General features: G+C 46.4%; 2 protein-coding genes across 3 annotated transcripts in view; one reads left to right on the top strand and one right to left on the bottom strand.

Moving 5' to 3' along the window:
- Positions 1-27687, top strand: part of fam163b (family with sequence similarity 163 member B) — a 38413-nt gene extending 10726 nt beyond the window's left edge. The window contains exons 2-4 of one of the 2 annotated variants that reach the window (XM_031890530.1): positions 13677-13791; positions 25327-25442; positions 25956-27687. In XM_031890530.1, the coding sequence (XP_031746390.1) occupies positions 25350-25442; positions 25956-26330 (468 nt within the window). In that variant the 5' untranslated portion in view covers positions 13677-13791; positions 25327-25349 and the 3' untranslated portion in view covers positions 26331-27687. The remainder of the gene's footprint in view (positions 1-13676; positions 13792-25326; positions 25443-25955) is intronic. The other variant, NM_001078741.1, reaches the window with a different exon arrangement.
- Positions 27688-41533: 13846 nt separating this feature from the next.
- On the bottom strand, positions 41534-99845 carry adamtsl2 (ADAMTS like 2). The gene is made up of 19 exons (XM_031891572.1): positions 99378-99845; positions 89932-90054; positions 88238-88380; positions 88044-88119; positions 87776-87878; positions 86186-86331; positions 85956-86079; positions 84547-84627; positions 82832-83007; positions 80423-80750; positions 79483-79864; positions 64437-64534; positions 56471-56597; positions 54867-55080; positions 47965-48120; positions 45619-45789; positions 44187-44363; positions 42935-43079; positions 41534-42186 (listed from the first exon to the last, which is right to left on the bottom strand). The coding sequence occupies exons 2-19, from the start codon at positions 90040-90042 to the stop codon at positions 42068-42070; spliced, it is 2877 nt and encodes a 958-aa protein (XP_031747432.1). The 5' UTR covers positions 90043-90054; positions 99378-99845; the 3' UTR covers positions 41534-42067.
- Between the last annotated feature and the right edge of the window lie 44334 nt (positions 99846-144179).

Here is a 144179-nt window from a genome sequence, read left to right as displayed (position 1 = left end):
GGGGTTCCATCCCACAGGGGGCAGTTGGGTTGGGCTCAGGGCTCAGTCAGGGAAGGTTCCCACTAGATGGTGGAACAGTGTTGCTGGGAGTTGCTCCCATTCAGCCACAAGAGCATTAGTCAGGTTGGGCAGTGATGTTGGGGATCAGGCTCACAGTCGGGGTTCCATCCCACAGGGGGGCAGTTGGGTTGGGCTCAGGGCTCAGTCAGGGAAGGTTCCCACTAGATGGTGGAACAGTGTTGCTGGGAGTTGCTCCCATTCAGCCACAAGAGCATTAGTCAGGTTGGGCAGTGATGTTGGGGATCAGGCTCACAGTCGGGGTTCCATCCCACAGGGGGGCAGTTGGGTTGGGCTCAGGGCTCAGTCAGGGAAGGTTCCCACTAGATGGTGGAACAGTGTTGCTGGGAGTTGCTCCCATTCAGCCACAAGAGCATTAGTCAGGTTGGGCAGTGATGTTGGGGATCAGGCTCACAGTCGGGGTTCCATCCCACAGGGGTCAGTTGGGTTGGGCTCAGGGCTCAGTCAGGGAAGGTTCCCACTAGATGGTGGAACAGTGTTGCTGGGAGTTGCTCCCATTCAGCCACAAGAGCATTAGTCAGGTTGGACACTGATGTTGGGGATCAGGCTCACAGTCGGGGTTCCATCCCACAGGGGGCAGTTGGGTTGGGCTCAGGGCTCAGTCAGGGAAGGTTCCCACTAGATGGTGGAACAGTGTTGCTGGGAGTTGCTCCCATTCAGCCACAAGAGCATTAGTCAGGTTGGGCAGTGATGTTGGGGATCAGGCTCACAGTCGGGGTTCCATCCCACAGGGGGCCAGTTGGGTTGGGCTCAGGGCTCAGTCAGGGAAGGTTCCCACTAGATGGTGGAACAGTGTTGCTGGGAGTTGCTCCCATTCAGCCACAAGAGCATTAGTCAGGTTGGGCAGTGATGTTGGGGATCAGGCTCACAGTCGGGGTTCCATCCCACAGGGGGCAGTTGGGTTGGGCTCAGGGCTCAGTCAGGTTCTTCCCATCTCAGCAAACCCATTCTGTAGGACCCGGTTCTTTACATGGGGGGACATTATTGGGCTGAAACAGGAAAGGGACCCCCAAACTGTTCCTTAAGGTTTCGCCATAACCAGGGGCTCAAACCATGGAAACAGCCCCGGACCATTATTCTTCCTTCAGTTTGAAGTTTCAAAAGCGGTTTGGTTGCTAGGATCCAAATTACCTTAGCAACCAGGGAGTGGTTTGATTAAGAGACTGGTATATGAATAGGGGAGGGACTGAATAGAAAGATAAGGAATAAAAAGTAACAATAACAATAAAACTGGAGCCTCACAGAGCAATAGGGTTTGGCTGCCCGGGTCAGTTATCCTGTTGCTAGGGCTCAAATTACCTTAGCAACCAGGCAGGGGTTTGAATGAGAGGCGGGTATATGAATAGGGGAGGGGCTGAATAGAAAGATAAGGAATTAAAAGTAACAATAACAATAAAACTGGAGCCTCACAGAGCAATAGGGTTTGGCTGCCGGGGTCAGTGACCCCCATTTGAAAGCTGCAAAGAGGCAGAAGAAAAAGGCAAATAATTCAAAAACTATAAAAAGTAAACAATGAAGACCAATTGAAAAGTTGCTTAGTATTGGCCATTCTATAACATAGTAGAGGTGAATTTCCCCTTTAAATCAGTATCAGTCCGGGTTCTAACGAGCTTGTTACCGTACAGAGAAGCAATGGGTTCTGGGAAACGGACTCAGTGCCAGGGGCCTGGGGGCATTTGTTGCCCGGAGCGATTGCCCCTGCCGGGGAGTAATTAGCCTTAAATCTCCTGTCCCCTTTGATTCCGCAGAGCAGGGAAATAATTACATTCCCTAATAACGAGCGGAATTAGTGACAGTGATTTACTGCCGTGCTGGCAATTATTCCTGACTTTGGCAATAACGTCGGCGCTTGGTCAGAACAGAGGGAATCATGGGAAGCGAGATGGCATTTTGCTTGTGCGGGTACAAACTGTATTCTCTGTGCCATCTGGGCTGGTACCGGCTCTATTTCTGCCTGCAATTAGCTTCTAATCATCATAATATCATCCCCCCATTGTAAGCAGCAGTCCTGCCCTGCTTTATGGCTGAGATTCTAGCTATCTGTATAACAGAGCATTCTGTCACAGTGGCACAGATCCTATCTGATCCCCCCATTGTAAGCAGCAGTCCTGCCCTGCTTTATGGCTGAGATTCTAGCTATCTGTATAACAGAGCATTCTGTCACAGTGGCACAGATCCTATCTGATCCCCCCCCATTGTAAGCAGCAGTCCTGCCCTGCTTTATGGCTGAGATTCTAGCTATCTGTATAACAGAGCATTCTGTCACAGTGGCACAGATCCTATCTGATCCCCCCCATTGTAAGCAGCAGTCCTGCCCTGCTTTATGGCTGAGATTCTAGCTATCTGTATAACAGAGCATTCTGTCACAGTGGCACAGATCCTATCTGATCCCCCCCCATTGTAAGCAGCAGTCCTGCCCTGCTTTATGGCTGAGATTCTAGCTATCTGTATAACAGAGCATTCTGTCACAGTGGCACAGATCCTATCTGATCCCCCCCCATTGTAAGCAGCAGTCCTGCCCTGCTTTATGGCTGAGATTCTAGCTATCTGTATAACAGAGCATTCTGTCACAGTGGCACAGATCCTATCTGATCCCCCCATTGTAAGCAGCAGTCCTGCCCTGCTTTATGGCTGAGATTCTGCCGGTTAGGCTGCAATTTCTATTGGTTCCGCCATGTAAGGGATAATTGCAGGTCGGCAGAGTGATAGACGACAACGGTGGCAGATTGGTGCAATCCATCATTGCCTTCCCAGGGCTCGTTTGTTCTCCACCCACCACTAACCCCCCCCCCCCCCCACTAGAATCACAATTATAAGTCCATAGGAATGCAGGAGCAGCAGAACAGAGATCTGCCCTATACGGTACCTCCTACATATCAGGGGGCTAGAGGGGGCAACACCTATATATCAGGGGGCTAGAGGGGGCAACACCTATATATTGGGGGCTAGAGATGGCACCACCTACATATCAGGGGGCTAGAGGTGTCACCACCTATATATCAGGGGGCTAGAGGTGGCACCACCTATATATCAGGGGGCTAGAGGTGGCACCACCTATATATCAGGGGGCTAGAGGTGGCACCACCTATATATCAGGGGGCTAGAGGTGGCACCACCTATATATCAGGGGGCTAGAGGTGGCACCACCTATATATCAGGGGGCTAGAGGTGGCACCACCTATATATCAGGGGGCTAGAGGGGGCAACACCTATATATCAGGGGGCTAGAGGGGGCACCACCTACATATCAGGGGGCTAGAGGTGGCACCTACATATCAGGGGGCTAGAGGGGGCACCACCTACATATCGGGGGGCTAGAGGTGGCACCACCTACATATTGGGGGGCTAGAGGTGGCACCACCTACATATCGGGGGGCTAGAGGTGGCATCACCTACATATCAGGGGGCTAGAGGGGGCACCACCTACATATTGGGGGGCTAGAGGTGGCACCACCTACATATCGGGGGGCTAGAGGTGGCATCACCTACATATCAGGGGGCTAGAGGGGGCACCACCTACATATCAGGGGGCTAGAGGGGGCACCACCTACATATTGGGGGGCTAGAGGTGGCATCACCTACATATCAGGGGGCTAGAGGGGGCACCACCTACATATTGGGGGGCTAGAGGTGGCACCACCTACATATCAGGGGGCTAGAGGGGGCACCACCTACATATCAGGGGGCTAGAGGTGGCACCACCTACATATTGGGGGGATAGAGGTGGCATCACCTACATATCAGGGGGCTAGAGGGGGCACCACCTACATATTGGGGGGATAGAGGTGGCATCACCTACATATCAGGGGGCTAGAGGGGGCACCACCTACATATCAGGGGGCTAGAGGTGGCACCACCTACATATTGGGGGGCTAGAGGTGTCACCACCTACATATTGGGGGGCTAGAGGTGGCACCGAGTACCCAGAGCCATAACCTTCTCGCGCCGGCCGGGAATCTCGTCTCTCGCTTGACAGCCGAAGATGTAAATGTGTTTAATCTCCCTGGTTAGATACTCCGCGAGCGGTGACCCCCTAGCGCACTCCGAGGGCAGCCATTTCCCTGGGGTTCGAGGAATTTTACGCTTGTAAAAATATCGTCGGCATAATTGATAAGACAGGGGCCTCTCTGTCTCGTTTACTGGGTCACCGCGCTGTCTGTGTCCAACAGGAGAATCCTTGCACCGAGGGCTCCATCGTCCCAGAGGATCGTTTTAATTACCCACGTTCCTCCTAATGTGCGGGGGGGGGGGGGCTGGATATGAGCATTTGTATCCATTGAACCAGGCCCAGTTTGTCCTGACCTTCTGTAAGCTCCCTGCCCCGGAACACAACATCCACAATACAAACCCTCATCCATGGTTGAGAAGCTACTCTATGACCCAGAGGGGATAATGATGTTCTACACAGAGTAAACTGCCCCCCCAATATGGAAATGGTAGTAATGGTTCTCTACACTATTTACAATCTAGATAAAGTCATAGGAGCCTAAGGGAATAGGGTGACTCTCAATAAAGCCAATGATGTGGGGTTTAACTGGATTTAGGTTGGACTTTCCCAAACCAGGAGGGAACATAACACTATTTTGTTTTCCCATGAAGCCCCTCTCTCTGTGTCAGAGAGATGGATGGGACATGGGTTTCTTCTGGCACAACCCTAGCTTGTACATCTCTACATACAAGGTGCAAGTGCTTTGTATATAGGTCTCTAAGGGCCAATGTAGCCAAGCCATTACCCTTCTTGTAAACACGACCTCTTAATGGTATGGCCCATCCATTTTGTGGATTTCTGAGCCTACTTGGGTTCAATGGAACGTTTCAAAATGTACCTTTTGATCCCTCCGTAAATTGGAGAATGTCATCATCAACCAGTGAAGGGTTGGCGATGGCCAAGATGGAAGTGGTATGAAAGCCAGTTGGTGGCCCTGAACCTCAACTGTGGCCAAGATTTCCCAGCCTATGAGGGTGCCCAAGGCACAGGAAGACTGACAGGTAGAGGCACCAAAGTCAAAGCTTGTATTGTCTCAGTCTAGAGCAAAGGCCCCATTTTTTACCTTTTTACCTATAAGCTACATTCAAAATAAAAAAAGTTCCTGGGGGTGCCAATTATGGGCTGTGATTGGCTATTTGGTAGCCTCTATGTGGACTGGCAGCCTACAGGAGACTAGTAGTAGGCAGGACACTTGGTTTTGGTGCAACCAAGACTTGCCCCAAGCCAAGAATTCCAAAAGCACCTACTTTGAGACCATCCAAGGGGTTGGTGTGCAACAAATTGCTTCAGAGCCACTGGTTGGGGATCACGGCTCTAGCGATTAAACCACAGATCCACTCCTTTCCCATAGGCACAGTTGGAATGTGGAATATGGAAGCTCCATCATAGTAGAGAAGTCATAGCAGGGGCAGATATCCTAAACCTTATTATTGCCTGGGACAAATATTTAATCTAGGCCTCAGCTTGGCGACTCAAGATTCAATTCATAATTAATTAGGAAGGAGGAAGAAGTATTACTGTATTACAAGGGGTCTTGGAGATCCACCATAAACCCTGAGGAGACCCCGTTTTTGGTTCCCGAACCACTGTCCTAAACATTAATGTCTGTGAAGGTTCTCAGTCATGGATTGAGATCTTCTACTGTTGAAGCCAGGAACAATGTCAAGGGCGTCACTTCTAGACTCTAGACCAGCGGTTCTCAACCTGTGGGTCAGGTCCCCTTTGGGGGGTCACCTAAGACCATCGGAAAACACATATTTCCCACGGTCTTAGGAATAATTTTATGGTTGGGGGTCACCACAACATGAGGAACTGTATTAAAGGGTGGCGGCATTAGGGAGGTTGAGAACGACTGCTGTAGACTTCTTTCTCCTTCTATTGATGCAGAACTCCATTGGTTGCGTCGTTAATGAACGTTCTTTTATTACAGAAGTGGGTTTCTTCCACCTATCAGTAACGCGGGTCTCCATGGCAGGTACCATTTCTATAGATTATCTAAAAATACCGAAGGCAGTGGGCAACTGTTGAACTCAATCAAGGAGATGAGAGAGTTCCAGAATCTCGGGGGAACTTTTGTGGTGGAAACCGTCTTCCTTTCGGTCCTTGATGAGAAGCCACCAGTAGATGTATGTTCCGTCTCTAATTAACGGCTGGAAAAATGCCGGCACCGCCGTTGCCGGATGGTCTGTCTGTTTACGGTGCAGTTTTTGCTTTGGAACAGGCTGTGCTGCAGCCCAGGAATAATGGGGGTCGGCTCGGTATTGATCTCTCCCCGCGCTAAAGCTCCATCTGAGAAGGTAATGAAACGACGCGGCGCAGGGGCCATATATTATCCCCATAAAGCCGACTGTACGTTCTCTGATTTTTATTGCTCTTCCCATTCTGCCTGTTTTACGTTCTGCTGCTGGAAATCCTTTTGAGGTTGTTTTATGTTCTTAATGCCACCGGGGTGATTACCCAGCGCATCAATATCCTCTGTGTCGGGATCATCGGTATCCATACAGAATGCAGATTGCCTGTAAGTTCTCCTTTATATGAACCTTTGGTTGTAGATGGTTGGAAATATGATCTGGTTGTTGAGGTCGCTGACCCCGCCAACCAATAAAAAAACAGATCGACCGTGAGGTTTCCCTATGGTTTCAAATCAATTCTCCTCTGCCCCCTCCTTAACCACATGACTGGCCGCTCATGGGAAGGTTCCATTCTTTATTGAAGGACAAGAAAGCTACTTTGGGTTGATGGCCTCCACCACTGGCCATTTCCCAGCTGGCAGCCAGGACCATAGGCAGTTGAGGCTGATCTGGAACTAACTTTATCTGTGGTTGGTGGTCACTACCAGAGAGTTGGACAAGGTCTAACTGGGCTGGTGAGACACCAGAAAAAGCCTGGTTGGCCCTGGCCCTTGTGGGACCTTCCAACCCAAACCTGATCCCCTGTTGACCTCCTTCCCCCCAATTGCACCTAGTTAAGTAGGAGATATGCTCAGGGGAGCAGTGGCCCCCGCACACCCCAGTCTGAGCTGGAAGTGGGCAAAATGGTGGCCACCAACCCTATTGCACATCTCCACTTCTTCTCAACAGGCAAATGGGTTAGTAATGGGGTGCAGTTCAAGAGGGGGTGTATGATACACTTATGGGCTTATGACCCGCCAACCAATAAAAAAACAGATCGACTGTGAGGTTTCCCTATGGTTTCAAATCAATTCCCCTCTGCCCCCTCCCTAACCACATGACTGGCCGCTCATGAGAAGGTTCCATTCTTTATTGAAGGACAAGAAAGCCACCAACACTCCCCAATTCTGCTACCTTTGGGTTGGTGGCCTCCACCTCTGGCCATTTCCCAGCTGGCAGCCAGGACCATAGGCAGTTGAGGCTGATCTGGAACTGACTTTATCTGTGGTTGGTGGTCACTACCAGAGAGTTGGACAAGGTCTCACTAGGCTGGTGGGACACCAGATAAAGCCTGGTTGGCCCTGGCCCTTGTGGGACCTTCCAAGCCAGACCTGATCCCCTGTTGACCTCCTTTCCCCCCAATTGCACCTAGTTAAGTAGGAGATATGCTCAGGGGAGCAGTAGCCCCCGCACACCCCAGTCTGAGCTGGAAGTGGGCAAAATGGTGGCCACCAACCCTACTGCACATCTCCACTTCTTCTCAACAGGCGAATGGGGCAGTATTGGGGTTCAAGAGGGGGTGTATGATACACTTATGGCCTTACTTGGCCTTCAAGTCAAAGAGATGTTCTTCTTACTAAAGGTTCTGCTCAAGATATAATGGGGGGGGCGTCTCTGGTTATAGAAGGAATGATGGATCCGGTGCCGGTTAATCACGGCGCGTTGAGCCTCCAGAAAGTGTTAATATAAATGTTCCCTTCCCGTCTGCTTGGAAATAAATCCCAGACGGAACATTTCAGTTGAGCGGTGGCAGGAATCTAATTTTCTGCGCGTTGTGAGGCTGCCGAGATGAAATGACTGTTTGTTGCGCGGTTTCGGGGGGTCGAATGGAAATGAGAATGGGGGGGGGGGGGAGCCGCTAACAGTTTAAGTGGAAAGTAAAGGCAAAGTTAAATAAAATGCTCTGTTTTTCAGATTTATTTCTGGGAGATGTTGGATTTTTGGGGGTGCTATCCAATGGCAGAGGGGGGTGATATTTACTGGAGATCCAATGGCAGAGGGGGGTGATATTTACTGGAGATCCAATGGCAGAGGGGGGTGATATTTACTGGAGATCCAATGGCAGAGGGGGGTGATATTTACTGGAGATCCAATGGCAGAGGGGGGTGATATTTACTGGAGATCCAATGGCAGAGGGGGGTGATATTTACTGGTGATCCAATGGCAGAGGGGGGTGATATTTACTGGTGATCCAATGGCAGAGGGGGGTGATATTTACTGGAGATCAAATGGCAGAGGGGGGTGATATTTACTGGCGATCAAATGGCAGAGGGGGTGATATTTACTGGCGATCAAATGGCAGAGGGGGGTGATATTTACTGGCGATCCAATGGCAGAGGGGGGTGATATTTACTGGAGAACCAATGGCAGAGGGGGGTGATATTTACTGGAGAACCAATGGCAGAGGGGGGTGATATTTACTGGAGAACCAATGGCAGAGGGGGGTGATATTTACTGGAGAACCAATGGCAGAGGGGGGTGATATTTACTGGCGATCCAATGGCAGAGGGGGGGATATTTACTGGCGATCAAATGGCAGAGGGGGGTGATATTTACTGGCGATCCAATGGCAGACGCTTTAGTTAATGGGGGGTTAATGGAAACTTTCTTTAAATATTCCACGTGACGCCCCCCCCCTCGCTTTGTGTCGCTGATGGAAAATGCACGTTTGTCCCCTTTGTACCTGTCGGCTCCGATATCCTGATGCGCTAGAGCCGCCGCCTGGGTGACCTGTTTACATCTCGTCCTGTTCAGCCTGACGGGGAAAGTCTCCTTCTGCGGGGTCAGGTGACAGCTTCTCCACCAATCCCTTGTATCCAGCGTGATCTCAGGGCCCCCGAGCATGTACAGTGCAAATCCTTATATTATATGCATGGGGCTACATAATAATCCCATCCACACCTGCACCTACGGATCCGCTCCCAGTCTGTAATGTCTCATCTGTGTCGGGTCATTGGGCCTGTCAGTACCAAGAACTTCTATTTGTGCCCTGGGTACCCCTGGAACTATAGCGGGGTGACTGTTACCCCAATGTTTCTATATATCTGTAACCTTGTTATGGGCTAAGGGGGCCCAGCCTGAAGGCCAGTTAGGGGGGATTTGGGGTGAGTGCTTATTTGTACCTGGGTACCCCTGGAACTATAGCGGGGTGACTGTTACCCCAATGTTTCTATATATCTGTAACCTTGTTATGGGCTAAGGGGGCCCAGCCTGAAGGCCAGTTAGGGGGGGATTTGGGGTGAGTGCTTATTTGTGCCCTGGGTACCCCTGGAACTATAGCGGGGTGACTGTTACCCCAATGTTTCTATATATCTGTAACCTTGTTATGGGCTAAGGGGGCCCAGCCTGAAGGCCAGTTAGGGGGGGATTTGGGGTGAGTGCTTATTTGTGCCCTGGGTACCCCTGGAACTATAGCGGGGTGACTGTTACCCCAATGTTTCTATATATCTGTAACCTTGTTATGGGCTAAGGGGGCCCAGCCTGAAGGCCAGTTAGGGGGGATTTGGGGTGAGTGCTTATTTGTGCCCTGGGTACCCCTGGAACTATAGCGGGGTGACTGTTACCCCAATGTTTCTATATATCTGTAACCTTGTTATGGGCTAAGGGGGCCCAGCCTGAAGGCCAGTTAGGGGGGATTTGGGGTGAGTGCTTATTTGTGCCCTGGGTACCCCTGGAACTATAGCGGGGTGACTGTTACCCCAATGTTTCTATATATCTGTAACCTTGTTATGGGCTAAGGGGGCCCAGCCTGAAGGCCAGTTAGGGGGGATTTGGGGTGAGTGCTTATTTGTGCCCTGGGTACCCCTGGAACTATAGCAGGGTGACTGTTACCCCAATGTTTCTATATATCTGTAACCTTGTTATGGGCTAAGGGGGCCCAGCCTGAAGGCCAGTTAGGGGGGGATTTGGGGTGAGTGGGTATTTGTGCCCTGGGTACCCCTGGAACTATAGCGGGGTGACTGTTACCCCAATGTTTCTATATATCTGTAACCTTGTTATGGGCTAAGGGGGCCCAGCCTGAAGGCCAGTTAGGGGGGGATTTGGGGTGAGTGCTTATTTGTGCCCTGGGTACCCCTGGAACTATAGCTGGGTGACTGTTACCCCAATGTTTCTATATATCTGTAACCTTGTTATGGGCTAAGGGGGCCCAGCCTGAAGGCCAGTTAGGGGGGGATTTGGGGTGAGTGCTTATTTGTGCCCTGGGTACCCCTGGAACTATAGCGGGGTGACTGTTACCCCAATGTTTCTATATATCTGTAACCTTGTTATGGGCTAAGGGGGCCCAGCCTGAAGGCCAGTTAGGGGGGGATTTGGGGTGAGTGCTTATTTGTGCCCTGGGTACCCCTGGAACTATAGCGGGGTGACTGTTACCCCAATGTTTCTATATATCTGTAACCTTGTTATGGGCTAAGGGGGCCCAGCCTGAAGGCCAGTTAGGGGGGGATTTGGGGTGAGTGCTTATTTGTGCCCTGGGTACCCCTGGAACTATAGCGGGGTGACTGTTACCCCAATGTTTCTATATATCTGTAACCTTGTTATGGGCTAAGGGGGCCCAGCCTGAAGGCCAGTTAGGGGGGATTTGGGGTGAGTGCTTATTTGTGCCCTGGGTACCCCTGGAACTATAGCAGGGTGACTGTTACCCCAATGTTTCTATATATGCTGCAGGTTCAGGAATAGTTCCGTATATATATATTTAGCTTTGATAATAACACTGTAGCCGTTCAGGCGACAATGGGAGGAAATCTGTGCCGAGAGACAAGGAGTAATGTGCAACCCCCCCCCCCCCCAGTCACTTGGTTCTATTTAATCAATATGTTGACCTGCTGCTAAGGGGCCCATTAGAAATTGGAAGTGATAGTGAGAGATTGCTGGATTTCTCCCCCAGGTATCCATGCACACCTCTTCATGACATGTCTCTAGGATTATTTAACCAGATCGATAGGATGCTGTCTAATTCTTCTATCTCCCCATACATTGGTTTTATTCATAGTCTTGGACCCCAGTCTAAGCAAATCGAGGTTTGTTCCTAAAGGAGCCTTTCTTTCTTTTGCAATATTATGACAGTGACCTTGTGTTTGATGGTATTTAAGCCAACGTTAATCCATTATGATGCCAAACACATGGCGCTTTTTATGATGGAAAGACCTGTTATTCCAGAAGAACCTCAAGTATCAGGAATTTTGAATCATGGATCTCACAGTCTTTATCAAAGTTGCCATTTCCGGTCCCACAAATGCTGATATGGTAGGAAACTAGATGGCCATCACTTGTGCACCATGTTGAGGACATTTAGTAGAGTTATTGCCTGAGGTGGCCGTCACCCAGTGCTTGGTTTTGTGTAGATTGACCACAAGAGCATTAGTCAGATTGGGCACTGATGTTGGGGATCAGGCTCACAGTCGGGGTTCCATCCCACAGGGGTTAGTTGGGTTGGGCTCAGGGCTCAGTCAGGGAAGGTTCCCACTAGATGGTGGAACAGTGTTGCTGGGAGTTGCTCCCATTCAGCCACAAGAGCATTAGTCAGGTTGGGCACTGATGTTGGGGATCAGGCTCACAGTTGGGGTTCCATCCCACAGGGGTCAGTTGGGTTGGGCTCAGGGCTCAGTCAGGGAAGGTTCCCACTAGATGGTGGAACAGTGTTGCTGGGAGTTGCTCCCATTCAGCCACAAGAGCATTAGTCAGGTTGGGCACTGATGTTGGGGATCAGGCTCACAGTCGGGGTTCCATCCCACAGGGGTCAGTTGGGTTGGGCTCAGGGCTCAGTCAGGGAAGGTTCCCACTAGATGGTGGAACAGTGTTGCTGGGAGTTTCTCCCATTCAGCCACAAGAGCATTAGTCAGGTTGGGCAGTGATGTTGGGGATCAGGCTCACAGTCGGGGTTCCATCCCACAGGGGTCAGTTGGGTTGGGCTCAGGGCTCAGTCAGGGAAGGTTCCCACTAGATGGTGGAACAGTGTTGCTGGGAGTTGCTCCCATTCAGCCACAAGAGCATTAGTCAGGTTGGGCACTGATGTTGGGGATCAGGCTTTATATGATGGAAAGACCTGTTATTCCAGAAGAACCTCAGGAATTTTGGATCATGGATCTCGTAGTCTTTCTCAAAGCTGCCATTTTCGGTCCCATATATGCTGATATGGTTGAAAACTAGGTGGCCATCGCTTGTGCAACATGTTGTGGACATTTAGTAGAATTCTTGCCTGAGATGTCCGTCATCCACTGCTTTGTCTTGTGTAGAATGATTTACGACAGTGAACCCCAACCAGTGGCTCGTGATGTCGCTCCCAGTGGCCTCAGAGTAGGTGCCATTTCTACATTTCTGGCTTGGAGACACAGAGACACAGTGTTACCCCAAGCAGAGCCTCCTGCAGACCAGAAGTCCTCTTGGGGCTACCAAATAGCCAATCACAGCCTTCATTTGGCACCCCTAAAGAACTTTTTTCTTGCTTGTGTGGCTCCTCAACAATTTTCATCTGAGTAAAAAACGATGGGGGATCCCTTAGCTACAACTTTACCGTGCACCTTTTTATGGGGCTTCTGATTGTTTGTGGGCAAGTAGATAGACCTGTTTAACTACACTTCAGCTTGATCCTTTGGTTCCTGATAATTTTGACCCTCAGCCTCTCTTCCTTAGTGCTAAAATGGTGCCATTTGTATATTAGGTGCGAATGGTGATCACTTGTACTCTCGAGAGGCTTAGCATAAGAGGGGAATGTTGAAGAGCACTCTTGACTCCTACAAGACGAGATGCTTTGTTGGCAAGTCATTGAGCGTCGAGTCACTTGCATCTAGTTGCAGGGTCACCAGATTTGTTCAATCGAGTGCAAGAGAAGAGCTTGAGAACTGAGAACCTCTCAGCAAGGGAAAAGCTCTGGATTTAATCAGCTCAGAGAGCTCTACGATGTTTCTTAATTAAAAGGCTTCTAGTTTATTGCAGAAGAAACCAACTCCGTCTGCAGTGTCCATGGAAGGTCTATCATGTTTGGGTTTAATGAACTATCGACAGTTGTATGTGTCCGTCTGTCCTGAAGAAGTAATAATAATGTAAACTATAAGAATAGGACAAGGTTCTATGACTATAAAATGGTGCCAACCCAATGGGTAAGAAATGGAACCCAATGGAACTTTAAGGAACGACCAACTGGTCATGGTTGGGTGGTAGTTGAGGAGTGGTTGGGTCCCGGATACATTTCCAGGAATCTAATACCCGGGGCACATTGTTTTTCATATTTCTCGCCTCCACGGTTGGAGTTTGTTGCCGAGGAAGTGATGCGTGAAGGTTCCGTTGAGCTGCGCGGACACTTCCCCCCCCCCCTCCCTTCACGATAAAAGTGAATCCGTTAAAACCTTGTAAATATGTTCCAGCTCTGCTGAGAGAAGCGTCGGCAAATCCCATCCCTCTGGTCTCCGGTAAACAAGCTGATCTGTGTCTGCTCTTTTCAGATTTCCCCCTCGGAGCCCTTTGAAGCGGCGGATTTAAGGGGAATTATGGCTCATCAGCAACTCGGGCGCCTAATAACTTAAGTCTGTGCAGAGCGAAAAATCCCACCATCCCTTGGTAATTACATTCCCTTTGCTCATCTTCATGTTAATGTTCTCCTTTGCTCCCCCCCCCCCCCCAGTGATGTTCTGGATCTCATTTGCTCCTCACACTTCATGTCATGGATTGTAGCAGTCAGAGAGGGCACAACAGGACAAGATATATATATATGGATGCTGTGTTTCTTAACCACTTATCTGCCATAGAATGTAGGATCTTCAGTGGTGGCCATCAAGTGCCGTAGCTTCTTTGTTTTCACATGCCTAGCACCTAGAAGATGGTTGACCATAAGCTTTGGTATCCCTTTTGCTCTAATAGTGTCCGTTACCGCTGGGTGTTGAAACAGTGTTGCTGGGAGTTCCTCCCATTCAGCCACAAGAGCATTAGTCAGGTTGGGCAGTGATGTTGGGGATCAGGCTCACAGTCGGGGTTCCATCCCACAGGGGTCAGTTGGGTTGGGCTCAGGGCTCAGTCAGGGAAGGTTCCCACTAGATGGTGGAACAGTGTTGCTGGGAGTTGCTCCCATTCAGCCACAGGAGCATTAGTCCGGTTGGGCAGTGATGTTGGGGATCAGGCTCACAGTCGGGGTTCCATCCCACAGGGGTCAGTTGGGTTGGGCTCAGGGCTCAGGGCTCAGTCAGGGAAGGTTCCCACTAGATGGTGGAACAGTGTTGCTGGGAGTTGCTCCCATTCAGCCACAAGAGCATTAGTCAGGTTGGGCAGTGATGTTGGGGATCAGGCTCACAGTCGGGGTTCCATCCCACAGGGGTCACTTGGGTTGGGCTCAGGGCTCAGTCAGGGGGTCAGTTGGGTTGAGGCAGATGGCATCTTACTGTGCTTGGATCTGGGCAGTGCCCTGTCTGATTTAGTTCATCGTTGCCTCAACGTTCCTGTTCAGTGGTTTTAAAATGGAGGACACTGTCCGATTCCCAGAGGACTAATGGTTATGGGGAGGCCGATACAGATCAGGAGGCCGGTGAAGGTGACTGGAGAGCCATACGTACCCAATGTAATTACTGCTCAGGCCTCGCTAGTAATTGCATTGCCAGAATCCCAGACTGCTGACAGTCATTAGCTACTACAGTGTATACGGCGGCCTTTAATTCCATAGCGAAGGCTGCAATGTACACGGGCAGCAGCACAGCCGTTAGCTCCATTCATGCTTATAGATTCGATTTAGTCTCCATGAGGCAAAAAATTAAAGGTATTATGTGAGTAATTCGATTATCCCTGGGTTTATAGTCTGTAATTCAGAGCCTGGCCAGAATAACAAACATCTGCCATATGTCAAATGTTAAATGGCTTCAATGTGCCTGGATTGGTTTGATCACATGGGGAGGTGGCCCCCCAGTTAGGTTTGTTTTCTGTTGCCTCACAGTATTGCCCCCGGTGTCGGACTGGGGTACCTGGGACCCAGTTGGCCAGATCAACGTTGATTGCCCTTGATGTGCCTCTATCCTCTTTAACTGTGGAGGCTTTTCTTGTCTGGTTTTAGCCTGAATCGTTCTGTAGAGGTAGAGAATGCAGGAAACAAGAGGAAAGAAACTAGGGGAGGAAGAGGAGAGAAACTAGGGGAGGAAGAGGAGAGAAACTAAGGGAGGAAGAGGAGAGAAATTAGGGGAGGAAGAGGAGAGAAACTAAGGGAGGAAGAGGAGAGAAACTAGGGGAGGAAGAGGAGAGAAAATAAGGGAGGAAGAGGAGAGAAACTAGGGGAGGAAGAGGAGAGAAACTAGGGGAAGAAGAGGAGAGAAACTAAGGGAGGAAGAGGAGAGAAACTAGGGGAGGAAGAGAAACTAGGGGAAGAAGAGGAGAGAAACTAAGGGAGGAAGAGGAGAGAAACTAGGGGAGGAAGAGGAGAGAAACTAGGGGAGGAAGAGGAGAGAAACTAGGGGAGGAAGAGGAGAGAAACTAGGGGAGGAAGAGGAGAGAAACTAGGGGAGGAAGAGGAGAGAAACTAGGGGAGGAAGAGGAGAGAAACTAGGGGAGGAAGAGGAGAGAAAATAAGGGAGGAAGAGGAGAGAAACTAGGGGTGGAAGAGGAGAGAAACTAGGGGAAGAAGAGGAGAGAAACTAAGGGAGGAAGAGGAGAGAAACTAGGGGAGGAAGAGAAACTAGGGGAAGAAGAGGAGAGAAACTAAGGGAGGAAGAGGAGAGAAACTAGGGGAGGAAGAGGAGAGAAACTAGGGGAGGAAGAGGAGAGAAACTAGGGGAGGAAGAGGAGAGAAACTAGGGGAGGAAGAGGAGAGAAACTAGGGGTGGAAGAGGAAAGAAACTAGGGGTGGAAGAGGAAAGAAACTAGGGGTGGAAGGGAGAAAAACTAGGAGAGGAAGGGAGAGAAACTTGGGGAAGAAGGGTAAGAGGGGATTAGAGAGAGAAGAACAAAGGATAGAAATGTAATTGGCATGGAAAATAGTGAGAAACTAATGGAAATTGAGTTAGAGGGTGGAAAGGGTCTGGTTTTAGTCTGAATCGTTTTGTAGAGGTGGAGAATGCAGGAAGCAAGAGGAGAGAAACTAGGGGATGAAGAGGAGAGAAACTAGGGGAGGAAGAGGAGAGAAACTAGGGAAGCAAGAGGAGAGAAACTAGGGGAGGGGGGAAAAGATAGTGTTGAAGGTTTTCCTAGACTCAAAATATTCCACCTATAACTGAGCCTCTTGTTTGGACTCCCTGCAGGAAACATTAGATACAGCCAACTGGGGCACCAGTATAATGATCCCATTGAATGTTCCCTCTCTTTGGTCTGCCAGGGGAAATGGAAGGACCCATACCTTTGTCCTAAGAATAAGCCGGTTTCTTATATTGGACTTTTTTGTCACCCCAACCCTTCAACTTCTCCTATTGCCCAGGGCACATAATAGCTCAGTATGCAAGCAGTGTATGGAGGAACTGGGAGAATCTTGGTGTTGAGGAACAGAAGGAAGTGGAGGCTGATGGCAGGCACTTTATGTGGACGAACAGAACAGACTAATTACTCACAAAAAAAAAAAAAAACAATAAATTTGATTAGCTGCGTTGCAGGCCAGGAACAGACCAGGACAAATCAAGGGCACAGACGTGTAATTAATCATAGTATCTCAACCTACAGCAATTCATTTCCAAGATACTTTGTATAAAGCATGGCAAGTACCAACTCAAGCCACCAAGGGGTTCATTGGTCTTTCCTTGTTTCTTGTTATTTGCCAACTCAAGCAGGTTGTGTCTTCCTGATACCCAATGCTCAAGTGGGCACCATAGGTGATAAAAGGTGGCTCTGAGGGACCCTGGTTTCTTTGTGCCCTTCATTGGGTTACACCAGGTCCGAGGGGCTGTTACAGTAATCACCAAGTCCTGGTGGGTTATGGTGGCCATACATGTGAAGATCCGCTCATTTGGCGAGGGTGCCAAACAAGCTGTTCTTTTCACCTTGAGGTGGACAATATCATTTTGCCTGAGGGCCAAACAGTTGAATCATGTTGACTTTGCTTTGGTTTCTTTGGAGGCTTTTCTTGTCTGGTTTCTGAGGAGTAACAGTGATACACTACATTGCCATGTTGTCCACCTTGGCAGAGTCTAGATGCCATCTAGGCTTCTTTGTTTTTTTTTGGAGGCTTTTCTTGTCTGGTTTTTGTTTGAATCATCCTGTAGAGGTGGAGAATGCAGGACGCAAGAGGTGAGAAACTGAGGGAGAGAGGGGATTAGAGAGGGAAGAACAATGTTGATGGGATACAGGCCATCGGGACAAGGCCCTCCTCAATGCGTTGATGTGCTCCTCATCCCAACTTGGCTGTTGATGGCCACCTTTACTCAGATATACACAGTGTTGGATATATAGTGTGCCTCTTGAACTCTTATATTATTCACCTCCATGAAGGTTTGGTGCACGAGCATCTGCTCTGTATCCCGGCCTGCTAGCAGCTGCTCTCTTCAGAACCGTGACCCACAGTGTTCCTGCTGGGTTTGGAAGCATCAATAAACCCACACGTTATGAGTCACATCTCGATGCCCCGCGGTGGCGTCCGCGTTCCACGCATTGTAAAAAAACTGTCGTCTCCATAAGATCAGTTGTCTGTAGAAGCAAAACCTGGTGGTTCCGACATTGTGTTGGGGCTCGTTCTGTTAATGTAGCTGTTAATGTTGAGGTTAAAGGTTGTTGGGAATTAATTGGTGCTGGATAAAGTGGCCAATGACTTTCCAACTAAGTGATGCGTCTGAGCAATGAATGAAAATGGAAAGACTGGACATGTCTTTGGAGTAGTTGGTACTCACCACTAGTAGAGGCCTACAGGTTTGGGCCACCTTGTCGGTGTTCCAGGGAACCTCCCTTACTGTAATTGATACACGGAATAACATTCTGGTGTGGTCAGACTCTCCCATGGAGCTAGAGGTGCCACCTTTTTTGTGATGTAATAATGGCCTTTGGGAGAAGGAGGTGATGTCACATGGGGGTGGAGAAATGGGCAGGGCATAGGCAGGACTGCCCTTATAAGGGGGAGAGGCTCAGGGAAGGGTGGGGTTTATAGGGTATTGGATTGCTGGTAAATTTATAATTCTGGCCCTGGCTGGAGATTTAGTGGCAACTCTACATGGACCACTGCCAGAAAAGGTCTTCACAGATGTCCTTTTTGGGGCTCCTGAACTTTCTGGGGTAGAACTGGCAAGGAATAAACTTGCTTTAGAAGAAAGGCAAGAAGCATAGTCAGGACAATGGGTAGAAGGTCAGGATAGGGGGCAAAAATGTAGCCAGCAAAACCAAGAAGGGTCAGATCTAGAGGAATACACCCAACTAGGCTTAGGCAGGACCTGAGGGATTAGTGGCCACCTTGGGTTGAGGTACAATGGCTTTTAAAACCAAAAAGGGCTAAGTGCTTAGAAAGGCGTCTAGATGGCAGGACCCCCCCAAACAGGGATGAGCTCTGGGGACCCCCTCATTGTAACCCAAGGCCCTGTATAGAAACAAATAGTAACGGTGATCCCTTGGCTGTTGGGGAACTGTTGGTTTCACTGGAATTGATACCCCGAAACTTGGGTAGGATTGACTGGGACATCTTGATTCTTAAACAACGACTGTAATTATTTTTTATTTTATTGTTTTAGAAGGAATTTGTAGCCTTTTTGTTTTTATAGAAATCCGAGTGCAGAATTTGGTGGTCTTTTCCGGTTTAGAAACCTCGTTAAAAAATAATAAAAATCTCACTCACACAATTCCTTAGTAAGGAGACTCCTGGGGGCCCGTGTGTTACATAATGCCTGTGCCGCAGCCGTATGGACTCGCGTTAGCAACACTCTATAAGTGGGTCAGTGGTTTGTGGGTTTTATTTCTGAAACAGCTTCTTGGTCGATCAGCGGAACTGCCTTCCAGGGAAAAGCTGAGGATTTCTGAACAGGGGATTCTGCCTGTGTGTTCTGAGTATAGTATATCCCCCCCTAACTGGCCTTCAGGCTGGGCCCCCTTAGCCCATAACAAGGTTACAGATATATAGAAACATTGGGGTAACAGTCACCCTGCTATAGTTCCAGGGGTACCCAGGGCACAAATAAGCACTCACCCCAAATCCCCCCCTAACTGGCCCTAAGGCTGGGCCCCCTTAGCCCATAACAAGGTTACAGATATATAGAAACATTGGGGTAACAGTCACCCCGCTATAGTTCCAGGGGTACCCAGGGCACAAATAAGCACTCACCCCAAATCCCCCCCAACTGGCCTTCAGGCTGGGCCCCCTTAGCCCATAACAAGGTTAGAGATATATAGAAACATTGGGGTAACAGTCACCCCGCTATAGTTCCAGGGGTACCCAGGGCACAAATAAGCACTCACCCCAAATCCCCCCCTAACTGGCCTTCAGGCTGGGCCCCCTTAGCCCATAACAAGGTTACAGATATATAGAAACATTGGGGTAACAGTCACCCCGCTATAGTTCCAGGGGTACCCAGGGCACAAATAAGCACTCACCCCAAATCCCCCCCTAACTGGCCCTAAGGCTGGGCCCCCTTAGCCCATAACAAGGTTACAGATATATAGAAACTTTGGGGTAACAGTCGCCCCGCTATAGTTCCAGGGGTACCCAGGGCACAAATAAGCACTCACCCCAAATCCCCCCCAACTGGCCTTCAGGCTGGGCCCCCTTAGCCCATAACAAGGTTAGAGATATATAGAAACATTGGGGTAACAGTCACCCCGCTATAGTTCCAGGGGTACCCAGGGCACAAATAAGCACTCACCCCAAATCCCCCCCTAACTGGCCTTCAGGCTGGGCCCCCTTAGCCCATAACAAGGTTACAGATATATAGAAACATTGGGGTAACACTCACCCCGCTATAGTTCCAAGGGTACCCAGGGCACAAATAAGCACTCACCCCAAATCCCCCCTAACTGGCCTTCAGGCTGGGCCCCCTTAGCCCATAATAAGGTTACAGATATATAGAAACATTGGGGTAACAGTCACCCCGCTATAGTTCCAGGGGTACCCAGGGCACAAATAAGCACTCACCCCAAATCCCCCCCTAACTGGCCTTCAGGCTGGGCCCCCTTAGCCCATAACAAGGTTACAGATATATAGAAACATTGGGGTAACAGTCACCCCACTATAGTTCCAGGGGTACCCAGGGCACAAATAAGCACTCACCCCAAATCCCCCCCTAACTGGCCTTCAGGCTGGGCCCCCTTAGCCCATAACAAGGTTACAGATATATAGAAACATTGGGGTAACACTCACCCCGCTATAGTTCCAGGGGTACCCAGGGCACAAATAAGCACTCACCCCAAATCCCCCCTAACTGGCCTTCAGGCTGGGCCCCCTTAGCCCATAACAAGGTTAGAGATATATAGAAACATTGGGGTAACAGTCACCCTGCTATAGTTCCAGGGGTACCCAGGGCACAAATAAGCACTCACCCCAAATCCCCCCCTAACTGGCCTTCAGGCTGGGCCCCTTAGCCCATAACAAGGTTACAGATATATAGAAACATTGGGGTAACAGTCACCCCGCTATAGTTCCAGGGGTACCCGGGGCACAAATAAGCACTCACCCCAAATCCCCCCCTAACTGGCCTTCAGGCTGGGCCCCCTTAGCCCATAACAAGGTTACAGATATATAGAAACATTGGGGTAACAGTCACCCCGCTATAGTTCCAGGGGTACCCAGGGCACAAATAAGCACTCACCCCCCCCCTTACTGGCCTTCAGGCTGGGCCCCCTTAGCCCATAACAAGGTTACAGATATATAGAAACATTGGGGTAACAGTCACCCCGCTATAGTTCCAGGGGTACCCAGGGAGAAGGGAACCCGAGTGCATTCTCTCAGTCTCACACTAGAGGGAGCCAGTGACCCGCTTTTCCCAGTGACATACGGTTTGGGGGGGGGGGGGGGCTGTCGGCTGATGCTTCTGTTTATATTGTACTTTTCTCACTGAAATATCTCCGAGCTCCGAGTTTATTCGCGGTGCTGTGTTTATGGGATGGGGCCCGAGGCTGCGCGGTGCGATGGGATGAAGATGTTCTGCCGGAGCCCTTGGCACACACCGTATGTGACCCCCCCACCTTGTTACGTACCCCCCAGTGATTGTAATCGCTAACCTGAAACCCCCGGCCGGTGCTCCTATTAGGAGAACATTTGGCGCCCCCTAGTGGTTTAGCCTTTCCTCCTCCTTTAAAGGGGAACTTCACCCAAACACAACTTAAGCTTTTTATATACAGTAAATCAGTTAAACAATACGCAGCCTTTTCATGATGTTTAATGTAATAATCTGGTTTGGAACAGTTCCCTAAGCCCTGCCCCCTGTTCCCTAAGCCTTGCCCCCTGTTCCCTAAGCCCTACCCCCTGTTCCCCAAGCCTTGCCCCCTGTTCCCTAAGCCCTACCCCCTGTTCCCTAAGCCCTACCCCCTGTTCCCTAAACCTTGCCCCCTGCTCGCTAAGCCCCACCCCCTGTTCCCCAAGCCTCCCCCCCATTCCCTAAGCCCTACCCCCTGTTCCCTACGCCTCCCCCCCGTTCCCTAAGCCTGACCCCCTGTTCCCTACGCCTCCCCCCCGTTCCCTAAGCCTCGCCTCCTTGTTCCCTAAGCCCCGCCCCCTGTTCCCTAAGCCCCACACCCTGTTCCCTAAGCCCCACCCCCTGTTCCCAAAGCCTTGCCCCCTGTTCCCTAAACCCCTCCCCCTGTTCCCCTGCTGATCTGGCTGACTACTTTGAGACTCAAATAAAATGTAACAGTAGTCGCCTCCCTTCAGCCTGCCTCCTCCCAATCCCACAATCCCCTGCTGCGCATGTGATGTCAATAAGGAAAGGAACCTCCCAGTGCAATGCATTGTGGGTTATGTAGTTCCTGCAGGCTGCCTGTAAGCTGGGGTGAAGTTGTTATAATCTGTAACATCAGTGTTTTAGTCCCTCCTCCCCTGCCGGGATTTCAAATGAGGCAGAAAGAGAAGAGCTGTGTTGCTATAGGGAGATGGTTGTGCCGTAATGGCCGTACTAGTGAGACCGGGTTTCTCACCACAATCTATAACATATTTATGGGGGGGCGGGGCTCCAGATTAACCGGATCACACCCATTCGCTCAGGGAAATAACAGCTCCCGGAGCCAAGACAATAAATATTTCAGCAGTCGCACTATTTACTACTTGCAGCTGACTCGCTGATACCGGCGCCAGCAGGCAGTGCCACTAAGCGCCAAAAAACTGTCGGCCGCGGGGAACCTGAAAAGCGACAGCTGAGAGATCCTGGTACATTGTCAGTCTCTCCATAATATTTAGTATGTTATAGAATGGCCTATCCCTAGCAACTTTGCAATTGGTCTTCATTATTTATTTTTTATACTTTTTTCATTATTTCTTCTTCCGACTCTTTGCAGCTTTTCAAATGGGGGTCACTGACCCCGGCAGCCAAACCCTATTGCTCTGTGAGGCTCCAGTTTTATTGTTATTGTTACTTTTTATTCCTTATCTTTCTATTCAGCCCCTCCCCTATTCATATACCAGTCTCTCATCCAAACCACTCCCTGGTTGCTAAGGTAATTTGAGCCCTAGCAACAGGATAACCGACCCCGGCAGCCAAAACCTATTGCTCTGTGAGGCTCCAGTTTTATTGTTATTGTTACTTTTTATTCCTTATCTTTCTATTCAGCCCCTCCCCTATTCATATACCTGTCTCTCATTCAAACCCTTCCGTGGTTGCTAAGGTAATTGGAGCCCTAGCAACAGGAAAACTGACCCCGGCAGCCAAACCCTATTGCTCTGTGAGGCTCCAGTTTTATTCTTATTGTTACTTTGTATTCCTTATCTTTCTATTCAGCCCCTCCCCTATTCATATACCTGTCTCTCATTCAAACCCTTCCGTGGTTGCTAAGGTAATTGGAGCCCTAGCAACAGGAAAACTGACCCCGGCAGCCAAACCCTATTGCTCTGTGAGGCTCCAGTTTTATTCTTATTGTTACTTTTTATTCCTTATCTTTCTATTCAGCCCCTCCCCTATTCATATACCAGCCTCTCATTCACACCACTCCCTGGTTGCTATGGTCATTTAAACCCATAGCAACCAGATAACTGCTGAAATTCCAAACTGGAGAGCTGCTGAACAAAAAGTTAAATAATAAAAAGACCACAAGTAGTAAAAAATGAAGACCAATTGCAAATTGTCTCAGAATATGGCTCATACTCAAAGTTAACCCATAGGTGACCAACCTCTTTAAGACGTAACCGGCCGCTGGGCCCTAAAGGGTCTCCCCTTTGCCCTACAGGAAGGCAATATATGATTATTAAGCAATAAACAGGACACAAGGGGAATAAGGAAGAGCCGACTGCCGGCTGAGCTTTAATTACCTACTGGGAGCGAATGGCCCGTCGCGCACTAATTGCCTATAAATCAGCGCAGCAAAGATCATTCGTTAACTTCATTCCTCTGAGGTTTAATTACCTGCCCCCGAGTGAATAAGAACTCATTTACCCAAACTCATAACATTTCCGATCGATCGCTTGTCCCCCCCACGCGTTTCGCCGCTGCCATCTCCCTTATTGTGATCCTATGGGGCATCTCTGGGCTTATGGGGGTATTACCCGGCCACTGATTGGGGCAGTTGTAATAAAGCTGTATGTGTGATCTCTCTATATTGGGTTATACCAATCAATATTAATATATAGCCTTTTGCCCCTCCCCTCGGACACCTTCCGGCCTTAATGATCTATGGGAAAGCCCTTAGCGGGGGTTTCATCGTCCCTCTCTCTATGGGAGTGAGAAATACAAAATAGCTTCCATTATACCTTCAAATAGACCCTTATACCAGTCTGATGTCCCAGTAACCAATAGAAATCTAGTATTTCACTAATGCTTTTGTCGCTCATCGTATCACAGATCTCCCCAATGCTATTGATTTCCATTAGGGGGTACGACAAGTAGGGGTGCACATCATTAGTCAGTGTGTATTCAGGCAGGCGCTGAAGCCATTTTGCTCCCACATTACTTCCTGCTACAGTTAGAGCTGCATCACTTCCTGTCAGGTGATCTCTGAGAGAACACACAGCCCATCACAAAATGGCGGCTCAAGGGAAAGGATGTAAAAGGGCAATATTTACTGATATATATATCCCAGTTTCATTCTTTAATAGATCACTTTATATGATATAAACTATCTGTTGCTCCCACACTACTTCCTGTTACAGTTAGCGCTGCATCACTTCCTGTCAGCTGATCTCTGAGGGAACACACAGCCCATCACAAAATGGCGGCTCAAGGGCAAGGATGTAAAAGGGCAATATTTACTGATATATATATTCCAGTTTCATTCTTTAATAGGCCACTTTATATGATATAAACTATCTGTTGCTCCCACACTACTTCCTGTTACAGTTAGAGCTGCATCACTTCCTGTCAGCTGATCTCTGAGGGAGCACACAGCCCATCACAAAATGGCGGCTCAAGGGAAAGGATGTAAAAAGGCAATATTTACTGATATATATATTCCAGTTTCATTCTTTAATAGGTCACTTTATATGATATAAACTATCTGTTGCTCCCACACTACTTCCTGTTACAGTTAGCGCTGCATCACTTCCTGTCAGCTGATCTCTGAGGGAGCACACAGCCCATCTCATGGCTAGGGAGAGTCCCTTTCCGCCGAGTCTTGTCTTGTGTTGGGGAGAGACAGGAGCCTAATGGCCACATAGTCCTCTCCTTGGTCTGTGGGGCATACCCAACTGGGCAACTGCTTCAGCACCATGTGCAAAGTGCCGTACTAGTGCAGCGTAAGCCACCACTTCACTGTGCTTGTTCGGGCACCCTGGGGTGGCTATTCCCAGGGCACGCGCACCTCGGGCTAATAGGCTAAAAGGAGCCCTACTTAATGCTCAGCCTCTGTAACGGACATCTTATTCATATATACATCTTCCAAATGTGCCTTTATCCCAGAACAAGTTGTGTTGCAGCTATAGATTTCCGTTAATGCATTCCAAATCCATGGCGATGTAGCTCGTCCTTTTTTTTTTTGCTGATGGATCAATGGTTTTAGCGTGACAGAGTGGCTATTAAAAGGCTCATTTGTCCACAACGTGTCGGCCCGTCCCATCTCATAGCCTTTTCTTTTACGTTTCAGGTGGTTAATGGAGAGGAGGTCGAATGACAGCCGGGACTGTGGTCATCACCGGTGGAATATTAGCGACTGTAATCCTTCTCTGTATTATAGCCGTTCTCTGCTACTGTAGACTCCAGGTACGTACAGGAGATCAAGGTCCAACCTTGTAAAAACAACCTCAGTTGACCTCAGAGGACAGTAGGCCTACAGTAGCCTTCAAGCCTATTCCATTTTGAGGGCTTTCCATACTTTCTAGTTGCATTTCGTATCACTCTGAGACCCAAAGGAACCCTCTTCCAGTTGTAGGCCAGGTATCTAACACAAGGGGTCTCCAAACTTTTTGATCCATGGTTGGAGAGCAACAAAAGCATGGGTTGGGCTTGTAATTGCTTATTTGGTAGCCCAATGTGAACAGGTGGACTTCACATGGTCTTTATACCTCCCTAACTTGCCTCCAAGTCAGAAATTCATAAATGAGCATCTGCTTTGTGGCCACTGGGAGAACATCAAGGGGTTGGTGGGAAGCATGTTGCTTGCCCTCGAGTCAATGGTTGGGGATCACTTTAATATAATTGAGGGCAAACGTGGTGGTAAAGCCATTAGAAGTGTGAGCAAATGTCTGAACTGAATGTTGTGTTTTGCCACCACAGTATTACTGCTGCAAGAAGGAAGATTCAGAAGAAGATGAGGAAGAACCTGACTTTGCCGTCCATTCCCGTTTCCCTCCCATGCACAGCAACCGGAATATAGTCCTGGCCAACGGTCCTTCCATCTACTCCTCCCCTTACAACAAGAAGCACCAACACTGCAGGAGCGTCTGCACCCACCATGAACCTCCGGCTTTTCTCCTGCACCCCCCCGAGGAGATCCGCAATGGAGGGGAACGCATTGCCTACAAGACCATCAGCCAGGAGGAGATTGAACTTCCGGTTAATGTGAGCAACTTGCAGGTCCTCAATCCCAACCGCTTATCCGCCATGAGAGAAGCCTTTTCCCGCAGTCGCAGTATAAGCACTGACGTGTGAGGCCATGGAACCGCCAACTGGGTTGACTTGATCCCAGCTACTTTGGGCCGCCCAACGCCACTGATGTACCATAGGAGAAGCCTATTCCCACAGTGCGAGGCCCATAGACCTGCCAACTGGATGGACATGATCCAAGCTCTTCTGTTCTTCAGCCTGACGGTACCAATTATCCACGCTACTTTGTTCTTTGGGCAGCCTGACTCTACCAATTATCTTCTTTTTGAATCCAGTTCCTTAGGCTTGGTGGAAAAAAAAGAACCGATGGAAAATGAAATTCTAAAATGAGGTGGATAATTCTCGCATTTGTGCAACGAAGCAAAAAGAACAAATAAGAAAGAAAAACAACAAAAAGCACAGTACGATCCCTATAGCAAAAAGCCTCCCCAGCCAGTGCTTGTTACGCCCCCGCCCCGCTCCCTATTTAGTTCTCCGAGGCTTTTCCATGGAGTGAAATATGTTTTCAACTGATGAATGTATTTATACAACATGTACAGAAAATATATAATCACAAATATTCGTCAAAAAAAGAGTGGGGGGGGTTAAAAATATTGAGGAACCTTTCAGCAAAAATGGGGCAATTGGAGTGTTTTTGTTTTATTTTTTCAAAGCTATACAAATATCAGAAGGCTGGGGTTTTCCCTATTGTGCAATTTTGTATCTGTAACCACGGGGGGGGGGTTCTATTCATGGTTAGTATTGTTTTTGAGGTTGAGTTCCGTCTTTTTTCCACCCCCCCCACCTTTGGAGAAGTTCTTCCATTGAATTTTTAATACAAGAGGAGGGTGAATGTAGAGAAGAATCACCGGGAGAGTAAAAAAGGGGTGCGATTGATCGTTATTCGAGAGGAACTAGATTTTGTATACAATTAACGGTTTTTAGAAAGGGGGGAGGGGCCTAAAGCCAGTTTTTCGTATGAACATAATAAAAGATTGTGTGAATAGCTGCTTATACTGTTGGAAACCCCCCCCTGTTTTTTCATATGATTGGTATTTGCCAGTTTGTAGTAACCTGTACCCCCCCCCCCGCATGGTGCTTCCGCTTTCCTATTGGGTGTAGCAGAGAGCCGGGGGTAATGCCCAGGGGCATGTATGGATCAATAACTCTGGGTCAGGTCGGTTACGGTACCTGTCGTTCTTCCAATATTCCGACTGCAATTTTTTTTTTATTTTCGAGCGCCGACGACTCTACTGCACAATAATATCTATCAAAATGTCTGCCGAGTGGGCGTGTCTCTCTCAGGGATCGTCATCAGACGAGGGAATTAATATACATTAGATCACATGACACTACAAGCCATTAACCATTGCCAGTTTCTTGGTTAAATATGGTTTTGAATTAACAACTGGATATTTATTTTTTTTTTAATTAGGGGCGGGGCTATTAGTAATGACATAAATTATTCAATATAGAAAGAATAAGGTAAATTATAGAATAAAAGTCGAATTCTGAATGAAATTTCACCCCCCTCCGTTGCAAAATTTTTGGGTTATTTGGCCAAAAATTTTTGAAAATTCTTATGATGAACTATAAAAACATTTTGGAAAATTTCCAGAATCCAATCAAAATCTTGATTCAAAAGGTTTTCTTGTAAAGGGGCCACGTGGGAGAGAAAATACTTCCATTTCCTTCCCCACAGGAAAAAAACCAATAAGTAATAGTAACATTTTTGAAAACAATTATTTCAAAAAGATCCAGATTTCCCCCCTTTGCAACAATTTTTCTCTTCAGGTACCAAATCATTTTGTGAATTTCCTGTAGAATTTTTTCTTCTAAAATTGTTTCCTTGATTTAGGTTTTCTACCATTTGATCAAAATCTTGGTTCAAAAAGGTTACAAAATGTTTTTGTTCCAGCTTAGGGAGAGAAAATAATTTCACTCTTTTTTAGGGATGCACCGAATCCACTTTTTTGGATCCAGCCGAACCCCCGAATCCTTCGTAAAGGATTCGGCCGAATCCTAATTAGTATATGAAGATTTAACCCTTCCGTAACCTAATTATATGCTAATTAGGTTACGGAAGGGTTAAATCTTCATTGGCATAGGCTAATTAGGTTACGGAAGGTTTTAATTTTCAACTTCCGCGTTTATGTTACAAAAAGTCACGATTTTTCGGATTTGGTTTGGCCAGGAGTGTGGATTCGGCCGAATCCTGACGAAAAAGCCAGAATCTGGGCCGAATCCCGAACCGAATTCTGGACTCTTTTCCCCCCACAGGAAAAACCAATGAAATAATTTGATCAAAATGAAATATAAAAAATATTTGAAAATTATTTCGAACAGATCAAGAGTTTTTTTCACGTTTGCAACAATTTTCTTTAAAAAAATGTCAATTCAATTAATTCAAAAACTATTTGAAAATTATTTTGAAAAGATCGATATTTTGTTTTCCCTTTTAAACAGTTTTCTTGAAATGTTTCCACTTTTTGCCTCCGTAAGAAAAAATGTAAATAATGAATTAAAAATTAAATAATAGTAAATTTTTTGAAAATTATTTTGAAAAGATTAAGAATTTATATATCGGATAACAGCCAATCCCTTTGGGTCTCTTTAAAAAAAAAAATGTCGTTATTAAATGATTAATTTCTGGTGATGGGCGAAATAATGTGGCAGGCATGAATTTGTGGCGAATTTTGGCGTTTTGGCATTGGCGGATTATTTTGTGAAACGGGCGTCAAAATTCACAAAAAACTGTTGCACAGAATACAAAATGATGTATGTCAAAAAAAAATATCGAATGTGTAATTTTTTGACTCACATGTCAATTTTTTGTTGGCGAGCAACCAGTGATGAGTGTATCTGTCCTGTTTCACTTTTCCCAAAAATTTGCGAAATGGCAGGAAAATTCACATAACGTGTTTATTTCGCAACTTTTTTTGTTGCGTACATCTTTTCTTGATGCGACCACGCCCAATTTGACGCGGCTGTGCCTATTTTTGCGCGACCGTGACTTTTTTGACGCGCAAGGAATGTTTTTGTGTCGAATTTCTGTGTTTTGCCATTGCCCGATTATTTCGCAAAACGAGCGTCAAAATTTGGCACAAAAAATTGTTGTGCACAACAAAAAAATTGTTGCGTGTAAAAAAAAATGATGCATTTTAGAAAATATCGTATGACTATTTTTATTGACGGGCAACTAGTGATTAAAAATTTGCGAAATGACAGGAAATTTTGCAAAATTTGCAAAACAATGAAAAATCCGTAAAACGTGTTTGTTGTGCAACTTTATTGTTGCAAACATCTTTTCTTGATGCGACCGCGCCCAATTTGACGCGGCTGTGCCTATTTTTACGCGACCGTGACTTTTTTGACGCGCAAGGAATGTTTTTGTGTCGAATTTCTGTGTTTTGCCATTGCCCGATTATTTCGCAAAACGAGCGTCAAAATTTGGCACAAAAAATTGTTGTGCACAACAAAAAAATTGTTGCGTGTAAAAAAAAATGATGCATTTTAGAAAATATCGTATGACTATTTTTATTGACGGGCAACTAGTGATTAAAAATTTGCGAAATGACAGGAAATTTTGCAAAATTTGCAAAACAATGAAAAATCCGTAAAACGTGTTTGTTGTGCAACTTTATTGTTGCAAACATCTTTTCTTGATGCGACCGCGCCCAATTTGACGCGGCTGTGCCTATTTTTACGCGACCGTGACTTTTTGACGCGCAAGGAATGTTTTTGTGTCGAATTTCTGTGTTTTGCCATTGCCCGATTATTTCGCAAAACGAGCGTCAAAATTTGGCACAAAAAATTGTTGTGCACAACAAAAAAATTGTTGCGTGTAAAAAAAAATGATGCATTTTAGAAAATATCGTATGACTATTTTTATTGACGGGCAACTAGTGATTAAAAATTTGCGAAATGACAGGAAATTTTGCAAAATTTGCAAAACAATGAAAAATCCGTAAAACGTGTTTGTTGTGCAACTTTATTGTTGCAAACATCTTTTCTTGATGCGACCGCGCCCAATTTGACGCGGCTGTGCCTATTTTTACGCGACCGTGACTTTTTTGACGCGCAAGGAATGTTTTTGTGTCGAATTTCTGTGTTTTGCCATTGCCCGATTATTTCGCAAAACGAGCGTCAAAATTTGGCACAAAAAATTGTTGTGCACAACAAAAAAATTGTTGCGTGTAAAAAAAAATGATGCATTTTAGAAAATATCGTATGACTATTTTTATTGACGGGCAACTAGTGATTAAAAATTTGCGAAATGACAGGAAATTTTGCAAAATTTGCAAAACAATGAAAAATCCGTAAAACGTGTTTGTTGTGCAACTTTATTGTTGCAAACATCTTTTCTTGATGCGACCGCGCCCAATTTGACGCGGCTGTGCCTATTTTTACGCGACCGTGACTTTTTTGACGCGCAAGGAATGTTTTTGTGTCGAATTTCTGTGTTTTGCCATTGCCCGATTATTTCGCAAAACGAGCGTCAAAATTTGGCACAAAAAATTGTTGTGCACAACAAAAAAATTGTTGCGTGTAAAAAAAAATGATGCATTTTAGAAAATATCGTATGACTATTTTTATTGACGGGCAACTAGTGATTAAAAATTTGCGAAATGACAGGAAATTTAGCAAAATTTGCAAAACAATGAAAAATCCGTAAAACGTGTTTGTTGTGCAACTTTATTGTTGCAAACATCTTTTCTTGATGCGACCGCGCCCAATTTTACACGGCTGTGCCTATTTCGACGCAACCGTGGCTTTTTGACGTCCAAGGAATGTTTTTGTGCTGAATTTCTGCGTTTCGCCATTGGCAGATTATTGCCATAAAAATCTGTAAATTGTGTTTGTTGCACGACTTTTTTATCGTTTTTTGACGTGTCCGTGCCCAATTTAACGCAACCGTGCCTATTTTGACACACCCACGACTTTTTAAAACAAACTATGAACTTCTTTGCCCCAAATTTTCGTGGAAGTTTCACAAAACAATTCGCCAATGGCGACATGCGGAAATTCGCTGCATCCATGCCTGGTGAAAAAATTCGCTCATCGTTTCGCTGATTTTTCTTTTAAAGATTCACAAATGTTTCGGTGAAACGGGACAGATTTGCTCGACGCTATTCATTTGCAATTTTTTTTTTTTTTTCAAATTTACGAGTTAAATTTACCCAAATTCGCAAGTTTATTTCAAGCCTTGGGACTAATGATGAGTGAATTTTTTGCCAGGCATAGATTCGCAGCGAATTTCCGCATTTCTGTGAAAATTCGCTGTGGAAAAATTTGGTGCGCTGAATTTTTTTGTCGCGCGTCAAATTTGGCGTGGTCGCGGCAAAAAAAAACACGGGCACCAAAAAAATAGCGGCGGCAACAAAATATAGATGCGGGCGATAAAAAAATTGAGCGACAAATGCGATTCGTGAATTCTTCGCCGTTTCGCAAATTTTCTTGCCGTTTCGCAAATTTTATGCCGACGCAAACCGGGACAGATTCGCTCATCACTACTTGGGCCAATAAAGCAAATAAATCAGATAATGATGAGATATTTTGTTGAAAAATGAAGAGAACAGTGTCATTTGTAGTTGAATACATGGCATTTCGGGCGTAGATTTCATTCGTATCCTTGCGAAGGGCTCCAAAATGGCCGCCCAACAATGCAGTCCGTATGATTTATTTGTATCATTCCGCTGCGGGTTATTGTGTGTGTTTCGTAATAACTATAAATGATTCTCAGAAATGTCAAGTTTGAAACGCGTCGGAACACAATGGAACACAAAGGCCACTTCCTTGAAATTCTCTTACGACGACGCGCAGACAATTACCCAGAAAGTCAAATCGTTATTATGTGAAAACCTCATTTTCAAACGTCGGAAAACATTTCATCTTCGTTTGCGGAGGAACCCGCGGCCGCTGGAAGAGATATCTAAATCGGAACGACAGAGCGCAGCGGCGCGTACGGAGTCGGGAAATAATGATTTATGTGTTTAATTAACGGACGAGGCGGAGATTTAGCGAATTAGGTCAGATAGCTGTCGTGTTACTCGGTTATCAACGACTATTTTTGGCAGAAAGCGCCATTTAGCCCTGGATTAGCCACCCAGACCCGTTAAAGGGGAACTGTCACGTAGTTTATGTCGAATATTTCATTTTCAAAAATAGTTTTTTCCTCCCCGTGTTTTTGAGATTGAATTGGTTTGTGAATTTTAGGGATGCGCCCAATCGACTATTTTCCGAATCCTTGGTAAAAGATTCAGCCAAACACTGAAGCGAATCCGAATTTGCACATGCAAAAAGGCTACGGAAGGGTTAAAGAGCGCCGCGAAAAAACGTCCGTGTTTATGGGAATTCGGATTGGGTTCGGCCAGGAGGGTGGATTCGGCCAGATCCTGCTGAAAAAGGCCGAATTCCAAAGGCCGAATTCTGGATTCGGTGCTTCCCTAATGAATTTGCTTCCTCAACCTAACTTTGTTTTTGTGATAAATCAACCAAACTATGTTGTTTCTTAGTACATTGCAAATTGCTGGTTAGTTTTAAACATAAGTGAAGGGGCTGCTGCCCTCATTGGATGTTTATCTCTAGACTGGTTGGGACTGGGGGGCCCTGCACTCCCCAATATGCCCCCATTGGCCACATCCCCCAATGTGCCCCCATTGGCCACATCCCCCGCACCCCCCCAATGTGCCCCCATTGGCCACATCCCCGCACCCCCCACAAGGGAGCCCCCGACGCACCACCTAACCCCCCTCAGGAACCCCTGCCACCTTCCTGACATCATCCCCTGAATGCGCTTAAGGGAAACGCGTCAGGGGAGGACACCGGGGGGAGCAGTAAGAGGGAGCGGGTCTGGGCCACCGGGGCCCACCGGGTTTTCTCCCGGTATCCCGGCAGCCCAGTCCGATCCCATCTCTAGATATAATTCTATATCATTCTTTGATTGAAACTGTCCTGGATTTAGCCAATGAGAGCAGAAAAAAAGCTGTCAGCGACTCACAGCAAGTTAGGTTGAGTAACAAAAAATTCAATAATGCTACTAGTAAATGAAAAAGGGTCAGGATTTAGCCTCTTTCCATTAATATATATTTTTCTAAGAAAAAAAAATATTTTTATCCCCCTAATGTTAAATATTCCTACTTTATTTCACTTGAAATGTATCATATTTTTTTTATCCCTTCTATTCAGTGATAGATAGAAGTATATTCGTAAATCAACCGAGCTTTAAAGAGGCAAAAACAACCAAAACGGGACAGATTCGCTCATCACTAATGAACATACTCAGGGTCGGACTGGGTGCCCCCACCGGCCACGTCACCAGCCCCCCACCCGCCGTGCCCCCCTAACCCCCTGCAGGGGCCCCCACCCAACGTCCTCCCCCGAGCGGGCTTTGGGGGGGTATTTTTTTCTTTAGTTAATTCAGACAATTTGTGGTTCTTAAGAATATTCTCGAGTATATTCGCATTTGCGCTTAGGCTTTTGTGAAAACGCAAACTCGAATTTCGATTGGTGGATTTTTGATGATGGTTGCTAGGCTACATGGCTACAGAAAGCATAAAGGGCTACGGTTTTTGAGAGTTGCTCTGCACTGGTGCATGATTAGGGTTGCCATCTTTTTCCCCCCCCCCCCCCATATTACTGGTCTTTTGGCTGGGGGCGGGCCGTGATGTCATTTGGAGGCAGGGATATGACATAAGGGGCGTGGAAATGGGTGGAGCAAGCAGGGACACGGTGATTGTGACCTGGAAATGGGCGGAGCAGTAGTAAAAATCGTGAAAAACCCAATCCCCACCCCGTAAGGTTGCTGCCTTTTGCCGTGACTAACCCTGGGCAGGGGGGGGCGGGGCGTGATATTACAGGGCAGTGATATAGCGGGGCGTGGCTACGATCAGTAATTGGCTAATTACCCCAACGATTTCCCCAATTTGACCTGGACATCCTTTACGAAAACCAGATCAACTCTACCTCCCCTGTTGCCCCCCACTGTCCCCCCCCCACCAATAGCGGGGCTCCAGAGAGGATGTAGGGGCCCCTGGGGTAGCAGCCCTGGTGGTTCTCGCACTCCCCAAACCTGCCTGCAGGTGGTGACATCTTGGGGTGGGCAGGAAATGGGTGGGCCACTGAGGGCAGGAACTGAGCATTCGGAAGAGTTGATTGGGCAGGGAAGGCCAAAATGGAGGATCCCTTTAGTGCGACATGAACCTAAAGGACTTGGTCTTGGTTTATACAGGTTAAATAGAGACAGTCGGTGTCACAAGGGGAAGGGCTAGTAGCCTAGAGCCAATCCATATTGTGGCTTTAGTCGATGATAACCATAATGGTGGCCTTTGGGCAGGTTGTTAGACCTAGTGGTTTGACGCAAAGATGGCGGCTGCTGGGCTAATGGCCAACCTTACGTGGGTCACACGAATCTCACGCCAAAGGGTTTTGTTTTTTTTTTTTAAATGATGTATATATAACGGAGCAAGCAGAACTGTAACCTTGCGCGGCCCGTCCCTGGGCCGGAGATAAAGAGGCTGCATGCTTTTTTGTCTGGTGTTTATTCCTTCCGTTGCTTTTCCTTGTACAGAGGCTTTATATTAGAACCTAGGAGCCAATCACAGAGAGCTGTAAGCCCCACCCGCTTGGATATGGAATGGGGGGGCTCATTGTCTAATGATCGGAGCTCACAGCTGGGGTCCACCCCTCGCCAGAGACCTCCCTACTTCCTGCACACACTTACAGAGTGGATTGTAGGTCAAGATGATGGAGAGGAGAAGGTTGGAGCTAGGGTTGCCATCTTTCCTGCCTGGGAACTCCGAGCAAGGAGGCGGGGCAGGGTGAGGTGTGGGGCGTGGCATCACAGGGGTGGGCTGTGCTATCATGGAGGTGAGGCTATGCCGTCAATCTTAAGAGACTCCTGCTGGGTTTTCCAAATTGGACAGTTGGCGACCCAACCTGGAGCACATAAGGTTCTACAGCAGTCACGGGTCAGGTTGTGGCTCCCCGCCCACTTCTGATGATATCACTTCTGGTTTGCAGCAACAGCACTTCCTGTCTGATCGTTAAGGCAGTTGCGGGTTGGGCAGTGGCTCAAAACTGGGGCACAGTATTGGGCTGATATTGTACCTAGGGGGGCCACCTTTCCTCGGTCTTTGTACCTGGGCCCACCCCTTGCCAGAGACCTCCCTACTTCCTGCACACTCCTACAGAGGGGATTGTGGGTCAAGATTCTATGGTCATAGAGATGGAGGGGAGAAGGTTGGAGCTAGGGTTGCCATTTTTCTTGCCTGGGAACTCCGAGCAAGGAGGCGGGGCAGGGGTGTGTGGCATCATAGGGGTGGGCTGTGCCATCATGGGGGTGAGGCTATGCCGTCAATCTTAAGAGAATCCTGCTGGGTTTTCCAAATTGGACAGTTGGCGACCCAACCTGGAGCACATAAGGTTCTACAGCAGTCACGGGTCAGGTTGTGGATCCCCGCCCACTTCTGATGATATCACTTCTGGTTTGCAGCAACGGCACTTCCTGTCTGATCGTTAAGGCAGTTGCGGGTTGGGCAGTGGCTCAAAGCTGGGGCACAGTATTGGGCTGATATTGTACCTAGGGGGGCCACCTTTCCTCGGTCTTTGTACCTGGGTCCACCCCTTGCCAGAGACCTCCCTACTTCCTGCACACTCCTACAGAGGGGATTGTGGGTCAAGATTCTATGGTCATAGAGATGGAGAGGAGAAGGTTGGAGCTAGGGTTGCCATCTTTCCTGCCTGGGAACTTCTAACAAGGGGGCATGGCCTCATAGGGGTGGGCTGCGCCATCATGGGGGCGGGGCTAAGCCGTTAATCTTAGAGAATCCTGCCCGGTTTTCCAAATTGGACAGGTGGCAACCCAACCTGGAGCACTTAAGGTTCTACAGCAGTCGCGGGTCAGGTTGTGGCTCATATTTCTTATAATAAATGACCCATATTATCTATATTTGACACCTTCATTGGGTTTCATTTTTTTTTTTCTACCCTCCCCGCCCACTTCTGATGATATCACTTCTGGTTTGCAGCAACAGCACTTCCTGTCTAATCGTTAAGGCAGTTGCGGTTCCGGCGGTTCGGTGGCGGTTCCGGCCCGCGGGTCCAGGTTAGGGTGGGGGACTCTAGTACACTGTTTATAGTAAAATATAAGGTTGTTACAAGTCTGAATAGTTGTGACTTCTAATATCCTGATATTTTACAACGGGGGGTACGACATTTTACAGGTTAATCCCTGCAATCGCTCCTGGCCCCCCTGCAGAAAAATCCCCTAAGGGGCCCGGCATGACCAGTCCCTTCTTTCCTGCCGCCCCAGCTCTGAATGCACCCCCAATAATGGTAGGAGAAGGGTCGAAGAGGTGGGACTATGGTACAGCAGCCCCCCCCCCTTGTTGCCAAGGCAACTGCTGTATACACAGTTACCCCACTGCTTTATATATTGAACGCATTACCGATAAGATGTCATGTGATACAAGTACCTCTATCATAATGCGCTTAGCAATAAGACCTCCCCCTACACAAAACCATAAACCCCTCCCCCTTTTTTGTCAGATACTGGGGCCCAAGCCTAAATTCAATGCGACCAACATGATTGGCCAATGGGATCAGGGAAAACAAGGGCAAACCACCATGGCGCAGACTTTATAAATGACCCCCTGGGATACGCGATATTCTAACGTTTTTTTTTCTCCACTTTACAGTCGTCATAGGGATCTCAAGTAGTTAATGAGTTATTTTGCTAATTAGCGAACGACCGCCCCCAAGCTGAGCTCACGTTAGGGGGTGGAGCCTGTTTGCTCAGGGACCTGGCTCTGTGGCTTCTTCTTTTTGACTTGTTTGGAATAAAATGAAAAAAAAACAAAACGTGAAAAAAACGGAAAAAAAAAAATCCCGTAAAAACGAAGCTTTCTGGCTTTCAGCGTCTGCTCGTGCAATTGGTCGCCTTGGCTTCCCGTATTTTATTTCGTTTGTCTTTGGATTCACTATAATGAATAAAATGCACATTTGTTTCATCTGATTTTCTGGACTCACCGAGGGGAGGGGGGGGGGGGAATCGATATATCAAATAAAGTTCTATTTGGAAATCGGTTTGAACGTTGCTTTCTTGCCAGAGGGGGCGGGGCATAAGGGGAAATAAAGGAGCCGCCGCCCCTCATTATTAACAGTTGTAATTGGTCTTCATTTTTATTTGTAGTTTTTTTAGTTATTTCATTTTTCAGTCCATCAGTAAATATTGCCCTTATACATTCCCTTGAGCCGCCATTTTGTCATGGGCTGTGTGTTCCCTCGGAGATCAGCTGACAGGAAGTGATGCAGCGCTAACTGTAACAGGAAGTAGTGGCCTATTAAAGACTCTCAACAAACTGGAATATATCAGTAAATATTGCCCTTATACATTCCCTTGAGCCGCCATTTTGTGATGGGCTGTGTGCTCCCTCGGAGATCAGCTGACAGGAAGTAATGCAGCGCTAACTGTAACAGGAAGTAGTGACCTATTAAAGACTCTCAACAAACTGGAATATATATATCAGTAAATATTGCCCTTATACATTCCCTTGAGCCGCCATTTTGTGATGGGCTGTGTGCTCCCTCAGAGATCAGCTGACAGGAAGTGATGCAGCGCTAACTGTAATAGGAAGTAGTGACCTATTAGAGACTCTCAACAAACTGGAATATATATATAAGTAAATATTGCCCTTATACATTCCCTTGAGCCGCCATTTTGTGATGGGCTGTGTTCTCCCTCAGAGATCAGCTGACAGGAAGTGATGCAGCGCTAACTGTAACAGGAAGTAGGGACCTATTAAAGACTCTCAACAAACTGGAATATATATATATATATATCAGTAAATATTGCCCTTTTACATTCCCTTGAGCCGCCATTTTGTGATGGGCTGTGTGCTCCCTCGGAGATCAGCTGACAGGAAGTGATGCAGCGCTAACTGTAACAGGAAGTAGGGACCTATTAAAGACTCTCAACAAACTGGAATATATATATCAGTAAATATTGCCTTTATACATTCCCTTAAGCCGCCATTTTGTGATGGGCTGTGTGCTCCCTCGGAGATCAGCTGACAGGAAGTGATGCAGCGCTAACTGTAACAGGAAGTAGGGACCTATTAAAGACTCTCAACAAACTGGAATATATATATCAGTAAATATTGCCCTTATACATTCCCTTGAGCCGCCATTTTGTGATGGGCTGTGTGCTCCCTCGGAGATCAGCTGACAGGAAGTGATGCAGCGCTAACTGTAACAGGAAGTAGGGACCTATTAAAGACTCTCAACAAACTGGAATATATATATCAGTAAATATTGCCCTTATACATTCCCTTGAGCCGCCATTTTGTGATGGGCTGTGTGCTCCCTCAGAGATCAGCTGACAGGAAGTGATGCAGCCGAGGCAAAGAATGAGATATAAATAGTAATACTTTATTACACTGTTGGTAGACATGAAACTGGTTATTATGGAGCGTTCAAGTGATTGGAGGAGAAAGTGCCCATTGAGATACATTGTGCTGAAATGCTCTACATATACATTTCTTGTATCAAAGCTTCCTTATATTAAACCTCTCTGGCATTGGTTAGATTGAGGGCCCCTCCCCGGGCATAGTGTAGTCGCATCGCCGTGGCCCCCTCCCGGCCGGCTAGCCCAAGGTAGCGGCTACTGACCGACTACGGACGCGTTCGTTCCATAGTAACGGAAGAAGATATTAAAGGGGTGGGTTCACCTTTCAGTATGTTACAGAATGCCCTATTCCTAGCGACTTTGCAATTGGTCTTCATTATTTGTTTTTTATCTACTTCTGACTCTTTTACAGCTTTCAAATGGGGGTCGCTGACCCCGGCAACCAAAAAAAACAAAAAAACGATTGCTCTCTAAAGGTCTCCATACACGGACCGATTCTAGCTGCCGACATGGGTCCCTTGGACTGATTCGGCAGCTAATTGGCCCGTGTATGGGCACGACCGACGGGCCTGCCCGACCCATATCCGGCCTGAAATCGGGCAGGGCAGGTTAGAAAATCTAGTCAGATCGGGGACCGCATCAACGAGACCAACTTTGCCTATACCAGTCGTTATAATTCGATCGTTTGGCCCCAGGGCCAAACGATGGAATTACCCTGAATTCTCCCGATATTGCCCACCCATAGGTGAAGGATATTGGGAGAAGATCTGAAGGTGTATGGGCACCTTAAGGATACTATTTTACTATTATTGTTACTTTTTATTACTTACCCTTCTACTCAGGCCCTCTCCTATTCATATTCCCGTCTCTCGTTTACACCACTGCCTGGTTGCTAGGGTAACCAAGACCCTAGCGACCACATAGCTGCTGCAATACCAAATGCTGCTGAACAAAAAACATAAAAAATGAAGACCAATTGCAAATCGTTTCAGAATATCAACGTCTACTTCATATTAGAAGTGAATTTAAAGGTGAACTAACCCTTTCAATGACTCCCCGACTATGGGAATTCACGTGCAACGACTATTGCCCCCCCCCCCCCCCCCCCCCCCGGCCCTGTACAAAGGATATACCTCTCTCATAGTATACACCTTGATCATAGAGATTAAAATTGCCAAAGTATTTGCGATATACTTTCTTCCCAGAGATGGAAGGCGTTGGGGGGTCTAAGAATAAAATTACAAAGGAAAAACTTAAATATCAAAAATACATGATTGAAAAAAAAAAAAAAAGCAGCAATTTTGAAAAAAAAAAAACAAAAAAAAAACATTTCTAAAGGCAGAAAGCAAAACGAGAAAAACTCAAGTTAAAGTCGTGTGGTTTGGCAGCTTTGCTTCTGTTACTGAGCTACGCCGCCTGTTGGGAGCTGCAGTTCAACAACACAATCAGGCCAGAGGGAGGCCGGCCATGATATACAGCAGGGGGCCCCCGACCCTTTTTTTTTTTTTACTCGTGAACCACACTCAGATGTAAAAAGTGTTGGGGAGCCACCCAGGCATGAAAACAGTTCTTTGGGAAACCCAGATAAGGGTTGTGATTGGCTACTTGGCAACCTCAAGTGGACCTCCTGCGGGAGGCTCTGCTTAGAGGCCACTTGGAGCAACATCAAATATACAGAGATGGAATGTTCTGGGCACACAATAAGCTGTACCCCCATACTGTACTGTCTAAGGGAAACACTATGGCACCCCCTACCCATATGTATAAATACAAATATACAGAGAAGGAATGTTCTGGGCACACAATAAGCTGTACCCCCATACTGTACTGTCTAAGGGAAACACTATGGCACCCCCTACCCATATGTATAAATACAAATATACAGAGATGGAATGTTCTGGGCACACAATAAGCTGTACCCCCATACTGTACTGTCTAAGGGAAACACTATGGCACCCCCTACCCATATGTATAAATACAAATATACAGAGAAGGAATGTTCTGGGCACACAATAAGCTGTACCCCCATACTGTACTGTCTAAGGGAAACACTATGGCACCCCCTACCCATATGTATAAATACAAATATACAGAGAAGGAATGTTCTGGGCACACAATAAGCTGTACCCCCATACTGTACTGTCTAAGGGAAACACTATGGCACCTCCTACCCATATGTATAAATACAAATATACAGAGAGGGAATGTTCTGGGCACACAATAAGCTGTACCCCCATACTGTACTGTCTAAGGGAAACACTATGGCACCCCCTACCCATATGTATAAATACAAATATACAGAGAAGGAATGTTCTGGGCACACAATAAGCTGTACCCCCATACTGTACTGTCTAAGGGAAACACTATGGCACCCCCTACCCATATGTATAAATACAAATATACAGAGAAGGAATGTTCTGGACACACAATAAGCTGTACCCCCATACTGTACTGTCTAAGGGAAACACTATGGCACCCCCTACCCATATGTATAAATACAAATATACAGAGAAGGAATGTTCTGGACACACAATAAGCTGTACCCCCATACTGTACTGTCTAAGGGAAACACTATGGCACCCCCTACCCATATGTATAAATACAAATATACAGAGAAGGAATGTTCTGGGCACACAATAAGCTGTACCCCCATACTGTACTGTCTAAGGGAAACACTATGGCACCTCCATCCCATATGTATAAATACAAATATACAGAGAGGGAATGTTCTGGGCACACAATAAGCTGTACCCCCATACTGTACTGTCTAAGGGAAACACTATGGCATCTCCCTCCCATATGTATAAATACAAATATACAGAGATGGAATGTTCTGGGCACACAATAAGCTGTACCCCCATACTGTACTGTCTAAGGGAAACACTATGGCACCCCCTACCCATATGTATAAATACAAATATGCCCTGTCTAATTGCACTTGCTTACAGAGGTAGCGTCAAGTTACACCGTCAGAACCCCGCCCAACGTTGGCCGACCCAGAAGCTCAGCCTCCCTCTTGGTCCCACAACCAAACTAGGAATGTTTATTTGTGTAGAGTCCAATAACTAAAGCAATATACAGTATTTTCCAAACAGTATTCTCAGGGTGTCCCCCAAACCATGGCCAAACATATATTGAATAAACAGTCGCAATACGAAGACTGAATTCTCTGGAATATATTAACTATAATGCGGGATGAATAATTCAGGGTTGGGTTCTATATTTCTGGTTCCGATTGGCACATAATGATGCCGGAATCCGTCACGGCGGCCATTTTGTTTAATTTTTTCCTCCCTTATTCCCCATATTTGCTCGATGCGTCCCCCCTTTGTCCCTGGGGCTTGCTGCCGCTAGGTATATAGAAGTTACCCCTGTAAAATGGCTGTCGTACCCCCCACTAGGAGGGGCTGGAGCGGCAAGATCGGCAGCAGGCTTTGCTGTAATACCAGTGGCTGCACAGGTTAACTTTGATTGCCAGAGCGCAGTTGGTCCCGATCTGATCCTGGCAGCTGTCATCTGTGGGAAAGAGAAATGGCCGCCATCAATGAACTGTGTAGGATACAACATGTAGGACGTACTGCCATCTTCCCACTTCTATACTATCAGGGCTGGTGGGCTCCTCCCACTTTTGGGCCCACCAACCCAGTCCAGCTCTTCGTCCCCACCCATAACTGTCTGTGGACTCTCCCACTCGTCCATAAAGAGGTTTGTAATGTTTTCCCTAACCAAAAGAACATCAGATCAGCCCTCATTCTTACTTTCTTTCTTCCTTGACTACGTTATGTTCAGAAAGTGACCAGCAGGTGGCGCTGCTGTCACACAATGCATTCATATTAACAGTACTTTCAGCCCTTACTATCTTGGAATCAAAAAAAAAAAAAAATATTGACTGTAAATTGCAAAAGTGCTTAGAATAACACCTTTATCAGCTTATTTGAAAGGTTTACTTATCCTTTTAAACAAGACCAAACAACCCACACCATTGGCTGAAGATTGTGTTTATACAAGTTTGGACTCAGGGTGGGACTGGGCCGCGGGGGCCCACCGGTAGTTTTCCTGGAGTCCAAACTTGTATAAACACAATCTTCAGCCAATGGTGTGGGTTGTTTGGTCCAGACCCGACGTCGGGTGGGGAAAACTGGGTGGGGTTTAGGGCGGCCCCTGCAGGGGGGGGTTAGGGGACGCGGAGGCACCCAGTGGGCCCTGCACCCCCCAGTCCGAGCCTGTTTGGACCACATGTTGGCGGTTTCGGAATAACGCTTACCCGGTGGGTCCGTGGGACACGGCTGCAAGTCACAGGTTTGTTTCCCCACAGGCTTCACTAGAGGGTCACAGCCGCGCACAATGTCCGTCCCCTGGTAGCACTTGACATCTCGCATCCGAACCCCCACGCCGCACGTCTTGCTGCACTGTGAGAACAGAGAAAGTGTTATTTAAATGGCAGGAAAGTAGTCCCAGTCCACAACTTTGGCCACTTGGCAGGGGAGGAGGGACTAAAACACTGATGTTACAAATGGTAACAACTTCCCCACAGCTTACAGACAGCCTGCAGGAACTACATAACCCACAATGCATTGCACTGGGATGTTCCTTTCCTTGTTGACATCACATGTACAGCAGGGGATTGTGGGATTGGGAGGAGGGACTAAAACACTGATGTTACAAATGGTAACAACTTCCCCACAGCTTACAGACAGCCTGCAGGAATTACATAACCCACAATGCATTGCACTGGGATGTTCCTTTCCTTGTTGACATCACATGTACAGCAGGGGATTGTGGGATTGGGAGGAGGGACTAAAACACTGATGTTACAAATGGTAACAACTTCCCCACAGCTTACAGACAGCCTGCAGGAACTACATAACCCACAATGCATTGCACTGGGATGTTCCTTTCCTTGTTGACATCACATGTACAGCAGGGGATTGTGGGATTGGGAGGAGGGACTAAAACACTGATGTTACAAATGGTAACAACTTCCCCACAGCTTACAGACAGCCTGCAGGAACTACATAACCCACAATGCATTGCACTGGGATGTTCCTTTCCTTATTGGCATCACATGTACAGCAGGGAATTGTGGGATTGGGAGGAGGGAGGCTGAAGGCAGGCCGAGGGGAGGCGACTACTGTTACAGTTTGAGTCTCAAAGTAGCCAGCCAGATCAGCAGGGGAACAGGGGCGGGGCTTAGGGAACAGGGGTGGGGCTTAGGGAACAGGGGGCGGGGCTTAGGGAACTGTTCCAAACCATATTATTACATTAAATATCATGAAAAGGCTGAATATTGTTTAATTGATATATATTGCAAAGTAGCTTAATATTATGTTTACTTTTCAAAAAGTTGTGTTTGGGTGGAGTTCCCCTTTATAAAGAAAAAAAAACAGAATTACAGCGGGAGGCTTATAATCCTTATCACAACGTCTTGGCTGCTAAAGGCCAGTTGGTGTAGCCCAACTGGCAGCCAAGAAGAGGCGGGGCTGCAAATGCGACATGGAGAACGTGGCGCCCCCTACCTCTGACCAGGGGGTAGTGTACCACTTGAAACACGGCCTCTCAAAGCAGGTGGTCTCTTCGGCGGGTTTCTTGGCGAGATCGCAGTCGCTGGCGCCGCGGGTCTTCACTTTGCCGTTGGCCACTTCTAGGCAGAGGACGACGCGTTGTTTCGCTCCCCGGCCGCAAGTCGTGTTGCACTGGTGGGTGTGGGGGGAGAGAATAAATGTAAGTAAGTGATGGCCATGGGGAGATCTGCTGTGTCCCTGCTGCGAGTAGGAGTAGTCCAACTGATGGAGAGAAAAGGGGGACCAGGGCTATTTAGAATTATTTTGGCCTATGAGATGCATGGGATGGTAGCCTCGAGCCATACAATGGCTTATTCTGTAGCAGAGGCAAAATTTTTGGCTTAGGGGCCACATTGACTTACAGATGGGCTGGGCCAGTGTTACGCCCAGGGCTGCCATCAGAAATCACGGGGCCTCTCAGCTCCCCCCCAGCATCACACCCAGCATCCTCCAGCTCCACTCCCCAGCATCCTGCAGCTCCCCACCCCAGCATCCTCCAGCTCCCTCCCAGCATCCTCCAGCTCCCCCCCAGCATCCTCCAGCTCCCTCCCAGCATCCTCCAGCTCTATTCCCAGCATCCTCCAGCTCCACTCCCCAGCATCCTGCAGCTCCCCACCCCAGCATCCTCCAGCTCCCTCCCAGCATCCTCCAGCTCCCCCCCAGCATCCTCCAGCTCCCCCCCCAGCATCCTCCAGCTCCCTCCCAGCATCCTCCAGCTCTATTCCCAGCATCCTCCAGCTCTATTCCCCAGCACCCTCCAGCTCCCTCCCAGCATCCTCCAGCTCTATTCCCCAGCATCCTCCAGCTCCCTTCCCCAGCATCCTCCAGCTCCCTACCAGCATCCTCCAGCTCCCCCCAGCATCCTCCAGCTCCCTCCCAGCATCCTCCAGCTCTATTTCCTAGCATCCTCCAGCTCTATTCCCCAGCATCCTCCAGCTCCACCCCCAGCATCCTCCAGCTCCCTCCCAGCATCCTTCAGCTCCCTCCCAGCATCCTCCAGCTCCACCCCCAGTATCCTCCAGCTCTATTCCCCAGCATCCTCCAGCTCCACCCCCAGCATCCTCCAGCTCCATTCCCCAGTGTCCTTCCCAGCATCCTCCCACAAGCATCCTCCAGCTCCCTCCCAGTATCTTCCAGCTCTATTCCCCAGCATCCTCCAGCTCCATGTACACACACGCGGCGCAACCAATCAGGACCTGTAATTCTTTTAAGGGGGCTGGAGTCGGCGGGCCGGATTAAAAAGGCCAGCGGGCCGGATGTGGCCCGTGGGCTCTAGTTTGCCAACCCCTGGGCTAAACACAGATGATTTTGAGTTCCTATACATCAATGAAGACCACCAACACTGTACATTTCCTACAGGTAGAATGATCCGGATTCCATCTCTTACCCTTTCCCAGTCCTGGCTCACCCACTGAGAGGGGCAGTTCTTATCCCCGCAGGGATGAATGGCTAGCGGCTTCGTGTTGGCGTTGCACTGGGATTCCGGCACGACTCTCCCATCCCCGGTCTTGCAGTAGACATGCCGGATAATCTTCCCTTGGCCGCAACTTCCGCTGCACTGCAACGACACGAAAGAGTCGGCTTAGAGATTAAAGGGGAGCTGTCGCCCTAAGAAAAAATTCCAAATTTCTTTCCATCATGTTAGCTGAGCAAAATAAACTTGCCTTATACTATTTAAATAATGTAAATCTTGTTTCCTACAGTGTTGGAATTACAAAATCGCAGCAAGCAGGGAGGCGGCCATTTTGTGGACACTGTTATTAAAAAATCTTGTGATAGAACGGAGGACCTGAGGCCTGGGAGGGGAAAAGTGAGAATGGCAGCGGCATCTAGGAAATGCTGAATGGAAAGGTATTGTTTGCCCCGCCTCTATGCCTAAGGAATAGGGGCGGAGCAGGGAAGATATGATTGACAGCTGGGATTTTTAAATGCCTTTATAATGGGCATGGATGTGTTTATAAAAGACGGAATTTGGGTTTTATGTTTAATTGGAAAAGGACTTTTATTATACGGCTTTATACGTCTGGGTGACGGGTCCCCTTTAAGCAACTTTGTCTGCGCCACATTTTCCCCCTAACAGAACACTGAGCTCGGGATCAAACGTGGAACGGGCTCTGTGACTAATCACAATGACACGGCCGTTCCTTCCATCCCTCCGTGCCAAGCTCTGTGGTCTAACCACCAGAATGACACGAGGAGCAAGTGCCCCTTCCAAATCTATTTTCTACCCTATTGGTGCTCATCAATTACCACTAAAAATAGGCGGTCGCCGTGGAAACTGTTGCCTGGCAATCCCCCTGTTCGTTCCCCTCCCAGACCGGTCGTTTGTGCTCGAAACATAATTGGATTATTTGTAGATTGTGAAATCTTTTAATGGGCCGGGAGTCTCCGGAGGGAGAGCATAACGGCGTCTGCAAGTCAAATAGATCCCAAAAGCAGAAAATCTGCCCCGTCAGAAGGATTCCCTTTTCTCTGTAATAATAAAACAGTACCTGTACTTGATCCCAACTAAGATATAATTACCCCTTATTGGGGCAGAACAGCCCTATTGGGTTTATTTCATGGTTAAATGATTCCCTTTTCTCTGTAATAATAAAACAGTACCTGTACTTGATCCCAACTAAGATATAATTACCCCTTATTGGGGCAGAACAGCCCTATTGGGTTTATTTAATGGTTAAATGATTCCCTTTTCTCTGTAATAATAAAACAGTACCTGTACTTGATCCCAACTAAGATATAATTACCCCTTATTGGGGCAGAACAGCCCTATTGGGTTTATTTCATGGTTAAATGATTCCCTTTTCTCTGTAATAATAAAACAGTACCTGTACTTGATCCCAACTAAGATATAATTACCCCTTATTGGGGCAGAACAGCCCTATTGGGTTTATTTAATGGTTAAATGATTCCCTTTTCTCTGTAATAATAAAACAGTACCTGTACTTGATCCCAACTAAGATATAATTACCCCTTATTGGGGGCAGAACAGCCCTATTGGGTTTATTTCATGGTTAAATGATTCCCTTTTCTCTGTAATAATAAAACAGTACCTGTACTTGATCCCAACTAAGATATAATTACCCCTTATTGGGGCAGAACAGCCCTATTGGGTTTATTTCATGGTTAAATGATTCCCTTTTCTCTGTAATAATAAAACAGTACCTGTACTTGATCCCAACTAAGATATAATTACCCCTTATTGGGGCAGAACAGCCCTATTGGGTTTATTTAATGGTTAAATGATTCCCTTTTCTCTGTAATAATAAAACAGTACCTGTACTTGATCCCAACTAAGATATAATTACCCCTTATTGGGGCAGAACAGCCCTATTGGGTGTAATTAATGTTTTATTGATTTTTTAGTAGACTTTAAGTATGAAGAACCCTTATCCGGAATACCCTTGGTCCCGAGTATTCTGGATAACGGGTCCTATACCTGTACCTGTATATTTGGGCTTTATTGGACTTTATTCTACCTTAAAAGTTTCCATTTTCTATCTATTAGTGTGCCCTCCATTGATTCAAAATTTCTGACCAGTATGGCAGCACCTAGCCGAGCCGGTGGGGCACCCTAGGCATCCCGGCCCACCCAACCCTTTCCCTCACCCTGGGGTGCACTAAATACTACTGTGAGAGAAGTAATGCAGCCACAATGTTGCTCCTTACTGGTTACTTTAGGGGCATTAAAGAGAAAGGGGTCGCTTTACGCCCTGCACCAATCAATACTCACAGGTCCCCAATCAGACACAGTCCACTGGCGGTCACACGAGGGGCCGGTGCAGTTCTTCTCCGAAGGGGGTTTGGTGTTTACGTCGCACAACTTCTCGTCTTCGGAGCAGCGAACGTCCCTTGTAACCGCGCTCCTTTCCCCGCATTTAGCCGAGCACTGTCAGGAGAGAAAGGCGAGAGGTGAGAATGGGAATCCATCACACTATGGTGCCTGTATGAAATGGAAATCGTCAGGGTCAGTGTGGCCCAACTGGTAGGGCCATGGTCCCCGGATAGTCCCATAGCCTCTCCCTGACACCAGGCTTGTGGTGCCGCTGGAGGGTATAGCCCTGGTGTGCATGATGGTGGTGGCCACCTTGAAGTGCGCAGTGCCAGGGGAAGTAGGGGTGGCCTACACAGGGGCAAGTTGGCCAATGTTCAGCAGTAGCGATGAGCGATTTTTTTCCCCAGGCATGGACTTGCAGCGAAACTCCACAAGGCAAAACAAGGCAGATTCGCTGATCACTATTCAGCAGTAGCGGGCGGCTTCCTCAGTGTGGGCCCACAGAACTCCAACCCAGAACTTCATAGGGAATGTGTACTTAGGAACCACTTATGCCCAGTCTGCCGCCCTGCACCCCCAGACTGCACCCCCAGACTGCTCATTGCACCTATGTTTCCAGAAGAGCCAGACAAGCCCAGGGCAGAAAAGCCTGAGAAGCCCAGGGCAGAAGAGCAAGAAAAGCCCAGAGCAGAAGAGCCAGATAAGCCCAGGGCAGAAGAGCCAGATAAGCCCAGGGCAGAAGAGCCAGACAAGCCCAGGGCAGAAGAGACAGACAAGCCCAGGGCAGAAGAGACAGACAAGCCCAGGGCAGAAGAGCCAGATAAGCCCAGGGCAGAAGAGACAGACAAGCCCAGGGCAGAAGAGCCAGGCAAGCCCAGGGCAGAAGAGCCAGGCAAGCCCAGGGCAGAAGAGCCAGGCAAGCCCAGGGCAGAAGAGCCAGGCAAGCCCAGAAGAGCCAGAAAAGCCCAGGGCAGAAGAGACAGACAAGCCCAGGGCAGAAGAGCCAGATAAGCCCAGGGCAGAAGAGCCAGGCAAGCCCAGGGCAGAAGAGCCAGGCAAGCCCAGGGCAGAAGAGCCAGGCAAGCCCAGAAGAGACAGACAAGCCCAGGGCAGAAGAGCCAGGCAAGCCCAGGGCAGAAGAGCCAGGCAAGCCCAGAAGAGACAGACAAGCCTAGGGCAGAAGAGACAGACAAGCCCAGAGCAGAAGAGCCAGATAAGCCCAGGGCAGAAGAGACAGACAAGCCCAGGGCAGAAGAGCCAGGCAAGCCCAGGGCAGAAGAGCCAGGCAAGCCCAGAAGAGCCAGAAAAGCCCAGGGCAGAAGATACAGGCAAGCCCAGAAGAGCCAGAAAAGCCCAGGGCAGAAGAGCCAGACAGGCCCAGGGCAGAAGAGCCAGGCAAGCCCAGGGCAGAAGAGCCAGGCAAGCCCAGGGCAGAAGAGCCAGGCAAGCCCAGAAGAGACAGACAAGCCCAGGGCAGAAGAGCCAGGCAAGCCCAGGGCAGAAGAGCCAGGCAAGCCCAGAAGAGACAGACAAGCCTAGGGCAGAAGAGACAGACAAGCCCAGAGCAGAAGAGCCAGATAAGCCCAGGGCAGAAGAGACAGACAAGCCCAGGGCAGAAGAGCCAGGCAAGCCCAGGGCAGAAGAGCCAGGCAAGCCCAGAAGAGCCAGAAAAGCCCAGGGCAGAAGATACAGGCAAGCCCAGAAGAGCCAGAAAAGCCCAGGGCAGAAGAGCCAGACAGGCCCAGGGCAGAAGAGCCAGGCAAGCCCAGAACAGCCAGACAAGCCCAGAAGAGCCATGCAAGCCCAGGGCAGAAGAGCCAGGCAAGCCCAGAAGAGCTAGACAAGCCCAGAAGAGCTAGACAAGCCCAGAAGAGCCATGCAAGCCCAGGGCAGAAGAGCCAGACAGGCCCAGGGCAGAAGAGGTAGGCAAGTCCAGGGCAGAAGAGCCAGACAGGCCCAGGGCAGAAGAGGTAGGCAAGTCCAGGGCAGAAGAGCCATGCAAGAGCAGGGCAGAAGAGCCAGGCAAGTCCAGGGCAGAAGAGCCAGACAGGCCCAGGGCAGAAGAGGTAGGCAAGTCCAGGGCAGAAGAGCCATGCAAGAGCAGGGCAGAAGAGCCAGGCAAGTCCAGGGCAGAAGAGCCAGGCAAGTCCAGGGCAGAAGAGCCAGGCAAGCCCAGGGCAGAAGAGCCAGGCAATCCCAGGGCACAAGAGCTAGGCAAGTCCACAAGAGCCAGACAAGCCCAGGGCAGAAAAGCCAGAGAAGCAGAGAAGCCAGACAGGCCCAGGGCAGAAGAGCCAGACAAGCCCAGGGCAGAAGAGCTATGCAAGCCCAGGGCAGAAGAGACAGACAAGCCCAGGGCAGAAGAGACAGACAAGCCCAGGGCAGAAGAGCTATGCAAGCCCAGGGCAGAAGAGACAGACAAGCCCAGGGCAGAAGAGCTATGCAAGCCCAGGGCAGAAGAGCCAGACAAGCCCAGGGCAGAAGAGACAGACAAGCCCAGGGCAGAAGAGACAGACAAGCCCAGGGCAGAAGAGACAGACAAGCCCAGGGCAGAAGAGACAGACAAGCCCAAGGCAGAAGAGCTATGCAAGCCCAGGGCAGAAGAGCCAGACAAGCCCAGGGCAGAAGAGACAGACAAGCCCAGGGCAGAAGAGACAGACAAGCCCAGGGCAGAAGAGACAGACAAGCCCAGGGCAGAAGAGCCAGACAAGCCCAGGGCAGAAGAGCCAGACAAGCCCAGGGCAGAAGAGACAGACAAGCCCAGGGCAGAAGAGACAGGCAAGCCCAGGGCAGAAGAGCGCTGATAAACACCCAAGTGCCCGGTGCCAAGACATCTGGTTTAAGGTGCGAGTGAATGTTATTTATTTATTTTCTAGCCGCGAGTCTATGGAACATCCCTAAAAAAACCCGCCAGACAAACACATTTTATAGTTGTGCTCATAAAAGAACGATGTGGAGCAGAACCCGGCGTGAAGGCACAACCGGCCCGGAGAGCTGATCGGGGGCCCAGGCCTGGCCTGGCCTTCATCTCACTGTGTTGCTTTCTAAGATATGTGGGATTTATAGGGCTGCGGAGACAGAGTGTAGCCAGGAATCCTGACCCCGTAGGTCTTGTAGTCACAAATAATTCTGTTCAACATTTCCGCGTTACCGTTAGAGCGCAGTCCGGCAAAGCTACCTGCTGATTGGCTGCTGTAGACAAGGTATGACTGGGCTGGCGTGGCACCAGGAAAATGTGGCACCTTACAGCCCCCCTGGCATTTCCAGTACCCAGAGGCACAAACAGCCCCCCCAGCCCAATAAATAGTGACTGTCTGTGGCACCTTACAGCCCCCCTGGCATTCCCAGTACCCAGAGGCACAAACAGCCCCCCCAGCCCAATAAATAGTGACTGTCTGTGGCACCTTACAGCCCCCCTGGCATTCCCAGTACCCAGAGGCACAAACAGCCCCCCCCCAGCCCAATAAATAGAGACTGTCTGTGGCACCTTACAGCCCCCCTGGCATTCCCAGTACCCAGAGGCACAAACAGCCCCCCCCAGCCCAATAAATAGAGACTGTCTGTGGCACCTTACAGCCCCCCTGGCATTCCCAGTACCCAGAGGCACAAACAGCCCCCCCCCAGCCCAATAAATAGAGACTGTCTGTGGCACCTTACAGCCCCCCTGGCATTCCCAGTACCCAGAGGCACAAACAGCGCCCCCTCCAGCCCAATAAATAGTGACTGTCTGTGGCACCTTACAGCCCCCCTGGCATTCCCAGTACCCAGAGGCACAAACAGCCCCCCCAGCCCAATAAATAGTGACTGTCTGTGGCACCTTACAGCCCCCCTGGCATTCCCAGTACCCAGAGGCACAAACAGCCCCCCCAGCCCAATAAATAGTGACTGTCTGTGGCACCTTACAGCCCCCCTGGCATTCCCAGTACCCAGAGGCACAAACAGCCCCCCCAGCCCAATAAATAGTGACTGTCTGTGGCACCTTACAGCCCCCCTGGCATTCCCAGTACCCAGAGGCACAAACAGCCCCCCCCAGCCCAATAAATAGTGACTGTCTGTGGCACCTTACAGCCCCCCTGGCATTCCCAGTACCCAGAGGCACAAACAGCCCCCCCAGCCCAATAAATAGTGACTGTCTGTGGTACCTTACAGCCCCCCTGGCATTCCCAGTACCCAGAGGCACAAACAGCCCCCCCCCCAGCCCAATAAATAGTGACTGTCTGTGGCACCTTACATCCCCCCTGGCATTCCCAGTACCCAGAGGCACAAACAGCCCCCCCAGCCCAATAAATAGTGACTGTCTGTGGCACCTTACAGCCCCCCTGGCATTCCCAGTACCCAGAGGCACAAACAGCCCCCCCCCCAGCCCAATAAATAGTGACTGTCTGTGGCACCTTACATCCCCCCTGGCATTCCCAGTACCCAGAGGCACAAACAGCCCCCCCCCCAGCCCAATAAATAGTGACTGTCTGTGGCACCTTACAGCCCCCCTGGCATTCCCAGTACCCAGAGGCACAAACAGCCCCCCCAGCCCAATAAATAGTGACTGTCTGTGGCACCTTACAGCCCCCTGGCATTCCCAGTACCCAGAGGCACAAACAGCCCCCCCAGCCCAATAAATAGTGACTGTCTGTGGCACCTTACAGCCCCCCTGGCATTCCCAGTACCCAGAGGCACAAACAGCCCCCCCCAGCCCAATAAATAGTGACTGTCTGTGGCACCTTACAGCCCCCCTGGCATTCCCAGTACCCAGAGGCACAAACAGCCCCCCCAGCCCAATAAATAGTGACTGTCTGTGGCACCTTACAGCCCCCCTGGCATTCCCAGTACCCAGAGGCACAAACAGCCCCCCCAGCCCAATAAATAGTGACTGTCTGTGGCACCTTACAGCCCCCCTGGCATTCCCAGTACCCAGAGGCACAAACAGCCCCCCCCCAGCCCAATAAATAGTGACTGTCTGTGGCACCTTACAGCCCCCCTGGCATTCCCAGTACCCAGAGGTACAAACAGCCCCCCCAGCCCAATAAATAGTGACTGTCTGTGGCACCTTACAGCCCCCTGGCATTCCCAGTACCCAGAGGCACAAACAGCCCCCCCAGCCCAATAAATAGTGACTGTCTGTGGCACCTTACAGCCCCCCTGGCATTCCCAGTACCCAGAGGCACAAACAGCCCCCCCCAGCCCAATAAATAGTGACTGTCTGTGGCACCTTACAGCCCTCCCTGGCATTCCCAGTACCCAGAGGCACAAACAGCCCCCCCCCCAGCCCAATAAATAGTGACTGTCTGTGGCACCTTACAGCCCCCCTGGCATTCCCAGTACCCAGAGGCACAAACAGCCCCCCCAGCCCAATAAATAGTGACTGTCTGTGGCACCTTACAGCCCCCCTGGCATTCCCAGTACCCAGAGGCACAAACACCCCCCCCAGCCCAATAAATAGTGACTGTCTGTGGCACCTTACAGCCCCCCTGGCATTCCCAGTACCCAGAGGCACAAACACCCCCCCAGCCCAATAAATAGTGACTGTCTGTGGCACCTTACAGCCCCCCTGGCATTCCCAGTACCCAGAGGCACAAACAGCCCCCCCCCAGCCCAATAAATAGTGACTGTCTGTGGCACCTTACAGCCCCCCCTGGCATTCCCAGTACCCAGAGGCACAAACAGCCCCCCCAGCCCAATAAATAGTGACTGTCTGTGGCACCTTACAGCCCCCCTGGCATTTGCCAGACCCACAGGTTGCCAGTCCGGGCCTGGGCAGACAGCTTGCTCAGCTCAGAGACTAACATGTGACACTTCACAGAAATTTCAATGCTTTTCAGACCGTTCTGAATGGGGCCCTTTAATACCCTGCCAACTGGCTCTCAGAATGAGACGGAGAAGCGAATCAGATTAGCTCCGTTGGCAATTGTGCCCAGTAGCAGGCAGAACGGATCAAAGGCCTGTCTCCCAGCGCGAGACGCCCGGCGGTACCTTGGGCAGATGAAACAGGAGGAATATCTGCGCAAAAAGGCCTTCGTCTGCAATTAAAGGGTAAGCTGTAACTGTGTTTTTTTTTTATCTCTTTTCCGAGAAGAAACCCAAAAGATGGCAGTAATACAGATGGCTGACGTTACCCCTTTATGCCTGACCAGTTATTAATTATAAGGGATAATGTACCCCCTACTGTAAATGATAAGGATATTAGCAGTCACTGAGGGGTTCTGTGCCCCCCATATAAAGGCACAAGGCTGCAGGCTGAGTTATACAGGGAACTCTGAGTATCACTCATGTATTATAAGGGATAATGTACCCCCTACTGTAAATGATAAGGATATTAGCAGTCACTGAGGGGTTCTGTGCCCCCCATATAAAGGCACAAGGCTGCAGGCTGAGTTATACAGGGAACTCTGAGTATCACTCATGTATTATAGGGGATAATGTACCCCCTACTGTAAATGATAAGGATATTAGCAGTCACTGAGGGGTTCTGTGCCCCCCATATAAAGGCACAAGGCTGCAGGCTGAGTTATACAGGGAACTCTGAGTATCACTCATGTATTATAAGGGATAATGTACCCCCTACTGTAAATGATAAGGATATTATCCTTATCCACCCCCAAGTGATGTCACTGCCCACCCCCCCAAACCTAAAGGCCAGTTTTCCAAAGAAAAAAAGGCGGCAGCCCTACTCATTGAACTTTTAGGTAACTCCTAATATCCTAATATTTAGCAAAAAGGTGGATATTATTTTTTATAATGCACAGGTTTTAGCACGTCATGTGACAAATGACATCACTAAACACTGGTTATAACTAAGGACCTTGCTACACACCATTTATAATGATATATTTTACAAGATATTATACACAGATACAGTTGGTTACCTCGGACCATTCGGACATTTCCCATTGGGGCCCACACGCTGGGTTCCGGCATATCTTCTTCTCGTCTGGCCTAGTGATGTCAGCAGCCTCGCATAAGTCATTGTAGACGGAACTATCGAAGCCCGGAGAGATCATTTTCCAGCATCGCACGATGCGGAACTGGTACCCCTCCCCGCAGGTTCTTGAGCACTCGCTCCAGCTACTGGTCTCCCACCTAGAACAATCCAGCCCGGTACCAGTTAGAATCATATAGAAGAGAATTACTGTTCATTATTACATTGCTAGTATGGGTTCCGTTCCCAAATGTATGTAATGATGTAATAGAAGGCACTAAGTTTGCCCAGGAGCAGTAACCCATAGCAACCAATCAGCAGGCAGCATTTACTGGTCACTTATTGGTTGCTATGGGTAACTGCTCCTGGGCAAACAAAGGGACAGATTTATGAAAACTTCATAATTTCTAATTTTTTTTTACTTTTCAAATTCGACTGAATTCGTTTTGCCGAATGTCTGATATTTACTAGAAAAAAGTCGCGAGGAAAAGTCGCTCTGAGAAAAGTCGTAAAAAAAAAACTCGACTTTTTCGAATCGTCGCCGTGAAAATCCAGTAAATCTTGGAAAAGTTGCGGCGCCTTTTTCTCTGTGACTTTTTTGAAAAAATTTCGAATCAAGTTTAAAATTAAAAATCGATGGTTAGAAAATGAGCCCCTTTAGTGTCTGTTATTAGATATGGGGTAGGGGTGTGGGGGTCGAGCCGATACCCACAGGGCGGGTTCGGGGCGACCTCAGTAAAACTTACACTGCCGCCCCAGGGGTCCCGCCCCCCCCAAGGTGCCTCCTCCGGCTGTGTCCCCCGCAGCAGGGGCCCTTGCCGCGCACCCCTAAGCCCCCTTCCCCCGCCGGGGCCCCTGCCCGACATCCTCCCCTGAATGCGCGTATGTGAAACGCGTCAGGGGAGGACTTCGGAGGCCAGAGGAAGCAGCAATAGGGTCGGGTCTGGGCTGATGGGGCCCACGGGGTATTTTCCCAGTGTCCCGGCGGCCCAGTCCGACCCTGCAATGCCGGCTTGTGGCTTCTGGATTTATAGGCGCTCCTGCCCATTTTGTGACATCATGGGTGGGGCGGGGCAGATTTGGGTCTATAAAAAGAGGAGAGACTCCAGGTCGGGTTCAGGTGGGTTAGGGTCCGGTGTGAGTTTACTAATATGGTGGTCTGTGTAGTATATCAGCACTGACCAGAACAGAACAGGGTCGGACTGGGCCGGCGGGACACTAGGAAAAACCCGGTGGGTCCTGCCCTGATCGCATCTACTTATGCACGCTCGGTGGGCGTGTCCGTGCAGCAGGGGCCCCTGGGGGTGTGTGTGGCCCCTGGGGCAGGGACTTGTGGCGCCATTGACCCTATAGCCGGTGCAATATCGAAGGTACGTAGCTAAAATCTGTGCAAATAAAATCAAATCAGCGTTTCCACCTCAGGATTCCCTCACAGGCATGAAATGACTCAGTCCATTCCCACCAGAAGTCTTTAAAAAAATGCAAAACATGATATTTTTGGCCACTTTTGGGGCTGGACGTGCGGGAATGTTTACTGGCCCGTCCCCCCACCTTGGCTGGCACTCCCGCCCCGCACAGAACTCGTGCACCGGCTCAGGACGGGTCACGGCGTCGCAGTGGGTATCGTCCACCTCCACCCCGTCGTATCGCACACACATGGCGTAGCTGGACATGACTCCTGCGGGAAGAGGCGAGGAAAGGGTTAAAGACACTGCCGCATTTGCACCACTCTCGTTGGATCAGGTAAGTACCGCCATAAGCCGCCGATGTAAGAACACAAATAGATCATATTTACGTATATATATATATATATATTTATGCACTACCCTGCATACACAGTGGGGCTCATTTATAAACACTGGGCAGTAACCCATAGCAACCAGTCTTCCATTAGCTTTTTCCAGCCAACTGCAGGTAGAACAATAAAAAGCAAACGTCTGATTGGTTGCCATGGGTTACTGCCCAGGTGCAAATGTGCCCACTGTTTATAAATGACCCCCACGTGTGATTTTAGTGAATGATTTTAGCCACAGTGGCAGCCAATCGGGTTTCTGCAGAACAATCGCTGGCATGAGGAATGGCTGTGTGGGTTCAGGTGTATAATGGGCGGGGCATAATAGGGCCAGGCCAATGATATTCATAACTGGAGCCCCTCCCACTGTTACATATGTTATAATCAGGGCTGAAAAACTACATAAAAAGTCAAAAAGGGAAAAGACACCATGAAAGGGGCAGCTAAAGGGGTTGTTTACATTTGAGTTAACTTTTAGTGATATTCTGAGACAGTTTGCAATTGGTCTTCATTTTTTATTATTTGTAGTTTTCTAATTATTTCAGCGTTTGTTCCGTAGCTCTCCCATTAAGAGTTTCAGCAGCTATTTGGTTGCTAGGGATGAAATGACCTTAGTAACCAGGGAGTGGTTTGAATGAGAGGCTGGTATATGAATAGGGGAGGGGCTGAATAGAAAGATAAGGAACAAAAAGTAACAATAACAATAAAACTGGAGCCTCACAGAGCAATAGGGTTTGGCTGCCGGGGTCAGTTATCCTGTTGCTAGGGCTCAAATTACCTTAGCAACCAGGGAGTGGTTTGGATGAGAGGCTGGTATATGAATAGGGGAGGGGCTGAATAGAAAGATAAGGAATAAAAAGTAACAATAACAATAAAACTGGAGCCTCACAGAGCAATAGGGTTTGGCAGCCGTGATCAGTTATCCTGTTGCTAGGGCCCAAATTACCTTAGCAACCACAGAGTGGTTTGATTGAGAGACAGGTATATGAATAGGGGAGGGGCTGAATAGAAAGATAAGGAATAAAAAGTAACAATAACAATAAAACTGGAGCCTCACAGAGCAATAGGGTTTGGCTGCCGGGGTCAGTGACCCCCATTTGAAAGCTGGAAAGAGGTAATTCAAAAACTATAAAAAATATGACTAGTTGAAAAGTTGCTTGGACTTGGCCATTCTATAACATACTAAAAGTTAACGTAAAAGTGAACCCCCCCTTTAAAGGGAAACTATACACCCAAACTATGTAGGTCTCTATAAAAATAAATGGCATAAACAATCTCATTTGTAAAACTCTACTTCATCAAAATAAACAATTCTCCTAAAAATACACTTTTTAGTAGTATGTGCCACTGGATAATCCTAAATAGAAAACTGCCATTTTAAGTACTAAGGGCCGCCCCCTGGGATCATAGGATTCACAGTGCACACAAACAAGCCAAGGCACACATACATGCTAGGCCTCATCAGCCAATGAATGGGCAGAGTTCTGCCTTTTGCTCCCACACTACTTCCTGTTACAGTTAGCGCTGCATCCCTTCCTGTCAGGGGATCTCTGAGGGAACGCACAGCCGCATTATTTCCTGTCAGGGGATCTCTGAGGGAACGCACAGCCGCATTATTTCCTGTCAGGGGATCTCTGAGGGAACACACAGCTGCATTATTTCCTGTCAGGGGATCTCTGAGGGAACACACAGCTGCATTATTTCCTGTCAGGGGATCTCTGAGGGAACACACAGCTGCATTATTTCCTGTCAGGGGATCTCTGAGGGAACACACAGCTGCATTATTTCCTGTCAGGGGATCTCTGAGGGAACACACAGCTGCATTATTTCCTGTCAGGGGATCTCTGAGGGAACACACAGCTGCATTATTTCCCGTCAGGGGATCTCTGAGGGAACACACAGCTGCATTATTTCCCGTCAGGGGATCTCTGAGGGAACACACAGCTGCATTATTTCCTGTCAGGGGATCTCTGAGGGAACGCACAGCTGCATTATTTCCTGTCAGGGGATCTCTGAGGGAACACACAGCCGCATTATTTCCTGTCAGGGGATCTCTGAGGGAACGCACAGCTGCATTATTTCCTGTCAGGGGATCTCTGAGGGAACACACAGCTGCATTATTTCCTGTCAGGGGATCTCTGAGGGAACACACAGCCGCATTATTTCCTGTCAGGGGATCTCTGAGGGAACGCACAGCCGCATTATTTCCTGTCAGGGGATCTCTGAGGGAACACACAGCTGCATTATTTCCTGTCAGGGGATCTCTGAGGGAACACACAGCTGCATTATTTCCTGTCAGGGGATCTCTGAGGGAACACACAGCTGCATTATTTCCTGTCAGGGGATCTCTGAGGGAACACACAGCCGCATTATTTCCTGTCAGGGGATCTCTGAGGGAACGCACAGCCGCATTATTTCCTGTCAGGGGATCTCTGAGGGAACACACAGCCGCATTATTTCCTGTCAGGGGATCTCTGAGGGAACACACAGCTGCATTATTTCCCGTCAGGGGATCTCTGAGGGAACACACAGCTGCATTATTTCCCGTCAGGGGATCTCTGAGGGAACACACAGCTGCATTATTTCCCGTCAGGGGATCTCTGAGGGAACACACAGCTGCATTATTTCCTGTCAGGGGATCTCTGAGGGAACACACAGCTGCATTATTTCCTGTCAGGGGATCTCTGAGGGAACACACAGCTGCATTATTTCCCGTCAGGGGATCTCTGAGGGAACACACAGCCGCATTATTTCCCGTCAGGGGATCTCTGAGGGAACACACAGCCGCATTATTTCCTGTCAGGGGATCTCTGAGGGAACACACAGCCGCATTATTTCCCGTCAGGGGATCTCTGAGGGAACACACAGTCGCATTATTTCCCGTCAGGGGATCTCTGAGGGAACACACAGCTGCATTATTTCCTGTCAGGGGATCTCTGAGGGAACGCACAGCTGCATTATTTCCTGTCAGGGGATCTCTGAGGGAACACACAGCTGCATTATTTCCTGTCAGGGGATCTCTGAGGGAACACACAGCCGCATTATTTCCCGTCAGGGGATCTCTGAGGGAACACACAGCTGCATTATTTCCTGTCAGGGGATCTCTGAGGGAACACACAGCCGCATTATTTCCTGTCAGGGGATCTCTGAGGGAACACACAGCTGCATTATTTCCTGTCAGGGGATCTCTGAGGGAACACACAGCTGCATTATTTCCCGTCAGGGGATCTCTGAGGGAACACACAGCTGCATTATTTCCTGTCAGGGGATCTCTGAGGGAACACACAGCTGCATTATTTCCTGTCAGGGGATCTCTGAGGGAACACACAGCTGCATTATTTCCTGTCAGGGGATCTCTGAGGGAACACACAGCTGCATTATTTCCCGTCAGGGGATCTCTGAGGGAACACACAGCTGCATTATTTCCTGTCAGGGGATCTCTGAGGGAACACACAGCTGCATTATTTCCCGTCAGGGGATCTCTGAGGGAACACACAGCCGCATTATTTCCCGTCAGGGGATCTCTGAGGGAACACACAGCTGCATTATTTCCTGTCAGCTGATCTCTGAGGGAGCACACAGCCCATCACAAAATGGCGGCTCAAGGGAAAGGATGTAAAAAAAAAAATCTTTACTGATATATATATTCCAGTTTGGTGAGATTCCTTAATAAGTCACTTAATATGATAGAAAGTATCTGTCGGTGAGGTATTCATTATGGCAGGACAGTTTACCCTTAATTATGTATTTGCTGTAGACAGTGCCGCCGCTCCCCACACACAGTGCCCCCAATTGCCCCCATAGAAAGTACCCCCAACAGACCAAGTCATCGTTGGCGGCTCCTTCTCTCTGATGCCGCGGCAACAGGCCCTTTTATAAGGTTGCGCCCGTGCGTATGACGTCACACGTCAGCGACGAGGCGCAACCTTATAGAAGTGCCTGTTGCCGCGGCATCAGAGAGAAGGAGCCGCCAACGATGACTTGGTCTGTTGGGGGTACTTTCTATGGGGGCAATTGGGGGCACTGTGTGTGGGGGCTATTGTCTATGGGGGGTACTGTGTATGAGGCAATTGGGGGCACTGTGTGTGGGGGCTACTGTCTATGGGGAGTACTGTCTATGGGGCAATTGGGGGCACTGTTTATGGAGGCAATTGTGGTACTGTGTATGGGGGCACTTTCTATTGGGGGCACTGTTTATGGGGGCAATTGGGGCACTGTATATGGGGGCACTTTCTATTGGGGGCACTGTTTATGAGGGCAATTGGGGCACTGTGTATGGGGGCACTTTCTATTGGGGGCACTGTTTATGAGGGCAATTGGGACACTGTGTATGGGGGCAATTTCTTTATTTGAATAAAGTTCTATTTTGGCCCCTATAGTAGGTGTTTTTTTTTATTATTTTATTTTTACTTCCGTAATATTTTGGGGAGGGGGGCACAAAAGTAAATTTCTGCTTTGGTCACCCATTTGGCCAGCAGCGGCCCTCACTGCAGACCAATGTAAAGCTGGCAGCCTGGCAATCCCAGAGGGCCGTGCATGGGAAGGAAACACAAGTGGAACAGTCGTCCCCCCCCGGACTTACTAAAGATTATTCAGTAGTCAGAAAAGCCTGAATGACTCCCAAAGGCGGCGGTAACTTTAGAAGCGGAACATTTTGTGCCTATTACGGAACACACAAGCGGCACCGCCGGGCCGACGTTACAATTAGACAGAGCAGCGCCAATAGCTGGCGTTTTTGTAATGCCCGCGTCGGAGACAGATCCTTACAAAGGATTACACATCCCAGAGCTGCTATTTGGCAGTAAAAGGGTTAAGTGGGGGGGGGGGGGAGCCGGGAAACAAGCAGGGCCTTTTACGTTTACAGAAGCTCCTTGTCTGAATGCACAGTCTATTGGATTTGCCAGAGTAAATATTATCTCGCCCATCTTGCCACTTGTCGCGGATGCCAAGAGGCTGCGTGTGGGTCAGATAGACTATTTATACAGGGTCTGGCAGCCGTAATGAGCACGAGGATCCCACTGAGCCCCCAGAAATAGGGGGGGGGGCGACTTGTGGGACAGGTGAATGCGGTATGTAGGGGGGGCGACGCCTGCTTTCGAAGAAACATACCCCGTGGAACTAGCAGAGAGAAGTAGTTCAGCAGTGGTGGTTCCGCACTTGGATTCAGCCTTCAGAGAATGTGCACCCACCCCTTATTTGAGCCGGTCTTCAGCATGTTGTGGGGGGGGGGCCCGCCAGGTAGCCTAGAACTCATTTGTGAGACCTAGACCTGAGCCGGACCCATGGCCCCAACCCACAGCACCGGATTTGTTTTCGGTGGCCCCCCCCAGCCGCGAGCGCACATACGCGGACATTTAAACATCCAATACGGAGCAGTGGGGAGAGGTCCCCGTTGCTCCGTATGGGAGCAAAATGTAAACATTTTGTTGTGGTGGGGTGGCATGACGCCCCTAAATTTCTGCCACTCTAGGCCCGGGCCTTCGTGGCCTCTCCACAAATCCGGACCTGTCAATCCATATTTTTACTTGCTTTGCAACCTGCAACTGCCTTATCCACAAACTGATCCGTGACCCGCTGACCACCAATAAACAGGAAGTGCTGTTGCTGCAAACCGGATGTGACATCACCAGAAGTGGGTGGGGATAGAAATGACCTATTAAACAATCTTGCCAAACTGAAATATATATACCGTATCAGTAAATATTGCCGTTTTACATCCTTTCCCTTGAGCCGCCATTTTGTGATGGGCTGTGTGCTCCCTCGGAGATCAGCTGACAGGAAGTAATGCAGCTGTGCGCTCCCTTAGAGATCAGCTGACAGGAAGTGATGCAGCTGTAACTGTAACAGGAAGTAGTGTGGGAGCAAAAGGCATTCATTGGCTGATGAGGCCTAGCATGTATGTGTGCCTTGACTTGTTTGTGTGCACTGTAACTCCTATGATCCCAGGGGGCGGCCCTTAGTACTTAAAATGGCAGTTTTCTATTTAGGATTACCCAATGGCACATACTGGTAAAAAAGTATATTTTTTGAGTTTGTTTATGTGATGTACTGTATTTTTATAGGGACCTACATTGTTCGGGGCAGAACATTAGGCAAATCTTTCAGTTAAAACTGGCCATACTTGGGAGAAGCCACTCATTTGGTGACTGCATATTTGCCAGGTTTGGCCACCCAAGGTTCTGCCTTATTGGGTTGATCTGACTGATGCCCAGTAAATTACCTGGGGTCCTAAGCAGACCTTCTGGGGAAAAACCTAAATTGCAGCCTGAACAGCTTTAACACCCATCCTAATGAGTGAGATAATGGTTGTTTTGGAGCCAATCAGCAACTTGGTCAGAAGCTGACCAATACCGGCATCTTTATAGCCGTCTCTAATCATTGGCAGGACCCTCATTTTTGTTTGAATAACTCTGGAAAGGGTAATGTCACTCAGGAAGGCCCCCCCCCCCCCCCAGTAGGGATGGGCAGTGATATCACGGGCAAGGGGATAGGCGGGCTAGGAGGCGGAATGGGCATATGGGGCAGGGAAACGGGCATGTGGGCGGGGAAACGGGCATGTGGGCAGGGAAATGGGCATGTGGGGCAGGGAAATGAGAATGTAGGGTGGGGAAATGAGCATGTGGGGTGGGGAAATGGGCATGTGGGGTGGGGAAATGGGCATGTGGGCGGGAAAATGGGCATGTGGGGTGGGGAAATGAGAATGTAGGGTGGGGAAATGAGCATGTGGGGTGGGGAAATGGGCATGTGGGGTGGGGAAATGGGCATGTGGGCAGGAAAATGGGCATGTGGGGTGGGGAAATGGGCATGTAGGGCGGGGAAATGGGCATGTGGGGCGGGGAAATGGGCATATGGGGCGGGGAAATGGGCATGTGGGGCGGGGAAATGGGCATGTGGGGCGGGGAAATGGGCATATGGGGCGGGGAAATGGGCATGTGGGGCGGGGAAATGGGCATGTGGGTGGGGAAATGGGCATGTGGGGCGGGGAAATGGGCATATGGGGCGGGGAAATGGGCATGTAGGGCGGGGAAATGGGCATGTGGGGCGGGGAAATGGGCATGTGAGGCGGGGAAATGGGCATATGGGGCGGGGAAATGGGCATGTGGGGTGGGGAAATGGGCATGTAGGGCGGGGAAATGGGCATGTGGGGCGGGGAAATGGGCATGTGAGGCGGGGAAATGGGAATGTGGGGTGGGGAAATGGGCATGTGGGGTGGGGAAATGGGCATGTGAGGCGGGAAAATGGGCATGTAGGGCGGGGAAATGGGCATATGGGGCGGGGAAATGGGCATGTAGGGCGGGGAAATGGGCATGTGGGGCAGGGAAATGGGTGGGGCAGAGTCAGGGAAGGGAGGGATTTATAGGTAGGGTTGCCAGTCTTTCACATTTACCGGCAGGGGCGGCCTAATGATTACTGTGCCCCAGGCAAGCCCATTGATTCACTGCGCCCCCCACAGGTGGAGGTAGGGTATGACAGCTTTCCCAAACTCTCGTGAGAGTTCGAGAGAGTTCAAGAAAGCTGTCTGAAGTTTCCGCCGGAGCCTCCTGAGGTACAGAAGGGCCGGAACAAGGGGCAAATATGCAGAAGAGGTTTGTGCCCTGTGCCCCCACCCAAACCCCAGTCATATGGCTACCGCCACAATTTCAGTGACTACAATTGTTATTTAGGTCTCATTTCGAGTTTCTTGGGAGAATAAAACAAGGTGTATCCCAAGCAGCACTTACAGACCTGTGGTACACGTGGCGCTGCACGGCTCGTGGGAGGACAGTTTCCAGCGGTACATATCCGCGGCGCTCATCCCCTGCACCTTCCGCAGTAATTTCAATCTATTTCTACTGACAAAAGAGAGCGGGATCAGTGCCAGAGGCGGCCAATGGTTCCGAACAGCCAACATTGCACTCAGATATGGGTATTGGTTGTTTATAAACGTGCACACACATAAATATATCGTGAATAAAGTACCCCCTATTGTAAAATATAAGGATATTATAAGCTACCGAGGAGTTCCTTGACTATATACAGGTCATGGAACTCCGAGGTGACTTCTAATATCCTCATATTTTACAACAGGGGGGACTTTATTTATTATAATATACAAGTTTCAGTGAGTCATGTGACTTGTGACATCACTATGCTCCGATTATAACTGATGACATCACTAAGCACCGTTTATAAGGATATCATTTACAGTTCGGTCCCATAGGGCAGTGACCAAAGTGTAAATGATATAAATATACAAGTTCACGGAGTGTGTGAAAGGCTATTTTGGTTGTTTTGGGTTTAACAACATACCTGTTCTGATCCCCAAGTAGAATCCCCAGCCCGGTTAGAAGCAGAGCTTCCACTGTCTAGAAATAGAGAGAATGGGATAAAAATACCCAATGTAGAAACAGTTCAGAATATAACAGAAGGGGTTTTTGTTGAGTGTATTATTGACTTGCCAAGGACTCAATCACACAGGCTTCAGAGCATCTCTAGACTCCCAACATGCACTTGGGCGTTGGGACCAATGGAGGCAACTCAATGGAAGCCAAAGGGATGATTAGAAGTATAGAGATGCTCTTCAAATGGACAGTGTCTCTTTCCACACCAGGCTTTGTAGGCCTTATCGTAAATAGAAGTGGCCACTGAGCGCATTTAGTCAATAAAAAAGGGGGTGGGTAATGTTCAGAGACACATATCCCACATTCTGATTGGGGGGAGAAGCAGGTTTACAACAATAAAAAAAATAAATAAAGCATGCACGGGCCAAATGCAGATTTACACAGGTCGAGCCAGAGCGGAGAACTCTATGATATTCCTTAACTGAGGCAGGAAGGGCGGTTCCTTTGGTCGTCCTACAAGTCGTTGGTGCTTTTCGGCTACTGTCCTACAAGCCATGATGGGCTCAGTGAAGGTTATTGGCCAGTCAGCTGTGACTATGGAACAATGGGGTCGTCAGTACTCGATTTTTCTGAGTTTCAAGTTTAGTAGAGGAATAGAATGTGTCTGTGGCAGCCTGTCCTTGACACATTTTCAAGGAGAAGTCAATCCCCGTATTATTTTCTATTTCACCCAGTTTCAAGGAGAAGTCAATCCCCTTATTATTTTCTACTCCACCCAGTTTCAAGGAGAATCAATCCCCTTATTATTTTCTACTTCACCCAGTTTCAAGGAGAATCAATCCCCTTATTATTTTCTACTTCACCCAGTTTCAAGGAGAAGTCAATCCCCTTATTATTTTCCACTTCACCCAGTTTCAAGGAGAAGTCAATCCCCTTATTATTTTCTACTTCACCCAGTTTCAAGGAGAAGTCAATCCCCGTATTATTTTCTACTTCACCCAGTTTCAAGGAGAAGTCAATCCCCTTATTATTTTCTACTCCACCCAGTTTCAAGGAGAAGTCAATCCCCGTATTATTTTCTACTTCACCCAGTTTCAAGGAGAAGTCAATCCCCTTATTATTTTCTACTCCACCCAGTTTCAAGGAGAATCAATCCCCTTATTATTTTCTACTTCACCCAGTTTCAAGGAGAATCAATCCCCTTATTATTTTCTACTCCACCCAGTTTCAAGGAGAATCAATCCCCTTATTATTTTCTACTTCACCCAGTTTCAAGGAGAATCAATCCCCTAATTATTTTCTACTCCACCCAGTTTCAAGGAGAATCAATCCCCTTATTATTTTCTACTTCACCCAGTTTCAAGGAGAATCAATCCCCTTATTATTTTCTACTTCACCCAGTTTCAAGGAGAAGTCAATCCCCTTATTATTTTCCACTACACCCAGTTTCAAGGAGAAGTCAATCCCCTTATTATTTTCTACTTCACCCAGTTTCAAGGAGAAGTCAATCCCCTTATTATTTTCCACTTCACCCAGTTTCAAGGAGAAGTCAATCCCCTTATTATTTTCTACTTCACCCAGTTTCAAGGAGAAGTCAATCCCCGTATTATTTTCTACTTCACCCAGTTTCAAGGAGAAGTCAATCCCCTTATTATTTTCTACTCCACCCAGTTTCAAGGAGAATCAATCCCCTTATTATTTTCTACTTCACCCAGTTTCAAGGAGAATCAATCCCCTTATTATTTTCTACTTCACCCAGTTTCAAGGAGAAGTCAATCCCCTTATTATTTTCCACTTCACCCAGTTTCAAGGAGAAGTCAATCCCCTTATTATTTTCTACTTCACCCAGTTTCAAGGAGAATCAATCCCCTAATTATTTTCTACTTCACCCAGTTTCAAGGAGAAGTCAATCCCCTTATTATTTTCCACTTCACCCAGTTTCAAGGAGAAGTCAATCCCCTTATTAGTTTCTACTTCACCCAGTTTCAAGGAGAAGTCAATCCCCTTATTATTTTCTACTTCACCCAGTTTCAAAGAGAAGTCAATCCCCTTATTATTTTCTACTTCACCCAGTTTCAAAGAGAAGTCAATCCCCTTATTATTTCTACTTCACCCAGTTTCAAGGAGAAGTCAATCCCCTTATTATTTTCTACTTCACCCAGTTTCAAGGAGAATCAATCCCCTTATTATTTTCTACTTCACCCAGTTTCAAGGAGAAGTCAATCCCCTTATTATTTCTACTTCACCCAGTTTCAAGGAGAAGTCAATCCCCTTATTATTTTCTATTTCACCCAGTTTCAAGGAGAAGTCAATCCCCTTATTATTTTCTACTTCACCCAGTTTCAAAGAGAAGTCAATCCCCTTATTATTTCTACTTCACCCAGTTTCAAGAAGAAGTCAATCCCCTTATTATTTTCTACTTCACCCAGTTTCAAGGAGAAGTCAATCCCCTTATTATTTTCCACTACACCCAGTTTCAAGGAGAAGTCAATCCCCTTATTAGTTTCTACTTCACCCAGTTTCAAGGAGAAGTCAATCCCCTTATTATTTTCTACTTCACCCAGTTTCAAGGAGAAGTCAATCCCCTTATTATTTTCTACTTCACCCAGTTTCAAGGAGAAGCCAATCCCCTTATTATTTTCTACTTCACCCAGTTTCAAAGAGAAGTCAATCCCCTTATTATTTCTACTTCACCCAGTTTCAAAGAGAAGTCAACCCCCTTATTATTTCTACTTCACCCAGTTTCAAGGAGAAGTCAATCCCCTTATTATTTCTACTTCACCCAGTTTCAAGGAGAAGTCAATCCCCTTATTATTTCTACTTCACCCAGTTTCAAGGAGAAGTCAATCCCCTTATTATTTCTACTTCACCCAGTTTCAAAGAGAAGTCAATCCCCTTATTATTTCTACTTCACCCAGTTTCAAGGAGAAGTCAATCCCCTTATTATTTTCTATTTCACCCAGTTTCAAGGAGAAGTCAATCCCCTTATTATTTTCCACTTCACCCAGTTTCAAAGAGAAGTCAATCCCCTTATTATTTTCTACTTCACCCAGTTTCAAGGAGAAGTCAATCCCTTTATAATTTCTACTTCACCCAGTTTCAAGGAGAAGTCAATCCCCTTATTATTTTCTACTTCACCCAGTTTCAAAGAGAAGTCAATCCCCTTATTATTTCTACTTCACCCAGTTTCAAGGAGAAGTCAATCCCCTTATTATTACTTATTATTTCCTATTTCACCCAGTTTTAAGGGGAAGTTAGTCCCATCACTGTTTCCTATTTCACCCAGTTTGAGTGGAAGTTAATCCCCTCGTTGTTCCCTATTTCACACATTTTCAAGGGGAAGTTAATCCCCTCATTGTTTTCTATTTCACCCAGTTCAAGTGGAAGCTAATCCCCTTGTTGTTTTCTTTATCACACAGTTTCAAGGGGAAATTAATCCCATCACTGTTTTCTATTTCACCCAGTTCAAGCGGAAGTTAATCCCCTCGTTGTTTCCTATTTCACACATTTTCAAGGGGAAGTTAATATACAGTTTACTTAGTTTATAAGTACAACAATGACTTGCAGGTCAGAAAGGTTCTAGTCAGAGATCCTTCAGTGTATGGCAGGCCTAACTGTTGGACCCGTACCACCCATGACTCCCATAACCCCACCCCAACCCTCTCTAGTGGGCATCACCCAGCTCAATGTTGACTGCCCCTTCTGTCTATACTGTAGTCTAGCGCCCAATATCTTGCTACTACCACAGGTTGGGCCGACCTCGGCATACCAATTGTGGGTCGCAACCAGGTTCGGGTTGAGCTCTTCCCCCTGTACTCCCCACCCGTTACATTACGCTACCCCGCCCCTTTTGTAGCGTCATCAGTGGGTATATAAATAGAGGGTCGGGTGCGGGTTGAGTTTTTCTAAACCCACACCTCACTACTTGCTACAATTGTAGATGAAAGTGGAACTCCACCCAAACTTTTGAAAAAAAACAGTTCCCTAAGCCCCACCCCTGTTCCCTAAGCCCCACCCCTGTTCCCTAAGCCCCACCCCTGTTCCCTAAGCCTCGCCCCCTGTTCCCCTGCTGATCTGGCTGGCTACTTTGAGACTTAAATAAAAGTAGTTGCCTGTCCTCAGCCTGCAACCTCCCAATCCCACAATCCCCTGCTGCACACGTGATGTCAATAAGGAAAGGAACATCCCAGTGCAATGCATTGTGGGTTATGTAGTTCCTGCAGGCTGTCTGTAAGCTGTGGGGAAGTTGTTACACTTTGTAACATCAGTGTTTTAGTCCCTCCTCCCCTGCCAGGATTTCAAATGATGCGGAAAGAGAAGAGATGTTGTGTGGGGCTCTTTAACACATTTTGGATCCATTTAAAGTATGTCTTGTTGCTATGGGTTACTGCTCCTGGGCCTTTTATTACATACCCCCCTTGATCTTTTGCACCCCTGTATTGAAACTGCCCCAACCAATGCCCAAGGCAGCGGCCGGGCCGCCCGTGTTGCTACGAAGCAGAAGCTCCCGTGTAACCTGGCTGGTTAGTAGCTTCTCGGCGTGGATGTTAGACGCATTTATATATTTAATGTTCAGTTCAAACAAGGCTCAGGGGCTGGAAAGTGGTGCGCTGGTGAAATCATTCCCCCGCTTTAGCAACATGTCAGGCTGCTACTGAAATTAGGAACGAATAAAAGCGAATTCCCACATTATCCCGCTGTCCCAGTGGGCTTTGCAGGGAAGGGAAAAGGCTCATCATTATATAAAACTATTAAAGGGGCGGTTCACTGTAGTATGTTATAGAGTGGACTATTCCCAGCAACTTTGCAATTGGTCTTCATTATTTATCTGTTATTGTTTTTTAATTATTTGCCTTCTTCTTCTGCCTCTTTGCAGCTTTCAAATGGGGGTCACTGACCCCGGCAGCCAAACCCTATTGCTCTGTGAGGCTCCAGTTTTATTGTTATTGTTACTTTTTATTCCTTATCTTTCTATTCAGCCCCTCCCCTATTCATATACCAGCCTCTCATCCAAACACTCCCTGGTTGCTAAGGTAATTTGAGCCCTAGCAACAGGATAACTGACCCCGGCAGCCAAACCCTATTGCTCTGTGAGGCTCCAGTTTTATTGTTATTGTTACTTTTTATTCCTTATCTTTCTATTCAGCCCCTCCCCTATTCATATACCAGCCTCTCATCCAAACACTCCCTGGTTGCTAAGGTAATTTGAGCCCTAGCAACAGGATAACTGACCCCGGCAGCCAAACCCTATTGCTCTGTGAGGCTCCAGTTTTATTGTTATTGTTACTTTTTATTCCTTATCTTTCTATTCAGCCCCTCCCCTATTCATATACCAGCCTCTAATCCAAACCACTCCCTGGTTGCTAAGGTAATTTGGACCCTAGCAACCACATAGCTTCTGAAACACCAAACCGGAGAGCTGCTGAACAAAAAGTGAAATAACGAAAAAAATCTACAGGGTATAAATCTCTAAATGATACCCCCAGCCAGCAGGGTATAAATCTCTAAATGATACCCCCAGCCAGCAGGGTATAAATCTCTAAATGATACCCCCAGCCGGCAGGGTATAAACCTCTAAATGATACCCCCAGCCGGCAGGGTATAAATCTCTAAATGATACCCCCAGCCGGCAGGGTATAAATCTCTAAATGATACCCCCAGCCAGCAGGGTATAAACCTCTAAATGATACCCCCAGTTGGCAGGGTGTAAATCTCTAAATGATACCCCCAGTTGGCAGGGTATAAATCTCTAAATGATACCCCCAGCCAGCAGGGTATAAATCTCTAAATGATACCCCCAGTTGGCAGGGTGTAAATCTCTAAATGATACCCCCAGTTGGCAGGGTATAAATCTCTAAATGATACCCCCAGCCAGCAGGGTATAAATCTCTAAATGATACCCCCAGTTGGCAGGGTGTAAATCTCTAAATGATACCCCCAGTTGGCAGGGTATAAATCTCTAAATGATACCCCCAGCCAGCAGGGTATAAATCTCTAAATGATACCCCCAGTTGGCAGGGTGTAAATCTCTAAATGATACCCCCAGTTGGCAGGGTGTAAATCTCTAAATGATACCCCCAGTTGGCAGGGTATAAATCTCTAAATGATACCCCCAGCCAGCAGGGTATAAATCTCTAAATGATACCCCCAGCCAGTAGGGTATAAATCTATAATGTTACCCCCAGCCAGTAGGGTATAAATCTATAATGATACCCCCAGCCAGTAGGGTATAAATCTATAATGATACCCCCAGCCAGCAGGGTATAAATCTCTAAATGATACCCCCAGCCGGCAGGGTATAAATCTCTAAATGATACCCCCAGCCGGCAGGGTATAAACCTCTAAATGATACCCCCAGCCGGCAGGGTATAAATCTATAAATGATACCCCCAGCCGGCAGGGTATAAATCTATAAATGATACCCCCAGTTGGCAGGGTATAAATCTCTAAATGATACCCCCAGCCAGTAGGGTATAAAGCTATAATGATACCCCCAGCCGGCAGGGTATAAAGCTATAATGATACCCCCAGCCAGTAGGGTATAATGCTATAATGATACCCCCAGCCAGTAGGGTATAATGCTATAATGATACCCCCAGCCGGCAGGGTATAAATCTCTAAATGATACCCCCAGCCAGCAGGGTATAAATCTCTAAATGATACCCCCAGCCAGCAGTGTATAAATCTCTAAATGATACCCCCAGCCAGCAGTGTAAGGATTTTTCCCCCATGTACCACACTGGGCCCACATTACCCACAAACCACCCTGTTTAAACGTTCTGCTGCAGAAATGACTGAATATTTGGTTTAATACCATCACAGCAAACAGAAAAGGAGAGAAAAAAAGATCTATTTGTATGAAGCATTTATTCCCAGCTCATAATAATGGCCGCCTGTCTGGCTTTGGGTGGGCGGCCATCCTTGTTTTCTAGAAGCCGCTCCAGCTTTTTATATTTTTTTTTTCAAAACAAAACCAATTCTGGCCGTTTGGCCGGTGGAGCTGCGCTTTAATGGAGTCGTCAGTGCCAGATTAGAAAAACAGCCCTGGCAAGCGCTAATGGCCCTGGATGCGGCTGTTGTTCTGGCTGCCTGGGCTAGAGATGGGCCTTTATAGCACAGTGTAACCCTGGGGCCGGGGGGGGGGTGTTAGCGGGGGCCACATATTAACTCACTAACGGCTTCTCCTCTAATTAGTCAGACCCTGGGGATTGCGAGCTGCTAAGGAATGTATTGACCCCCCCCCCACTATAATTAACCTAAGACAGTGGTCTTATTATATAGAAAATACAGTGTTAAAGAGCCCCACACAGCACAGAAACCCCTAATACCCCTATCCCTGGAATCTGTTCCTTCACAAAGTAGGAATAAATCCCATGTTTATAGGCTGAAATCCAGCTGTAATACTGCTCTTCTCTTTCTGCCTCATTTGTAACCCAGGCAGGGGAGGAGGGACTAAAACACTGATGTTACACAGTGTAACAACTTCCCCAGCTTACAGACAGCCTGCAGGAACTACATAACCCACAATGCATTGCACTGGGAGGTTCCTTCCCTTATTGACATCATGTGTGCAGCAGGGGATTGTGGGATTGAGTCACAAAATAGTCAGCCAGATCAGCAGGGGAACAGGGGGCGGGGCTTAGGGAACTGTTCCGAACCAAATTATTACATTAAACATCATGAAAAGGCTGAATATGTTTTAATTGACGTATATTGCAAAGCTGCGTGAAATTATGTTTACTTTTCAAAAAGCTTAAATTGTGTTTAGGTGGCGTTCCCCTTTAATATACAATTGTGGCACGTAGTGGCGCCCAACTCTAACCCGCCCACTCCCAACCCGAACCCTACCCGGCTTCCACCCTCCATTTATAGACCCACCTACCCTACCCGGCTTCCACCCTCTATTTATAGACCCACCTACCCTACCCGGCTTCCACCCTCTATTTATAGACCCACCTACCCTACCCGGCTTCCACCCTCTATTTATAGACCCACCTACCCTACCCGGCTTCCACCCTCTATTTATAGACCCACCTACCCTACCCGGCTTCCACCCTCTATTTATAGACCCACCTACCCTACCCGGCTTCCACCCTCTATTTATAGACCCACCTACCCTACCCGGCTTCCACCCTCTATTTATAGACCCACCTACCCTACCCGGCTTCCACCCTCTATTTATAGACCCGCCTACCCTACCCGGCTTCCACCCTCTATTTATAGACCCGCCTACCCTACCCGGCTTCCACCCTCTATTTATAGACCCACCTACCCTACCCGGCTTCCACCCTCTATTTATAGACCCGCCTACCCGGCTTCCACCCTCTATTTATAGACCCGCCTACCCTACCCGGCTTCCACCCTCTATTTATAGACCCGCCTACCCTACCCGGCTTCCACCCTCTATTTATAGACCCGCCTACCCTACCTGGCTTCCACCCTCTATTTATAGACCCGCCTACCCTACCCGGCTTGCACCCTCTATTTAAAGACCCGCCTACCCTACCCGGCTTCCACCCTCTATTTATAGACCCGCCTACCCTACCCGGCTTCCACCCTCTATTTATAGACCCGCCTACCCGGCTTCCACCCTCTATTTATAGACCCACCTACCCTACCCGGCTTCCACCCTCTATTTATAGACCCACCTACCCTACCCGGCTTCCACCCTCTATTTATAGACCCGCCTACCCGGCTTCCACCCTCTATTTATAGACCCGCCTACCCTACCCGGCTTCCACCCTCTATTTATAGACCCGCCTACCCTACCCGGCTTCCACCCTCTATTTATAGACCCGCCTACCCTACCCGGCTTCCACCCTCTATTTATAGACCCACCTACCCTACCCGGCTTCCACCCTCTATTTATAGACCCGCCTACCCTACCCGGCTTCCACCCTCTATTTATAGACCCGCCTACCCTACCCGGCTTCCACCCTCTATTTATAGACCCGCCTACCCTACCCGGCTTCCACCCTCTATTTATAGACCCGCCTACCCTACCCGGCTTCCACCCTCTATTTATAGACCCGCCTACCCTACCCGGCTTCCACCCTCTATTTATAGACCCGCCTACCTGGCTTCCACCCTCTATTTATAGACCCGCCTACCCTACCCGGCTTCCACCCTCTATTTATAGACCCGCCTACCCTACCCGGCTTCCACCCTCTATTTATAGACCCGCCTACCCTACCCGGCTTCCACCCTCTATTTATAGACCCACCTACCCTACCCGGCTTCCACCCTCCATTTATAGACCCGCCTACCCTACCCGGCTTCCACCCTCCATTTATAGACCCACCTACCCTACCCGGCTTCCACCCTCTATTTATAGACCCACCTACCCTACCCGGCTTCCACCCTCTATTTATAGACCCGCCTACCCGGCTTCCACCCTCTATTTATAGACCCGCCTACCCTACCCGGCTTCCACCCTCTATTTATAGACCCGCCTACCCTACCCGGCTTCCACCCTCTATTTATAGACCCGCCTACCCTACCCGGCTTCCACCCTCTATTTATAGACCCACCTACCCTACCCGGCTTCCACCCTCTATTTATAGACCCGCCTACCCTACCCGGCTTCCACCCTCTATTTATAGACCCGCCTACCCTACCCGGCTTCCACCCTCTATTTATAGACCCGCCTACCCTACCCGGCTTCCACCCTCTATTTATAGACCCGCCTACCCTACCCGGCTTCCACCCTCTATTTATAGACCCGCCTACCCTACCCGGCTTCCACCCTCTATTTATAGACCCGCCTACCCTACCCGGCTTCCACCCTCTATTTATAGACCCGCCTACCCTACCCGGCTTCCACCCTCTATTTATAGACCCGCCTACCCGGCTTCCACCCTCTATTTATAGACCCACCTACCCTACCCGGCTTCCACCCTCTATTTATAGACCCACCTACCCTACCCGGCTTCCACCCTCTATTTATAGACCCGCCTACCCGGCTTCCACCCTCTATTTATAGACCCGCCTACCCTACCCGGCTTCCACCCTCTATTTATAGACCCGCCTACCCTACCCGGCTTCCACCCTCTATTTATAGACCCGCCTACCCTACCCGGCTTCCACCCTCTATTTATAGACCCGCCTACCCTACCCGGCTTCCACCCTCTATTTATAGACCCGCCTACCCTACCCGGCTTCCACCCTCTATTTATAGACCCGCCTACCCTACCCGGCTTCCACCCTCTATTTATAGACCCGCCTACCCTACCCGGCTTCCACCCTCTATTTATAGACCCGCCTACCCTACCCGGCTTCCACCCTCTATTTATAGACCCGCCTACCCTACCCGGCTTCCACCCTCTATTTATAGACCCGCCTACCCTACCTGGCTTCCACCCTCTATTTATAGACCCGCCTACCCTACCTGGCTTCCACCCTCTATTTATAGACCCACCTACCCTACCTGGCTTCTCCCTTCTATTTATAGACCCACCTACCCTACCTGGCTTCTCCCTTCTATTTATAGACCCGCCTACCCTACCTGGCTTCTACCCTCTATTTATAGACCCGCCTACCCTACCTGGCTTCCACCCTCTATTTATAGACCCGCCTACCCTACCTGGCTTCTACCCTCTATTTATAGACCCGCCTACCCTACCTGGCTTCTCCCTTCTATTTATAGACCCACCTACCCTACCTGGACTCCACCCTCTATTTATAGACCCGCCTACCCTACCTGGCTTCTCCCTTCTATTTATAGACCCACCTACCCTACCTGGACTCCACCCTCTATTTATAGACCCGCCTACCCTACCTGGCTTCTCCCTTCTATTTATAGACCCACCTACCCTACCTGGCTTCCACCCTCTATTTATAGACCTGCCTACCCTACCTGGCTTCTCCCCTCTATTTATAGACCTGCCTACCCTACCTGGCTTCTCCCTTCTATTTATAGACCCACCTACCCTACCTGGCTTCCACCCTCTATTTATAGACCTGCCTACCCTACCTGGCTTCTCCCCTCTATTTATAGACCCGCCTACCCTACCTGGCTTCTCCCTTCTATTTATAGACCCACCTACCCTACCTGGCTTCCACCCTCTATTTATAGACCTGCCTACCCTACCTGGCTTCTCCCCTCTATTTATAGACCCGCCTACCCTACCCGGCTTCCACCCTCTATTTATAGACCCGCCTACCCTACCCGGCTTCCACCCTCTATTTATAGACCCACCTACCCTACCTGGCTTCTCCCTTCTATTTATAGACCCACCTACCCTACCTGGCTTCTACCCTCTATTTATAGACCCACCTACCCTACCTGGCTTCTCCCTTCTATTTATAGACCCGCCTACCCTACCTGGCTTCCACCCTCTATTTATAGACCCGCCTACCCTACTCGGCTTCCACCCTCTATTTATAGACCCGCCCACCCTACCCGGCTTCCACCCTCTATTTATAGACCCGCCTACCCTACCTGGCTTCCACCCTCTATTTATAGACCCGCCTACCCAACCTGGCTTCCACCCTCTATTTATAGACCTGCCTACCCAACCTGGCTTCTCCCTTCTATTTATAGACCCGCCTACCCTACCTGGCTTCCACCCTCTATTTATAGACCCGCCTACCCTACCTGGCTTCCACCCTCTATTTATAGACCCGCCTACCCTACCCGGCTTCCACCCTCTATTTATAGACCCGCCCACCCTACCCGGCTTCCACCCTCTATTTATAGACCCGCCTACCCTACCTGGCTTCCACCCTCTATTTATAGACCCGCCTACCCAACCTGGCTTCCACCCTCTATTTATAGACCCGCCTACCCAACCTGGCTTCCACCCTCTATTTATAGACCCGCCTACCCTACCTGGCTTCCACCCTCTATTTATAGACCCGCCTACCCAACCTGGCTTCCACCCTCTATTTATAGACCCGCCTACCCAACCTGGCTTCTCCCTTCTATTTATAGACCCGCCTACCCAACCTGGCTTTCCGCCCAACTCAGGGACCTTTAAGCTTAGTATCCCTTTAAAAGGAATGTGCCATTGTACTCCAAGTGGGGAGCATCATGGGATGTTTGGATCCCTTTCCTTACGGTTCTTTGTTTATATACAGCAGCAAGTAGAATATTAGTTAATAAAATATTTGCTTCCCAATTGCAATCCCTTAGGGACAGGGCCCTCGCGAGCCTGCCCGGTATTTCTTATTAGTCGCTTCTAATCTTCCAGCCGAGACAGATTAAAGAACCTTTAGGGCGACCCCACCCAGCTTATTTTTGCCCTGTGGTTTAGAGTTGTAATGAGGCTTGAGAATAACAGAGCTGCCGGTGAGCTGGGCTTGGGGAGGGCCCGGTGTTCCAATGGGATCGGCAGTAATATAGGAGATTATGTAACTTTAGGTCCCACCCCAGGTTTGTGTTTCCCAGTTACAGTTTTGGGCTGGTGGATGATTTTCTCATGAACTGGCCAATAAGTATTCAGACTCCATAGGGCTCCCGTACTGCTACTAATGAACAGCAGCCCTATACACATATGTCCTTCAGTCTCTCCTTCACTTACCAACTAAGTGCAAGCTCACTGGGTCACCTCTTCCCTACCCATGACATGTATTAGGCCAACATCAAAACTGCCATTTGGGAAAATGCACTGCATGTAGGGTAGTCATCCAGCTGGTATCTGATTGGCCTAACCAGCAAATCCCCGGCTAGGCTTGGTGCCGGTATTACTGGCAATATACCTGCTGGCAAATGTGTCTGGCAACCCTACCTATAAATCCCTCCCTTCCCTGACTCTCTCTGTGGCCAATCAGCCCCTTTTAAATAGAGCCGGCATCTGCTCCGCCCCATTCCCCCACTCCACCTGCCCATTTCCCCACCCCATATGCCCATTCCCCCACCCCATATGCCCATTCTCCCTCCAATCTACCCATTCCCCCACTCCACCTGCCCATTCCCCCACTCCACCTGCCCATTCCCCCACTCCACCTGCCCATTCCCCCACCCCATATGCCCATTCTCCCTCCAATCTACCCATTCCCCCACCCCATATGCCCATTCTCCCTCCAATCTACCCATTCCCCCACCCCATATGCCCATTCTCCCTCCAATATACCCATTCCCCCACTCCACCTGCCCATTCCCCCACCCCATATGCCCATTCTCCCTCCAATCTACCCATTCCCCCACCCCATATGCCCATTCTCCCTCCAATCTACCCATTCCCCCACTCCACCTGCCCATTCCCCCACCCCATATGCTCATTCTCCCTCCAATCTACCCATTCCCCCACTCCACTTGCCCATTCCCCCACTCCACCTGCCCATTCCCCCACCCCATATGCCCATTCTCCCTCCAATCTACCCATTCTCCCACCCCATATGCCCATTCTCCCTCCAATCTACCCATTCCCCCACCCCATATGCCCATTCTCCCTCCAATCTACCCATTCCCCCACCCCATATGCCCATTCTCCCTCCAATCTACCCATTCCCCCACTCCAACTGCCCATTCCCCAACCCCATACGCCCATTTCCCTACCCCACCTCCCCATTCCCCCACCCCATATGCCCATTCTCCCTCCTAGCCTGTCCATTTCCCCACCCCATACGCCCATTCCCCTGCCTAGCCCTGCCCATTCCCCCACCCCATATGCCCATTCCCCTGCCTAGGCCTTCCCATTCCCCCACCCCATATGCCCATTCCCCTGCCTAGCCCTGCCCATTCCCCCACCCCATATGGGGGTGGGGGAATGGGCAGGGCTAGGCAGGGGAATGGGCATATGGGGTGGGGGAATGGACAGGTGGGGTAGGGAAATGGGGAGGTGGGGTGGGAAAAAGGGCGGGCTAGAGGGAGAATGGGCATATGGGGTGGGGGAATGGGCAGGGCTAGGCAGGGGAATGGGCATATGGGGTGGGGAAATGGTGAGGTGGGGTGGGAAAAAGGGCGGGCTAGGAGGGAGAATGGGCGTATGGGGTGGGAAAATGGGCAGGTTAGGAGGAAGAATGGGCATATGGGGTGGGGAAATGGGTGTATGGGGTGGGGAAATGGGCAGGTTAGGAGGGAGAAATGGCAGTGGAGAAGGGATTTATAGGACGGTGAATTTGTAACACCAGGTCCGTCCCTATGATTGCCACCTCGCCTGGCCAGGAACTCCAGGCAGAGAGGTGGGGTGTGATGTCACAGGGTGGGGCGTGACATCATGGGAGCTATGACAATCTTCAAGAATCAAGTCGTTTTTACCGAAAACCGGGCTCTCCAGTTCAAAGCCGGTGGCAACCCTACCAAGGAAGGTTCTGCTGCAAGACAAGGCCCACTTTTACCTTCGGGGGCAACGCAAAAGGTTAATTCCAAGGGGGGCTGTCTAACACTAAAACTGTACAAACTGCTTGTGGGCAGAAAAGGTACCGGGTCCAAACTGTCAGTTACGGAATATCATAGCTGAGGCAACAATACAATGGTGCGGCCTAGTAGGGAAGTACCGCGTCCTTACCTCACTTTCTGCGTCTTGTTTGCGGATGAGCCCCCGGAGGAAACGTTGGCGTTGCTCAGCGGAGTCTCGGCAGAAGTGTTGTTTGTCCGCTCGACGCTCAGCTCCAGGAAGGTGACATTTAGATCATACGGCGCCGCGTCGTCACTGTCCTCGTAGTCAATATACAGAGTTTCTAGATTGGGTTCTACGGAGTTTAGGGGGTCCCGCTGGGAGAAGAGGAAGCCCCTCGTCATGTTGGGGAAGCTTTCCCTGGAGTCCGACGCTTTGCCGGCCGGCGGGTTCATAATGGCGTTGCCAGACAGGACTTCCTTGGAGTTGAAGTTGTAAGTGGAGTCTTGGTCTCCGGTTTCTGCCAGTTGAGTCGTCCTGTTGGCATTTAGTTCTGATGAGAGAAAAGAGTCATTTTGAGCCCCTCCCACAGCACAGAAACCCCTAATATCCCTATCACCGGAATCTGTTCAAAAAGTAGGAATAAATCCCATTTTTATAGGCTGAAATCCAGCTGCAAATCAGCTCTTCTCTTTCTGCCCCATTTGAAATCCTGGCAGGGGAGGAGGGACTAAAACACTGATGTTACAAATGGTAACAACTTCTCCCCAGCTTACCGACAGCCTGCCGGAACTACATCACCCACGATGCATTGCGCCGAGACGTTCCTTTGCCTTATTGACATCCCGTGTAGCAGCAGGGAATTGTGGGATCGGGAGGATATTCTGAGCCAATTTGCTATTGGTCTTCGTTTTTTTTTTTATTATTTGGGGTTTTGCAGTCATTAAGCTTTTTGTTGAGCTGTCTGGTTGCTAGGGTCCAAGTTACCTTAGCAGCCAGGGAGTGGTTAGAATATGAATAGGAGAGGGGCTGAATAGACAAATAAGGAATAAAAATTAACAATAAGGATAGCCCTGGGCTGACCAGTGAAGTCCCCATGGCTTCTCCATACCTTTCGTGGTTTTGCCTTTGCCCTTTTTCTTGCAGTCCATGATCTCCCCTCCCTCATACACCTCATTGGTCTCTTGCCCCTTGACGGGGCTTTGTTGCCCGGCCGGCCCGTGCCGAGGGAAGCCCAGAACGTTGCTCCTCAGCCTCCCCTTGGGCCCGGGGCTATAGTGGCTGCTATTGCGGGGGGCCCCATCCTCCGACTCTTTGCTCTCCTCGCTGGCGGAGTCGGAGAAGGTGTAGTAGACGGGCTGGGCGACCCTGGCGTGGGGCTTCTGCTGCAGGGTATATTGGAAAGTAATCGATGGGCTCTTCCCGTTCTGGTTCCACACCTGCAAAATATTATCGGTCGCCGGTGTAAGTGCCCAAGAGCTTACATAATGGCCTCATTATTTCAGCCTCCAGAGAGCCGTCTGTGGGCAAATTAAAAACAGCAACAAAAAGTAGGAAACAGTGAAATTGCACCGAGTGCATCTGCTTCAGTTTAAGGGAGAGCCCGGCTCCCTATAACAGCTTGGCCTTTGTCTGCGGCACAACCGGCCCATGGGTGTCTATCAGCCCCATTCCTGCCCCCACAAAAGGTATTTAAAGGGACCCGTCACCCTGAGAAATTATTCCAAATCCCTTTCTGTCACGTTAGTTGAGAAAAATAAACTTAACTTACACTGTATAAACAGTGATACATAGATAGATAGATAGAGAGGTAGATAGAGAGGTAGATAGATAGATAGATAGATAGATAGATAGATAGATAGATTTAGATAGATAGATAGATAGATAGATAGATAGATGATAGATAGATAGATAGATAGATAGATAGATAGATAGATAGATAGATGATAGATAGATAGATAGATAGATAGATTTAGATAGATAGATAGATAGATAGATAGATAGATAGATAGATAGATTTAGATAGATAGATAGATAGATAGATAGATAGATGATAGATAGAAAGATAGAGAGAGGTAGATAAATAGATAGATAGATAGATAGATAGATAGATAGAAAGATAGAGAGAGGTAGATAAATAGATAGATAGATGATAGATAGATAGATAGATAGATAGATAGATAGATAGATAGATAGATAGATAGATAGATAGATAGAAAGATAGAGAGAGGTAGATAAATAGATAGATGATGATAGATAGATAGATAGATAGATAGATAGATAGATAGATGATAGATAGATAGATAGATAGATAGATAGATAGATAGATGATAGATAGATAGATAGATAGAGGTAGATAGATAGATATAGAGAGAAAGAGACAGAGAGGTAGATAGATAGATATAGCTAGATAATTAGATAGATAGAAACAGACAGAGAGTGATAGATGATAGATAGATAGATAGATAAGGATAGATAAATAGATAGACAGATAAACATAGATAGAGATAGATAAAGATAGATAGATCGATAAAGATAGATAGATAGATAGATAGATTGATAGAGATAGATTAGATAGAGAGAGTGAGAGAGAGAGATAGATAAAGATAGATAGATATAGATAGATAGATAAAGATAGATAGATAGATAGATAGATAGTAGAGTGTAAGCTCTTTTGGGCAGGGCTCTCTTCACCTCCTGTATCGGTTACTGATTGCTTTATATGTTACTCCTTGTAGAGTGTAAGCTCTTTTGGGCAGGGCTCCCTTCCCCTCCTGTATCGGTTATTGATTGCTTTATATGTTACTCCTTGTAGAGTGTAAGCTCTTTTGGGCAGGGCTCCCTTCCCCTCCTGTATCGGTTATTGATTGCTTTATATGTTACTCCTTGTAGAGTGTAAGCTCTTTTGAGCAGGGCTCCCTTCCCCTCCTGTATCGGTTACTGATTGCTTTATATGTTACTCCTTGTAGAGTGTAAGCTCTTTTGGGCAGGGCTCCCTTCCCCTCCTGTATCGGTTACTGATTGCTTTATATGTTACTCCTTGTAGAGTGTAAGCTCTTTTGGGCAGGGCTCCCTTCCCCTCCTGTATCGGTTACTGATTGCTTTATATGTTACTCCTTGTAGAGTGTAAGCTCTTTTGGGCAGGGCTCCCTTCCCCTCCTGTATCGGTTACTGATTGCTTTATATGTTACTCCTTGTAGAGTGTAAGCTCTTTTGGGCAGGGCTCCCTTCCCCTCCTGTATCAGTTATTGGTTGCTTTATATGTTACTCCTTGTAGAGTGTAAGCTCTTTTGGGCAGGGCTCTCTTCCCCTCTTGTATCGGTTACTGATTGCTTTATATGTTACTCTGTATGCCCAATGTATGGAACCCACTTATTGTACAGCGCTGCGGGGTATGTTGGCGCTTTATAAATAAATGTTAATAATAATAATAATAATTAGTGCCTTATGGGGCCCCCTATACCCCCCCCCCCCCGCAGCCCCATCCTGTAAAATTGTACAGAATTTCGGAAACTTTTACCATGATGTTGAGACCTTGGTTGGTCGGCCCTTGGGCAACTATGTACTCGATTCCCGTCTCATACACGTCCATGGGCCGCCGGTACTTGAACACCGTCCCCGCGATGATGAAGTTTTTCGGGCTGTCGACTTTGTAGTTCCCGTTGAAGAAGAAGTTTCCCGATTCGTCAGCCACGGCTATCGAAATAAACACCGGAACGAGAAGAAATAGAAATAGATTTCTGCTTTTATAGCGCACATAATAGATCATAAACCTTTTACTATATATTCCTGGGCATTAAGCTTCTCCAGAAAATATTTCATTGCATGATGTCATAGTGAAAAACGAGAATACGAGTTTATTAGAAGGAAAACAGATCTAACTCCAACGCAAAAGACAATGTGGATTAATGAAGTGATGAGCGAATCCAGTTTCAAAAGATTCGCGAAACGCCAAAAGTGTCGCGCGTCAAAAAAAAATTTCGCCCGCGGCTATTATTTTGTCACACAGCTATTATTTTGTCGCCCGCGCCTATTCTTTTGTCACGCGGCTATTCTTTTGTCACCCGCGTCTATTCTTTTGTCGCCCGCGGCTACTCTTTTGTCACCCACGCCTATTCTTTTGTTGCGCGTCTATTCTTTTGTCACCCGCGGCTATTCTTTTGTCGCCCGCGGCTATTCTTTAGTCGCGCGGCTATTATTTTGTCGCCCGCGGCTATTCTTTTGTTGCCCGCGGCTATTCTTTTGTCGCCCGCTGTTATTATTTTGTCGCCCGCGGCTATTATTTTGTCGCCCGCGGCTATTATTTTGTCGCCCATGGCTATTCTTTTGTTGCGCGCCTATTCTTTTGTCGCGCGGCTATTCTTTTGTCGCCCGTGCCTATTCTTTTGTTGCGCGTCTATTCTTTTGTCACCCACGGCTATTCTTTAGTTGCACGGCTATTATTTTGTCGCCCGCGCCTATTCTTTTGTCACGTGCCTATTCTTTTGTTGCCCGCAGCTATTCTTTTGTCGCCCGCGGCTATTATTTTATCGCCCATGGCTATTCTTTTGTTGCGCGCCTATTCTTTTGTCGTGCGTGGCTATTCTTTTGTCGCGCGTGGCTATTCTTTTGTCACCCGCGCCTATTCTTTTGTCGCGCGCCTCTTCTTTTGTCGCCTGCGGCTATTCTTTTGTCGCCCGCAGCTATTCTTTTGTCGCCCGCGCCTATTCTTTTGAAGCCCGCGCCTATTCTTTTGTCGCCCGCGCCTATTCTTTTGTCGCCCGCGGCTATTCTTTTGTTGCCCACGACTAACTGAATCCGAATCCTGCTGAAAAAGGCTGAATCTTGGGCGAATCCCAGAATCGAAGCCTGGATTCGGTGTCTCCCTAATGTGGATATATCTGACTGTGTATATTCTCAATATGAAACCCAGAACATAAGTGGGAATGGAAGGCACAAGGACAATAAAGACCCGCATGGTTTGCCCTCTGTAAAGGGGACCTCTCACCCTAAGAAACGATTCCAAATCGAAGACGTTCTGAATTGAAAGTGAAAGTAACTGTTTGCCCCGCCTCTAGGCCTAAGGCATAGAGGCGGGGCAGGCAATCTATGATTGACAGCTGGGATTGTTAAATGCTTTTATAATGGGTTGTTGACTCCTTAGGTTGATAAGGCTTCCACCTTTTACCACGGAAGATAGTAAAACAGGTAGAATCTTTGTTTATATAAATACCCTTTCTTGCCATAAGTACCTACCTAGGACATCCGCAGATTTCTTGCGCTCCACAATTTGAATATCTCTCGCCCCGACAGGAATGTGCGTTACTAAGGAGTAACCTAAGGGCCATCACAGCCAATGGGGAAAATGGTATCAGAAGGCAGAATATTAATGGGGGGGGGAAAAAAAACAATAAAACAACATTTTTAAAGGGGCAATTAATCCCCAGAGCCATTCACAATGGCAGCTGTATAGTTGTGTTATTATACAAGTCTATAAAAAGCACAACAATAATAGGGACGTCCCCAATATTAATAAGGGAAACTCGATCAAATAAAAAAAAATAAAATATCTCGGATTTTTCGACTTTACGAGATCGAAAAACTCGAAAAATTCCGGTTTGAGAATATGACGACCTACTTCACAGAATTGTGGGTCTCCGCCCCATTAGGAGAACCTGTTAAGCTTTGTTGTTATAAAAAATAATGGGAAATGATCTCTGTCCAAGATTTTGTTTCCAGAGAAGGACAACTTAAAGGGAAACTACACCCCCAGAATGAATACGTAACCAACAGACAGTTTATATTATGTTAAGTGGCCTATTAAAGAATCTCCCCAAACTGGAATATATATATCAGTAAATATTGCCCTTTTACATCCTTTCCCTTGAGCCGCCATTTTGTGATGGGCTGTGTGCTCCCTCAGAGATCACCTGACAGGAAGTGATGCAGCTCTAAATGTAACAGGAAGTAGTGTGGGAGCAAAAGGCAGAACTCTGCCCATTCATTGGCTGATGGGGCCTAGCATGTATGTGTGCCTTGGCTTGTTTGTGTGCACTGTGAATCCTATGATCCCAGGGGGCGGGGCTTAGTACTTAAAATGGCAGTTTTCTATTTAGCATTAGCCAATGGCACATACTGCTAAAAAAGTATCAGTAAATATTGCCCTTTTACATCCTTTCCCTTGAGCCGCCATTTTGTGATGGGCTGTGTGCTCCCTCAGAGATCAGCTGACAGGAAGTGATGCAGCTCTAACTCCGGGGGGTTAGGGGGGCCCCTGCAGGGGGGGTTTAGGGGATGCGGCCGGGGGGGCACCTGCAGAGTAAAAGACAGAACTCTGCCCATTCATTGGCGGATGAGGCCTAGCATGTATGTGTGCCTCGGCTTGTTTGTGTGCACTGTGACTCCTATGATCCCAGGGGGCGGGGCTTAGTACTTAAAATGGCAGCTTTCTATTTAGGATTACCCAATGGCACATACTACTAAACAAGTATGAAAATGGTTTATTTAGATGAAGCAGGGTTTTACATTTGAGCTGTTTATTTTTATAGAGACCTACAGTGTTTGGGGGTATAGTTTCCCTTTAATAGGAATAATGTCTGTAGCCCTGTCTGAGACGCGGATTAGGCTAAGGGACGGCTGCACGCTGATCCCCCCGAGCCAGTTACCAAGATGGGAAGCTCCTTTTCTGTAATTCCCAGTGACGTGAGTGCAGCTGCTCCCGTCTCCCTGGCAAACCCCGCATTTATCCAGGGTGTGGGTGGAGAACAGGACTCCGTCGCATCCAATTGGCTGGGGAGAGAAAGGAATGGAGAGCGCAATATGGAGAGGCGGATATCGCATCTGCGAGATTTACGGCAACTACTGGCGGACGGGGTACGGTAAAATTTCAACAAACCTCACATTTTCCAGACACACAAACCCCTCGGTACTCGCTGTACTTGCAAGACGTCCCATCTCTGGCTTGGACCATGAGCTGCCGCTGCCCGTCGGTGGTGGTGCACTGGAGATCGCAAGGTTTGCTGGAGATGTGCACGTAGTCGTCTGAAAGTCAATGTATTCCAGTTAGGCCGATCAAATATATTCAGAATGTGTGGACTAGAATTGGGGTTACATTCTTTAAAGGGAAACTATACCCCCAAACAATGTAGGTCCCTATAAAAATATATTGCACAAACAGCTCATATATAAAGCCCTGCTTCCTACAAATATACTTTTTTAGTAGTATGTGCCATTGGGTAATCCTAAATAGAAATCTGCCATTTTAATTGCTAAGCCCCGCCCCCTGGAATCATAGGATTCACAGTGCACACAAACAAGCCAAGGCACACATACATGCTAGCCAATGAATGGGCAGAGTTCTGCCTTTTGCTTCCACACTACTTCCTGTTACAGTTAGAGCTGCATCACTTCCTGTCAGCTGATCTCTGAGGGAGCACACAGCCCATCACTAAATGGCGGCTCAAGGGAAAGGATGTAAAAGGGCAATATTTACTGATACTTTTTTAGTTGTATGTGCCATTGGGTAATCCTAAATAGGAAACTGCCATTTTAAGTACTAAGGGCCGCCCCCTGGGATCATAGGATTCACACTGCACACAAACAAGCCAAGGCACACATACATGCTAGGCCCCATCAGCCAATGAATGGGCAGAGTTCTGTCTTTTGCTCCCACACTACTTCCTGTTACAGTTAGCGCTGCATCACTTCCTGTCAGCTGATCTCTGAGGGAACACACAGCCCATCACAAAATGGCGGCTCAAGGGAAATGATATAAAAGGGCAATATTTACTGATATATATATTCCAGTTTGGGGAGATTCTTTAATAGGTCACTACTTCCTGTTACAGTTAGAGCTACATCACTTCCTGTCAGCTGATCTCTGAAGGAGCACACAGCCCATCACAAAATGGCGGCTCAAGGGAAATGATATAAAAGGGCAATATTTACTGATATATATATTCCAGTTTGGGGAGATTCTTTAATAGGTCACTACTTCCTGTTACAGTTAGAGCTACATCACTTCCTGTCAGCTGATCTCTGAGGGAACACACAGCCCATCACAAAATGGCGGCTCAAGGGAAATGATATAAAAGGGAAATAATTACTGATATATATATTCCAATTTGGCAAGATACTTGAATAGGTTGCTTAATATGATATAAACTGTCTGTTGGTTAAGTATTCATTCTGGGGGTATAGTTTGCCTTTAAATTATATTGTCCACGTTGAGCAGGAGCATATTAAGGAACAGAAATAACTTGGTTTCTGTAGAGCAGAGGTGCACCCTTATATATATATAATGGGGCTCATTTATCAACACTGGGTAAATATGCCCATGGGCAGTTAACCCATAGCAACCAATCCATCACTGGCCTTTTTCAACAATCAATGCAACAGTGGGATTGGTTGCCATGGGTTACTAACCTTCTAACCAAAGGCTCAGTTCGTTCTTTCCCTCTTGGCACACACAAACAATTCTACTCACCAGGATACAGTGGTTTCCACTGATAGGTTTTTCCGTTGTACACATGGGAATTAAACGACGTACATTGCTCCTCTCGGAAACTTCTCCCGTTGGTCGGGCACTCCTAAAATTGGAACGTTTACACCATAAGTTCTCCGGAGAGTCAGAAGAGGCCAAACCAGTTGTTGCGAGATGTTTTAGTAACCACCGTGAACATTGACTTCTCAGATGAGCAAAATCTCCCTTTCTAGAATGATCTTTGATCTTGATGGATCATAAACCCTCTTACCTGAACTTTGCAAAGCTGGTATCGTTTAGAGGTTCCGGTGCAGGTTTTGTTTGCGGCACTACTCAAGGATTTCCTCCTAAAAGAAGAAGAGGCAGGTTTATCTCCTACAGCTTTATTTTCTGTTGGGGCCAGCGACCAACGTATGTAAAGAGTTGAAATATTAGATGTTCTACCTACTAGCAGCCATTTTGTACCTTTGCCTGAGGCAGTGTCTTTCTTGTGACTTGACTCCTCCTCCACAGGTCCGTGTACAAGCAGTCCATTTGGTCCATTCACCCCACCAGAATGTCGTTATATCTGCCCCTTCTTCCAGGCTATTGGAAGTCTGAGAGGTGTCCTTAATATTATTTCAGAAAAGACACAACAAGGGAATATTAATCAGCTATAACTCAATCCACAACATTGAGCGCAAAACTATTTGCAGCAATTACTAATACATAACATGAAACATGAAGCCACCACTCCATGGAACATGATCATAAAGCCACCACTCCATGGAACATGAACATAAAGCCACAACTCCATGGAACATTAACATAAAGCCACAACTCCATGGAACATGAACATAAAGCCACAACTCCATGGAACATGAATCATGAAGCCACCACTCCATGGAACATAAAGTCACAACTCCATGGAACATGAATCATGAAGCCTCCACTCCATGGAACATGAACATAAAGCCACAACTCCATGGATCATGAATCATGAAGCCGCCACTCCATGAAACATGAACATAAAGCCACAACTCCATGGATCATGAATGATGAAGTCTCCACTCCATGGAACATGAACATAAAGCCACAACTCCATGGATCATGAATCATGAAGCCGCCACTCCATGAAACATAAAACATGAAGCCACCACTCCATGGAACATGAAGCCACCACTCCATTGAACATGAAGCACCACTCCATGGAACAAGAATATGAAGCCACCACTCAATGGAACATGAACATGAAGTCACCACTCCATAGAACAAGAATATGCATCCACCACTCCATGAAACATGAACCCACCACTCCATGGAACATGAAGCCACCACTCCATGGAACATGAAGCCGCCACTCAATGAAACATGAAGCTCAACATGCCATGGAACATGAGCATGAAACCACCACTCCATGGAACATGAATATGAAGCCACGACTCCATGGAACATGAACATGAAGCCACCACTCCATGGAACATGAATATGAAGCCACCACTCCATGGAACATGAATATGAAGCCACCACTCCATGGAACATGAATATGAAGCCACCACTCCATGAAACATGAAGCCCACCACTCTATGGAACATGAAGCCACCACTCCATGGAACATGAATATGAAGCCACCACTCCATGAAACATGAAGCCCACCACTCTATGGAACATGAAGCCACCACTCCATGGAACATGAACATGAAGCTACCAGTCTATGAAACATAAACATGAAGCCACCACTCCATGGGCATCAGTCAAAGCATAACACAATTCTCCCTGTGCTTAAGATGAGGACCAAATCATATTAAACGGGGATCAAAAACCTTTTTTACCACTGAGCCACTTTCAAATGCAAAAAGAGTTGGGGAGCAACACAAGCATGAGAAATGTTCCTGGGGGTGCCAAATAAGAGCTATGATTGGCTCTTTGGTAGCCCCTATGTGGCATGGCAGCCTACAGGGGGCTCTCTTTGGCAATACACCTGGTTTGTATGCAACCAAAAGGTGGTTCTAAGCCAGAAATTAAAAAATAAGCACCTTCGTTAAGGCCATTGGATCAACTTCCAACAGGTTGGTGAGTAACATGTTGCTCCCGAGCCACTGGTCGGGGGTCACTGGTATAGAACATAAAGCACAAAAAACACATCTTTGTCTGGCTGGGCAGCTAGTCATTGGGCTTACCTGTGTTACAGTAAAAGCAATGTTTCCAATTAAAATAAAAAATATCCATGCAGGACCAAGGCTTTTTCTGACAAAAAGGAGTGACTTCCAGCTCCGCTTAGTAATTCTCATGACTGGAAGAGTCTAAGGAAAAAACAGAAGGAAAATCATTAAAGCTAAAGGAGGGCGATTACAACTGTGTGTGGGGGGGTTGTACTTATTTACAGACTAAAAAACAATTATTTGATAGACAAAAATAACTGCCACACATATTTTTGTACTGTAGATGGCAAGTCTCCAATCGTCCAGACATAAGCCAACCTGGTTTAACTGTTTAACTCAGCGCTTCTCAACCTGTGGGTCGGGGACCCCTTTGGGGCCCTTTCACAGGGGTCACCTAAGACCATCGGAAAACACATATTTCCGCCAGTCTTAGGGATAATTTTATGGTTGGGGGGTCACCACAACATGAGGAACTGTATTAAAGGGTCACGGAATTGGGAAGGTTGAGAACCGCTGCTCAACATGGACATCACCATTGGAGAACCTTCTCCTCTGATCAGTTCGGCTACAAGCTAGCCCAAGTTCAATGGAGTTGGTTCAGTAAAAATATTGCATGGTAGGCAGAATCAGGCCAACGTGGTACCTCAAGGGCCAGGAAGGTCACAAACCAAACTTCTAGCAAGGGCCCTCCATCTTCATGCACTCCACCCTCTACATCAGTGGTTCTCAACCTGTGGGTCGCGACCCCTTTGGGGGGACCCTTTTACAGGGGTTGCCTAAGACCATATTTAGGGATAATATTATGGTTGGGGGGCACCACAACATGAGGAACTGTATTAAAGGGTCGCGGCATTAGGAAGGTTGAGAACCACTGGTTTAACTGGTGTTATTTCAGATAAGGGTTTTTTTTTCCATTATTTGGATCCCTATAACTCTACTAAAAACATGTAAAGATTTAATAAACCCAATTGGAACGTTTTGGCAATTCTCTGTATGAAGATTTCCCCTTAGAGCCAACGGTCTTGGGGGGGATTTCAGGAAGGCCTGGACCATGTGGTCTGCTTCATTTGTAGCTTCCAAAAATCCCCAAGGCAGGCAAGGTGGGTACTAATTGAAGCGCACGTGCTGGGCCCCTCTGAAAATTATTTGGGGGGGGGGCGGAGGCTCCCCCCTGACTTGAATGGATTTTCAATTGGCCTCCCCAACACTGTCAATTTTCAAAAATTAGAATTACTTGCTGAGAACATGTTCTGTGGCCTTGGAAATGGCCTTTCTGTAATTTAGAGCTTTCTGATGACCAGGTTTCCGTATATGAGATCCAGGGTGGGACTGGGGGGTGCAGGGCCCACCGGGGCTCCCGCCTCAGTGGCCCTGCAGGTGCCCCCGCCGGCCGTGTCCCCTATCCCCCCCCAAGGGGCCCCCCTAACCCCCTGCAGGGTCCTCCACCTGAACGTGGCCAGCAAGGGTCGGGTCTGGGCCGCCGGGGACCACTAGGGCCGGGGCCCAATGGGATTCTTCCTGGTGTCCCAGCGGCCCAGTCCGACCCTGATGAGATCCCATACATACATATATATTTCTTTATAGATTTAAACACCATCTTAATCAGGTTACTTGCCACAATCCCTTCTACCAGCTTGCTCATAGTCGGTCTGAAGAAGACCAGGCAGAACAGCTGCCCTTAAAGGGAAACTATACCCCCAAACAATGTAGGTCCCTATAAAAATATATTTCATAAACAGCTCATATGTAAAAACCATTTTCATACAAATATACTTTTTTAGCAGTATGTGCCATTGGGTAATCCTAAATAGAAAGCTGCCATTTTAAGTACTAAGCCCCGCCCCCTGGGATCATAGGAGTCACAGTGCACACAAACAAGCCAAGGCACACATACATGCTAGGCCCCATCAGCCAATGAATGGGCAGAGTTCTGCCTTTTGCTCCCACACTACTTCCTGTTACAGTTAGAGCTGCATCACTTCCTGTCAGCTGATCTCTGAGGGAGCACACAGCCCATCACAAAATGGCGGCTCAAGGGAAAGGCAATATTTACTGATATATATATTCCAGTTTGGTCAGATTCATTAATAGGTCCCTTTATTTGATATAAACTATCTGTTGGTTACGTATTCATTCTAGGGGTGTAGTTTCCCTTTAAGTTTACTCATAACCTTGTCAGAAGCGCAAAAGATTTCCACAAATGGGCCCCAAGGCATATATATATATACTGTATGTCTCCGACATATTCATCAATATAGAACGGTACTGAGCATGATGTAAAGGGAAACCTCTGAACCCTACGGACCCCGGAGACGGAACAATAATAACTCGACTCAGTTCAGGTGTAAAACCTCGAGGCCATTCATTCATGGCCGCCGCCCACGGCAACGGGAAATGAAACTCACAATCAAGTTGTACATTAAAGGCCAACCTGACACTGGCTCCATTCAACAAGAAGGCGGCGCCTTGGGACTGACACTTCCGAACTCCGCCGTTCAAAACAAATACTCCAAACATGAGTCCGTGAGAATCTCTGAATGGATCGCACCCCCCCCCCCCCCCCAACGCACACACACATAGTTTATTCCGCTGAAAATAGGGCCGATAGGAATGTATTCATCATGGAAGAGCCCATTGTTTAGATCAGAGTTTCCATGTCAAGGTCTTGGATCTTCCTCTGTGCCTCTGTGCCATGCCTGTATACCAGGGGTGGGCAAACTACGGCCCGTGGGGCATGTCCAGCCCATTGGCCTTTTTAATCTGGCCCGCTGACTCCGGCCCCCTTTAAAGAATTACGGGCCCTGATTGGTTGAGCCATGTGTGTGTGCATAACGTCAGTACGCACAGGGCGCAACCGTATAAAAGGATGCAGCGGGGAGCCGGGGGACAGCCCCCACAGCCGAAGGACAGAGGAAGCAGGAGGGAGCTGCAGGTCGCTGGGGGTGGGGGGAGATGGAGGATGCTGGTGGGAGGATGCAGGGGAGAACGCTGGGGAGAGCTGGGAAGGATGCTGGGGGGAGCTGGGGAATGGAGCTGGAGGATGCTGGGGGGGAACTGGAGGATGCTGGGAGGGAGCTGAAGGACGTTGGGGGGAGCTGGGAAATGGAGCTGGAGGATGCTGGGGGGGAGCTGAAGGATGCTGGGGGGAAACTGGAGGATGTTGGGGAGGATTCTGGGAGGGAGCTGATGGATGCTGGGGTGGAGCTATGGGATGCTGGGGTGGGGAGCTGGAGGATGCTGGGGAGTGGAGCTGGAAGATGCTGAGGAGTGGATCTGGAGGATGCTGGGGAGTGGAGCTGGAGGATGCTGGGTTGGGATGCTGGAGGATGCTGGGGGGGAGCTGGAGTAGGCTGGGGTGGGGAAGCCAAACGCAAGACAATTTTTACACATTTTTTTGCGCAACTTTTTTTCTCACTCCAAATGGGCTCATCACTACCTAGGACAACTCCCAATTAAAGGTCGGACTGGGCCACTGGGAAAAAACCTGTTTGGCCCCGGCGGCCCAGACCCGATGCCTGTTGCTGCTCCCCCGGCAACCAGGGTCCTCCCCTGACGCGTTTCACTTATGCGCGCTCAGGGGAGGACATCAGGAGGGGGCCCCTGTGGGGGCGGGAGCTAGGGGGCACATTGGGCCCCAGTGCGCCCTGCACCCCCTAGTCCGACCCTGTCCCAATTGACTTCTCCATGAACCCGCAAGCTTTCAGACGCCGACGTTCAACATTCGAGCTTCACCGAATATCAAACATTCGATTTTCTGAACCATAATTCAAATATTTGGGAGTTTTTGAGCCGAATTCCCTAATCGTGGAAAAAAAAAACCCATTAAATTCCATCGTCGATAAATCGTCCCCTTAATGTGGGTTTTCCTTCCAATTATAAAGGCAAAGTATTATAGAGCAAATGATGTTCTTAATTGTTTTTACCATAAATCACTTTGCTCCTCCTTATTCCTGCCGTTGTAATTAAATACGTCTCTGTGATTGTAAAAAAAAAAATAAAAAAATAGAATGAAAAATACAGTAATTCATTGAGCCCAGAGCTTCTTGGCCGGCTTCTCCGCGGACAGGTGTCTCAGTATCTTCCTACACTTGGTTTTCATTAGGTCCTCCAGACGCATCTGGGGCCGAGCCAAGAAACACTGCTTAGTGCGCCGATGTCTGACATGATCTTTTTTATTTTTTTTTAATTTCCCAAAAAATAAGCAGAAAATAGAGAGCAATGATAGAAAAGTCCCAGTTTAATGGAGTTGGCTACAATCCCCGGACTGCTGAAAGAATGATATAGATATGAGTTATTAGCCAGGGCAGGAAGCCACGGGGAAGGCAATGAAATCATTCTATATTCATCCATTGGTATTTAATGTTCGGAATCAGAAGCTTATAGACGCAAATGGGCTTGGGGGGGGGGAACAAATGTATCCATCTGGGGGGTTCCCTGGGGTACATGTAATACGGAGCACATGGAATACGGAAAACTGCACTTTGGAGAAGAAGTAACGGACATTTGGATATTAATTGGAACATAGAAGCTGAGACTCAACCATATGGTGGTAACAGAGGACACTGAGATCTGAAAGTGCTTAATGTTCATTCAGGGTAGGACTGGGGGGGGCCCAGGGTTGGACTGGGTCACAGGGGCCCACTAGACCTTTGCCGGCGCTCCCCCTGCCCGACCGTTCCTCCCCTGACGCGTTACATTTACACACTTGGGGGAGGACGCCAGGTGGGGGGCCGTGCAAGGTGGGTTAGGGGGGCCCCTGCGGGGAGGGGGCTGTGTTAGGGTACGCAGTCGATGGGGGCACCTGCAGGGCCCAGACCCAATCCCAGCTGGCCTTCCTCCCCCACTCGAGGGGAGGGACAGGGCCCCTGGGTTGGCAACTCCAGTGGGATCCACTCAGGGTTGGACTGGGGGGTGAAGGGGGGTGAAGGGCCCTTCACCCCTCAGTCCGACCCTTGGTGGGCCAAAGTTGCCAACCCAGGGGTCCTGTCCCTCCCCCTCGAGTGCAGGAGGAAAGCCAGCTGGGATCGGGTCTGGGCCGTTGGGTTTTTTTCCCCAGTTTTTTTCCCCAGTGTCCCACCAGCCCAGTCCAGGGTCGGACTGGGCCGGTGGGACACCAGGAAAAAAAAAATCCTGTAGGCTCCAATGGGCCAAAGCAGATTTCAGTTGGCCTTTGCTGCCCTTTAGGACCCTAGGCTTGTTATTTTTTGTCACACTTCAGGCAGGCGAGGCAGTAGAGAAGGGGTCTTGTGAGCTTTTTTTTTTTACTTGTGAGCCCCATTCAAATGTAAAAAAGTTGGGGAGCAACACAAAAAAAAAGTCCCAAATAAGGGCTGCGATTGGCTATTTGGTAGCCCCTATATGGACTGGCAGCCTACAGAAGGCTCCAGTTGGCAGTACATCTGGTTTTTATGCAACCAAAACTTTCCTCCAAGTCAAGAATTCAAAAATAAGCACCTACTTTAAGGCCACTGGAAGCAACATCCAAGGAGTTGGTGGGCAACATGTTGTCCAAGAGCCACGGGTTGAGGATCACTGCACAAGTCAAGGCAGATAATTATCAGAGCTGGTATGAGGGCTAAGGGGTCAGGGTAGGTGGCCATCATCTCAATATTTGGACAATCAAGGTCTAGGCAGGACAGAAGAGCCAATGGGGCTTTGGCAGTGTCTGTAGCCAATAGATAGCAGCTTTGGCACAGGAAAATGCGGAAGGCAGGTTGATGTATTTGCTGATTCACTCATCCATGAATTATGAGAATGATGTATTCCTGGATGAACCCATGTTCTGTACAGTCTAACAAGTCTGAACCAGCAGTTCGTTTCCTGCTTCACCTTGCCACACACCTACTGTTAGTTTTGATGTCTATTATTGATCCTGTTACCATAGCATCCCGCCTGGGGGCAATTCACTTTTACTCCCGTTCCTTCTAAACACACTGTTTCTTTGTTAGAGATATTGCGCACCATAGTCTGTACTCCCTGCCCACCCTTAAATGTTCTTGATGACCTTCCTATAACGGCTGAACTACATGACTTGGGTTGATCTGTACCCCCCGTTAAACCTTATAAGACATGAAAATTCGGCTTGGGGGTTGGGGAAGCTCCCAGTCAGTTAGGGTTCAGATTTACTTTGACACAATACTGAGGATTCAAAAGGATATAAACCTTGTGAAGACCACTAGGAGTTGGGTAAAACCAAAATCAAATCCAGGATTGGGTAACCCCCTAGAGAAGTGATCCCCAACCAGTCGCTACCAACCCCTTGGATGTTGCTCCCATTGGCCTTAAGGAAGGTGCTTATTTTTTAATTCTTGGCTTAAAGACCATGGGTACTGCCATGTAGAGCCTCCAGTCCACATAGGGGCTACCAAAAAGCCAATAACAGTTCTTATTTGGCATCCCCAGGAACATGTGTTGCTCCTCAAGTCTTTTTAAAATTGAATGTGGCTCACAGGTAAAAAAAAAAAAAGTTTGGGGCCCCTGCCCTAGAGTCTGGATATCTTAAAATCCCAGGCCCAATAATGTTCCACTGGCCTATGATACCACCAGATGGTATCTGTATTATCTTCCTGATCATTCTTTGTTGAAAGCCTATGGTAGAAGATAAAATACATAAGGTCCATGTACCAGTTGTCACAACCTACAGAATATTAGCCTATATTGAAGCCTTTCACACATTTTGGGGTATTCGTTGTCATAAACACCCCCAAAATGTGTTTGGGAGAAGCTTAAATAGATGTGTAAGCACTTGACTGCCCATATATTCCCTAATGGCACCATGGCTTCTCCAAGAGTCTGTTTATACTGTAGAACTTTTGAAATACTTTGACCTCATCTGACTGATGTGTTCTCTACCCCCTACAGGAGGTATGAGCCATCCAGCATTTAACCTGAATTCATGGAATTTTCCCTGAAACTGCACGAGCAAAGAATAAGAAATTAATCATAATTTGACATTTCATACCAGTGCCTCTGGTCTGAAGAAGCTAGCAAGTCGTTCCATGTTCGAAAGATTCTTATCAAAAATTCTGGTGTCTGAAATCAGAGCTGTTTTTTTTTTTTAAAAAAAGCCCCGTATTCGGGTTAGGCAGTTTTGCTCTTGCTGTTGGATAGCAAGAGAAAGAAGTTTTTACAAAAGGAAAACATGTTCCTTGTAGTGGTCAACTGAGCTTAGGAGGTTCCTTATGGGTTGAAGGCACCCAAGTGCAGAAGATCATGGAAGTTATGAGACCTTCTTCCAGTTGAAAATGCCCCCCAATGTCCTGGCTATGCAACAGTTAAAGAAGAAATTAATTTGAAAAGGCGATTCATGTATATACTGGAAGGTTCTTTATCTTGACCAACAAAGAGCAGCTAAACTCCTATATTCATGGGGACAGGACAACCGGTCCTGGGCAAATGAAATGTAGAAATTCAGAAGCCAAGCTGTGTGGCTTAGAGCTAGAACAATTGGGCAGAGACATCGCACTCGGGGAACGGTATAAAGATCAACCCTACAAAAAAGTCTTGTCATGAGCACCAGAGAACTTGTACTGCTCCTAGGAGGACCAATCTAAAGGTATCGACCACCAAAACAACAGAGCTTTGAGTTGAGACCGAGGCAGCAAAAAGTATACTTGATAGGAAACATACATATGGAAACACACCGCAGATCAATCTTTTTAATAACCGCTGTCAACTTAGTTTCATCGAAGGAAGAATGGAATCTACTACCTTCTGAGCTTGATGCTCGGAGGCCAAGGGACGAACACTTGGGCAATATTCTCCGAAATGTTGATTTTTTTGGTACCCTATGAACAGAAAAGCAGTCGTGAATCCGCCACTGCAATCTGCACATTTATATCCTAGTAACGTCCCCAGGTTTACTGGGTTTAGGTCTCACATAATAAACACGTTGGACACCACGGTGAGGACGTAAAATAAACCGTGTAATCCTCTGAAAGGCTTGGCACAGATACCGTGATTGTTACTGTATGTTTAATATCTTTTATGTAACATAGACATATTGTGAAGGGTGTTACATAGAATGCATATACAATCACGCCCCCCTGCCCCGGTGAAGGTTTTAACTTAATGGCCTACCGAAAGCGCCCACATGTACATATTAGGCTACATAACCAGTATCGTTCTAGACCAGCAATCCCCAACCTTTTTTTCACATTTAACATTTAACTGGGGGATGAACGGCCCACCGGGGCTCCTGTCCCAGAGACCCTGCAGGTGCCCCCAGCCGGGCGTGTCCCCTAACCCCCCCTGCAGGTGCCCCCCACCCAACGTCCTCCCCCGAGCTCATAAATTTGACGCATCAGGGGAGGAGCAGTCGGGAGGGGGAGCGCAGGCAAGGGTCAAGTGTGGGCCGCTGGGGCCCACCGGGATTTTTCCCGGTGTCCCGACGGCCCAGTCCAACCCTGGTAGAGGAACATAAAAACATTCCTAGGAGGTGACCAATAAGGACTGTGATTGGTCACTTAGTAGCCCACTGTGGAATGGTAGACCACAGGAAGTTGCGTTTGACAGGACACATGGTCATTGTGCCTCCAAAACTTGCCTCCAAGCCATAAATTCAATAATGGGCACCTACTTTGAGACCAACATCAAAGAGGTTGATGGTCAACATGTTGCTCACAAACCAGTGGTTGGGGATCACTGTTCTAGACATTTGGAAGAAACAGGTGCACCCAAAGAACCCTCGTACGTACAAGGAAGACAAACTCAGAGATCGTTTGTGAAGATTCTCATTCATCCAGGTCATGGTATATCTGTAGTAATAAGTCAAATCAACTGGGTTTTTCCTTGACTGGCGAAACGTATTCAAGAAAAACACAGTTAGTTCAGTTGGTTTGACTTATTACTACAGATAAACCCATAGATTGTGCCCTGGGTGGAACCAAATCCAAGACCCTAGGATTGTAGGGTCGGAACATCAGCAGAACATCTACGTTTGAGCACCAGTGGATAATCATGTTTCAATCATCGGAAACAATGAATGAAAAAAAATTCTCATGTAAAACCAACGCTCAGACACCCCATACTGAAACCTATCAGCTAATATGCAAGTTCTGACCATGCTGGGTGCTGTTTCCATGGGGGATCTGGTACATGTAGGACACTACAACCTACAACAATGGACTAAATTCAAGAAAACATCCCCCTTGAGTTGGTCTTGGAGCGCCATATTTCCAGGAGAGCAGGTCTGACAACTATACCACCCACAATAGTTTTCAGCTTTAATACAATTTATGGAGCTACTGTTCTGCCCACAGGCCAACTTGTCCCTGGTGGGATCCCAACATCACTGATTATAACTATAGTTATAAGCCACACTTTTTATACAGCATTTCTAAAACGAAGACACCCTGCATGGAGAGATTTCAGCCTCCTCCACCTGCATCCTCCACCAAATGTAACTGGTAAACAGGTGAACTGTTCCCCACTCCCACCTGGTACAGAACAAAGTAGCCTCTTACCTGGTGGGGTCTTGGGCTGCTGGTGATATTCCCAGTGTGACTGGTGGTTCAGTGGCCAGAGCAGGACACCGGTCAGAAGAGGTGCAAACGGTTGACCACTGGGCTGACAATCTTAGTGGCAGTATGAGTTTCAGGGGAATAATGTCAGATACTCTGCTGAATGGCAGGGCCAAAGGTAGCCTCAAACTCACACAAATACAAGCTTCAAGTTACTTCAGTCTGGCAAGGGTTGCTTGGCACACACAGGGCAGGCTGAATGGCAAGTTACAGTCTAAATAGAGGGCAGTTGTATCTGTCTTATATCTGGCAGTGAGTCTACCTGTCCTTTCTCCTAGCACCAGAGCTGCCTTCCCCATTCACTGCTTGCTCCGCTCACTCCAGCAGGTTTTATAGCTGCTGTCAGACAGACTGTCAGGAATTCACACTTAGACCCACAGTTCAAGCTCACTCTCCTGTCTTCTCTCCTCCTTCCCTCATGCACTCATTTACTTTGTATTATGAACCCCCTCCCTTTTCCCTGTTCTGCTCCGCACCCTCCTCCCACAACCCCTTTACCTCCTTCTCTTGAAACCCACCCTCCCACAGCCCCTCTATTTTTTTTCCACATTTCCTCCTGTACCCACCATCCCTGTCTGTGTTCCCTGCTCTGTCCCTAACGTACATCTCATTTCCCAACGCTCTGCCTTTATCATTTTGTTTAAATCTAGGTTACTGTCTGCACTGACGTCAGAATAAACAAAGCATTAACTACTTCCCTGACTAGCAGACTGCAGGAGTGAGAAGCACTTCATTTCAGCAAAGTGACTGCCAAACACAATCATATTATGGAAAGCCGAATAAAGTGCAGAAAAGGAAAGAATACGGTCCCGGCTCCCATTGTGTGAGAGGGAAATACTTGTTATCAAATTCAAATGCACCAAATCCACTATTTTTGGATTCGGCCGAACCCCAAATTCTTCGTAAAACATTCAGCCGAATACCGAACCAAATCCGAATCTACAAAAGGGTTAAAGAGAACCGCTGCGTCAAATTAGGGATGCACCAAATCCACTGTCTTTGGATTCAGCCGAACCCCCAAGTTCTTCGTAAAACATTCAGCTTAATACCGAACTGAATCTAAATCTACGGAAGGGTTAAAGTCAGCCGCTGCATCAAATTAGGGATCTACCAAATCCACTATTTTTGGATTCGGCCGAACCCCAATTTCTTCGTAAAACATTCAGCCAAATACCGAACCAAATCCGAATCTACGGAAGGGTTAAAGAGAACCGCTGCATCAAATTAGGGATCCACCGAATCCACTATTTTTGGATTCGGCCGAACCCCCAAATTCTTCGTAAAACATTCAGCCGAATACCAAACCAAATCCGAATCTGCAAAAGGGTTAAAGAGAACCGCTGCGTCAAATTAGGGATCTATCAAATCCACTATTTTTGGATTTGGCCGAACCCCAAACCCTTCATAAAACATTCAGCCGAATGCTGAACCAAATCCGAATCTATTGAAGGGTTAAAGAGAACCGCTGCGTCAAATTAGGGATCTACCAAATCCACTATTTTTGGATTCGGCCAAACCCCAATTTCTTCGTAAAACATTCAGCCGAATACCGAACCAAATCCGAATCTACAGAAGGGTTAAAGAGAACCGCTGTGTGAAATTAGAGATCTATCGAATCCACTATTTTTGGATTTGGGTGAACCCCAAACCCTTCGTAAAACATTCAGCCGGATGCCGAACCAAATCCGAATCTATTGAAGGGTTAAAAAGAATCGCTGTGTCAAATTAGGGATCGGCTGAACCCCCAATTTCTTCGTAAAACTTTCAGCCGAATACCGAATCGAATCCAAGTCTACGGAAGGGTTGAAGAGAACCGCTGCGTCAAATTAGAGATGCACCAAATCCACTATTTTTGGATTCGGCCGAACCCCAAATTCTTCGTAAAACATTCAGCCGAATGACGAACCAAATCTGAATCTACAAAAGGGTTAAAGAGAACCGCTGCGTCAAATTAGGGATCCACCAAATCCACTATTTTTGGATTCGGCGGAACCCCCAAATTCTTCGTAAAACATTCAGCTTAATACCGAACTGAATCTAAATCTACGGAAGGGTTAAAGTCAGCCGCTGCGTCAAATTAGGGATCTATCAAAGCCACTATTTTTGGATTCGGCCGAACCCCAATTTCTTCGTAAAACATTCAGCCAAATACCGAACCAAATCCGAATCTACGGAAGGGTTAAAGAGAACCGCTGCATCAAATTAGGGATCCACCGAATCCACTATTTTTGGATTCGGCCGAACCCCCAAATTCTTCGTAAAACATTCAGCCGAATACCAAACCAAATCCGAATCTGCAAAAGGGTTAAAGAGAACCGCTGCGTCAAATTAGGGATCTATCAAATCCACTATTTTTGGATTTGGCCGAACCCCAAACCCTTCATAAAACATTCAGCCGAATGCTGAACCAAATCCGAATCTATGGAAGGGTTAAAGAGAACCGCTGCGTCAAATTAGGGATCTACCAAATCCACTATTTTTGGATTCGGCCGAACCCCAATTTCTTCGTAAAACATTCAGCCGAATACCGAACCAAATCCGAATCTATGGAAGGGTTAAAGAGAACCGCTGCGTCAAATTAGGGATCTACCAAATCCACTATTTTTGGATTCGGCCGAACCCCAATTTCTTCGTAAAACATTCAGCCGAATACCGAACCAAATCCGAATCTACAGAAGGGTTAAAGAGAACCGCTGTGTGAAATTAGAGATCTATCGAATCCACTATTTTTGGATTTGGGTGAACCCCAAACCCTTCGTAAAACATTCAGCCGAATGCCGAACCAAATCCGAATCTATTGAAGGGTTAAAAAGAATCGCTGTGTCAAATTAGGGATCGGCCGAACCCCCAATTTCTTCGTAAAACTTTCAGCCGAATACCGAATCGAATCCAAGTCTACGGAAGGGTTGAAGAGAACCGCTGCGTCAAATTAGAGATGCACCAAATCCACTATTTTTGGATTCGGCCGAACCCCAATTTCTTCGTAAAACTTTCAGCCGAATACCGAATCGAATCCAAGTCTACGGAAGGGTTAAAGAGAACCGCTGCGTCAAATTAGAGATGCACCAAAGCCACTATTTTTGGATTTGGGCGATCCCCAATTTCTTCGTAAAACATTCAGCCAAATACCGAACCAAATCCGAATCTATTGAAGGGTTAAAGAGAACCGATGCGTCAAATTAGGGATCGGCCGAACCCCCAATTTCTTCGTAAAACATTCAGCCGAATACCGAACCGAATCCGAATCTATTGAAGGGTTAAAGAGAACCGCTGTGTCAAATTAGGGATCCACCGAATCCACTATTTTTGGATTCGGTCGAACCCCAAATCCTTCGTAAAACATTCAGCCGAATACCGAACCAAATCTGAATCTACAGAAGGGTTAAAGAGAACCGCTGTGTGAAATTAGAGATCTATCGAATCCACTATTTTTGGATTTGGGTGAACCCCAAACCCTTCGTAAAACATTCAGCCGGATGCCGAACCAAATCCGAATCTATTGAAGGGTTAAAAAGAATCGCTGTGTCAAATTAGGGATCGGCTGAACCCCCAATTTCTTCGTAAAACTTTCAGCCGAATACCGAATCGAATCCAAGTCTACGGAAGGGTTGAAGAGAACCGCTGCGTCAAATTAGAGATGCACCAAATCCACTATTTTTGGATTCGGCCGAACCCCAAATTCTTCGTAAAACATTCAGCCGAATGACGAACCAAATCTGAATCTACAAAAGGGTTAAAGAGAACCGCTGCGTCAAATTAGGGATCCACCAAATCCACTATTTTTGGATTCGGCGGAACCCCCAAATTCTTCGTAAAACATTCAGCTTAATACCGAACTGAATCTAAATCTACGGAAGGGTTAAAGTCAGCCGCTGCGTCAAATTAGGGATCTATCAAAGCCACTATTTTTGGATTCGGCCGAACCCCAATTTCTTCGTAAAACATTCAGCCAAATACCGAACCAAATCCGAATCTACGGAAGGGTTAAAGAGAACCGCTGCATCAAATTAGGGATCCACCGAATCCACTATTTTTGGATTCGGCCGAACCCCCAAATTCTTCGTAAAACATTCAGCCGAATACCAAACCAAATCCGAATCTGCAAAAGGGTTAAAGAGAACCGCTGCGTCAAATTAGGGATCTATCAAATCCACTATTTTTGGATTTGGCCGAACCCCAAACCCTTCATAAAACATTCAGCCGAATGCTGAACCAAATCCGAATCTATTGAAGGGTTAAAGAGAACCGCTGTGTCAAATTAGGGATGCACCAAATCCACTATTTTTGGATTCAGCCGAACCCCCAAATTCTTCGTAAAACATTCAGCCGAATACCAAACCAAATCCAAATCTATTGAAGGGTTAAAGAGAACCGCTGCGTCAAATTAGGGATCCACCAAATCCACTATTTTTGGATTCAGCCGAACCCCCAAATTCTTCGTAAAACATTCAGCCGAATACCGAACTGAATCTAAATCTACGGAAGGGTTAAAGTCAGCCGCTGCATCAAATTAGGGATCTACCAAATCCACTATTTTTGGATTCGGCCGAACCCCAATTTCTTCGTAAAACATTCAGCCAAATACTGAACCAAATCCGAATCTACGGAAGGGTTAAAGTGAATTGCTGCATCAAATTAGGGATCCACCGAATCCACTATTTTTGGATTCGGTCGAACCCCAAATTCTTTATAAAACATTCAGCGAATACAGAATCGAATCCGAATCTACGGAAGGGTTAAAGAGAACCGCTGTGTCAAATTAGGGATCCACCGAATCCACTATTTTTGGATTCAGCCGAACCCCAAATTCTTTGTTAAACATTCAGCCGAATACCGAACCAAATCCGAATCTATGGAAGGGTTAAAGAGAACCGCTGGGTCAAATTAGGGATTGGCCGAACCCCCAATTTCTTCGTAAAACATTCAGCCGAATGCCGAACCAAATCCAAGTCTACGGAAGGGTTAAATTGAACCACTGCATCAAATTAGGGATCTATCAAATCCATTATTTTTGGATTCGGCCAAACCCCAAATTCTTCATAAAACATTCAACCGAATGCCGAACCGAATCCAAGTCTACGGAAGGGTTAAAGAGAACCGCTGCGTCAAATTAGGGATCGGCCGAACCCCCAATTTCTTCGTAAAACATTCAGCCGAATGCCGAACCGAATCCAAGTCTACGGAAGGGTTAAAGAGAACCGCTGTGTCAAATTAGGGATGCACCAAATCCACTATTTTTGGATTCAGCCGAACCCCCAAATTCTTCGTAAAACATTCAGCTTAATACCGAACTGAATCTAAATCTACGGAAGGGTTAAAGTCAGCCGCTGTGTCAAATTAGGGATCTATCAAAGCCACTATTTTTGGATTCGGCCGAACCCCAAATTCTTCGTAAAACATTCAGCCGAATGCCGAACCAAATCCGAATCTATTGAAGGGTTAAAGAGAACCGCTGTGTCAAATTAGGGATCCACCGAATCCACTATTTTTGGATTCGGCCGAACCCCAAATTCTTTGTAAAACATTCAGCCGAATACCGAACCGAATCCGAATCTACGGAATGGTTAAAGTGAACCGCTGAGTCAAATTAGGAATCGGCCGAACCCCCAATTTCTTCGTAAAACATTCAGCCAAATACTGAAGCGAATCCAAATCTATGCAAGGGTTAAAGAGAACCACTGCATCAAATTATTGATGCACCAAATCCACTATTTTTGGATTCAGCCGAACCCCCAAATCCTTCGTAAAACATTCAGCCGAATACCAAACCAAATCCAAATCTATTGAAGGGTTAAAGAGAACCGCTGCGTCAAATTAGGGATCCACCGAATCCACTATTTTTGGATTCGGTCGAACCCCCAAATTCTTCGTAAAACATTCAGCCGAATACCAAACCAAATCCAAATCTATTGAAGGGTTAAAGAGAACCGCTGTGTCAAATTAGGGATCCACCGAATCCACTATTTTTGGATTCGGTCGAACCCCCAAATTCTTCGTAAAACATTCAGCCGAATACCGAACCAAATCCAAATCTATTGAAGGGTTAAAGAGAACCGCTGCGTCAAATTAGGGATCCACCAAATCCACTATTTTTGGATTCAGCCGAACCCCCAAATTCTTCGTAAAACATTCAGCCGAATACCGAACCAAATCTGAATCTACGGAAGGGTTAAAGAGAACCGCTGCGTCAAATTAGGGATCTATCAAATCCACTATTTTTGGATTCGGCCGAACCCCCAAATTCTTCGTAAAACATTCAGCCGAATACCGAACCAAATCTGAATCTACGGAAGGGTTAAAGAGAACCGCTGCGTCAAATTAGGGATCTATCAAATCCACTATTTTTGGATTCAGCGGAACCCCCAAATTCTTCGTAAAACATTCAGCCGAATGCCGAACCAAATCCGAATCTATTGAAGGGTTAAAGAGAACCGCTGCGTCAAATTAGGGATCCACCAAATCCACTATCTTTGGATTCGGCCAAACCCCAAATTCTTCATAAAACATTCAGATGAATACCAAACCAAATCCGAATCTATGGAAGGGTTAAAGTGAATTGCTGCGTCAAATTAGAGATCTACCAAATCCACTATCTTTGTATTCGGCCGAACCCTAATTTCTTTGTAAAACATTCAGCCGAATACCGAACCAAATCTGAATCTACTGAAGGGTTAAAGAGAACCGCTGTGTCAAATTAGGGATCCACCGAATCCACTATTTTTGGATTCGGCGGAACCCCAAATTCTTCGTAAAACATTCAGCCGAATGCCGAACCGAATCCAAATCTACGGAAGGGTTAAAGAGAGGAGTGTGGATTTGCCCGATTCCAAATCCTGCTGAAAAAGGCAGACTCTTGGCCGAATCCCGAAACGAATCTTGGATTTGTTGCATCCCTATATCAAAATTTACATTATGGGGGTGATTTATCAATGGTCGAGTTGGATTTCTTCTCTCCATTCAAGGTGTTTTTGTGCTTAAAAAAATCAAATTTGTGTTATGTTTCGAAAGCTCGAATTTCTGGTATTAAGTGCAAAAAACCCCAAACTGTAAAAATTCTCCATTGATTTATCAACGGTCAAGTGTTTTTCCACCTGGAATTCGAGTTATTTTTCAAAAACTCAAATGTCTGGTATTTATTAAATGCAAAAAACCCGAAAACTTGAATGTAAAAATTTCGCCATTGATTTATCAACAGTCAAGTGTTTTTTTACACTTAAAAAAACTGGAATTCAAGTTATGGTTCGAAAACTCAAATGTCTGGTATCTATTAAAGGCAGAAAACCCGAAAACTCGAATGTAAAAATTCACCATTGATTTATCAACGACTGAGTGTTTTTACACTTAAAAAAACTCGAACTCGAGTTATGGTTCGAAAACTCAAATGTCTGGTATTTATTAAATGCAAAAAACCCGAAAACTTGAATGTAAAAATTTCGCCATTGATTTATCAACAGTCAAGTGTTTTTTTACACTTAAAAAAACTGGAATTCAAGTTATGGTTCGAAAACTCAAATGTCTGGTATCTATTAAAGGCAGAAAACTCGAATGTAAAAATTCACCATTGATTTATCAACGACTGAGTGTTTTTACACTTAAAAAAACTCGAACTCGAGTTATGGTTCGAAAACTCAAATGTCTGGTATTTATTAAATGCAAAAAACCCGAAAACTTGAATATAAAAATTTCGCCATTGATTTATCAACAGTCAAGTGTTTTTTTACACTTAAAAAAACTGGAATTCAAGTTATGGTTCGAAAACTCAAATGTCTGGTATCTATTAAAGGCAGAAAACTCGAATGTAAAAATTCACCATTGATTTATCAACGACTGAGTGTTTTTACACTTAAAAAAACTCGAACTCGAGTTATGGTTCGAAAACTCAAATGTCTGGTATTTATTAAATGCAAAAAACCCGAAAACTTGAATGTAAAAATTTCGCCATTGATTTATCAACAGTCAAGTGTTTTTTTACACTTAAAAAAACTGGAATTCAAGTTATGGTTCGAAAACTCAAATGTCTGGTATCTATTAAAGGCAGAAAACCCGAAAACTCGAATGTAAAAATTCACCATTGATTTATCAACGACTGAGTGTTTTTACACTTAAAAAAACTCGAACTCGAGTTATGGTTCGAAAACTCAAATGTCTGGTATTTATTAAATGCAAAAAACCCGAAAACTTGAATGTAAAAATTTCGCCATTGATTTATCAACAGTCAAGTGTTTTTTTACACTTAAAAAAACTGGAATTCAAGTTATGGTTCGAAAACTCAAATGTCTGGTATCTATTAAAGGCAGAAAACTCGAATGTAAAAATTCACCATTGATTTATCAACGACTGAGTGTTTTTACACTTAAAAAAACTCGAACTCGAGTTATGGTTCGAAAACTCAAATGTCTGGTATTTATTAAATGCAAAAAACCCGAAAACTTGAATATAAAAATTTCGCCATTGATTTATCAACAGTCAAGTGTTTTTTTACACTTAAAAAAACTGGAATTCAAGTTATGGTTCGAAAACTCAAATGTCTGGTATCTATTAAAGGCAGAAAACTCGAATGTAAAAATTCACCATTGATTTATCAACGACTGAGTGTTTTTACACTTAAAAAAAACTCGAACTCGAGTTATGGTTCGAAAACTCAAATGTCTGGTATTTATTAAATGCAAAAAACCCGAAAACTTGAATGTAAAAATTTCGCCATTGATTTATCAACAGTCAAGTGTTTTTTTACACTTAAAAAAACTGGAATTCAAGTTATGGTTCGAAAACTCAAATGTCTGGTATCTATTAAAGGCAGAAAACCCGAAAACTCGAATGTAAAAATTCACCATTGATTTATCAACGACTGAGTGTTTTTACACTTAAAAAAACTCGAACTCGAGTTATGGTTCGAAAACTCAAATGTCTGGTATCTATTAAAGGCAGAAAACTCAAATGTAAAAATTCACCATTGATTTATCAACGACTGAGTGTTTTTACACTTAAAAAAACTGGAATTCAAGTTATGGTTCGAAAACTCAAATGTCTGGTATCTATTAAAGGCAGAAAACTCGAATGTAAAAATTCACCATTGATTTATCAACGACTGAGTGTTTTTACACTTAAAAAAACTCGAACTCGAGTTATGGTTCGAAAACTCAAATGTCTGGTATTTATTAAATGCAAAAAACCCGAAAACTTGAATGTAAAAATTTCGCCATTGATTTATCAACAGTCAAGTGTTTTTTTACACTTAAAAAAACTGGAATTCAAGTTATGGTTCGAAAACTCAAATGTCTGGTATCTATTAAAGGCAGAAAACCCGAAAACTCGAATGTAAAAATTCACCATTGATTTATCAACAACTGAGTGTTTTTACACTTAAAAAAACTCGAACTCGAGTTATGGTTCGAAAACTCAAATGTCTGGTATCTATTAAAGGCAGAAAACTCAAATGTAAAAATTCACCATTGATTTATCAACGACTGAGTGTTTTTACACTTAAAAAAACTCGAACTCGAGTTATGGTTCGAAAACTCAAATGTCTGGTATTTATTAAATGCAAAAAACCCGAAAACTTGAATGTAAAAATTTCGCCATTGATTTATCAACAGTCAAGTGTTTTTTTACACTTAAAAAAACTGGAATTCAAGTTATGGTTCGAAAACTCAAATGTCTGGTATCTATTAAAGGCAGAAAACCCGAAAACTCGAATGTAAAAATTCACCATTGATTTATCAACGACTGAGTGTTTTTACACTTAAAAAAACTCGAACTCGAGTTATGGTTCGAAAACTCAAATGTCTGGTATCTATTAAAGGCAGAAAACTCAAATGTAAAAATTCACCATTGATTTATCAACGACTGAGTGTTTTTACACTTAAAAAAACTCGAACTCGAGTTATGGTTCGAAAACTCAAATGTCTGGTATTTATTAAATGCAAAAAACCAGAAAACTTGAATATAAAAATTTCGCCATTGATTTATCAACAGTCAAGTGTTTTTTTACACTTAAAAAAACTGGAATTCAAGTTATGGTTCGAAAACTCAAATGTCTGGTATCTATTAAAGGCTGAAAACCCGAAAACTCGAATGTAAAAATTCACCATTGATTTATCAACGACTGAGTGTTTTTACACTTAAAAAAACTCGAACTCGAGTTATGGTTCGAAAACTCAAATGTCTGGTATTTATAAAGTGCAGAAAACCCAAAAACTCAAATGTCAAAATTCACCATTGATTTAACAATGGTCGAGTGTTTTTACACCTGGAATTCGAGTTATGGTTTTTATTAAGTGCAGAAAACCTGAAAACACAAATGTAAAAATTCGCCATTGATTTATCAACGTTTGAGTGTTTTTACACTGAAAGAAACTTGAATTTGCGTTATGGTTCCAAAACTCAAATAACTGGTATTAAGTGCAAAATACCCAAAAACTCGAATGAAAAAATTAGGCATTGATTTATCAACGGTCGAGTGTTTTTACACTTAAAAAAACTGGTTGGAAAACTGAAACGTCTGGTAAAATACCCGAAAACTCAAATTTAAAAATTTGCCATCTAAAAGCTTGCGAGTTTGTATAGACATCTCTGGGAGTTGACCTAGGAAAAGTCAAGCCAAATTCTCAAACTCAAAATTTTTAGGAAGTTTGATATGCGAGTTTATTCAATTTAGAAAATCTCGAATTCACGAACTCAAAAAAATGATAAATAAGCCCTTATATAGTAACAACAGTGCAATCACAGTTATACATGGTAATTACATGGCGGTGACCCATGAACCCCGGGCTTGTGTGGTGCGTCGGCTAACTCGATGGAAGGTTGAGATTATTCGAAATAGCGGGGGAATCACAACTGCGGCAGCTTAAGAAACGCGTTCCTGCTGAAACTTTGGGGCTTGATACATAAAAACTCACCCACTTTCTATTCATCCCTATGGGATTTTTAGAAGCATATTTATCAAATAGTCAACTCTATGGGGCTGATTTACTTACCCACGAACGGGTCGAAATGAGTCCGATTGCGTTTTTTTCGTAATGATCGGTATTTTGCGACTTTTTTCGTATGTTTTGCGATTTTTTCGGATTCTTTACGAATTTTTCGTTACCAATACGATTTTTGCGTAAAAACGCGAGTTTTTCGTAGCCATTACGAAAGTTGCGTAAAATCTGGCGATTTTTCGTAGCGTTAAAACTTGCGCAAAAAGTTGCGCTTTTTTCGTAGCGTTAAAACTTACGCGAAACTTTGCACCTTTTCAGTTTTAACGCTACGAAAAATGCGCAACTTTTTACGCAACTTTCGTAATGGATACGAAAAACTCGCGTTTTTACGCAAAAATCGTATTGGTAACGAAAAATTCGTAAAGAATCCGAAAAAATCGCAAAACATACGAAAAAGTCGCAAAATGTTCGTTTTCAAGTCGGAACTTTTCCAATTCGGGTCGGATTCGTGGGTTAGTAAATCAGCCCCTATCTTTCGCCCATCGATAAATTCACTTATAAAAATCAAAAAGGAATGAATAAAACGAGGGTGAGTTTCTATGTATTAAGCTCTAAATTCACATTTTGATAAAATCGGCCTCTTTGTTTTTGAAACTAGGCACCTGATATCTCTATCTACCAAAGTGCAAATATCATATCAGAGAATAACATGATAGAGTGTAGACTGCAAATGATTACCCTTGAACTGTTGTGTATAATGGGAAACGGGATTTCAAAAACCCACAAACTGTAGCAAATGTTTAATTTGTTGCCCAAGCATTGTCTTGTTCATAAGGGGCCTATTTACCAACATTAGGAACCTTTCAATGAATTCCGGGTGCGTAAAAATGTGACTGGCGTTATGTGTAAAGACGCTGAAAAAATGCTAAAAACGCAACTTTTTCGTATTATCTCTCAAATGCAAGCATAAAAAAAATGAGATTTGTCATGGTTTTGTTGCATAATAAATCTCGAAATTTTTTTTTTTGCTTTTTTGCAACAAAATTGTATTTTGGCCCAAAAATTACAAATCATGAAGAAAATTTAATGTAAGTATATGCCCCCCTTAGTAACAAGTTTGTGGTCTCTCTATAGTTTATTGTATTATTATTGCTATATATTTTCATACTGGCTAAATCATCCAATCATTTCACTCATTTTATTTGTCAACTTTTTAATTTATTTCATCAAAAAGTTATTCAATAACTTTAATTTTTTAAGAGTTATATCTACACTGGTCAGGCATATCAGTGATTCAACAGAATCCTGGCTAAAAGGCAGAAACTTTTTTTGGGGGGCCATATGATTGGAAGGACACTAGGGGGCTGATTTACTAAGACACGAATTCGAATCCGAATTGGAAAAATTCCGATTTGAAAACGAACATTTTGCGACTTTTTCGTATTTTTTGCGATTTTTTCGACGCCTTTACGACTTTTCGGAAATTGTCGCGACTTTTTCGTAACCAATACGACTTGTGCGAAAAGTCGCGAATTTTTCGTAGCCATTACGATTCGCTCGTATCTTGTTGCGACTTTTTCGTATTGAGCGCTCGTAAGCGGCGGACGAAACTTTCAGACTTAGCATGATTTTGGAAGCCTCTCATAGGGCTCAATGGCACTCTGCAGCTCCAACCCGGCCCAAGGAAAGTCTCCCATAGGGCTCAATGGCACTCTGCAGCTCCAACCCAGCCCAAGGAAAGTCTCCCATAGGGCTCAATGGCACTCTGCAGCTCCAACCCGGCCCAAGGAAAGTCTCCCATAGGGCTCAATGGCACTCTGCAGCTCCAACCCGGCCCAAGGAAAGCCTCCCATAGGGCTCAATGGCACTCTGCAGCTCCAACCCGGCCCAAGGAAAGTCTCCCATAGGGCTCAATGGCACTCTGCAGCTCCAACCCGGCCCAAGGAAAGTCTCCCATAGGGCTCAATGGCACTCTGCAGCTCCAACCCGGCCCAAGGAAAGTCTCCCATAGGGCTCAATGGCACTCTGCAGCTCCAACCCGGCCCAAGGAAAGTCTCCCATAGGGCTCAATGGCACTCTGCAGCTCCAACCTGGCCCAAGGAAAGTCTCCCATAGGGCTCAATGGCACTCTGCAGCTCCAACCCGGCCCAAGGAAAGTCTCCCATAGGGCTCAATGGCACTCTGCAGCTCCAACCCGGCCCAAGGAAAGTCTCCCATAGGGCTCAATGGCACTCTGCAGCTCCAACCCGGCCCAAGGAAAGTCTCCCATAGGGCTCAATGGCACTCTGCAGCTCCAACCTGGCCCAAGGAAAGTCTCCCATAGGGCTCAATGGCACTCTGCAGCAACCCGGCCCAAGGAAAGTCTCCCATAGGGCTCAATGGCACTCTGCAGCTCCAACCCGGCCCAAGGAAAGTCTCCCATAGGGCTCAATGGCACTCTGCAGCTCCAACCCGGCCCAAGGAAAGTCTCCCATAGGGCTCAATGGCACTCTGCAGCTCCAACCTGGCCCAAGGAAAGTCTCCCATAGGGCTCAATGGCACTCTGCAGCAACCCGGCCCAAGGAAAGTCACCCATAGGGCTCAATGGCACTCTGCAGCTCCAACCCGGCCCAAGGAAAGCCTCCCATAGGGCTCAATGGCACTCTGCAGCTCCAACCCGGCCCAAGGAAAGTCTCCCATAGGGCTCAATGGCACTCTGCAGCTCCAACCCGGCCCAAGGAAAGCCTCCCATAGGGCTCAATGGCACTCTGCAGCTCCAACCCGGCCCAAGGAAAGTCTCCCATAGGGCTCAATGGCACTCTGCAGCTCCAACCCGGCCCAAGGAAAGTCTCCCATAGGGCTCAATGGCACTCTGCAGCTCCAACCCGGCCCAAGGAAAGTCTCCCATAGGGCTCAATGGCACTCTGCAGCTCCAACCCCGCCCAAGGAAAGTCTCCCATAGGGCTAAATGGCACTCTGCAGCTCCAACCCGGCCCAAGGAAAGTCTCCCATAGGGCTCAATGGCACTCTGCAGCTCCAACCCGGCCCAAGGAAAGTCTCCCATAGGGCTCAATGGCACTCTGCAGCTCCAACCCGGCCCAAGGAAAGTCTCCCATAGGGCTCAATGGCACTCTGCAGCTCCAACCCGGCCCAAGGAAAGCCTCCCATAGGGCTCAATGGCACTCTGCAGCTCCAACCCGGCCCAAGGAAAGTCTCCCATAGGGCTCAATGGCACTCTGCAGCTCCAACCCGGCCCAAGGAAAGTCTCCAACCCGGCCCAAGGAAAGTCTCCCATAGGCCTCAATGGCACTCTGCAGCTCCAACCCGGCCCAAGGAAAGCCTCCCATAGGGCTCAATGGCACTCTGCAGCTCCAACCCGGCCCAAGGAAAGTCTCCCATAGGGCTCAATGGCACTCTGCAGCTCCAACCCGGCCCAAGGAAAGTCTCCCATAGGGCTCAATGGCACTCTGCAGCTCGAACCCGGCCCAAGGAAAGTCTCCCATAGGGCTCAATGGCACTCTGCAGCTCCAACCCGGCCCAAGGAAAGTCTCCCATAGGGCTCAATGGCACTCTGCAGCTCCAACCCGGCCCAAGGAAAGCCTCCCATAGGGCTCAATGGCACTCTGCAGCTCCAACCCGGCCCAAGGAAAGTCTCCCATAGGGCTCAATGGCACTCTGCAGCTCCAACCCGGCCCAAGGAAAGCCTCCCATAGGGCTCAATGGCACTCTGCAGCTCCAACCCGGCCCAAGGAAAGCCTCCCATAGGGCTCAATGGCACTCTGCAGCTCCAACCCGGCCCAAGGAAAGCCTCCCATAGGGCTCAATGGCACTCTGCAGCTCCAACCTGGCCCAAGGAAAGCCTCCCATAGGGCTCAATGGCACTCTGCAGCTCCAACCCGGCCCAAGGAAAGCCTCCCATAGGGCTCAATGGCACTCTGCAGCTCCAACCCGGCCCAAGGAAAGCCTCCCATAGGGCTCAATGGCACTCTGCAGCTCCAACCCGGCCCAAGGAAAGCCTCCCATAGGGCTCAATGGCACTCTGCAGCTCCAACCCGGCCCAAGGAAAGCCTCCCATAGGGCTCAATGGCACTCTGCAGCTCCAACCCGGCCCAAGGAAAGTCTCCCATAGGGCTCAATGGCACTCTGCAGCTCCAACCCGGCCCAAGGAAAGTCTCCAACCCGGCCCAAGGAAAGTCTCCCATAGGGCTCAATGGCACTCTGCAGCTCCAACCCGGCCCAAGGAAATCCTCCCATAGGGCTCAATGGCACTCTGCAGCTCCAACCCGGCCCAAGGAAAGTCTCCCATAGGGCTCAATGGCACTCTGCAGCTCCAACCTGGCCCAAGGAAAGTCTCCCATAGGGCTCAATGGCACTCTGCAGCTCCAACCCGGCCCAAGGAAAGCCTCCCATAGGGCTCAATGGCACTCTGCAGCTCCAACCCGGCCCAAGGAAAGCCTCCCATAGGGCTCAATGGCACTCTGCAGCTCCAACCCGGCCCAAGGAAAGCCTCCCATAGGGCTCAATGGCACTCTGCAGCTCCAACCCGGCCCAAGGAAAGTCTCCCATAGGGCTCAATGGCACTCTGCAGCTCCAACCTGGCCCAAGGAAAGCCTCCCATAGGGCTCAATGGCACTCTGCAGCTCCAACCCGGCCCAAGGAAAGCCTCCCATAGGGCTCAATGGCACTCTGCAGCTCCAACCCGGCCCAAGGAAAGCCTCCCATAGGGCTCAATGGCACTCTGCAGCTCCAACCCGGCCCAAGGAAAGTCTCCCATAGGGCTCAATGGCACTCTGCAGCTCCAACCCGGCCCAAGGAAAGCCTCCCATAGGGCTCAATGGCACTCTGCAGCTCCAACCTGGCCCAAGGAAAGTCTCCCATAGGGCTCAATGGCACTCTGCAGCTCCAACCCGGCCCAAGGAAAGTCTCCCATAGGGCTCAATGGCACTCTGCAGCTCCAACCCGGCCCAAGGAAAGTCTCCCATAGGGCTCAATGGCACTCTGCAGCTCCAACCCGGCCCAAGGAAAGCCTCCCATAGGGCTCAATGGCACTCTGCAGCTCCAACCCGGCCCAAGGAAAGTCTCCCATAGGGCTCAATGGCACTCTGCAGCTCCAACCCGGCCCAGTACACCTGCCACTGACTATTTTTTATGCCAATTTTTAAAGGTGACGGAAAGGTAAAAACTCAGAAAGGTCTATGTAAATGCAGCCATAAGCACTCACAGAAACACTGCACTGAGTCCTCTATCAAAAGAAACACAGGATTTCCTTTCTCCTTTTGTGTAAACATGTTCTTCTGTAGACTTCCTGCTCTCAGAATCCTTCAGGGCAAGGGCACGGGTCTGCTCAGTTTGCTACTCTCTTCCTCCTCCCTACCTTTTCCTGCTTCCCCTCCCATATAAATTTGCTCCCCCTCCCTTCTCCTGCTTCCCCTCCCATCAGAATTCGCTCCCCCTCCCTTCTCCTGCTCCCCCTCCCAACTCTGTGTAATCTGAGCTACCAGCAGCCAGAGCTGCAGCAGGTAGCTACTGAGACCAAGCTAAAATGGCAGCTGCTATCTTAAACAAACAGAGGGAGCTTCAAGGGCTGTTACTCAGGGAATGTAAAGCTTTCTGCAGAATAAATATAGGGTTCTAGCTTGCACTATACCTTCTCCTACAAGACCTCTTCGATTGATAAATCTTGAAAATTGAAGTCCGGAATAATCAGGAATTTTAATAATGCTGCCTCATTGACTAGATATGTTGATGTAAGGACACCATGTTGTATTAAGTTAGGACAAAACAAAGAGGAAGACCAATCAAAGGTTGAGATGCTCGGTCTTTCACAAAAACAATAATTCTTGCCCTTATTGACTTTTTTTTTTATTATTTAACATTATTAAATTAATCGACATTAACAAGTTTTGTTGAGGTGTTTTCTCATGTCTTATTGAAGATGTTTTTCAAGAAATGCCTGGTGCCATTTTTCCAGGGCAGAATTTTTCAAGAAAAATCAAGTTTACTATTCACATAAACCATGAGATAAACTTTTCCAATTCAAGGAGAAAAAAACTCTTCTAATTCAGTTCCAGTTGTTCCCATAGACTTCAATAGAGTTTATATGTGATAAACTCAAATTGAATCTTGTCCATCCAATCTTGTCCAATGAGTTGTAAGCAATGTTTTGGTCTTCAGGCAAGGCTCTTTTGAGTTGTGTACAGGGAGCTTTAGAAATGAGTATAGGTACTCATGGAAAAGAGGTCCAACACATTGCTGCCACCACACTGCTCCTCTAGCCACCTTGCAATTCAATAGATTATAATGGTGATGGCCTTTACAGTTCAACAGTTGCATGGTTATTGCTGCACCATACAGCTGCCGATTCGGGTCCTTCAGACCATTTTGGCAGCTTATCTGCCCCCCGACAGTATTACCCAGCTGACATCTGGCCTAAAATTGGTCAGACTGGGCAGGTTTGATTGGGATCGGGGACCACATCGGCTCATTAATGTAGCCCTTGGCATTTCGGGAGAAGATGGCCAAAGAGCAAATCGTACCATGTATGTCCACCTTAAGGCTTATTCCTTGACCACCAAATACATTGGCATCATCTACTGGATCTCCATTACAGAAGAAGAGGGGAAATAAATGCAACAAAATGTAAAGGGATGCTTACATACTACATAGTTCTTTTGAAATCAGTATAAAGTGTGTATAGAAGTGGTGCCTTAATCTCAATTAGTCTGTAAGTAAAAGCACACTGTCTATACACAACAGACAAAGACAGGAGAAGGCTTCATACAAGCAATGTCTTATGCAGCTAGGAACTGGCTGTGGGTTTGTACTTGGTTTATTATACATGGAATGAGTATTATCAATAAGCAAAGCCTATTTTGGTCATTAAAGCACTGCTTGTACATGGCCGGTTCTGAAATGTATTCCCAGGAAATATTCTAAATGGGCACCGGAAACTTCCTCCACACCCCACGCCGCTGTGCCAAAGTCGTCCGCTGCACTCCCTGTAAGAATCCAGCACTTTTGTGCCATGAAAAAAGAAGGTATAATCCTTCAAATCATCTGTCAAGCTGAGAGCGGGCCGATTCTTACATTGCTTCAAGTTTTCGATCAAGAGGGATTTGTCACTTTTCAGCTACCAGAGCTTATGGCTGTTGGGGAAAATGTTATCCAGATGTTAACGGAATTGCTTTTTTGAAAAGACAAGGCGTGCCAAAATAGGCTGTAGTTTCTCTCTTTTGTACCTGATATTTACTGTGATAGAAGGTTCAAGCAGGAACAGCAGTAAACCAGTATCAGATGTTCGGAACTGTTCAACCTTTCCATCAAGGTCCACAGATTCCATGATAATTGATGCGTCATTAAAGGTGAAAGAAACTGTCCAGGTTGGCTGCACTCACTTTATTTAATGATAAAAAGATCTCTATTGTAGTGTGGTCCCATCTGCCTTTTGACCAGTGGACTCCTCACCCTTCTAATCCAATGGTCATTCAAAGTCTTCAAAGGTCTTCAAAGGTCATTTGTCCAGTTAAAGAATGGACCTACACAAACCAATCCTTTGTAAGGCGTGAAGTGGCTCCTATGTCTGCCATATTTTACACCTCTCTAATATACAGCAAGTATAAGATCTATAAGCATAAAGAGGGGCAGTGGATATTGTGTATGGGTTTGAGGGGCTGGAGTCATCTCTATAGACAAACAGTGGAGGAGGTATCTATGGACACATAAAACAAGTATGTCCTACAGATACTGTAAGTAAAAAGTTGATTCCAGTTGGAAAGACATGCTAGTTACTGAGTGGCAGATTTCAATTATGTTCTCAGGTATGTAAGAATGTGGTCAAGAAGATGTTAGTTATGTAGTTCTGTAATGGAAGTGAGAAGCTGGTTTCCATTATATATGGTGTGGTGGGTCTGTTTGAATGTACGGGCATGCCAAGAATAAAATATCAGCTCCATATTGGTACTAAGGAACAGGGTGCTGATGGGTGGATATCAGTTTTATATGGATTACGAGGAGACAATAAGAGAATGGGTAGTGGGTTCTGTAGGGGGTTCTGTGGAGAAGACTCTACATGGACCACAAGAACCAGTTCTTCTAAAGGTGGCAAGGGTAAGAAGATTCAGAGCTGCATGAACCGGAGTCTTCTAAGGGTGCAAGAGGCACATTTCAGTTCTGTATGGATACTGGAGATAGATGAAGCCAATGTAGTTGGTGGTCCACCAAATGGTGGAGAAGGTCCAGGTCTGTGTGGTTACTGAGAAGCAATTCTCCAAGGGTAAAATGATGCAGGTTTCAATTATGTTCTCAGTTATGTAAGAACGTGGTCAAGAAGATGTTAGTTCTTTAGTTCTGTAATGGAAGTGAGAAGCTGGTTTCCTTTATATATGGTGTGGTGGGCCGATTTGAATGTATGGACATGCCAAGAATCAGCTCCATATTGGTACTGAGGGACAGGGTGCTGGTGGGTGGATATCAGTTTTATATGGATTACGAGGAGACATTATGAGAATGGGTAGTGGGTTCTGTAAGGGGTACTGTGGAGAAGATTCTACATGGACCTCAAGAACCAGTTCTTCTAAAGGTGGCATGTGTAAGAATATTCAGTGCTGAATGAATCCAGAGTCCTACAAGGGTGCAAGAGGCACATTTCAGTTCTGTATGGATACTGAAGATAGATGATGCCAATGTATTTGGTGGTCCACTGCATGGTGGAGAAGGTCCAGGTCTTTGTGGTTACTGAGAAGCAGTTCTTCAAAGGTAAAATGATGCAGATTTCAATTATGTTCTCAGTTATGTACAGTAAGAATGTGGTCAAGAAGATGTTAGTTCTTTAGTTCTGTCATGGAAGTGAGAAGCTGGTTTCCTTTATATGTGGTGGGCCGGTTTGAATGTACGGACATGCCAAGAATCAGCTCCATATTGGTACTGAGGGACAGGGTGCTAATGGGTGGATATCAGTTTTATATGGATTACGAGGAGACATTATGAGAATGGGTAGTGGGTTCTGTAGGGGGTACTGTGGAGAAGATTCTACATGGACCACAAGAACCAGTTCTTTTAAAGGTGGCATGTGTAAGAAGATTCAGTGCTGAATGAATCCAGAGTCCTACAAGGGTGCAAGAGGCACATTCCAGTTCTGTATGGATACTGGAGATAGATGATGCCAATGTATTTGGTGGTCCACTGCATGGTGGAGAAGGTCCATGTCTGTGTGGTTACTGAGAAGCAATTCTCCAAGGGTAAAATGATGCAGGTTTCAATTATGTTCTCAGTTATGTAAGAACGTGGTCAAGAAGATGTTAGTTCTTTAGTTCTGTAATGGAAGTGAGAAGCTGGTTTCCTTTATATATGGTGTGGTGGGCCGGTTTGAATGTACGGACATGCCAAGAATAAAATATCAGATCCATATTGGTACTGAGGGACAGGGTGCTAAAGGTGGCATGTGTAAGAAGATTCAGTGCTGAATGAGCCCTCTAAGGGTGGAAGAGGCACATTTCAGTTCTGTATGGATACTGAAGATAGATGATTTCAATGTATTTGGTGGTCCACAGCATGGTGGAGAAGGTCCAGGTCTGTGTGGTTACTGAGAAGCATTTCTCCAAGGGTAAAATCATGTAAGAATATGTAAGAACGTGGTCAAGAAGATGTTAGTTCTTTAGTTCTGTGATGGAAGTGAGAAGCTGGTTTCTGTTATATATGGTGTGGGGGGTCGGTTTGAATGTACGGGCATGCCAAGAATAAAATATCAGCTCCATATTGGTACTGAGGAACAGGGTGCTAATGTGTGGATATCAGTTTTATATGGATTTCTAGTAGACATTATGACAATGGGTAGTTTGTTCTGTAGGGGTACTATGGAGAAGGCTCTACATAAACCACAAGAACCATTTCTTTTAAAGGTGGCATGTCTAAGAAGATTCAGTGCTGAATAAATCCGGAGTCTTCTAAGGGTGCAAGAGGCACATTTTAGTTCTGTATGGGTACTGGAGATAGATGTTGCCAATGTATTTGGTGGTCCACTGCATGGTGGAGAAGGTCCAGGTCTTTGTGGTTACTGAGAAGCATTTCTCCAAGGGTAAAATCATGTAAGAATATGTAAGAACGTGGTCAAGAAGATGTTAGTTCTTTAGTTCTGTAATGGAAGTGAGAAGCTGGTTTCTATTATATATAGTGTGGTGGGTCTGTTTGAATGTACGGGCATGCCAAGAATAAAATATCAGCTCCATATTGGTACTGAGGGACAGGGTGGCATGTGTAAGAAGATTCAGTGCTGAATGATTTCTCTAAGGGTGCAAGGGGTACATTTTAGTTTTGTATGGATACTGAAGATGATTCCAATGTATTTGGTGGTCCACAGCATGGTGGAGAAGGTCCAGGTCTGGGTGGTTACTGAGAAGCATTTCTCCAAGGGTAAAATTAAGATTTCAATTCCATGTGAATTCTTAGGTGGGATCAATCCTATATAAGTGAGAAAGGGAGGAAAAAGTGAGAAGAGCTTCTGTACTAGGGTGGGAGCAGTGCTATAAGGGTGGAAACTGGTAGGTTTTAGTTCATGAAGGGTAAAGTGAAGGAAGCAGTTAGTTCTATATGGACTAAGCTGAGTGGAAAATTTTAGGTCTCCTGATGGGTCAGTATAAAGCTTGTATGAATGTTAAAGGGTCATCTGTTGTGTAAGGCTGTGGAGGGGTGAAATACAAGTTGTGGAGCAATGCTCCAGGGGTTCCAGATCTGTCTAGGTCTGTAGTTATATGGTTGCACTGTGGGGCCCTGCAAGCTTTACAGTGATCTGTTTGTACACAGACACCAGGTGTAGAGCGAAACACTAAACTCAACACTGCAGCTCAAATCCAAACTTGGAAGACGACAGCCGAAGTGTAAAACTGAAAGTCTGCTGAGGCCTTCCTAATCCCGCGTCTGGAACTGCTAATAAACAGCATTCATCGTTAATGGGACTCATGTCAGCGAACTGGCTGCACATCGGTATCATCGACGCTTTGGAAATAATACCAGCCATTCCTTGAGATTTAAAAACACCTGGCTCCCTTTGCTCCTTAGTTTCTTTCACTTGAAATAAATCCCCGTTGGAAGCCAAAAAGCACAATGTGGTAATGTTGTCTTCTCTAGGTGTAAGAAATATAACCCGCCCAAAATATGTGTTTTCCTAATCTGACATCTTTATCAATGGAACGGCTTCTGCGTCCCTCAGGAAAATATGGATATAATTCCAAATCTGAATCTCTCACGTACCCGGCAGTTTAAGGCATTGGGGTTCAGTCTGAAATATGGGGGCGTTTGTCTCTACATCTGGTCAAGTACAAGGTCTTCTATATTATTATGCAACAAGAAACACATTCATGGTCAGTTTTGCTCTTCTCTTTGCTCTGTTTTGGCTCGTTGGGGTTCATATTTTATTAGCCAATCATTTTTAGGCTAAGTGGGACATCTATGACTCCATGGAATACCCCATAAATACTTTTCCATATATAACCCCTCCACCAGAGAAAGAAGTAACGTGAAAACCAAGCCAAGCCATTTGTCCTTAGTGTATTGTCACAAACGCACAACTCTTAAAGAAGAAGGATAGGCTCGTTGGGGTTCATATTTCATTAGCCAATCATTTTTAAGGCATTGGGGTTCCGTCTGAAATATGAGGGCGTTTGTCTCTACATCTGGTCAAGTACAAGGTATTCTTTATCTTATTATGCAACAAAAAACACATTCATGGTCAGTTTTGCTCTTCTCTTTGCTCTGTTTTGGCTCGTTGGGGTTCATATTTCATTAGCCAATCATTTTTAGGCTAAGTGGGACATCTATGACTCCATGGAATACCCCATAAATACTTTTCCATATATAACCCCTCCACCAGAGAAAGAAGTAACGTGAAAACCAAGCCAAGCCATTTGTCCTTAGTGAAGAAGGATAGGCTAGTTGGGGTTCATATTTCATTAGCCAATCATTTTTAGGCTAAGTGGGACATCTATGACTCCATGGAATACCCCATAAATACTTTCCCATATATAACCCCTCCACCAGAGAAGAAGTAACGTGAAAACCAAGCCAAGCCATTTGTCCTTATTGAAGAAGGATAGGCTAGTTGGGGTTCATATTTTATTAGCCAATCATTTTTAGGCTAAGTGGGACATCTATGACTCCATGGAATACCCCATAAATACTTTTCCATATATAACCCCTCCACCAGAGAAAGAAGTAACGTGAAAACCAAGCCAAGCCATTTGTCCTTAGTGTATTGTCACAAACGCACAACTCTTAAAGAAGAAGGATAGGCTCGTTGGGGTTCATATTTCATTAGCCAATCATTTTTAAGGCATTGGGGTTCAGTCTGAAATATGAGGGCGTTTGTCTCTACATCTGGTCAAGTACAAGGTATTCTATATTATTATGCAACAAGAAACACATTCATGGTCAGTTTTGCTCTTCTCTTTGCTCTGTTTTGGCTCGTTGGGGTTCATATTTCATTAGCCAATCATTTTTAGACTAAGTGGGACATCTATGACTCCATGGAATACCCCATAAATACTTTTCCATATATAACCTCTCCACCAGAGAAGAAGTAACGTGAAAACCAAGCCAAGCCATTTGTCCTTAGTGAAGAAGGATAGGCTAGTTGGGGTTCATATTTTATTAGCCAATTATTTTTAGGCTAAGTGGGACATCTATGACTCCATGGAATACCCCATAAATACTTTTCCATATATAACCCCTCCACCAGAGAAAGAAGTAACGTGAAAACCAAGCCAAGCCATTTGTCCTAAGTGTATTGTCACAAACGCACAACTCTTAAAGAAGAAGGATAGGCTCGTTGGGGTTCATATTTCATTAGCCAATCATTTTTAAGGCATTGGGGTTCAGTCTGAAATATGAGGGCGTTTGTCTCTACATCTGGTCAAGTACAAGGTATTCTTTATCTTATTATGCAACAAAAAACACATTCATGGTCAGTTTTGCTCTTCTCTTTGCTCTGTTTTGGCTCGTTGGGGTCCATATTTCATTAGCCAATCATTTTTAGCCTAAGTGGGACATCTATGACTCTATGGAATACCCCATAAATACTTTTCCATATATAACCCCTCCACCAGAGAAAGAAGTAACGTGAAAACCAAGCCAAGCCATTTGTCCTTAGTGTATTGTCACAAACGCACAACTGTTAAAGAAGAAGGATAGGCTCGTTGGGGTTCATATTTCATTAGCCAATCATTTTTAGGCTAAGTGGGACATCTATGACTCCATGGAATACCCCATAAATACTTTCCCATATATAACCCCTCCACCAGAGAAGAAGTAACGTGAAAACCAAGCCAAGCCATTTGTCCTTAGTGAAGAAGGATAGGCTAGTTGGGGTTCATATTTTATTAGCCAATCATTTTTAGGCTAAGTGGGACATCTATGACTCCATGGAATACCCCATATATACTTTCGCATATCTAACCCCTCCACCAGAGAAAGAAGTAACGTGAAAACCAAGCCAAGCCATTTGTCCTTAGTGTATTGTCACAAACGCACAACTCTTAAAGGAGAAGGATAGGCTCGTTGGGGTTCATATTTCATTAGCCAATCATTTTTAAGGCATTGGGGTTCAGTCTGAAATATGAGGGCATTTGTCTCTACATCTGGTCAAGTACAAGGTATTCTTTATCTTATTATGCAACAAAAAACACATTCATGGTCAGTTTTGCTCTTCTCTTTGCTCTGTTTTGGCTCGTTGGGGTCCATATTTCATTAGCCAATCATTTTTAGCCTAAGTGGGACATCTATGACTCTATGGAATACCCCATAAATACTTTTCCATATATAACCCCTCCACCAGAGAAAGAAGTAACGTGAAAACCAAGCCAAGCCATTTGTCCTTAGTGTATTGTCACAAACGCACAACTGTTAAAGAAGAAGGATAGGCTCGTTGGGGTTCATATTTCATTAGCCAATCATTTTTAGGCTAAGTGGGACATCTATGACTCCATGGAATACCCCATAAATACTTTCCCATATATAACCCCTCCACCAGAGAAGAAGTAACGTGAAAACCAAGCCAAGCCATTTGTCCTTAGTGAAGAAGGATAGGCTAGTTGGGGTTCATATTTTATTAGCCAATCATTTTTAGGCTAAGTGGGACATCTATGACTCCATGGAATACCCCATATATACTTTCGCATATCTAACCCCTCCACCAGAGAAAGAAGTAACGTGAAAACCAAGCCAAGCCATTTGTCCTTAGTGTATTGTCACAAACGCACAACTCTTAAAGGAGAAGGATAGGCTCATTGGGGTTCATATTTCATTAGCCAATTATTTTTAAGGCATTGGGGTTCAGTCTGAAATATGAGGGCGTTTGTCTCTACATCTGGTCAAGTACAAGGTATTCTTTATCTTATTATGCAACAAAAAACACATTCATGGTCAGTTTTGCTCTTCTCTTTGCTCTGTTTTGGCTCGTTGGGGTTCATATTTCATTAGCCAATCATGTTTAGGCTAAGTGGGACATCTATGACTCCATGGAATACCCCATAAATACTTTTCCATATATAACCCCTCCACCAGAGAAGAAGTAACGTGAAAACCAAGCCAAGCCATTTGTCCTTAGTGAAGAAGGATAGGCTAGTTGGGGTTCATATTTTATTAGCCAATCATTTTTAGGCTAAGTGGGACATCTATGACTCCATGGAATACCCCATATATACTTTCCCATATCTAACCCCTCCACCAGAGAAAGAAGTAACGTGAAAACCAAGCCAAGCCATTTGTCCTTAGTGTATTGTCACAAACGCACAACTCTTAAAGGAGAAGGATAGGCTCGTTGGGGTTCATATTTCATTAGCCAATTATTTTTAAGGCATTGGGGTTCAGTCTGAAATATGAGGGCATTTGTCTCTACATCTGGTCAAGTACAAGGTATTCTTTATCTTATTATGCAACAAAAAACACATTCATGGTCAGTTTTGCTCTTCTCTTTGCTCTGTTTTGGCTCGTTGGGGTTCATATTTCATTAGCCAATCATTATTAGGCTAAGTGGGACATCTATGACTCCATAGAATACCCCATATATACCCCCTCTACCAGAGAAAGAAGTCATGTGAAAACCAAGCCAAGCCATGTGTCCTTAGTGTAACGTCACAAACACCCAACCCTTAAAGAAGGATAGACTAAATCAAGGGGGGGGGGGTGCCTAATATTTTGGCTCCTCCCATTGATGTAGCCTTTTCTTCTCCTTTTAGATAGTGCTGCATAGAGATAAATCTGGAACCCCACACAGACCCACTGTTGGATGATACAAATGAGGGAGGCTTGTACCAGCCAGATTCAATTCAGTGGGAAAAACTTTTGGTTTATGTCATGAAAACTTACGACATAGAGATGAGATTCAAATCAAGGAGAAAAACTTTTCTCCTAATTCAGTTCCAGTTTTTTACCCCTAGACTAATAGTGATTTCAAGTAATAAAGCGAAATACATTTTCCTGAATTAAATTTTCAAATTGACTTTCGTCCATCTCGTCCTGCTTAACTTAAGGGTGTGCCAAATCCATAATTTTTGGGTTCCTACCAATAAAGAATCCTCCACAAAAGGTGAAGTCCCAACACTGTTTGGACCTTGTTTGGACTCCATTTGGTATAGTGGCTTGATTTTCTAGCCCATATTTCATTAATACTACACTATATATTTTGTTGTGTGCTTCCTTGATGTTCTACCACATCGTTCTTTTGATCTTGGACTTCTATGCAGAGGAGAAGATACAGGAGGCTGCAATGGATTTGATCTTGATTCACTTTGAAGATCACGATAAAGCGCTGAAACTTTATCTACAGGTGTTTCTATCCCCTAATTTGCTAAATTAGGGGATAGAAACGTTGAATTATCTGGGCCAAATCCATAATTTGTGGGTTCCTACCAATACCGAATCCTCCACAAAAGGTGAAGTCCAAACATTGTTTGGACCTTGTTTGGAATCCATTTGGTATAGTGGCTTAATTTTCTAGCCCATATTTCATTAATACTACACTATATATTTTGTTGTGTGCTTCCTTGATGTTCTACCACATCGTTCTTTTGATCTTGGACTTCTACGCAGAGGAGAAGATAAAGGAGGCTGCAATGGATTTGACCTTGATTCACTTTGAAGATCACGATAAAGCGCTGAAACTTTATCTACTGGTATTTCTATCCCCTAATTTGCAAAATTTCAGATTTGTGAAGAATTCAAACATTGAATTATCTGGGCCAAATCCATAATTTGTGGGTTCCTACCAATACCGAATCCTCCACAAAAGGTGAAGTCTAAACATTGTTTGGACTTTGCTTGGACTCCATTTGGTATAGTGGCTTAATTTTATAGTCCATATTTCATTAGATTTGTGAAGAATCCAAATGTTGAATTATCTGGGCCAAATCCATAATTTGTGGGTTCCTACCAATAAAGAATCCTCTACAAAAGGTGAAGCTCAAACATTGTTTGGACCTTGTTTGGACTGTCACTCCATTTGGTATAGTGGCTTGATTTTCTAGCCCATATTTCATTAATACTAAACTATATATTTTGTTGTGTGCTTCCTTGATGTTCTACTACATTGTTCTTTTGGTCTTGCACTTCTACGCAGAGGAGAAGATACAGGAGGCTGCAATGGATTTGAAACCAAATCCTTCAGAAAAAAGGCTGGATTCTTCCCGATACAGGAGGCTGCAATGGATTTGAAACCAAATCCTTCAAAAAAAAGGCTGGATTCGGCCCGAATCTGGGATTCAGTGCATCCCTAATTTTGTTCTTTGAAGTCCACTACATCGTTCTTTTGATCTTGGACTTCTACGAAGAGGAGAAGATACAGGTGGCTGCAATGGATTTGATCTTGATTCACTTTGAAGAGCTCTGAAACTTTATCTACTGGTATTTCTATACCAGTCTTTTTTGAACTAACTTTTGGCCAAATTTGAATCCAGCAACTAAGTGCTGAGATGTGGCCACATCCCAATCTCAATCCTCGTTTTGGTGCATCCCTACTTCAAAATTCTTTGAAGAAGACCAAATAAGGTGATCCACCAACATGAAACCAATGGGTTTTCTGTAACTTTTTCCCACAAATGATAGGAGTGAGCTACCTGTCCTGACACCTATGTGCTCCCAAATTCTTCTTTAGAAAGCCTCCTTGAGACTGAAGGAATTTAGCATTTGCTATGATGGAAGTCAAACTCCACTGGGGACAATGTTGGATCTTCAAGACGTCATGCAAAATCCCTGATATATTATTATTATTATTATTATATGAATATTTTCTCAAACCCAAAAAAATTAAACACTATGTTCATATTGAAGATTACCAAATGTAGGGAGTCTGTCAGCAGGATGCAGCTGTGTATTCCTTGTGGATTTTAATCATGTTTTTCTTAAGAAAAAGAAGCTTTTTATGATCATTTTGCACAACCACTTCCAGTTACTCTTTGTCTCAATAAAGAAACGCCAGACTTCAGTATAATTGAAGGCATCTTGGCCAATGCAAGTGCTCCACTTGTCTTCTGTCTGCAGAGTATAATGATGGTGAAATATTTGATATCTTTAAATATATTTGCCCCGTGGGCAGTAACCCATAGCAACCAAGCAATTGGCTTTTTTCAGCCAGAACAATGAATGCAACAATTTGATTGGTGGCCAAGGGTTACTGCTCATGGGCAGTAACCCCCATTGTGTCTATACTTGTAGGGGGCAGGTCATCTAATCTGGTTATTTGCTTTATTCGGTTTATTTTAGACCGAATAAAATAAATTTGCACTATAAACCAATTAAAAATTCTCTACCAATTAGAAGATTTTGTATTTTTTTATCTTACGCTATTCCCCTGAAATCAGCTCCAATCACAGCTCCTGGAAACCTAAAGGGCCAGCGGCCATCCTGATGTAAAAAAAAAAAACAGGGGACTGCTCTTTACTAGACTTGAAAAAAAACACAAGCAGGGACTGTCCTATACCAGACTTGGAAAAAAAAAGCACAGGAGATTGTTTACTGGATTGTCATTGGTCAGTTGCTGATAAGAGCAAGTCGGGAACAGATAAGGAAGTGAAACACGAGAAGAGAGTGAAACACGCCCACTCCTCATTCTGCTGCAGCCAGTCATAATAAGAATGATAATAGCAATGAAAAGCTGCACTGAGTCCTCTATCAAAAGAAACACAGGATTTATTTTCTTCTTTTTGTACACGTTCTTCAGACTTCCTCTCTCAAAAAAATCCTTCAGGGCATGAGTCTGCTTAATTTGCTTCACTCTCACCCTCCTATCAGAATTCTCTCCCCCTCCCATCAGAATTCACTCCCCCTCAAAGTTGTGCTGTGTAATCTGAGCTACCAGCAGCCAGAGCTGCAGCAGGAAGCTACTGAGACCGAGCTAAAATGGCAGCTGCTATCTTAAACAAACAGAGGGAGCTTCTAGGGCTGTTTACTCAGGTATGGTAAAGCTTTCTATAGAATATAGTGTTCTTGCTTGCACTAATGTGACTACTTGATTGGCAAAAATGCCTTTCCTTCTCGTTTAAATCCCTGCCACTTCCCATAGTGACATGTGTTAGGTGCCCTGCCTATGCCTAACTGGCCTGGGACCTGAGGAACACCAGCTCTGGTGTATCTGATTAGTGGTCCACATCTAGCACAGACAGAGCATTTCCCATGCAACTTTTTGGTAAGTGGCAACAGCCGATTAGGGGCGTATTCATTACCACCATCTTATTAGCCTAACACAGGGGTCCCCAAACTTTTATAGCTGTGAGCAATATTTAAATATAAAACAGTTGGGGTGCAACACTAGCATGAAATAAAAGTTCTTAGGCGGTAATAAGGTCTGTGATTGGTTATTCTGTAGCCCAATGTAGACTTGCAGACCAAGCTGTTGGTAACATGTTGGCTTGGGAGCCACTTATTGGGGACCACTGGCCTAACAAGTGCATGGAGTAATTTTTGGTATTTTTAACAGCAATGGACAAGCAGATATTTTAGAAGCTTAGAGATGCCTAAAGAAGTGATCATAGGCTATATAGTATGAGTTATATATTAGGAGGAGTTATTTTTTCCTGGTAAGTAACACCTACAGTTCAAGCCGCTGGACCATCTACGTCTTGCAAGATGAGCCCACCTAAAGGTGGCCATACATGGGCAGATTTTAGCTGCTGACTTTGGTCCTTCAGACCAATTCTGCCCGTGTATGGGCCTACCCGATATCTGGCCTAAAATTGGGCAGATCTCGACTGGGCAGGTCTGATTTTCCGTTGGGTCGGGGGCCTCATTGGCTCGTTGATGTGGTCCCCGATCCAATGGTGTTTATGCCCCCAATTGTAATTCAATTGTTTGGCCCTAGGGCAGTGGTTCTCAACCTTCCTAATGCCGCGACCCTTTAATTCAGTTCCTCATGTTGTGGTGACCCCCAACCATAAAATTATCCCTAAGACCATCGGAAATATGTGTTTTCCGATGGTCTTAGGTGACTACTGTGAAAGGGTCGTTTGACCCCCAAAGTGGTCCCGACCCACGGCTTGAGAACCGCTGCTCTAGGGCCAATCGATTGAATTAGCCCAAAATCGCCCACCTTTAGGTGGTCATAATCTGCTCAGGGCCCTATTTATAATGGGACACCTAAGGGCCGGAGCCTAGGGTGGCAGCATTAGGGGGGCGGCCCTTCGGTGTATGTATTTTTTTTAATAAAAAAAATGCCCCCAGCCTGGGTTGTGAGGGGGTAGTGGGGTCGGGGAGGTTAGGGTCAGGTGCGGGTCGAGTTTTTTTCAACCCAACCCAAACCCGACCCAGCTTCTCCCTAGTATTTATAGACTCATGCTTGCCCCGCCCCACAATGACATCACAAAAGGGGTGGGGCATGGCAGGCGCCTATAAATTCTGAAGCTGGAAGAGGCAACCGGTAGTATTAGGTTGCAGGCAGGGAGAGCGAGCGGAAGAGCTCAACCCGAACCCGCCCGTGACCCACAAGTGATGCGCTGAGGTCGGGACGCTCTGTGGGAGTGACATGACACGGATGATGTAGGGGCACGTAGGGGACCTAAATACACCCCTGGATCTGCTCGCTTGGTGACCTCGCCAACCAAGCGAATAATCCTGTCTATGGCCACCTTAACTCTTTAATAAGAATACATTTCTTAAGGGTTCAGTTAAGGGGTAACATTAAAAACAATCATTTCCCAGCGGTACTTGCTATAGGGCTGCTTTATGTCCTCTCCACTCGCTCTCGGCAGCTATCACGGAACGCCACATCAAAGCGCGCAAGCATTTATGATTTACGAGCTTCTACGTGAATTCCACAAGGCAAAATATCCCTTTAAAGGGAACGACTTCTTTCCCCCCCCCCCCCCCTCCGCCCGTTTATTTATTGCAAAGCCGGACTCTCCAGCAGCCGCCATTGTCAAGATGGATTTCGACGTCGCTCGCTGAAGACAAGCGATAGATTTTCCCGACGTTGTTCCTTCAGAAGAAGAGATGGATTCCGTGTTGTCCAACGCGCGAATTGTTGACAATTTGGTGCAACCGACAGACTAAACAATGAGCGGGTCTGGCCCGAGGGGCTCCGTCCCAAGATTTAGCGATGCTGTCGTCATCTGCTTGAACTATGAACTGATGCGCGTCTGGATTGGCCGCCGGCCTACACACGCGGCACATTCCTCTGCGTATGGGAAACATCCACATTCCATTCGCCTCTCTCGTACGAGCCGCTGCTGCTTTAACGCAGGGACGGGAGCCAGCAGACAAATACGCAAGTCGAGCAGAAGTCCAACCACCTCCTGGGAGAGTCGACACCTGCGAGTTTGTGGAGCGAGATCCGCGGAATAAGATTAGTGCTAGCGACGGGCGGAATACCAAGCGTTGATTTCGAGGTTATATGGTCACAGGAGATTAAGCCCCCTCTCTGCTTCTGCTATGGAGCTGCGCTACAGACGTTAAAGGGAAACTATACCCCCCAAATAAACCATTTTCATACAAATATACTTATTTAGTAGTAAGTGCCATTGGGTATTCCTAAATAGGAAACTGCCATTTTATGTACTAAGCCCCGCCCCCTGGGATCATCGGAGTCACAGTGCACACAAACAAGTCAAGGCACACATACATGCTAGGCCTCATCAGCCAATGAATGGGCAGAGTTCTGTCTTTTGCTCCCACACTACTTCCTGTTACAGTTAGAGCTGCATCACTTCCTGTCAGCTGATCTCTGAGGGAACACGCAGCCCATCACAAAATGGCGGCTCAAGGGAAAGGATGTAAAAGGGCAATATTTACTGATATATATATTCCAGTTTGGGGAGATTCTTTAATAGGCCACTACATATGATATACATTATCTGTTGGTTACGTATTCATTTTGGGGGTATAGTTTCCCTTTAAACACATTAAGAAACTTTGCAGCTGGAACAAAAGGGCTTTTTCTGATTGATATAAGAAAACACTCCAAATATTATAAGAAAAGAACCAAAATGCTTCAATTCACTAGTTTTGTATAAAAACAGATAAATATATATCTATATGGCATTAAGCCCTACAAGCAGTCCCCCCAAATGAACTGAGTCTTTAGGGTAGCCACCTGGCTGGTATTGGGTTTATTTAATGGTTAAATGATTCCCTTTTCTCTGTAATAATAAAACAGTACCTGTACTTGATCCCAACTAAGATATAATTACCCCTTATTGGGGCAGAACAGCCCTATTGGGTTTATTTAATGGTTAAATGATTCCCTTTTCTCTGTAATAATAAAACAGTACCTGTACTTGATCCCAACTAAGATATAATTACCCCTTATTGGGGCAGAACAGCCCTATTGGGTTTATTTCATGGTTAAATGATTCCTTTTTCTCTGTAATAATAAAACAGTACCTGTACTTGATCCCAACTAAGATATAATTACCCCTTATTGGGGCAGAACAGCCCTATTGGGTTTATTTCATGGTTAAATGATTCCTTTTTCTCTGTAATAATAAAACAGTACCTGTACTTGATCCCAACTAAGATATAATTACCCCTTATTGGGGGCAGAACAGCCCTATTGGGTTTATTTAATGTTTTATTAATTTTTTAGTAGACTTAAGGTATGGAGATCCAAATTACGGAAAGACCCCTTATCCGGAATACCCTTGATCCTGAGCATTATGGATAATGGGTCCTATACCTGTATTAGCTCCTTACCAAATCCTTTTCTGCTTCCTTACTTCACGACACACTCCGGCCCCTTAATGTGATGATCAGCCCCCTCGATGTCACAACCCCTCCTACTTGACATTAAGGCCCGCCCCCTTGCAAATATGCCCCCAGTCAGGCCAGTAAACGTATTTTATAAAGAAGCCAACCCTAGTGTATATCTGAGTGCTAAAGGGGTGGTTCTAAGCAACTTTTCAATTGGTCTTCATTATTTATTTATTTTTTAATAGTTTTTTAGCTATTTGCCTTCTTCTAACTTCTTGCAGCTTTCAAATGGGGGTCACTGACCCCGGCAGCCAAACCCTATTGCTCTGTGAGGCTCCAGTTTTATTGTTATTGTTACTTTTTATTCCTTATCTTTCTATTCAGCCCCTCTACTATTCATATACCCACCTCTCAATCAAACCACTCCGTGGTTGCTAAGGTAATTTGAGCCCTAGCAATAGGATTACCGACCCCGGCAGCCAAAACCTATTGCTCTGTGACACTCCAGTTTTATTGTTATTGTTACTTTTATTCCTTATCTTTCTATTCAGCCCCTCTACTATTCATATACCAGTCTCTCAATCAAACCACTCCGTGGTTGCTAAGGTAATTTGAGCCCTAGCAACAGGATAACTGACCCCGGCAGCCAAACCCTATTGCTCTGTGAGGCTCCAGTTTTATTGTTATTGTTACTTTTTATTGCTTATCTTTCTATTCAGCCCCTCCCCTATTCATATACCAGCCTCTCATCCAAACCCCTCCCTGGTTGCTAAGGTAATTTGAGCGCTAGCAACAGGATAACCAACCCCAGCAGCCAAACCCTATTGCTCTGTGAGGCTCCAGTTTTATTGTTATTGTTACTTTTTATTCCTTATCTTTCTATTCAGCCCCTCCCCTATTCATATACCAGTCTCTCATCCAAACCACTCCGTGGTTGCTAAGGTAATTTGAGCCCTAGCAACAGGATAACCGACCCCGGCAGCCGAACCCTATTGCTCTGTGAGGCTCCAGTTTTATTGTTATTGTTACTTTTTATTCCTTATCTTCCTATTCAGTCCCTCTCCTATTCATATACCAGCCTCTCATTCAAACCACTCCCTGGTTGCTAAGATATCTTGGACCCTAGCAACCAGAACAAAAAGTAAAATAACGAAAACACTACAAATAATAAAAAATGAAGACCAATGGCAAATTGTCTCAGAATATCACTCTCTACATCCTACTAAAAGTTAACTCCAAGGTGAACAACCCCCCCCCCCCCTTTAGTCTGGTTCCCCACATAATGATCGCAAGTGAATAAAAGCGCATTCAGATTCCGGGTAATGGCATGTCTGCTTGAATTTCCGTGGTTAGCACTTCAGCCTCCCAGCACCGGGGTCTCAAGTTCAATCCCCCATGACATTAATCACGGCGCACATTAGCCTTAGATCGTAAGCTCCTCTGGGGCAAGGGCTGGTGGGAATGATGAACAATAACATGTGAAGCAAATACGGGCAGGGGGAGTTATAAATTCTGCGTAAAACAGAACAGCGGCTGCTTTTCAGAAGCGAATGGGTCAAAAGATTCTCGATTTAAACCCTATTTAACCATTTCAGGGTAGGAAGATGGTTTCCATGCTTCTACTGAATACATAGCGACGGGGGGGGTCCTGGGCCCCATTCTGTGTCTGTGAAATGTCTGGACAGCTGTTCCAGCCACAACATTCTGAGTCCCCATGTGTCCCGGGTTCAGCTGTTCAGCCTTCTCTGTGGGTCTGAGAGAGAACAGAAGGTGGAGCTCTGGGGCACAGCTGCTCTGGGCAGGGGGGAGAGCACAGGGGAAGATACAGTATTATGCACGAAGATATATATATATATATAATATACAGTCGGGTCATTTCCCTATGGGGCCAAACTGTAAATTATATCCTTATAAACGGTGCTTAGTGATGTCATTGGTTAGAATCGGAGCTTAGTGATGTCATTTCTGTCACATGACGTGATAAAGTTCCCCCTGTTGTAAAATATGAGGATATTAGAAGTCACCGAGGAGTTCCATGGCTTCGGCCTTGTACCTTTATATGGTCATGGAACTCCTCAGTGACATAATTTCCCTATATGTTACAATAGGGGGCACTTTATTCACTATATATTATAAGGAACTCCTCGGGGGCTTATAATATCCCTATATGTTACAATAGGGGGCACTTTATTCACTATATATTATAAGGAACCCCTCGGGGGCTTATAATATCCCTATATGTTACAATAGGGGGTACTTTATTCACTATATATTATAAGGAACCCCTCGGGGGCTTATAATATCCCTATATGTTACAATAGGGGGTACTTTATTCACTATATATTATAAGGAACTCCTCGGGGCTTATAATATCCCTATATGTTACAATAGGGGGCACTTTATTCACTATATATTATAAGGAACCCCTCGGGGGCTTATAATATCCCTATATGTTACAATAGGGGGTACTTTATTCACTATATATTATAAGGAACTCCTCGGGGGCTTATAATATCCCTATATGTTACAATAGGGGGCACTTTATTCACTATATATTATAAGGAACCCCTCGGGGGCTTATAATATCCCTATATGTTACAATAGGGGGCACTTTATTCACTATATATACACAGGTATGGGACTTATTATCCAGAATGCTCGGGACCTGGGGTTTTCTGGATAAGGGGTCTTTCTATAATTTGGAACTTCATACCTAAAGTCTGCTAAAAAGCATTTAACCATTAAATAAACCCAATAGGGCTGTTCTGCCCCAATAAGGGGTAATTATATCTTAGTTGGGATCAAGTACAGGTACTGTTTTATTATTACAGAGAAAAGGGAATCATTTAACCATTAAATAAACCCAATAGGGCTGTTCTGCCCCAATAAGGGGTAATTATATCTTAGTTGGGATCAAGTACAGGTACTGTTTTATTATTACAGAGAAAAGGGAATCATTTAACCATTAAATAAACCCAATAGGGCTGTTCTGCCCCCAATAAGGGGTAATTATATCTTAGTTGGGATCAAGTACAGGTACTGTTTTATTATTACAGAGAAAAGGGAATCATTTAACCATTAAATAAACCCAATAGGGCTGTTCTGCCCCAATAAGGGGTAATTATATCTTAGTTGGGATCAAGTACAGGTACTGTTTTATTATTACAGAGGGAAAAGAAAATATGGTTTTCAAATTTTGAATTATTTGATTAAAGCCAGTGGAAGACCTTCTTGTAATTTGGATCTTTCTGGATAACAGATCCTATACCTGTATACAGAAGTCTAAAACATAGCGTGTAGTATTGGTAAATCAATTAAGCTTTAGTTCCCCTTTAAAGAGGTAATTTCCATACAAATGAACTATTCATCTTCCAGCCTATTATGGGAATGCTGCCAGGCTTTTAGGGTAAGTGCCTGCAACCTGATAATTATATTTCAAGGTCAGCTTTGCCTTTACTATATACTGCCGGCTTGTGTTTAGATTGCTTTTTTTGTTGTTGTTCTTGAAATACATGTTTCGGATCAGTCTACATTTAGGTTCCAATTAAACTCTGTTAGCCACGGGCAATAATACTCCTGCTATAGCATTGTACAGCAAGGATACAGAGATCACTCATACGACGATAGATCATGTATTCATTATAGGATAGGGGAAGATGAAACATAATGCACCCACATCATTTAATAAGCCACTGTAGTGAATAAAGTGCCCCCTATTGTAACATATAGGGATATTATAAGCCCCCGAGGGGTTCCTTATAATATATAGTGAATAAAGTGCCCCCTATTGTAACATATAGGGATATTATAAGCCCCCGAGGGGTTCCTTATAATATATAGTGAATAAAGTGCCCCCTATTGTAACATATAGGGATATTATAAGCCCCCGAGGGGTTCCTTATAATATATAGTGAATAAAGTGCCCCCTATTGTAACATATAGGGATATTATAAGCCCCCGAGGAGTTCCTTATAATATATAGTGAATAAAGTGCCCCCTATTGTAACATATAGGGATATTATAAGCCCCCGAGGAGTTCCTTATAATATATAGTGAATAAAGTGCCCCCTATTGTAACATATAGGGATATTATAAGCCCCCGAGGGGTTCCTTATAATATATAGTGACTAAAGTGCCCCCTATTGTAACATATAGGGATATTATAAGCCCCCGAGGAGTTCCTTATAATATATAGTGACTAAAGTGCCCCCTATTGTAACATATAGGGATATTATAAGCCCCCCAGGGGTTCCTTATAATATATAGTGAATAAAGTGCCCCCTATTGTAACATATAGGGATATTATAAGCCCCGAGGAGTTCCTTATAATATATAGTGAATAAAGTGCCCCCTATTGTAACATATAGGGATATTATAAGCCCCCCAGGGGTTCCTTATAATATATAGTGAATAAAGTGCCCCCTATTGTAACATATAGGGATATTATAAGCCCCGAGGAGTTCCTTATAATATATAGTGAATAAAGTGCCCCCTATTGTAACATATAGGGATATTATAAGCCCCCGAGGAGTTCCTTATAATATATAGTGAATAAAGTACCCCCTATTGTAACATATAGGGATATTATAAGCCCCGAGGAGTTCCTTATAATATATAGTGAATAAAGTGCCCCCTATTGTAACATATAAGGATATTATAAGTCACTGAGGAGTTCCTTATAATATATAGTGAATAAAGTACCCCCTATTGTAACATATAGGGATATTATAAGCCCCGAGGAGTTCCTTATAATATATAGTGAATAAAGTGCCCCCTATTGTAACATATAGGGATATTATAAGCCCCCGAGGAGTTCCTTATAATATATAGTGAATAAAGTACCCCCTATTGTAACATATAAGGATATTATAAGTCACTGAGGAGTTCCTTATAATATATAGTGAATAAAGTACCCCCTATTGTAACATATAAGGATATTATAAGTCACTGAGGAGTTCCTTATAATATATAGTGAATAAAGTACCCCCTATTGTAACATATAGGGATATTATAAGCCCCCGAGGAGTTCCTTATAATATATAGTGAATAAAGTGCCCCCTATTGTAACATATAGGGATATTATAAGCCCCCGAGGAGTTCCATGACCACATAAAGGTACGAGGCCAAAGACCGAGTCATGGAACTCCGAGGTAACTTCTAATATTCTCATATTTTACAACAGGGGGCACTTCATTTATTATAATATACAAGTTTCAGTGAGTCATGTGACAGAAATTACATCACTAAGCTCCGATTATAACTGATGACATCACTAAGCACCGTTTATACGGATATCATTTACAGTTTGGTCCCATAGGGAAATGACTAAACTGTATATTATATATATTAGGGATGCACCGAACCTACTTTTTTGGGTTTGGCTGAACCCCCGTACCCACCCATATGCTCATTAGGATCGGGGAGGGTAAAAAAAATCCCCCCCCCCTACCATTTAACTCTTCCAAATATATAATATATATACCCTCGGGGGTAGATACTGCCATTATAGAAGCACAGAGAATCCTGTTCCAATATATGTGTTTCTATAGCTGATATACGGCACTTCTGTATGATTATAGGCCCTGAACCCAAGTCCTTTGGTTAATCTGGATATTGAAGAGCTATTGCACAAGCTGTAGATTTCTCCGGGGAGCCTTCTCTTCAAAATCTCATTTTTTGCCCAGTGCCAGTGGCACTCCCATAGGAGAACATAAAATATCCCTGACAACTCAATTACAGACACTTCCCTCAAGAGGCAAAAGACACAAGATTCTCGCTCGGTGCCGAAATAGCCTCTGGAAATGCCATAAAGCAGGTCGGGCAGCCGGCCCAGCAGAAGAAATTACATGTGAAACGACTTGTCCCTCGAGAGAGGAGGAAATATTGTCCTCGTTCCTGCCCACGGAGCAGAAAAGTGCATATGGCCAGCGATCCTTACTGTGCGTAGGAACATGTAATATAAAAGCTGGGGTCCCCAACTGTTTTTACCCATTAGCCGCAGTCAAATGTAAGAGTTGGGGTGCAACACAAGCATCATTAATGTTCCTGGGGGTGTAGGGTTGCCACCTCTGCCAGAAGTGATGTCATGGAGGTGGGGAAGAGGTGGTGCCATGATGTCATGGGGCTGGGAAGAGGCGGGGCAGTGCTGTCACTGGGCGGGGCTATGGCCGGTCAATTGGGGATTGCCCAATCGCCGCATCAATGTCAGTGGGTCCCGCCTGGTTTTCCTAATTTCAAAAACCAAGTAGGAGGTTTTGACCCGGACGGGTTCTCTGGGTCAAAACCAGATAGGTAGCAACCCTATAGGGGTGCCAAATAAGGCCCGTGATTGGATATTAGGTAGCCTCTATGCAGACTATTAGCCTAGAGCAGCGGTTCTCAACTTGTGGGTCGGGACCCCTTTGGGTCGCCCTAAGACCATCGGAAAACACATATTTCCGATGGTCTTAGGAATAATTTTATGGTTGGGGGTCACCACAACACGAGGAACTGTATTAAAGGGTCACGGCGTTAGGAAGGTTGGTCTACAAGAAACTTTGTTTGGTAGTAGATCTTGTTGTTATTTAAACAAAACTTACCTCCAAGTCAAGAATTCAAAAATAACTACCTGAGAGCAACATCCAAGGGGTTGGTGGGCAATATGTAGCCCACGAGACACATGTTGGGGATCACTGGTCTAAAGAGTATCTACAATGAAGCCTTCTAGGTGTCATGAACTACAACGCTCTTTGTATAACCATGAGGAATATATCCAGTACTGGCTGTGGGCGATCATATGGCAGCTTCCATCCAAGGGGTTTATTCACTAGCCCCTCGACCTCCAATATCTGAACTAAAATTGGCCAGATCTTGAGCAGGCAGGTCTGATTTTCCATTGGATTGGGGACTGCATCGGTTTATTAATGTGGTCCTCTGTCCAATGGCGCCTATGCCCGCCCTAGGGCCAAACAATAAAATCAGCCTGATATCGGCCACCTTTACCTGGGCATATTGGGAGAAGATTAACTCGTTTGGTACGGTCATCCGCCATTACTAGAAAGGGCAAGGGGTAGATCAATGGGGCCAGGTCCATGATATCAGGGGAGGAGCAATGATGTTAATGGGGTGGGGCATGAAGTCAGTGGGTCGCATTCAAGGGTCACTTCTTCTGCATCAAAAACACTCAAAACCGAGTTCAGGGACCTGTTTTGGAATTATTTGCCTTCTTCTTCTCTTTGCAGCTTTCAAATGGGGGTCACTGACCCCGGCAGCCAAACCCTATTGCTCTGTGAGGCTCCAGTTTTATTGTTATTGTTACTTTTTATTCCTTATCTTTCTATTCAGCCCCTCCCCTATTCATATATCAGCCTCTCATCCAAACCCACTCCCTGGTTGCTAAGGTAACTTGGACCCTAGCAACCAAAAACCTATTGCTCTGTGAGGCTCCAGTTTTATTGTTATTGTTACTTTTTATTCCTTATCTTTCTATTCAGCCCCTCCCCTATTCAAATATCAGCCTCTCATCCAAACCTCTCCCTGGTTGCTAAGGTCATTTGAGCCCTAGCAACAGGATAACCGACCCCTGCAGCCAAACCCTATTGCTCTGTGAGGCTCCAGTTTTATTGTTATTGTTACTTTTTATTCCTTATCTTTCTATTCAGCCCCTCCCCTATTCATATATCAGCCTCTCATCCAAACCACTCCCTGGTTGCTAAGGTAATTTGAGCCCTATCAACAGGATAACTGACCCCGGCAGCCAAACCCTATTGCTCTATGAGGCTCCAGTTTTATTGTTATTGTTACTTTTTATTCCTTATCTTTCTATTCAGCCCCTCCCCTATTCATATACCAGCCTCTCATCCAAACCTCTCCGTGGTCGCTAAGGTGATTTGAGCCCTAGCAACAGGATAACTGACCCCGGCAGCCAAACCCTATTGCTCTGTGAGGCTCCAGTTTTATTGTTATTGTTACTTTTTATTCCTTATCTTTCTATTCAGCCCCTCCCCTATTTATATACCAGCCTCTCATCCAAACTATTCCCTGGTTGCTAAGATAATTTGAGCCCTAGCAACAGGATAACTGACCCCGGCAGCCAAACCCTATTGCTCTGTGAGGCTCCAGTTTTATTGTTATTGTTACTTTTTATTCCTTATCTTATTATTCATTCTCTCTCCTATGCATATACCAGTCTCCCCTTTTTCCCCAAATTTCCAAGATGGCAGCCAAACCTGGAACTGGACTGGAATAATTGATAATTTGTCCAAGAAAACGAATGTTGTTTGTGTTGCCCCTTTTGTTTGTAGTATTTTCTGTTACTAAATAATTTCTATAACTGCGGTGAATCTTAATGTCTGGGAAACCATAAGGGCCCCCTGGGGGGTAATAAGAGAGTAAATAGAAGAGCAGACTCGGGATTGGGGAGCATAGAGATACCTTTAACAGATGCTGGCTGGACACCCATTATATTTCTAAGGATATGAGTTTTATGAGAGAGGATTTACCTTCCTTTGGGCCATAAGGTTAAGACTATTACCACTGCCACCACACTTGGTATATAATGGCACACCCCCCCCAGGGGAATAAAACCTCAGGGGAGCAGCTGAAGAAGCTCCGGGAGTCACAACATACTTATCTTACTGAGTCAGAACAGGCAGTGCTTAGTAATAGTGCCTAAAATGCAACGCGGTACAGCTGGGCATTCGAAGGGTTTCCTACATTACTAGGAAGGTACCATTAGTATGTTCCATTAAAGTGCCAGTCCAACTCCAGGTACCCATGTACTCAAATGGGGTTGGCTACTCTGTTACTGAGTGGAACTCGTCCACCTTCACTCTGCCTAAAATATCCAAAATAGGCAGTGTTGGACCAGCGTCCCATTGGCCCACCTGAAAACTTAAGGTGGTCATAGACGGGCAGTAGTGATAGGCGGAATGTTTCGCCAGGCATGTAGTCGCGGCGAATTTCCGCGTTTCGCCAGTGGCGGATTGTTGCGCGAAACGGATGAAAAAATTCGCCGCACGTCCAAAAATTGTCGCCGGCGTATAAAAAGAATTGTGGCCGGCGTCAAAAAGAATAGTCGCGGGCGTCAAAAAGAATAGCCGCATGACGAAATAATAGCTGCGCGACAAAATAATAGCCGCGGGCGACGAAACAATAGCCGCGCAACAAAATAATAGCCGCGTGCGACGAAACAATAGCCGCGCGACAAAATAATAGCCGCGGGCGACGAAATAATAGCCGCGCGACGAAATAATAGCTGCGGGCGACGAAATAATAGCCGCGCAACAAAATAATAGCCGCGGGCGACGAAATAATAGCTGCGGGCGACGAAATAATAGCCGCGCGACAAAATAATAGCCGCGGGCGACGAAATAATAGCCGCGTGACGAAATAATAGCTGCGGGCGACGAAATAATAGCTGCGGGCGACGAAATAATAGCCGCGCAACAAAATAATAGCTGCGGGCGATGAAACAATAGCCGCGGGCGACGAAACAATAGCCGCGCGACAAAATAATAGCTGCGGGCGACGAAACAATAGCCGCGCGACAAAATAATAGCCACAGGCGACAAAATAATAGCCGCGTGCGACGAAACAATAGCCGCGTGTGACGAAACAATAGCCGCGCGACAAAATAATAGCCGCGGGCGACGAAACAATAGCCGAGCGACAAAATAATAGCCGCGTACGACGAAACAATAGCCGCGCGACAAAATAATAGCTGCGGGCGACGAAATAATAGCCGCGCGACAAAATAATAGCTGCGGGCGACGAAACAATAGCCGCGCGACAAAATAATAGCCGCGGGCGACAAATTTTTTTTGTCGCACAACATTTAATTTTTCGGCAAAGCAAAATGGAACAGATTCGCTCATCACTAACGGGCAGATCTTAGCTGCCGATTCAGGTCCTTTAGACCGATGTATGGGCACCTCCGACGTGCCTACCCCTCCGAGATCTGGCCTAAAATTGGGCAGATCTCGATAGGACAGGTTTCGGGGGAACATGTCGGTTCTCGATCAGACAGCAACTATGCCCGCCGGTTTCATTAGACCATTGGGCATAGGGTCGTCTTACCAAGGACCTCATCAACAATCTAATGTGGACCTTGTCAGAGCAGATCTTACCGTTTAGATGGCAAGCCCACCCTACAAACAAGAAGGAAAGGCTACATCACTTGGGGGTGCCAGAATGTTAGGTACCCCAAGTGACTTTATTCACTTACCCGAAACCCCCGGCCAGTTCTCCTGTTAGGAGAAAACTGCACCGGCTGGGGTGTATGTGGGCGAGTGTCCCGCAGTCAACTTTACCAAAAGAGACGGTTTTATCACTCAACTGTGCATGGAAGGGGAACACTCACAAATACCCCAGGCCGGTGCAGTTTTCTCCTAACAGGAGCACTGGCCGGGGGTTTCAATACCTGTATATTGGTCCCAAAGCTCAGAGAGCAGCATAGAGCATGTTCTGGGAATCAGCAGAACAGAATTGGGGGCATCTTCAGGGGTAAAGATCTTCTCTGCTAAAGGCCTGTGGGGGCCTTGGGCTGCTGCATTTCCCAAAAACTTAATGTGCAGCATTTATACCCTACTACTTTGCCAAACTTTATTTCTTTATTTTATTTAACTGCTTTGCTTTGGGTTTAATATACATAGTTATGTGCAATAATTGTATTACCCCGGGGCCCCCACAATCTAATCTGGCCATACACGCACCAATATAATTGTATGAATCGTAGTTTTGTACTAACTTCCGGACCAATCGGTCGTTTAGTCGATCAGACAGATTTAAAAATTTTGGTTGGATAAGGATAAAATCTGCGCTTATATTTAGTGATGAGCGAATCTGTTCCATTTCGCTTCCCCGAAAAATACACCAATCTTTAAAAAGATCCGCGAAACGGCGAAAAATTCGCGAAACGGCGAAAATGTTGTGCGACAAAAAAAATTTGTCGCCCGCGGCTATTATTTTGTCGCGCGGCTATTGTTTCATCGCCCGCAGCTATTATTTTGTCGCGCGGCTATTGTTTCGTCACCCGCGGCTATTATTTTGTCGCGCGGCTATTGTTTAGTCGCCCGCGGCTATTATTTTGTCGCGTGGCTATTGTTTCGTCGCCCCCGCGGCTATTATTTTGTCGCGCGGCTATTGTTTCGTCTCGCGCGGCTATTGTTTCGTCGCCCGCGGCTATTGTTTCATCGTCCGTGGCTATTATTTTGTCGCGCGGCTATTGTTTTGTCGCGCAGCTATTGTTTCATCGCCCGCAGCTATTATTTTGTCGCGCGGCTATTGTTTTGTCACCCGCGGCTATTATTTTGTCGCGCGGCTATTGTTTAGTCGCCCGCGGCTATTATTTTGTCGCGCGGCTATTGTTTCGTCGCCCCCGCGGCTATTATTTTGTCACGCAGCTATTGTTTTGTCTCGCGCGGCTATAGTTTCGTCGCCCGCGGCTATTGTTTTGTCACGCGGCTATTGTTTCGTCGCCCGCGGCTATTATTTTTTTGCGCGGCTATTGTTTTGTCTCGCGTGGCTATTGTTTTGTCGCCCACGGCTATTGTTTCGTCGCCCATGGCTGTTGTTTTGTCGCGCGGCTATTGTTTCATCGCCCGTGGCTATTATTTTGTCACGCGGCTATTGTTTCGTCACCCGCGGCTATTATTTTGTCGCGCGGCTATTGTTTCGTCTCGCGCGGCTATTGTTTCGTCGCCCG

Source organism: Xenopus tropicalis, chromosome 8 (genome assembly GCF_000004195.4).
Source record: "Xenopus tropicalis strain Nigerian chromosome 8, UCB_Xtro_10.0, whole genome shotgun sequence".
NCBI lineage: Eukaryota > Metazoa > Chordata > Amphibia > Anura > Pipidae > Xenopus > Xenopus tropicalis.
The sequence above is the reverse complement of the archived record's forward strand: the minus strand, read 5'-3'. Positions and strand labels throughout refer to the sequence as shown.

What these genes read in the sequence shown, in the direction of transcription:
- adamtsl2 (XM_031891572.1), bottom strand. Translation starts at nt 90,042, where the DNA reads ATGAGAATTACTAAGCGGAGCTGGAAGTCACTCCTTTTTGTCAGAAAA. An exon ending in CAAAGGCAAAACCACGAAAG is followed by an intron (nt 79,865 to 80,422) that starts GTATGGAGAAGC and finishes TTCTCTCATCAG; the next exon opens with AACTAAATGCCAACAGGACG. An exon ending in CTGTGTCTGATTGGGGACCT is followed by an intron (nt 45,790 to 47,964) that starts GTGAGTATTGAT and finishes GTGTCGTTGCAG; the next exon opens with TGCAGCGGAAGTTGCGGCCA.